The sequence below is a fragment of the Rhamphochromis sp. 'chilingali' genome, assembly GCF_963969265.1.
Source record: "Rhamphochromis sp. 'chilingali' genome assembly, chromosome: 15".
Classification (NCBI taxonomy): Eukaryota; Metazoa; Chordata; class Actinopteri; order Cichliformes; family Cichlidae; genus Rhamphochromis; species Rhamphochromis sp. 'chilingali'.
The window spans coordinates 1,813,066-1,952,129 of record NC_137942.1 but is presented as its reverse complement, the minus strand read 5'-3'; the positions used below and the strand labels follow the sequence as shown (position 1 = coordinate 1,952,129).

General features: G+C 44.1%; 8 protein-coding genes across 15 annotated transcripts; 5 read left to right on the top strand and 3 right to left on the bottom strand.

Moving 5' to 3' along the window:
* Positions 1-5,090: 5,090 nt before the first annotated feature.
* Positions 5,091-12,641, top strand: LOC308411359 (serine protease 27-like; the record flags this gene model as incomplete). The annotated part of the gene is made up of 8 exons (XM_080905242.1): positions 5,091-5,145; positions 7,504-7,524; positions 7,713-7,875; positions 8,058-8,326; positions 11,617-11,762; positions 11,849-12,242; positions 12,372-12,540; positions 12,638-12,641. The coding sequence occupies 8 exons, from the start codon at positions 5,091-5,093 to the stop codon at positions 12,639-12,641; spliced, it is 1,221 nt and encodes a 406-aa protein (XP_080761368.1).
* Positions 12,642-46,744: 34,103 nt separating this feature from the next.
* LOC308411697 (serine protease 27-like) lies at positions 46,745-52,480 on the top strand. Its single transcript, XM_080905681.1, has 6 exons — positions 46,745-47,119; positions 49,899-49,919; positions 50,144-50,306; positions 50,484-50,752; positions 51,627-51,769; positions 51,856-52,480. Exons 1-6 carry the CDS (start codon positions 46,990-46,992, stop codon positions 52,075-52,077), a joined length of 948 nt encoding a protein of 315 aa, XP_080761807.1. The 5' UTR covers positions 46,745-46,989; the 3' UTR covers positions 52,078-52,480.
* A 5,643-nt stretch (positions 52,481-58,123) lies between these two features.
* Positions 58,124-59,847, bottom strand: eif1 (eukaryotic translation initiation factor 1). The gene is made up of 4 exons (XM_080905305.1): positions 59,660-59,847; positions 58,872-59,035; positions 58,677-58,778; positions 58,124-58,596 (listed from the first exon to the last, which is right to left on the bottom strand). The coding sequence occupies exons 1-4, from the start codon at positions 59,688-59,690 to the stop codon at positions 58,552-58,554; spliced, it is 342 nt and encodes a 113-aa protein (XP_080761431.1). The 5' UTR covers positions 59,691-59,847; the 3' UTR covers positions 58,124-58,551.
* A 1,771-nt stretch (positions 59,848-61,618) lies between these two features.
* srsf2b (serine and arginine rich splicing factor 2b) lies at positions 61,619-65,985 on the bottom strand. 2 transcript variants are annotated; one of them, XM_080904323.1, is made up of 3 exons: positions 65,410-65,985; positions 64,788-65,081; positions 61,619-63,445 (listed from the first exon to the last, which is right to left on the bottom strand). In XM_080904323.1, the coding sequence occupies exons 1-2, from the start codon at positions 65,766-65,768 to the stop codon at positions 64,790-64,792; spliced, it is 651 nt and encodes a 216-aa protein (XP_080760449.1). In that variant the 5' UTR covers positions 65,769-65,985; the 3' UTR covers positions 61,619-63,445; positions 64,788-64,789. The 2 variants fall into 2 exon arrangements, with proteins under 2 accessions (XP_080760449.1, XP_080760450.1); XM_080904324.1 differs by having other exon boundaries at positions 64,788-65,069.
* A 168-nt stretch (positions 65,986-66,153) lies between these two features.
* On the top strand, positions 66,154-76,336 carry mfsd11 (major facilitator superfamily domain containing 11). Of its 3 annotated transcripts, none has more exons than XM_080904322.1 (14): positions 66,154-67,980; positions 68,524-68,631; positions 68,713-68,768; positions 69,479-69,586; positions 69,670-69,749; positions 69,838-69,934; positions 70,450-70,508; positions 70,617-70,776; positions 72,475-72,518; positions 72,605-72,670; positions 72,836-72,961; positions 73,045-73,219; positions 73,560-73,695; positions 73,782-76,336. In XM_080904322.1, exons 2-14 carry the CDS (start codon positions 68,536-68,538, stop codon positions 73,941-73,943), a joined length of 1,365 nt encoding a protein of 454 aa, XP_080760448.1. In that variant the 5' UTR covers positions 66,154-67,980; positions 68,524-68,535; the 3' UTR covers positions 73,944-76,336. The 3 variants fall into 3 exon arrangements, with proteins under 3 accessions (XP_080760448.1, XP_080760447.1, XP_080760446.1); XM_080904321.1 differs by having other exon boundaries at positions 66,154-68,020; positions 68,435-68,631; XM_080904320.1 differs by having other exon boundaries at positions 68,435-68,631; positions 73,782-76,335.
* A 1,122-nt stretch (positions 76,337-77,458) lies between these two features.
* Positions 77,459-94,810, top strand: LOC308412224 (glutamine-rich protein 2). Of its 5 annotated transcripts, none has more exons than XM_080906396.1 (18): positions 77,459-77,985; positions 81,096-81,176; positions 82,137-82,214; positions 82,343-82,405; positions 83,071-83,476; positions 84,067-84,155; positions 84,265-84,327; positions 85,984-86,268; positions 86,930-87,052; positions 88,139-88,207; positions 88,470-88,634; positions 91,683-91,801; positions 92,221-92,286; positions 92,388-92,489; positions 92,988-93,135; positions 93,270-93,381; positions 93,670-93,780; positions 94,058-94,810. In XM_080906396.1, exons 1-18 carry the CDS (start codon positions 77,659-77,661, stop codon positions 94,186-94,188), a joined length of 2,538 nt encoding a protein of 845 aa, XP_080762522.1. In that variant the 5' UTR covers positions 77,459-77,658; the 3' UTR covers positions 94,189-94,810. The 5 variants fall into 5 exon arrangements, with proteins under 5 accessions (XP_080762522.1, XP_080762523.1, XP_080762521.1 ...); XM_080906397.1 differs by having other exon boundaries at positions 83,068-83,476; positions 85,984-86,253; XM_080906395.1 differs by having other exon boundaries at positions 83,068-83,476.
* Positions 94,811-99,752: 4,942 nt separating this feature from the next.
* On the bottom strand, positions 99,753-108,162 carry ubald2 (UBA-like domain containing 2). Its single transcript, XM_080904827.1, has 3 exons — positions 107,889-108,162; positions 102,333-102,389; positions 99,753-100,145 (listed from the first exon to the last, which is right to left on the bottom strand). Exons 1-3 carry the CDS (start codon positions 108,006-108,008, stop codon positions 99,798-99,800), a joined length of 525 nt encoding a protein of 174 aa, XP_080760953.1. The 5' UTR covers positions 108,009-108,162; the 3' UTR covers positions 99,753-99,797.
* Positions 108,163-118,887: 10,725 nt separating this feature from the next.
* On the top strand, positions 118,888-125,331 carry foxj1a (forkhead box J1a). The gene is made up of 3 exons (XM_080906294.1): positions 118,888-119,045; positions 120,170-120,784; positions 122,258-125,331. The coding sequence occupies exons 2-3, from the start codon at positions 120,230-120,232 to the stop codon at positions 123,080-123,082; spliced, it is 1,380 nt and encodes a 459-aa protein (XP_080762420.1). The 5' UTR covers positions 118,888-119,045; positions 120,170-120,229; the 3' UTR covers positions 123,083-125,331.
* Positions 125,332-139,064: the final 13,733 nt, after the last annotated feature.

Sequence of the window (139,064 nt, the reverse complement as noted above, 5' to 3'; positions counted from 1 at the left end):
ATTGCCAAGTGCTTGATGTTACTGTTGTTGTGATTTGGTGCTTTTAAAATGAAATCGAACTGAAAAAAGACTACTCTACCTCACCAATACCTGAAAAATATTAAAGAAAAATATGATTATTAAGTCTGTGAAGGTTCTCAGTCATCCAGGTCATTGTAGTCAAAGGAGCTTGCAAAGAAAAGCGTCTGGACTTCTTTAAGTTGCTTGAAGACGTTTCACCTCTCATCCGAGAAGCTTCTTCAGTTCTAAGGAACTTGGAGTAATTAGGACCCTACACCACCGGGCAGAACATGTTCCCTCTAAGCCTGAAGGGAAAAAGAAGGAACACACACATGTAAAGGAAGCACTCAAAACGTGCGGCTATCCTAAATGGGCGTTCTTAAAGTCAGCAAAGAGGCACAGAAAAGAAGACCAGACACCAGCGAGGGAGGATAAGAAGGACAGACGCAACAACATTGTCATCCCCTATGTAGCCGGTGTATCAGAAATACTTAGGAGAGTTTTCTCCAAGCACGACATCCCGGTGCATTTCAGACCCAGCAACACACTCAGACAGAAACTGGTTCACCTGAAAGACAAAACGCCAAAACACAAACTTAACAATGTGGTGTATGCTGTACAGTGCAGCATTTTTTATTTATTTATTTTTTTTTAATGAGTGTACGTGATGTGTTGGTTGTATGTTTGTTGTTTGTTTTGACATACTGCGAATCAATTTCCCATCAGGGACAATAAAGTTACCATTGACCATTGACCATTGACCTCTACATTGGAGAGACCAAACAGCCACTTCACAAGCGCATGGCACAACACAGAAGAGCCACCTCCACAGGACAAGACTCAGCAGTCCATCTGCATCTAAAGGTCAAAGGTCACTCTTTCGAGGATGCCAATGTTCACATTTTGGACAGAGAGGACAGATGGTTTGAAAGAGGAGTGAAAGAAGCCATTTACGTCCACTGTGAGCGACCATCTTTGAACAGAGGCGGGGTTTACGACACCAACTCTCTGCCATCTATAATCCAGTTTTGAGATCCCTTCCCAGACGCCTTAACGCCCACTCACATCCTGGGCCATCTGACCTCAGGAATTCGCATGATAAGGTGGGGCCAGGTTTCACAATGAACACACCCGAAACTCTGGCTGATTGGGACCCACACCCAGTTTCCCACCTTGGCTCAGGCGATTAGAGGATCATCAGGGGTCCTTTTGTCCCTCTGTGGGGGGAAACTCCCACTAGGTTTATATCTGGGACTCTCCACCATTTGACCTTAGAACTGAAGAAGCTTCTCGGATGAGAGGTGAAACGTCTTCAAGCAACTTAAAGAAGTCCAGACGCTTTTCTTTCCAAGCTCCTTAGACTATCTTTGTAGGTAGTTTGTGTGTGTGTGTGTGACTTTAAGAACGCCCATTTAGGATAGCCGCACGTTTTGAGTGCTTCCTTTACATGTGTGTGTTCCTTCTTTTTTCCTTCAGGCTTAGAGGGAACATGTTCTGCCCGGTGGTGTAGGGTCCTAATTACTCCAAGTTCCTTAGAACTGAAGAAGCTTCTCGGATGAGAGGTGAAACGTCTTCAAGTAACTTAAAGAAGTCCAGACGCTTTTCTTTGCAAGCACCTTTGATTATGATTATTAAGTTTATTCTTACTAAGAATGACAGTGATGGCAATGTTCTGGTTTGCAAAGAAAGGGTGGAGTCTCTGCTCATGTTTTTTTTGTTTCCTGGTTTATTGGTGTCACATTGTTGTCATTTTTCTATCTCAATAAAACTCCTGTGTTTCAGGTGTCTCAACCTGAGCTTGTGCAAGCTCTTCACTTGCTCTGGATTCAAGTCTTTAATAACCTGCTTATTTACAAAAAAGTGTCATAAGATCTATTTTGACCTCTTTGTTTATCACCTTCAGGTCCATTCCTGGCACTACAAACATGAACCTGCACTTCAGCGTGCCTGTAAACATGTTCCCTCTTCTTGTTATCACTTACTGGCAGATCGAGCTTGCTATTTGCTTTCAGAAATAAAATGTTCACATAATGTTACCATTACAGTATTTCATGAGAACCATTTTTTAAAATCCCCCCACCCACCCCAAAACACACACATTTTCAGGGTAGATGTTCAGACTTGAATCACGAAGAATCATGAAGTCACAGAGCAGGGTTTTTTTTCCAAAACAAGTTAAATCAGCTGTTTAATCAAAGGGCTTCTGATGGTTTGTATTTATAAGGAGGAGGAAAATCACAGGTGTCTCAGTTCCATCCAGTATTCCAGTAATCCACACCAGCAAGCACAATGCCACCACCCTGGATCAGCTGAACTGTATTGATATTATCAGTAACACCTAAAAAGATTACAGTATAAATGAGGAAAAAACTGTGTTTGAACCCACATTATGAACCATTACACTGTTAAGGCTAATTAGTAAGATGTAGCTATGCCAAATCTGCTTGAGATTAGCAGAACAGAGGTAATATGAACACAATATATGTTACGCACACCAGTACTGAAAACTAAAGGCATCACAATTGGCAGAGGCAAATCATGCGGCGAGAGAGAGAGAGAAGTGGACCCAAGAGCTGGCACTGGTTACCCCGAGTGAGTGTATTTACAAGTGAGGGGTTACAAACAGAAGCAGGGGTGGCATGAACAGAAACTAAGGAAAACCTAAACTGGGAAAACTGAGAAACATGAAACTAAACCTGAAAAGCGAGGAGACTGAGGGTTGAGGTAACACAGGGCATGACAAACAGATGCTCGGACAAAGAGCAGAGATAAACACACACAAAAGGGGTGTCCAAATTCATAGGCTGCATCCTCCTGAGCTCCCGTCCTTCGGGGTCTACATGGGCAGGGGTCCTCAGAAGGTCGGATAGACCGGAAGTAAACGGCTGTGAAATTGGACGGTCGAGCCTTCAGATTTGCGTCACCGCTGTGTCGGTGGAGTTTAATAAACTCGTCCGTCTGCTCCTTGCTGTCTAAAATATAAAAGTACACTGACATATATTCTCGACGTTCTCACACTTCTGTTTAATCAGTTTTCTGTTTGACGTTTATTCAGCTGTGTGAAAATCCCGGAGGAACCCACCCGAGGGATTAATAAAGTTTTATTTTATCTAATCTAATCTAATAACTTTGATCTCAGCCACACTGATTTACTCACGAACAAACAAAGCAAGCCAAAACAATAAAAACACAAACCAGCACAAACGTTCGTCATAAATTTTGTTTGATTCCGTTAATGTGTGTGTGTGTGTGTGTGTGTGGGGGGGGGGGGGGGGGGGGGGGGGCTGTTGACCTCTAGAAATTTTTGTTGATATCTTTAAAGTGAAAGCGGCACAAACAAAAAAATTTGCAGCATAAACCAGCACAAGTGTTTGATACCACTTTTGTTGGATTTGAAGAAGGCGGGGGGCCAACTTCACTCACATCTCTAGTGTGACCCTCGAGCTCCCGGTCAGCTGTCGAGCTGGTGGGTAACAGACGTCTCTGAAAACGTCAGAGCACTTTTGCAAATATGTGATGTCTTGATAAACAGAGCAGATATTTGAAGTTTGCACAGCTACTTTCTCACCTGAAAATATGTTAAAAGTTTATTTTGTGACCCAGAAAGATTAATAAGAGTAATATTAAAACTTAGTAGCTGCCGCCATTGTTGGAAACTGGAATTGGCTGGGCCGCGCTATGAATTCTGGGATATGGTGGACCATGAAGGACACACCCGACCCATCCTTCAAATCCGGGGAAAAGGAGGACGCATTTGTCGGCCGCATTCGGAGGAGTCAATGAATTTGGACAGCCTTCGGCGCGTCGCTGTGACGTAATCGGCCCACAAATGCGGCCTCAGGAGGATGCAGCCCATGAATTTGGACCCCCCCCCCCCCCCCCCAAATATACACACACAAGGTAACAAGGAAATGGCACACAGGAGGGAGACACAGCTAAACCTAATTAGACCAATCACTTATTATTTATATAGTATAACCATAGAAAATATAAATAATCTCTATTGTCTTTGTGACTCAAAGGTGTCTTCTTCATTTCCTTCTGAGAAAATCAGTTTTGTTCTCGTCTGCATAAGGGAAGTAACTGCACTCCTACTGAGCATGTGCAGAGTATTTAATATTGCCCTCAGTCTCCCCATGCCACCTCTACAAAATAAAGAAAACTGGAGCTATCACTGAGAAATAGAAGACTACACTTTCACGTTATATAACTGGCAGTGAACTCAGTTCATTTGTTCATTCGGGGAAACCTGGTGCAGTCTGACCGGTTTATTCCTGGGCAGGCTCATTGTTGGCACTTCCTATTGTGTCAGTCCCGCTGTCACTGCAGATAAATATGAAATGAATCTGTTTCCTTCACAGAACAGATGTGTTGTGTATCTTCATCTTGTGTATCTAGCTCATTCATTCACAAAAACCTGATTCAAATCATATGAAATAAGTGGATTTATCATACTGATGAGAGAAACAACCTGTCTTTGGATGGATGGGTGGAACAGAATCTTTTAACGAACACCAAAATGTTTGCTGTTTTTGTTACATTTTGTCTTTGACATAAAGAAAATAAATAAAGAAACTGATGTTGCTGGGTGATAAAAGTATATCTTTTGTAGAAACTGCAATCTGAGATATGAGACTGCACATTGGTCTCAGGGAGAATTCGATGGCAGTCAGTAGGAAGACTTTAAACATGAAGAAGAGGAAGCAGCTAAAATAAGAGATGGAGAGCTCTGGGTGGTAAGAAAAAGTTACCAGATAGCTGGGAAAGCACTGAGGGAAACATCCAAGAAGGTGTTTGGTGTACTGAAGAAGACTTGGTGTTGGAATGAGGAAGTACAGGAAAGCATTCAGATGAAGAGAGAAGAAGTGGGATAGTCAGGGAGCTGAAGGACATAGACAGGACTGCTGGAAAGGATTAATAAAAACGTTCAACATTGCTGCCTGAAAGCTGAAATGGTGAGCTGCAGTGAGGTGTTGGGTGTGTCGTCAGACAGGTGTCTGAGAGAGGTGTGCTTAATGCAGACAGAGAGGAGGAGGAGAGAGGAAGGTTATTTATGCCTCAGCAGGTCTGGATGTTTGGATCTTACAGCGATGGCTTTCTACAAAGTGATGTGTTTGGCTGCTGGGCTGATGCTCCTGACCCAAGGTAAGAGCTCTCTGCACACACCTGCATCAGGTACGACTCAGAGGGCCAAAACACTCAGGAGCACATCGCTTCACTTTAAAGTGACACTGCAGGAAATCCTGGAATTTAAAAATTCACTTTTCGAAGCAGGAGGGAATATCACACTGGGTGGACGAAGGGAAAATAATCAAATTAAGAAAGGCACTGGAAAAATGGAAAAGTGGAATAAAATCTCCCAAAGTCACATAACTGGCAATAACTGCACATCGAAATAAAAACTTTCCCCTCTTAATACCTGAAATTCCTTTTTATGTTCCTTTCAGTTTCTTTTTGGTTACTTCACCATATTTTCTAATATGGGTGGTATTCGTCAACACTTAGGACTTAGAACAGGTATTACAGTGTAAATATGTGGCTCACAGTCCTTTGTAGATTGTACATTCCAACACATTCATCCCAGCACGCAACATACCGACGGCTGTGACAATTCATCCGTATGTTATGCGTTGGGAGGTACGGAGCCCCGCAGGGGACATGGGAGAAAAAAAATTAAGACAGACTTTTGCGAGATCTCACAAAAGTTTTGCGAGAGCTCGCAAAACTAACTCGGGATCTCGCGAAACTTTTTCAAGATCTCGCAAAAGTTGAATTCCAACAATGGCGGCAGCTACTTAGTTGTAATATTACTCTTTCTGGGTCACAAAATACACTTTTAAGATATTTTGAAGCATAATTGTAGTTGTGTAAACGTCAGATATCAGCTCGGTTTACAAGACATCACATATTTGCAAAAGTGCTCCGACGTTTTCGGAGATCTGACACCCACCATCTCGAAGCTGACGGGAGGTCGATACCTACTACAGCCGCGAGGAACACCGCTCTCCCGGCACATCGTGCCTCGACCTCTGGGTCGGCTTCGAGTTGGCGGCCTCCGAAGAATGCAGCTAAAATTTTTGCGAGATCCCGAGTTTGTTGTTAATTTTTTTTTTCTCCCATGTCCCTTGTGGGGATCCGTAAGGAGGCATGAGAGCGGGTTGGAATGAATCTATAGATGGGTTTTACGTGTGGCATGAAAATCAACCTAATAAAGCATTATGTACTTTTGATCATGAATCACTTTGGAAAACACTTTGTGATAGGGTTCAGGTTGTGGTTAAGGTTGGGGCTGGAATGGACGCTAGAGCCTCTTCCCTAAGCATGTCTTCTATTCGATTCAATTGAGAAACCAGAGTGTTTCATGAGGATGTGGAAAGGTACCTTTTGCACTGCTATGAGACGCCTAACGGCGTGACAAATATGTTGTGAGTTGGATATTCAAAAGTTACTTTTGTTGGTGATAACAAAATCAGAATTTTCTTTATATGTCATCAAATCATCAAAATCTTAAACCTTAGCCCTGCGGTGTAACTAAGATCACCTGGTCCAGCCCTAACTATATGCTGTAGCAAAAAGGAAAGTTTGAAGCCTAATCTTGAAAGTAGAGATAGTGTCTGTCTCCTGAATCCAAACTGGAAGCTGGTTCCACAGAAGAGGGGCCTGAAAACTGAAGGCTCTGCCTCCCATTCTACTTTTAAATACTCTAGGAACAACAAGTAGGCCTGCAGAGCGAGAGCGAAGTGCTCTAATAGGGTGATATGGTACTACAAGGTCATTAAGATAAGATGGGGCCTGATTATTTAAGAGCTTGTATGTGAGGAGCAGGATTTTTTTTACAGTTCATTGCAGTCGTCCAGCCTGGAAGTAATAAATGCATGAACTAGTTTTTCAGCGTCACTCTGAGACAGGATATTTCTAATGCTTCTCTTGCACATGAATGAAGGAAGTCACTTTATTTGGTACAATTATGTAGGCTTCAGTAAACATAACTTTAAAATACCATAGCAAGAATGTGAAGACATGTTCATGTTCATGGGGAAGTTAAGGTTCTCATGACTTATGGATAAATATTACTAATGCATTAGTATCATTACTAATATTTATCCACTCATGGGACAAATGAGAATAATTACTACAGCTGAGGTGATGTTGGACACCTACCTTTGGAAAACTATATTTTGATTGCGTGCATCTGTTTGTGTCGTGTTTGAATGTGAACCTTTAACTGAAGTCAGTGTTGTGTTTCTTTAAATTTCTGTGTCATACTCTCCTCTGACCCTGAGATGGATGAATGAACATAACACTGTCAGCCTCTGCAGTAATGTAGTAGTGGTATTAGTAGAACAACATCCACTGTGTGCACAGGCTGTAAACATTTTTATTTCTGCTCTAACGTTTTAATATGGGAGTCTGTGGGGACTGACTCTCTGCTGGAGCCTCTGCTGGATGCTTTCAGCTAACCACAGCCAGTCAATTTTACCACTATTGTTTTCTGTGTTTCAGAGTCTGAGTCACAGCTGGGTGGTAAGAAAAAGCTTCTTTGTGTAATGATTTAGTTTTATGTGTAATAAATCTTTTGTTTCATATGAATATTAGTTTGTGAGTGAACTGTAGACTCCAGGATCACTGTGTCCTCACTCAGCAGTTTGTAGTGCTGAGAGTTTACAGCTCCTACAGTAATGCTCACTCTGTGTTTTAATGTCGGTCTTCAGTTTGTGGTAAGGCGTCTCTGAACACCAGGATTGTAGGAGGACAGGTGGCCCCTGTTGGCAGCTGGCCCTGGCAGGTCAGTCTGCAAAGATTTGGGTCCCACTTCTGTGGAGGATCCCTCATTAACAGTCAGTGGGTGCTGACTGCTGCTCACTGCTTTCAAACGTGAGTAATGAGGCTGAAGCTGCACTCTAAACAAGATTTAGTGGAATAAAGACATTATGAAAACTCCCCATCAGGGGACCAGGGGTGTAACACGATAAATAGCTAACAGGGCAGAAAGTCAAAGATGTCATTTCATTTTAACAATCACAATAACTGTGCATCGTTTTGTTTCCTGATCTCAGCATTACTGCAAGCGGTCTGACTGTGAATCTGGGCCGTCAGAGTCTACAGGGATCTAATCCCAATGCAGTGTCTCGAACAGTAACACAGATCATCAAACATCCAAACTACAACTCTGGTACCAACGACAACGACGTCTGCCTGCTGAGGCTCTCCTCACCGGTGACCTTCAACAACTACATTTCTCCCGTCTGCCTGGCAGCTTCAGACAGCATCTTCTACAGCGGTGTTAACAGCTGGGTCACCGGCTGGGGCAACATTGGAGAAGGAGGTGGGTCATAAAGACACCAGATTGGTTTTAGAGTAAAGTTGATTATAATGCAGGGAATAAGAGTGCTGTCTCAGAAATATTTAGAGCAATATAATTCTTCTTCTGTGAGCTAAAGAGATTCTGATGACTGCAAACACATTATTTTTAAAATGTTTCATTTTTAAATTTGAATTGTGCCTTCAATAGAAAATAATGGCTAGAACAAACCGTCTGATGCCATCTGTATCTCAACGTCTTGGTATCTTTTCAGGCATCTTGTTGCCATAAATTCTTTGGCCTCTCGTTCAGAGAGGTAATCTTGTATTCTCTGGTTCCAGATGTTCTTCAGCTGTAAGAAGGCTTTTGCTTTGTCTGTTCTCCCAACTTTTAATGACACTCCCAATGTAAGGGAAGGAATCCATGTCTGTGTTACTACTTCTGAGACAGCTATATTTATTTCCATGATCTTGATTTTCTCTTTGCAGATGTTAAGTCTTACTTATGCAGAAACAGCTGCAAGCTTGCTTGTCTTATCTTTTTATTGCCAGGTAGCACTGCCCATCACTTTTCAAGTTTTTCCTGCTTACTGAATACATTTTATATTCAAATGTAAGCAACTTAGAAATGATATGCAGCAAGTCATTGTGTGGTGAGTTGTGTACCAGTCTTCAACAAAAGTCTTCCAACTCTGCCAGGCTCCACTTTGCCTTGTCGCATTTCTCCTTGTTTACAATGTCTTCATGAAACATTTCTCCATGTTGGTCATTGACATTTTTATGTTCATGCATCTATAAATTGTCCTGGCTGGCAAGGCAGGCTATGTGGAGGTGAGGTGAGGACCCGTGCAGGCAGAGGTTGTGATGAGAACGAGCTTTATTTACAAGAAGTGCAGGATTCAACAGGAGCGGAGATAGTAAACACAGGGAACTAAGAAAACTCTAAACCGGGAAACTGATGAAACCAAACTGAAACTTGAATCCAGGGAGAAATCAGAGCTGACGAAACGAGGACGCAAAGACATATGACACATACCTTCAAAGTAAAACAGGAAGTTTGTTTGTGTGTGTGTGTGTGTGTGTGTGTGTGTGTGTGTGTGTGCGCGTGCGTGCGTGCATGCATGTGCGTGCGTGTGTGTGTGCGTGTGTGCAAGTTACAATTTTTTTTGTTAAGGTCTGTTTACAGATACAAAGCAAAAACTGGACGTGCCCTCGCTTGTGTGTGGGTTTCAACAAGTATGAATTTAGCCCCGATTTTTCTTCCCTTCAGCTGATTGGTCAATGTGATGTCAATCACAAATTTAACAGTCCAGTCAGAGAACAGATGGGTTTGCCGCTTTACTGAGCTTATTACTACAATTTATTTATGACCACAATTTGAGCCCATACAGTTCCACCTTTCCCCTCTAATTCCAGCCACTTACTAAAGTATGGAATACCACATTGGTGCCAGTTGGTCTGCCAGCCTCCCTGCTACTGCCGCCTGAACCCACTATCCCCTCTGCAGTGGAACCACAGACCACACCCTGCCACAGAGCATGTGATAATATTCTGGTGCTTTACAAGAACTACTGTCTGAAGACGGACAGACAAATAAGCTAAATTTTACCATGTGTGATTCACATTACTGTAAATTAGAGGTGTTTTATCCCACCGGCTTGCTCCTGAACAAAGTCAATCCGATACATGTTTCTGTAGTGTTAATGTTATGAAATGGCTGTGGCAGTCAGGATGTAGGACCCAAAATGTTGCAGTTGCAGAAAAAAAAACCTCTATAAACAATAAACTTGCAAAAACAAACCCAAACCAGGAACTAATACTAAACACAAAGATACTGGAGACAAGAGACTAGGGACAAGGACCACGGAGGGAAAGAAACGGAGGGAGATCAGGGGCGGTTACCCCTGTACTGGCAGACCGGGGTGGTAGTTCCAATTTTTAGCAAGGGGGACCGGAGGGTGTGTTCCAACTACAGGGGGATCACACTCCTCAGCCTCCCTGGGGAAAGTTTATGCCAGGGTGCTGGAACCTCGGATACAGGAAGAGCAATGCGGTTTTCATCCTGGTCACGGAACACTGGACCAGCTCTTTATCCTCTCAAGGATACTCGAGGGTGCATAGGTGTTTGCCCAACCAGTCTACATGTGTTTTGTGGACTTGGAGAAGGCATTCGACCGTGGCCCTCAGGGTGTCCTGTGGGGGCTGCTGCGGGAGTATAGGATGTCTGGTCCATTGCTACGGGTCATTCAATCCCTATACAACCGTTGCAAGAGCTTGGTTCGCATAGCCGGCAATAAGTTGGACTCGTTCCCAGTGGGTGATGGGCTTCTCCAGGGCTGCCCTTTGTCACCGATTCTGTTCATAACTTTTATGGATAGAATTTCTAGGTGCAGCCAAGTGGCGGAGGGCTTTCGCTTTGGTGGCCTCAGAATCTCAACTATGCTTTCCGCAGATATGTGGTTCTGTTGGCTTCAATGGGTAACGGCCTCCAGCTCGCGCTGGAATGGTTTGCAGCTGAGTGTGAAGCAGAGGAATTGAGGATCAGCACCTCCAAATCTGAGGCCATGGTTCTTATCCGGAAAAGGGTGAAGTGCCCACGCCAGGTCAGAGATGAGTTCCTGCCTCAAGTGGAGGAGTTTGAGTATCTCGGGGTCTCGCTGCATCAGTCCCTCGTGGTGAAGAACGAGCTGAGCTTAAAAGCAAAACTCTCAATTTACCGGTCGATCTACGTCCCTACTCTCACCTATGGTCACGACCGAAAGAATGAGAGAGCGGATACAAACGTTGGAAAGAGCTTCCTCCGAAGGGTGGCTGGCCTCTCCCTTAGAGATAGGGTGAGAAGTTCGGCCATCTGGGAGGGGCTCAGAGTAGAGCAGCTGCTGCTCCACATCGAAAGGAGCCAGCTGAGGTGGTTCGGGAATCTGACAAGGATGCCTCCTGGGCTCCTTATGGGGAGGTGTACCGGGCATGTGCCACCGGGAGGAGGCCCCAGGGCAGACGCACAACACGCTTGAGAGATTATATCTCTCGGCTGGCCTGGGAACGCCTTGGTGTTCCCCCAGAAAAGCTAGAGGAGGTGGCTGGGGAGAGGGAGGTCTGGGCTTCTCTGCTTAGGTATAAAGCGGAAGAAGATGGATGGATGGCTTTTAAAACATGAGGTTATTATAAAATGAGGTTGATACATGAGGAATCGTGGCTACAAGATCATTCTGGTACCAAACTTATGCTGACCACCTATATGTTCCACAAGCAGATAGGACAATAAATGTTGAACTTTTTGAGCAGATTTTTGTTTGATTTTTTTGTCCGTCTCAGTGCCCCTTCCTTCTCCACAAAACCTGATGGAGGTGGAGGTTCCTGTTGTGGGAAACAGGCAGTGTAACTGTGACTATGGAGTGGGATCAATCACTGACAACATGATCTGTGCCGGGTTAAGTGCAGGAGGAAAGGACTCCTGTCAGGTGATTGTTGTTACCTGTGTTTGGCACATTTTCACCTTCTACAGTTTCTTCTCCTCAGCTAACAGTAAATGTTTCTGCTCTCAAAGGGGGATTCAGGAGGTCCAATGGTGATCAAGCAGAGCGGTCGCTGGATTCAGGCGGGAGTCGTCAGTTTTGGGGAAGGTTGTGCCAGGCCGAATCTTCCAGGAGTCTACGCCAGAGTATCCCAGTACCAGACCTGGATCAGGAGCCAGATCTCCTCCAACCAGCCGGGCTTCATGACGTTCACGTCCACTGGGACCGACAGTGACCTCAGTGTCTCCTGCACAGGACTGACACCAGTGCCAACCACCACCACCCCTCCAACCACCACCACACCTTCAACCACCACTACCACACCTGCAACCACAATCCCCACCACAACAACCACAGTCCCTGCAACAACCACCAACAGAGCCGCCATCATTACAACAACCACGCGACCTTCGACCACTCCCCACTGTGAGTGTCCATCATGAAAGCACTTTATTAAAAAATGGTTTGGTCTAACCTACCTGACCTCAAGCTGATGGGTTCATGCGGTCCAAGTTTTTAAAATTTCTTTGTGTCTTCCTCTGTTTATTTTTTCAGCACTGGTCTGTGGACAAGCTCCAAGGAATTCTCGCAACATGGGGGGACCCTCAGTGGTGGCTGGTTCGTGGCCGTGGATGGCGAGCCTACAGAAGAATGGAAGTCACGTGTGTGATGGGTCTCTGGTGGCCTTGGACTCAGTGTTGAGCAACGCCAACTGCTTCTCAAGGTCAGTTGAAGTTTGGACAGACAATGATACAGTTCATCCTCTGGGGACTGAGTAAATGACATGACTTTCCCTCCACCACAGTCGTGTTCACGTCCAGTTGACATTGATGACACTGTGCATCAGTCAAATGCTGATTAGTTGACAAGTGGGCCAGAACCGGAAGAGACAAAGAGACAGTTGAGTTCACAAAAAGAGGCACAAGAAAATCATTAAAGATTTGAAAAAAATGCAGCATAAAGGGTACAGACAGCGGCTGCAGTGGATACTATTCATTGTTTTAAACCTTCAGTTTCACTTCAGCTCTTTGTAGAATTCTTCTCCATAGCTGGCTGACAGACCAACAACAGCACAAGCAAAAGTTGTACCACGGACCAGTTGTACCACATATTTACATTTTATGTTGAAACATATTTTCCCTATTTGACAGCGAAGATCTAAGAGGCAGAGCCAATACCAAGATGATTAGCTCAGGTGGAATTTAAAAAATCTGTCTACCGTCCAAAATGGTAGTGCTGGCTCTGATAATCACTATTAAAAACCTTTACTGGGACAAGACTGGCAGGAATCAAATCACCATCAAGCTCCAACATGATAAAGGGGGGTCCTGTTGTCCCTCTCTGGGGGGGACACTTGAATCTGGGACTTTCCACCATTTGACCTTAGAACTGAAGAAGCTTCTCGGATGAGAGATCTTCAAGCAACTTAAAGAAGTCCAGACACGTTTCTTTCCAAGCTCCTTAGACTACGATGACCTGGATGACTGAGAACCTTCACAGACAACATGAAGAAAAGTTTAGTTTGCAGCTGTTCAACACTGTTTGGATTACAACATGAAAAATCTAAAGTAAAGGTACAGAATTAAATTAAAAGCATAAACATGCAGATGAACAACCACCAATGGTGGTCAAAAAACATGGTGGAGATCTTTTTGAGACTGAACACTCTCTCTTTCCACTGAGTCAAAATTTTGTAAACAAACTTTATTCCACTGTGGATTAATCCACCAGTGAAAACTGTGCCCAAAAGACTGAAAATGTAACCATCCCTTTAAGGAAATGAGCGAGTCTTTAAAAATGAAAACTGAACACAGTCCCAGCAGATCAGATGATCTCAGTGCCAGCCCACATCACCTGATGGTGCCACACTTCCACACTTTCCACACATGTAGCTGCTCAGTCCAACACATGGTTAGCATTTAAGCTGATTCTGTGTTAAAACTAGTCCATGGGTACATTGTCATTTACAGTGCAACCTGATGTGCAGCTCTATAAAGATAAAGCAAGGCTTCGACTCAGATTGTTTTTTTCATCAGCAACATTTTCTGTGACGTGTTTTGTACTTTTTTCAAATTAAATCAAAGAGAAAAACTTCACCATTAACTGATTAGCTCTCTGGGTCTTCTAGTTAAATATATACCTCTTTAATTAGAACCAGGCCTGAATGTCACCAGGTTCAAATCTGTAAAACTTGGGTCCCATGAAGTTGAGTGTAAAGGTGTAGATCTTGTTTGAAGCTGATGAAGTTTATGTTTGTGTGCTTCGTTCCTCCCACAGCTCCCCTGTAGCGTCCGAGTGGACTGTCGTGTTGGGGCGTCTGAAGCTAAATGGATCCAACCCCTTTGAGGTGACGCTGAATGTGACAAATATCACTCTGAGCAACACGACCGGGACCAACATAGCCATCCTCCGTCTATCTGCCCAGCCCACCCTGACCGACTACATCCAGCCCATCTGCTTGGACAACGGGAGAACCTTCGCCGAGGGCTTGGCGTGCTGGGCGGCCGGTTGGAGTCCTGGAAGAGGAGGAGGTGAGTCAGCAACATGAAGGCTGACAGAGTTCTGCCCAGACTCTGCACCAGTCCATCTCTCAGATTACACATGTGGACCACTGCACTTACAGTTTCTTTAGTCAAACATCAGGATTTTCTTATCTTTCATGATGTTAGCTGAGGAAGTTATGCAGCAGTTTCAGACCTCGGTGGTAAACTGTGGGAACTCATCATCGAGTGAGAGCATCTGTACAGACGTGTTTGCACTGCAGCAGGTAAATGACTGGATTCTTCTTCTTATAACACTGTCTGCTGACATGTTGTTTATTCTGGACCGTGGATTTAGCTGCTCATCAGAGCCACGTGATGAATTTGGATAGTTTCATCATTTTCAATTTCCACAGGGCTTACAATGCTTGGAATCTTTATAAACATGTAAGAATTTCCAGCTTTGAAATCTCAGTCTTCATTATGGGCCAATTAGATTTAAGGCTAATTTAATTTAGTGCCATCCATCTTCATCCGCTTTATCCGGAGCCACCTCCTCCAGCTTATCCGGGGGAATACCAAGGCGTTCCCAGGCCAGCCGAGAGATATAATCTCTCCAGCGTGTCCTGGGTCTGCCCTGGAGCCTCCTCCCGGTGGGACATGCCTGGAACACCTCACCCAGGAGGCGCCCAGGGGGCATCCTTGTCAGATGCCCGAACCACCTCAGCTGGCTCCTTTCGATGTGGAGCAGCAGCTGCTCTACTCTGAGCCCCTCCCAGATGGCCGAACTTCTCACCCTATCTCTAAGGGAGAGGCCAGCCAGCCTTCGGAGGAAGCTCATTTCCAACGCTTGTATCCGCGATCTCGTTCTTTCGGTCACTACCCACAGCTCGTGGCCATAGGTGAGGGTAGGCACGTAGATCAACCGGTAAATTGAGAGCTTCGCTTTTACACTCAGCTCCCTCTTCACCACGACGGACCGGTGCAGCGTCCGCATCACTGCAGCCGCAGCACCAATCCGTCTGTCAAGAACTCTCCGTCTCTCCAAACTTCTCCCACACCCGAGTTTTTGCTTCAGCCACTTCCCGAGCCGCAATTTAGTGCCTTTGTATGTTTGTTTTAAGCCTAAATTTCTTATTAGAGTGAATGTATTCTGATTATTATTGTTGTTGTTGTTACAACTGTCTAAAATGTTTTTAACACCTAGTTGAATCTGGTCGTTTAGTTATAGGTAGTTAATATAATCTTGGTCCAAGGTTTTCACTGGGCAGGGATAGCTCAGTAGGTAGAGTGGTGGCCCCATGATCGGAAGGTTGGGGGTTCAACTCCACTGAACGGCTACCCTGAGGTACCCCTGAGCAAGGTACCGTCCCTACACGCTGCTCCCCGGGCGCTGCATTGGTGGCTGCCCACTGCTTCACTGGGTGAATGGGTTAAATGCAGAGGAACTATTTCCCTATGGGGACTAACACATACACATTACATTACACACATTCTAGTAAACAGAGTGTCTCAAACTCTGAAACACTAACTTTCCTGTCTGTTTGTTCAGGGTGATTCTGGCGGGCCGCTGATGTGTAAGCAGGGCGGCTCTTGGTTCCAGGCGGTCGTGTTAACAGCTCCAAGCTCCTCTGCCGGGAGAAGACGAAGCTCAGTCATGACCTTCACCAGACTGAGGACCTTTGACTCCTTCCTGTCTGAGACGGTCAAGTCACTCTTGTCTCCAGCCTTGAATATCACCAGTGCCAACTCCGCCAACCCCACCAATGTCTCCGTCACTACCACTACCAGCAGTACCTACACCACCACAATGGTTACCACTACTACTGACTCGAAAAGCGTGTTCAACAGCAGCGAGGGTCGTCCTGCTCACTCCTTCATCTTTGTCTTCTTCCATCTCCTCAGCTTCGCCTTTTGTCTCCAACTCTGCCTTTAGGGAACCCAAACTTGATTCACATGATGTGATGGACACAGATGAATGTGAACAAGCTTCGATGTTGAGACTTTACAGGTTTAGAGCTTTGCCTGTCAATCTTTGATCTGATTCTGCCTTGATTGGATTTCTACAGAGAGCTCAGTAATGATATTCTGGATAATCAAAACAGGCATTCATACATGAAATACTCCTGGATGAATCTTCAGCGCAAACATCATGACCCTCCGACAGAGAGGTCGACTTCAAATCCCAGAGGGCAGTACAGTGCCATCATCCAATCCAATCATTGGAGGGGGTTCTACTGATTACAATGAAAGTATTTTTTTTTAATATGCAAATGATTTATGTGCACTATGAGACATTCGTTGTGATGAATTCAGGCTCACGCTGTGCAGCCTGGAGAGTTGAGTTGAGTTCCTTCCACTGAGGAAGTTTTATTTACACAACCTCTGTAATCCCGATTTAGTTAATGAGCATAACACAGTGAGCTGAACAGATCAAATGACATGAAGGAATTACATTTGTCTATATTTAGTGGGGCCTTGTCCTTACACTGACCTCATTATGAGAAACTATAGACATTTAAGAAAAAGCAGATTAATGAAATGTGTTTCTGTACCTCTGAGGGACGACTACCTGGAGCCCAAGATTCAGGCTGGACTGGAAGAAATCCTCTAAATCTTGCACTGAACATAAAAATGTAGCCCAGCAGTTTAAACTTCATGTTTTTCTGAAACTGAACAGATCAGTAGGATATTTATCAGGTTTAGAGAAATATATTTGTGGATTTTTTCGAACACAGAGACAATGACCATCCCTACCTCATGTCCTGGGCCAATGTTAAGCACTTAATGCTCACAGAACCGAACTGTCTTTAAGGGCAGCACACATACTGACCTCTCTCTGGTATTGGATCTGTTATGGTGGCAGTAAAGTGAGTGATTATTGGAGAATGGTTGCAAGCTCTTTCACTGATTCTGCTGAAGTTCTACTTTATAATGTTATTTTTTTATTCTGGTGTAAATATCACTGAGATTAAAAAATGTCCTTTTCATGACTGACATGGGCAATGAAGCAACAAGGGTTTTATTTTAAAAAATGAACACCAGTTATCAGCGTCACATCTGCTAAAGCAGACAGCATGCAGCGACAAGGATGAGTACCCAAATAAGAGAAAGTAACTGATTTAATTGAAGGCGTGCCGTTTATTAAGACAGATCCACAAGAAAGGGAAAAAACATAAGTCTCAAACTAAACAGAGGAATGCCTAAACACAAAATAATAACCAGACCACTACAAAAACCTTGGAAAACATACACAATATATACACCAAGGGTAACGATGGAATCTGGTAAAGAGAAAAACAGAATACACTAACACAGCACACAGAACTATTACAATAAAACAGGAAACCACAGACTCACAAACAGAGGGAGCATGAGATGTAACTGGAAAACGAATAAATAAACATGGAGACAGAATTTAACCTACATAAGGGACATGACACACTCAGAAGGAACAGAACCATGACTAACAGTAAATCAAAGGATGTTAATAATCAAAAACATAACACTTGGTCACCAGACCCAGGGCCATGACCATCGGGTTACGGCTGTCTTTGGACAATGAACATAAAACATAAACACACAATAAAAAGTTTCACACAAATATCCAGATAACATGAAAAAAGATCAAAGCCTAGATTTATCCCATATTTGGGAAATTCTAACTGATCTTCGGAAAGCCTTGGAAAGCTGTTGAGACAGTATACAGCTGAGCATTATTTATTGTAAATAAATACAACTCAAACACACACAGGCCCAACATCAGCAGCTGACTGCAGGGCATGAAAAAGAGTCAAATTACACTTCGTTACGATCACGAGGTTTAATTTTCTGTCAGTTTTAGTATTTTATTTGATTACTATGTAAACAACGATGTGGGAGAAAGTTAATAAATGTTGGGAAAAACTAAAAAGCCAACACCGTCTTTGTCCTGTGGGAAATAACACAAACTGAATCGTGTGCAGTGTGAAAAGACAGCTTTCAGCGCCCCCTACTGGTGGATTTGTGCACATGCAGTGTTAGGCTTCTTTAATGAGAGAGATTCTGTTAAACTCTTACTCTACAAGGTTGGATGCATCAGTGATGAGCAGCTGGAGGAGAACGGAGCACTTGTGGATAATTCTGTGGAGCTGGGTGGTGCAGCCACAGACCATTTGTTAATTTTACAACATCAGAGGAATTTGACTTTGTCTGTGTTTTAATGTTACACCTGCCTGTTTTACACACCTGAGAGAATTCAGCCTGAAGTTTTAGACTGAGGGTGAAGTATCAGAGGTTATCTGTGACAGAAGGAGAGCAGCAAGAGGGAAGGTTTGAAGATGGCAGTGAGACCTGTTGTGAAGCACTGGAGTTGTGGAGGTCAAGCTAAAGTTAAGATGTTCACTGGCAGTGAGTGGGATGGAAATTCCTCCATCAGTGGGACAATTGAGAATCAAACAGGCTGGGATGGATTGAGCATGTGTAGAGGAGGGAGGGTGGTTAACTTGACAAAAGATGATAAAGATGGAGCTGCCAGGCAGGAGGACAAGAGGAAGACCTCAGAGGTGATGCGGAGGTCGGCCACTCAGGACCAAAATGTTGCTGTTTTGGTGCTTTCTATCAGCTTTTGCGATTTCTGAGCCACATGGACACCAGAACAAGCAGTGTTCAAGTATACAAATAGTAAACACTCCTAAATTACAATCATGATACAAAACCTAACCAGGAACTGCTGCCTTCTGAGTAGGAGGATGTAGGTAACACCATGCTGCAGATGAGCTGCATACAGGGCTGGACTGGGACAAAAAAATCGGCCCGGGCATTTTGACTAGAGACCGGCCGCCATTATAGGAAAAACCATAAAGCCTTTGAATGAAAACAAACGCTGTTGTGACAGTGATGTTCACTGTTTTCGTGGTATATATGCATCAATCTATCAATCGTTTGTTGTAAGATTCAGATAATTATTTAATAAAAGCTGGAAATTTTAAATGAGAATAACAAAGAAACTGAAAACGGAGATTTTTTTAAAACTCCTTTTTTGCGTTTACGTGTGGACGAGGAATACAGAGTTGGTCACGCAGCGTCAAAGGTATGTGCCTTTATTCACGACACGCTGTGGCCGCGTTATTGTTTACATGAGATGAATTGCAGAATGGCAGATAGAGACAAAATACTGTTAATCTGACTGTCTGCAGGTTTTACACGCAGTTACTGTCCCTCCATTTAGAAAGGCAGAGGCGTCACGGTGTGATTATTTTACTGTATGTGTAATAATATTCAACGTTGCTATCAATGCATTTTTCAAAAAATGCCTCTCTGTGCAAAGTGGGTCCAAAAACACCCATATGGAAAAGATATATATAAATCTTATAAAGTTTTTATCTGTCTTGTATGAAACTTGTCTGAAAAGAATACAAGAGTGAAACCACATATAAGATCCCTTGAAAAATTATACAATGAAACTTGTATGTTTTGGATACTTACTAAAAAAAATATATGAAAGTAATGAGAAAGTGGCCACTTTCACGAGTAAATCATATATGTTTTTACTATTTCTTTTCCATATGGGCATGAACAGCTGTGGGATCCTGTTTGTCCGTGAAAACCAGTTCTGCAGGAGACCTACCTCGGCACTTGTGCAGGTGAAGCCAAAGGGAAGATTTGCTTCACCATATTTTCCAGTCTTTGGCTTAGATATATTCATTCAGCGATGCTTCATCTCCTGCTTTGCATTTCTGTGGGCGCACTGTGCTAGCAGTGTTCAAGCGTTTTGTTTTTTCTCCCCCCCCCCCCCCCCCCTTTCCATACCCCCCCCCCCCCCCCCCCCCCCCCCCCACACACACACACACACACACACACACTTTGGGAAGGTCTGAGTTAGACTATTATTAAAAATTCTCTGCTGTGTAAATTTGAAAGGAAAACAGGAACTGAATTATGTAAATCATTGGAAAACAAAAAACGCTGTACACTCCACAGAGTGTGAAAGTTTGGGTGAGGTTGGTGTTCACTGATTGACAGATTAGTATCAGAATAATATCAGCATGCAGGAACGTTGACAGGTGACATTCACCTGATGGTGTTCTGCCGTTGTTCTTCCTGTGCAGGTCAGCTGAAGTCTTCATTATAATCTGGGACTGTAAATTGCGCAAAATTAAATGTTCTGGCCACCTCCGTTATTTTTATGTGGACTTTACTAACTGTAAAAAGTATAATATCACTGCAGATCTAACATCTAAGTGAACAAACGACAGGGCAAATTATAATTGCCACAATGAAACTGAACTACATTTGATTAGGTGACATCAGAAAAACGCACTTCTTACATCGATCTAATGAACGTTAGTAAAAAGTGTCCAAGGGGGGACAGAGGGGTGATTGGAGGAGACTTTAATGGGCATGTAAGTGAAGGAGACAGAAGGAAGAATGTGACTAGCCAGCATTAGATGGTATTGTGTAGTATTACTTTAAAAATCAAGACTAGGAAGCAGCTGAAGGCAAGGACTGAATGCTTGACGTTAAAGAAGGAAGAAGGTTGCACCGAGTTCAGGTTCTGTGTTGTAGGGAACAGATACCAGGTAGCTGGAGAGTGCAGCTGCACTGCTGAGGGAAACTGCCAAGAAGGCGTTTGGTGAATCCTCCACACAGAGGAAAGCGAGCAGGGAGACTTAGTGGTGGAATGAGGACATACAAGAAAGTATACGAAGGAAGAGGCTAATGAAGAAAAAGAAGGGTAATCAGGGAGATGAAGGAAGTAGGCAGGACAAGGTAAATGAAATGAATGAAAGGGAAGGTTTACAAGATGGTAGTGACACCTGCTGTGATGTATGGCTTGGAGACAGTGGCCATGAGAAAAAGGCAGGATCAGAAATGAATCCATCATAGAGACAGCAGAGAGGCAGCGATGGCTCGAGCATGTGCAGAGGATGGAGGGTGGATATACTGGACAAAAGGGTGAAGATGGAGGTGCTGGGCAGGAAGAGAAGAGGAAGATCTCAGAGAAGATTCATGAATGTACTTAAGGAGGACATGCAGAGGGTTGGTGTGACAGAGGAGGATGCTGGGTTTTAGTTTCTGACCCAAACCAAAATCAGGGAGTCCATCAGGGTTTTGGAAATAGAAAAGGTTGCTTTAAGTGAAGTCATGATTGCTCAGCTCCACCTTTTTCATGTCACCCATATTAGATTCTTTGCTTTGTCACTGTATTTCCTGGCAGCTTATCACCTCTTAAGTCCTACTCGAGACTGAGATAAAGACTGAGAGCGTTTAGTGTGATGCCTTTTTAGTCAGAAGTCTGATGGCTTTTTGTTTGTGGTCTGACGTTTGAGGCTGAGAATAAATGCACACTGTTAAATATCAACACTTCACTGTTCTTTTGATTCCTCATAGGCATCTGATGGAAGACAACACACTGCTCAGTAGACCATTTTACACTTTATTCTCTCACAAAATCACTTCTACAAGGGAGATGCGTCCTGAATGACACTCTGCGTGGATCTGGTGATGGCGGTGTGCCCCTAACAACAGTGTTACACAGGCATTCAGTAGTCACGTTGCACAGCGCACTCAGAGGTTATTGTCTATTAGCTGCACAACATCTTTTCTCAGCTCTGGCGAGGCTGTGACCTTTCCCTACTCCCTTCCAGTAAATTTCTACTGGCAGATGGTTCCCTGTTATCAACTCCTGCAGACAAGCGTGGGTGAGGGTCTCCAACAATCTACCACTAAAGGACACGTAGTCTAAGGCCTTTATTATCAGGGCCGTGTCCACTTAATACTACGCTATATAATTATATGACACTTATTAATATAAAGCATAGCTTTGAGGCACTGAGTGTGAATGAGTGGATGACTGGGTGTGTAAAGCACTTTGGGGTCCCTAGGGGGGACTAGTAAAAGCGCTACACAAATACAGGCCATTTAACATTTACATTTATATTATTCAGCTTTTAAAATACTTCAGTCTGTAGCAGGATTTTGGTTTCATGATGTAAAATTAATAATTAATTCTAAAAATAAGTTACTCATCAGTAAAAAGGTTGCTGCCTGAAAGCCGAAATTCCTGTTTAATACAACATGTTTGATGTGAGGAAGATCAGGTGACCCGCATTGAAGCGTTGGGTGTGTCGCCAGACAGGAAACTGAGAGGTGTGTTTAATGCAGACAAAAAGGAGGCCAGAGGGAGGGTATTTAAGCCTCAGCAGGTCTGGAGGTTTGGATCTTACAGCGATGGCTTTCTACAAAGTGATGTGTTTGGCTGCTGGGCTGATGCTCCTGACCCAAGGTAAGAGCTCTCTGCACACACCTGCATCAGGTACGACTCAGAGGGCGAAAACACTCAGGAGCACAGCGCTTCACTTTAAAGTGGTACTGCAGGAAGTAACACAGCAGGAAAAGGAGGACTGGTGGTTTATTTTAGCTTCATCTTTATCTTGATGATGAAAGCTTAAACACAGATTAATATGACGATCTGTTTGGTTTGGGGAGCAGCTGAGAGGCTGAACTGCTCTCCATCAATCAGCGTCTGTATAATAATAATGGATTGGATTTATATAGCGCTTTTCAAGGCACCCAAAGCGCTTTACAATGCCACTATTCATTCACTCTCACATTCACACACTGGTGGAGGCAGCTACAGTTGTAGCCACAGCTGCCCTGGGGCAGACTGACAGAAGCGAGGCTGCCATATCGCGCCATCGGCCCCTCTGGCCAACACCAGTAGGTGAAGTGTCTTGCCCAAGGACACAACGACCAGGACAGAGAGCCCAGGGATCGAACCAGCGACCTTCCGGTTACAGATGTGCTTCCCAACCAAGGTCGCCCCTGTATCACAGTTATTAGAGCTGCTTTATTTTATTTTAGCTTTGATTCAGTTTTTAACTTTCATTTTCAATTCAATTTATTTTTTGATGATTTAATCAGTCAGTTTTGAGTCATACACAGAGATTTATTCATGAGGGTGTACATGTTTAAAAAAAACTAAAAACGTTTATTAATGATTATTTGATGGTTGTTTATAACTTTTCTATCGAACAATGGAGTAATTGTGGAGAGTGGAAAATGAAAGCAAAACTATAAAAACACTGAGTAGCTGAGATGAGAACACGCACAAACATAAACACACAAAAAGATCAGAAAACTTTAAAGAAAAGAGTTCACTGATCTTTGTCAGAAAACAACTACATGATAACAATCCTCTCAGAAGAGGAAAGCTCGCCAATCGAAAATGATAATGGTGTAAATGGTAACCACATACAAACACACACACAACTAGCTACAGAAATTGCATTTAACAGATGAAGGAAGCGCCCACTGGAGCCTTTGACTGCTTTGCATGGTTAACCACGACTGTAAAACTGGGGAAAACGAAACATAACACATAAATATATGTTAATATTTATATAAAAATATATATAAAGATTCTTCATAATACATTCAATTTATTAACATCTTACTGAAAAATTAGAACACTTGAAATTAACAGGCTGGCTTACTTAGAATAGCACCTTCAAACTAGCCAAATAAAAAAAGCAGAAAACAAACTCTTGGAAATACAGTCAAAAACTAACCACGAATAATAAATGAACTACTTACAGACACATGTGTCCACGGCACAAGCATAAGGAAGCAGCGTACTGGTCACATAATCAAGATTTTAAATGACACCTATTTTTCTGAAAAACAGCACAGTTATCTCAGACTGTATGGAAGCATCACACAGACACATTACTTTCCTGTTCAGTAACACCCAATCAAAATCCTAGAATGTTTCAAATGCAGGTTTGACAGGTTTGTGAGTGTACACTTTATCCAAAACCTAGTGACGGTTTACTCATGTTTACCACCGGGTGGCTGTAGCTCAGGAGGTAGACCAGCTCACCAACTGGTCAGAAGGTTAGTGGTTTGATCCCTGGCTCCTTCAGTCCACATGTCAAGAGTGTGAATGTGTGTGAATGTAGTTAGGAAGCACTCAGTGTAGAGAAAGTGTGTGATTGGGTGAATGTGGTATGTTGTACAGAGCACTTTAAGTAATCCGGGAGAGTAGAAAAATGCTATATAAGAGTCAGTCCATTCACTGTCTGAACATGTGTCATGTTACTTTTGCACTGTTTTGCATATTCTGACACGTGTTGTTATTACATGGCTTGATTAAGGTACACATTATTCTGACATCTGGGGCCAGAGCTGAAACTGGTCAGGGCCAGCACAGTTTGTCTACAACTGGCCCGTGGCTGTGCACAACTTACACATGGCCCACGTATCGCAAACAATGACGGCCCTTTGGTGGTCCAGATCAGGTTTGCCAGAGGTAGTCCACAGATGGGCCAGCACAGGACCACCAGTGTGTCTGCAAATGGCCTTGTGCTGACCCATGTGTGGGCCGTCATTCTTTGCGGTGTATGGGCCAGATCCGGGCCATACCAATTTTGCTATGTGGGTTGGAGGGTCTGTTAGTACAGTAACCTCACAGCAGCTGTGTTATTGATCAGATTATGTCATTAAAAATGCTCCAACAGCCCAGAGGTCGAGTTCAGGTAAAGCCAAACAGACAGCTAGCAGCTACAGCCCCTCCCCAAGGGGACTGACTCACTGCTGGATGCTTTTAGCTAACCACAGATATTGACTATTGACTGACCCACTGGAAAAACTAGTCCATGCATTCATCTTTAGTAGGCTTGATTACTGTAACAGCATCTTTACAGGTCTACCTAAAAAATCAGTCAGACAACTACAGCTCATTCAGAACTCTGCTGCTCGAGTCCTCACTAAGACCAAAAAAGTGGACCACATCAGTCCAGCTCTGAGGTCCTTACACTGGCTGCCTGTCCGTCAGAGGATAGACTTTAAAGTTCTGATGCTGGTCTATAAAGCTCTGAATGGTTTAGGACCAAAATACATCAGTGACCTCCTGACCCAGTATGAACCTTCCAGATCCCTCAGGTCATCTGGATCCGGTCTTTTATCAGTTCCCAGAGTCAGAACCAGACACGGAGAAGCTGCATTCAGCTTTTATGCTCCTTATATCTGGAACAAACTCCCAGAAAGCCTCAGATCAGCTGAAACACTCAGTTTATTTAAATCCAGGTTGAAGACTCACCTGTTCTCAGCTGCATTTGAATAAAGCACCAAATCCACACTTTAAGCTTAAATTTCAAAACTTACATTTTAACTACTGATTTTATCTACTGTTCTGATTTTATCTGTTTTGATTTTATATACTGTTGTTTGTTTGTTTGTTAATTAGTTAGTTAGTTTATTTGCTTGTTTTAATCAATTATAAATCATGCTTTTTATTTGTTCTTGTTTCTAATGTCTCTGTAAAGCACTTTGAATCACCTTGTTGTTGAATTGTGCTATACAAATAAACTTGCCTTGCCTTATTACAGACAATGAACAAACCACAGACAGATGAATGCAGATTTTTTGTTTAAACATTGTTTGTTTTCTGTGTTTCAGAGTCTGAGTCACAGCTGGATGGTAAGAAAAAGCTTCTTTGTGTAATGATTTAGTTTTATGTGTAATAAATCTTTAGTTTCATATGAATATTAGTTTGTGAGTGAACTGTAGACTCCAGGATCACTGTGTCCTCACTCAGCAGTTTGTAGTGCTGAGAGTTTACAGCTCCTACAGTAATGCTCACTCTGTGTTTTAATGTCGGTCTTCAGTTTGTGGTCAGCCAAAGCTCAACACCAGGATTGTAGGAGGACAGGCGGCCCCTGTTGGCAGCTGGCCCTGGCAGGTCAGTCTGCAAAGATTTGGGTCCCACTTCTGTGGAGGATCCCTCATTAACAGTCAGTGGGTGCTGACTGCTGCTCACTGCTTTCAAACGTGAGTGATGAGGCTGAAGCTGCACTCTAAAGATGATTTAAGGAAATTATGGAGGGTCCTAATCTGGGGGAGGGGGGGGGGGGGTGTAACAGGATCAATATTTACATTTACATATAAAAAAAATTTAAGTGTTTCTTCATTTTCTGTTGAACACATTGAATTTTCATGTAATGAAATGTGGTATATAAATGAAATGATCACTTGCAAATATTTAACAGGGCAGGAAGTAAAACTTTATATATGTTTTCTCGTCTATAACAATTGTAACAACTGTGTACTGTTCGTGTCGCTCCTGATGATCTCAGCAGTACTCCAACCGGTCTGACTGTGAATCTGGGCCGTCAGAGTCTACGGGGATCTAATCCCAATGCAGTGTCTCGGACAGTAACACAGATCATCAAACATCCAAACTACAACTCTGGTACCAACGACAACAACATCTGCCTCCTGAGGCTCTCCTCACCGGTGACTTTCAACAACTACATTTCTCCCGTCTGCCTGGCAGCTTCAGACAGCATCTTCTACAGCGGTGTTAACAGCTGGGTCACCGGCTGGGGCAACATAGGAAGGGGAGGTGGGTCACTGGTTAGAACAGATTAATATTGTCTGAGGATGACAGGAAACAAACAGCTTCTCCAAAGTATCCATAAAGGAGCCTTTGTCTGCTTATTTTATGATTCTGTTGCTGAAGAGAAGCCTAAATGTTTCAGAAACTATGATTTATGAATTTATAGAAAAGACACCAAGTTTCTGAGCCAACCTCAAAGGAAATGTTTGTAAAAAAGAAACTGGCCTCATGCAGTTTCGTTTTGATGATAAACCTGTGCGCGTGGAGGGGAAACAGACTTTATAAACACTAAAAGAAACATGGACTGAAATATTTGGGAAATGTCTGAAGCATCAAAGATAGAGATACGAACCAAATGTCAAAAACACTTTAAAAACTGATTGTGCATATTTTTTTACTTTTAATCAGATTTGTCTGGTGGTTCAATATATACAGCTTTCTGTCATGTGACCACTGAAAGTTGGAAATCCTTTGAGTTAAAACTTATTCACCACCAGAATAAATGCCTGGAAGTGGAACGATGCTTTGTTTACTGTTCAGGTTTGTATCTTTAATCTGTCACACGCTGTTTATTAAACAGATTTTTTTTACCCCTTCAGTGCCCCTTCCTTCTCCACAAAACCTGATGGAGGTGGAGGTTCCTGTTGTGGGAAACAGGCAGTGCAACTGTAACTATGGAGTGGGATCAATCACTGACAACATGATCTGTGCCGGGTTAAGTGCAGGAGGAAAGGACTCCTGTCAGGTGATTGTTGTTACCTGTGTTTGGCACATTTTCACCTTTTACAGATTATTCTTCTTAGTTTTTCAGGTGCACACAGATGCAGTCAGTTCTATTTAACATACCTGATCTGCTAAGAGAGACCATATTGAGCTGTGTGTAATTTACTAATAGAACAGATGCAGTTTTTTTAACTATAACCAGGAAATCATATATGTGGCTCAGTCATGGGGAATGAGACAGGACACAGGAAAGATTCTTGGGTTTTTTATTTTCTGATTGCATTCAGAAAAGCTTAAATTTAACAATAAATCGGGAGAGATCCCACGTTGGGGTCCCATGTTTAACAGAATATAAAGTATACCATATTTTAACAAATTCAAAGGTAGGTTTTGAATTGTCACTAACCCAAAACCAGTGGAAGCAACTGTCAGGACACTTAACCACTGCAGGCATGCACTCACTTAACTTGGCTCACAAAGAACACTGACGTGGAGTCTCACGCAACGATCCCACGCCGAGGAGTGCTCAGCCACACTCTTGAGTAGCTCCCTGATGAGGCTTCGTTAGCTGCAGGTGGGGCCAGCCTCCAGATGGGACACACCCACCAAGCCTACCTGAAACCCTGTGCTCAGCCACACTCACAGACACACCCACTTGCCTATACATACAAGCATGGAGAGCACAAGAACAGCACAGTCCAGCAAACATACATCATATATTATATTGGTCCATAACTGCTCATGGACCCTGGGTCTCTCAGATCCAGGTCACTGACACAAGCTATGCGTTAGGACAAATACACACACACAGGAATCATACAGCAAGCTAGCTCTCACAGTACATGACCATTAAACACACGCACGTGACACATTTCAGAATCTCTGTGGAATGCCTCCCACTCACAGCTCACTGTCTGTGCTCTAGTTTAAGGCAGCTCTTGAAGGGGCAGTATAGAACCAAAAACCCTGATCTAGTCATCACCATGACAGCTCTACAAAAAGACCTCTGAGTCGTACCTCTGGTTATATTCAGGAAAGGTTTCCAAATTCAACATGTGAAGCACAAAAAATAACAAATGTATTTTCGTTGGGAAAGGAACTCACAGAAATGCATAAGCAGTTCATTCCTCTTACATGCCATCTTCTCACTGCACCCCCTTAATAAACCCTGATGGTTCTGTCTAACAGTAAATGTTTCTGCTCTCAAAGGGGGATTCAGGAGGTCCAATGGTGAGCAAGCAGATTGGTCGCTGGATTCAGGCAGGAATCGTCAGTTTTAGGGAAGGTTGTGCCAGGCCGAATCTTCCAGGAGTCTACACCAGAGTATCCAAGTACCAGACCTGGATCACGAGCCAGATCTCCTCCAACCGGCCGGGCTTCATGACGTTCAAGTCTACTGGGACCAACAGTGATCTCAGTGTTACCTGCACAGGACTACTACCAGTGCCAACCACCACCAATATCACCACCACCACACTTTCAACAACCACTAACCATCCAACAAACACAACAAGACCTACAAACAACACACTTCCAACAACCACCAACCGTCTAACAAACACCACAAGACCTGCAAACACCACACTTCCAACAACTATCAACCGTCCAACAAATACAACCACAACTACGAACACCACACTTATAACAAACACTACAAGATCTACAAACACCACATTTCCAACAAACACCACACTTTCAACAACCACCAACCGTCCAACAAACAGCACAAGACCTACAAACACTACACTTCCAACAACTATCAACCGTCCAACAAACACCACTAGCTCTACAAACACCACACTTTCAACAAACACCACACTTTCAACAACCACCGACCGTCCAACAAACACCACAAGATCTACAAACACTACACTTCCAACAACTATCAACCGTCCAACAAATACAACCACAACTACAAACACCACACTTCCAACAGCCACCGACCGTCCAACAAACACCACAAGACCTACAAACACTACACTTCCAACAACTATGAACCGTCCAACAAATACAACCACAACTACAAACACCACACTTCCAACAACCACCAACCGTCCAACAAACACTACACTTCCAACAACCACCAACCGTGCAACAAACAGCACAAGACCTACAAATGCCACACTTTCAACAACCACCAACCGTCCAACAAACACCACCACACCTACAAACACCACACTTCCAACAACCACCAACCGTCTAAAAAACACCACAAGACCTGCAAACACCACACTTCCAACAACTATCAACCGTCCAACAAATACAACCACAACTACGAACACCACACTTATAACAAACACTACAAGATCTACAAACACCACATTTCCAACAAACACCACACTTTCAACAACCACCAACCGTCCAACAAACAGCACAAGACCTACAAACACTACACTTCCAACAACTATCAACCGTCCAACAAACACCACTAGCTCTACAAACACCACACTTTCAACAAACACCACACTTTCAACAACCACCGACCGTCCAACAAACACCACAAGATCTACAAACACTACACTTCCAACAACTATCAACCGTCCAACAAATACAACCACAACTACAAACACCACACTTCCAACAGCCACCGACCGTCCAACAAACACCACAAGACCTACAAACACTACACTTCCAACAACTATGAACCGTCCAACAAATACAACCACAACTACAAACACCACACTTCCAACAACCACCAACCGTCCAACAAACACTACACTTCCAACAACCACCAACCGTGCAACAAACAGCACAAGACCTACAAATGCCACACTTTCAACAACCACCAACCGTCCAACAAACACCACCACACCTACAAACACCACACTTTCAACAACCACCAACCGTCCAACAAACACCACAAGACCTGCAAACACGACACTTCCAACAACTATCAACCGTCCAACAAATACAACCACAACTACAAACACCACACTTTCAACAGCCACCAACCGTCCAACAAACACCACAAGACCTACAAACACCACACTTCCAACAACTATCAACCGTCCAACAAATACAACCACAACTACAAACACTACACTTTCAACAACCACCAACCATCCAACAAACACCACAAGACCTACAAACACCACACTTCCAACAACCACCAACCGTCTAACAGACAACACCACACCTACAACCACCAACCGTCCAACAAACACCACCACACCTACAAACACCACACTTTCAACAAACACTACACTTCAGACAACCACCAACCGTCAAACAAACACCACAAGATCTACAAACACTACACTTCCAACAACTATCAACCGTCCAACAAACACCACTAGCTCTACAAACACCACACTTTCAACAAACACCACACTTTCAGCAACCACCGACCGTCCAACAAACACCACAAGATCTACAAACACGACACTTCCAACAACTATCAACCGTCCAACAAATACAACCACAACTACAAACACCACACTTCCAACAGCCACCGACCGTCCAACAAACACCACAAGACCTACAAACACTACACTTCCAACAACTATGAACCGTCCAACAAATACAACCACAACTACAAACACCACACTTCCAACAACCACCAACCGTCCAACAAACACTACACTTCCAACAACCACCAACCGTGCAACAAACAGCACAAGACCTACAAATGCCACACTTTCAACAACCACCAACCGTCCAACAAACACCACAAGACCTGCAAACACGACACTTCCAACAACTATCAACCGTCCAACAAATACAACCACAACTACAAACACCACACTTCCAACAACCACCAACCGTCTAACAAACACCACCACACCTACAACCACCAACCGTCCAACAAACACTACACTTCCAACAACTATTAACCGTCCAACAAATACAACCACAACTACAAACACCACACTTCCAACAGCCACCAACCATCCCACAAATACAACCACAACTACAAACACTACACTTTCAACAACCACCAACCATCCAACAAACACCACAAGACCTACAAACACCACACTTCCAACAACCACCAACCGTCCAACAAACACTACACTTCCAACAACCACCAACCATCCAACAAACACCACCACACCTACAAACACCACACTTTCAACAAACACTACACTTCAGACAACCACCAACCGTCAAACAAACACCACAAGATCTACAAACACTACACTTCCAACAACTATCAACCGTCCAACAAACACCACTAGCTCTACAAACACCACACTTTCAACAAACACCACACTTTCAGCAACCACCGACCGTCCAACAAACACCACAAGATCTACAAACACGACACTTCCAACAGCCACCGACCGTCCAACAAACACCACAAGACCTACAAACACTACACTTCCAACAACTATGAACCGTCCAACAAATACAACCACAACTACAAACACCACACTTCCAACAACCACCAACCGTCCAACAAACACTGCACTTCCAACAACCACCAACCGTGCAACAAACAGCACAAGACCTACAAATGCCACACTTTCAACAACCACCAACCGTCCAACAAACACCACAAGACCTACAAACACTACACTTCCAACAACTATGAACCGTCCAACAAATACAACCACAACTACAAACACCACACTTCCAACAGCCACCAACCATCCCACAAACACCACAAGACCTGCAAACACGACACTTCCAACAACTATCAACCGTCCAACAAATACAACCACAACTACAAACACCACACTTTCAACAGCCACCAACCGTCCAACAAACACCACAAGACCTGCAAACACGACACTTCCAACAACTATGAACCGTCCAACAAATACAACCACAACTACAAACACCACACTTCCAACAGCCACCAACCATCCCACAAACACCACAAGACCTGCAAACACGACACTTCCAACAACTATCAACCGTCCAACAAATACAACCACAACTACAAACACCACACTTTCAACAGCCACCAACCGTCCAACAAACACCACAAGACCTGCAAACACGACACTTCCAACAGCTATCAACCGTCCAACAAATACAACCACAACTACAAACACCACACTTCCAACAACCACCGACCGTCTAACAAACACCACCACACCTACAACCACCAACCGTCCAACAAACACTACACTTCCAACAACCACCAACCGTCCAACAAACAGCACAAGACCTACAAACGCCACACTTCCAACAACTATTAACCGTCCAACAAATACAACCACAACTACAAACACCACACTTCCAACAGCCACCAACCATCCCACAAATACCACAAGACCTACAAACACCACACTTCCAACAACTATTAACCGTCCAACAAATACAACCACAACTACAAACACTACACTTCCAACAACTATCAACCGTCCAACAAATACAACCACAACTACAAACACCACACTTCCAACAACCACCAACCGTCTAACAAACACCCCCACACCTACAACCACCAACCGTCCAACAAACACTACACTTCCAACAACCACCAACCGTCCAACAAACAGCACAAGACCTACAAACGCCACACTTCCAACAACTATTAACCGTCCAACAAATACAACCACAACTACAAACACCACACTTCCAACAGCCACCAACCATCCCACAAATACCACAAGACCTACAAACACCACACTTCCAACAACTATCAACCGTCCAACAAATACAACCACAACTACGAACACCACACTTATAACAAACACTACAAGATCTACAAACACCACATTTCCAACAAACACCACACTTTCAACAACCACCAACCGTCCAACAAACAGCACAAGACCTACAAACACTACACTTCCAACAACTATCAACCGTCCAACAAACACCACTAGCTCTACAAACACCACATTTCCAACAAACACTACACTTCCAACAACTATCAACCGTCCAACAAACACCACACTTTCAACAAACACCACACTTTCAACAAACACCACACTTTCAACAACCACCAACCGTCCAACAAACACCACAAGATCTACAAACACGACACTTCCAACAACTATCAACCGTCCATCAAATACAACCACAACTACGAACAACACACTTCCAACAAACACTACAATTTAAACAACCATCAACCGTCCAACACTGTGAACACCCGGCTTATACTGACGTGCGGCTAATGCATATTTTTTTTCATGCGTTCAAAAACATTTTGCCTGGTAACAGTAGACCAATGAAATTGATAAGTAGTATATATACGGTATATATTTTTACCGGTTGTTAAGAGACGTTGTAATGTTGTTTGTGTACTGTTCCGTAAAAAAACCCATAAGCAATGTAATTTGTGTGTTACTGATACCTACGTATACTTATAGGTAGTCGTGTTATAGGCACTGTTCGAGGAAAAAAAGCATTTGCAGTATGTATTTTTGTATGTTACCATAACGTTTATGTTACCATGTTTATGTTACCTTACGGATTAAGATCTGGTGCGGCCTGTAGAAGTACAAACTTGATTTTCTTTCTAAAATTAGAGCATGCGGCTTTTAATCAGGTGCGCTCTGTAGTCCGGGAGTTACGGTACAAGTTCGTAATAAAGTGCAAAAAAGGTTAAGATTATAAGTGATGTTTAAGTTAAAAAGTAATAGGTCAAAGGTCAGATTAAAAACAGGTTAAATAGAGATTTACTAAGAACAAGGAAATGATGTATATAAAGATCAAACAAGGAAATAAATCAAGAGCGTGAGTAATGAGAAATTCAAACAGCTTAACCTCCTAAGACGCAAACTCTTCCACAGCATGTATTTTTAATTTCTCTTTGATATTCGGGCATATTGGAGCCTGATGAATGTAAAAACAAAGAACTACCAGATGTTTTTACCTGATCTTTGTTTCTAAGAAAAATGAGAGCCACATATGAGGATATTAACATTTCGATAGAACAGCAGCAGTATAATGTCCTCATAAGCGATTAACAGGCCCTTGTAAATTGAGTATTTTGGTCTAAATAAACTAAAATATGATGTCCACATATGTGCACGCCAGGTCCTAGGAGGTTAAAGTAAAAGGCTAAGTTTTAAAAATAAAATATGGATTAAATAACATGATGGTGAATAATCATTGTCATTGTCACTGTAAGAAGGAGGGAATTCTCCTTTAATAAACACTAGTGGTTCTCAACAGTAAAGAAATAAACACATGATAACCACATAAATAACTACAATCACACGATCAAGGTTTGTTACGGAAGCCAGAGAGTGAAAAACAATTTCTTGAGTAATTGTTTCTGAAGTTAAATTCTAAATTGAACTTCATTTTTGTTTGATAAATGATTAAATGTTTCTGGAAAATTACACTCTAAACTGACCTTTTTTTTAATCTGATATTTTAGAAGATAAATATTAAACTGACTCTTATTTTTGTTTGGTAAAAAGTTAACAACTATAGAGTTAACTGCTAATTGGGTTTTGTATTCTGTTTTCTTTAAGTTGATTTCTGATATCAGGAAAAAGCTATAGAATTAACTGGTGTGTTTTCTTTATATATATATATATATATATATATATATATATATATATATATATATATATATATATATATTTGTTTCTGCATTCTGATTTTGAGCTATTTAAATAAAGTTGAATTGAATTGAATTGAATTGAATTGAATTGAATTGATTTGAATTGAATTGAATTGAATTGAATTAACTGATTTTTTTATTAGTTCTTAATCAGTTGATTTCGGGATTCATTTCTGTTATTGATTGATGACAAGTTAACATTCCCCGACCCTAAGGCGCAGGGAACAAACCCTCTCATCCATCGGGAAAAACCCCAACGTACCGGCAGCAAGCCGAGGGGATATTGGAATACCCACCCCAGCCCGCCGCCTCTCACCAGGGGCAACTCCAGACTGAGACAGAGTCCAGCCCCTCTCCAGAAGACTGGTTCCAGAGCCCAAGCCATGCGTAGAGGTGAGCCCGACTATATCTAGCCGGTACCTCTCAACCTCACGCACTAACTCAGGCTCCTTCCCCACCAGACAGGTGACATTCCATGTCCCTGTTGCCAGTCTTGGCAGCCGGGGGTCAGTCCGCCAGAGCCTCCGCTCCTGGCCGCCACCCGGCACACAATGCACCCGACCCCTATGGCGCCTCCTGCGGGTGGTGGGCCTGCGGGAGGATGGGCCCATGTCTCCTCTTCGGGCTGTGCCCGATCGGGCCCCAGACGCATGCCTGGAACACCTCACCCAGGAGGCGCCCAGGGGGCATCCTTGTCAGATGCCCGAACCACCTCAGCTCGGTCCTTTCGATGTGGAGCAGCAGCGGCTCTACTCTGAGCCCCTCCCGGATGGCCGAACTTCTCACCCTATCTCTAAGGGAGAGGCCAGCCACCCTTCGGAGGAAGCTAATTTCTGCCGCTTGTATCCGCGATCTCGTTCTTTCGGTCACTACCCACAGCTCGTGGCCATAGGTGAGGGTAGGGACGTAGATCGACCGGTAAATTGAGAGCTTCGCTTTTACACTCAGCTCCCTCTTCACCACGACGGACCGGTGCAGCGTCCGCATCACTGCAGCTGCAGCACCAATCCGTCTGTCGATCTCCGGCTCCTTTCTCCCATCACTCGCGAACAAGACCCCGAGATACTTGGAGGCTCCCACCCGATGAAGCCAACAGAACCACATATTCCGCAAAATTCAGAGATGAGATTCTGAGGCCACCAAAGCGAAAGCCCTCTGCCACTTGGCTGCGCCTAGAAATCCTGTCAATAAAAATTATGAACAGAACAAAGGGCAGCCTTATTGCCGGCAATGCGAACCAAGCTCTTGCAACGGTTGTATAGGGATCGAATAGCCCGTAGCAATGGGCCAGACACCCCATACTCCCGCAGCACCTCCCACAGGACACCCCGAGGGACACGGTCGAATGCCTTCTCCAAAAAAGAAAAGTAAAGTGTGCGTGTGAGTCCCCATAGGGAAATAGTTCCTCTGCATTTAACCCATTCACCCAGTGAAGCAGTGGGCAGCCACCAATGCAGCGCCCGGGGAGCAGTGTGTAGGGACGGTACCTTGCTCAGGAGTACCTCAGGGTAGCCGTTCAGTGGAGTCGAACCCCCGACCTTCTGATCATGGGGCCACCACTCTACCTACTGAACTATCCCTGCCCCATAAGTCCACAAAACACATGTAGACTGGTTGGGCAAACTCCCATGCACCCTCAAGTATCCTCGAGAGGATAAAGAGCTGGTCCAGTGTTCCGCAACCAGGACGAAAACCGCATTGTTCCTCCTGCATCCGAGGTTCGACTAGCGGACAAACTCTCCTTTCCAGCACCCTGGCATAGACTTTCCCAGGGGGGCTGAGGAGTGTGATTCCCCTGTAGTTGGAACACACCCTCCGGTCCCCCTTCTTAAAGATGGGGACCACCACCCCGGTCTGCCAGTCCACGGGTACTGTCCCTGATCTCCACGCAACATTGCAGAGGCGTTTCAACCAGGACAGCCCTACAACGTCCAGAGCCTTCAGGAACTCGGGGCGGACCTCATCAACACCAGGGGCTCTGCCACCAAGGTGTTGTTTAACTGCCTCAGCGACCTCGCCCCCGGAAATTGGCGGGTCATTCCCCTCATCCCCAGACTCTGCTTCCTCCTCGGAAGACGTGTCAGTGGGATTAAGGAGGTCCTCGAAGTATTCCTTCCACCGCCTGACAATTTTCTCAGTCGACGTCAGCAGCGCTCCGCCAGCACTATACACAGTGCAGGTAGAGCACCGCTTTCCCCTCCCGAGACGCATGTCCCACCGGGAGGAGGCCCCGGGGCAGACCCAGGACACGCTGGAGAGATTATATCTCTCGGCTGGCCTGGGAACGCCTTGGTGTTCCCCCGGATAAGCCGGAGGAGGTGGCTGGGGAGAGGGAGGTCTGGGCCTCTTTGCTTAGGCTGCTGCCCCCGCGACCCGGCCTCGGATAAAGCGGATGAAGATGGATGGATGGATGGATTTTCTTTGATTGATTTTTATCCATCCATTCGTTTACGCTTATACTTTTCAGGGTCGCGGGGATGCTGGAGCCTATCCCAGCTTTCATAGGGCGAGAGGCGGGGTACACCCTGGACAGGTCGCCAGTCTGCCACAGGGCTAACACACAGAGACAGACAACCATTCGCACTCATATTCACTCCCGCATTCACACTTATGGGCAATTTGAATTAATCAATTAACCTATCCCCACAAACAGCATCTCTTTGGACTGTGGGAGGAAGCCGGAGTACCCGGAAGGAACCCACGCAAACACGGGGAGAACTCCACACAGAAAGACCCCGGCCTGATGGTGGAATTGAACTCAGGACAGTGCAGCAATGGTGCTAACCACTGTGCTGCCCCTGTTTGTATCTGTTTAATATATAAATAATTGCGTGAGTCAATTGCTAAATTCATTTTCATTTTTTTTCTTTGATTCTGACATAATTCCTGTTGAGTTGATTGTTAAATTGAATCTTAGTTTTTTGTTTCATTAATTTCTTATCGAGTATTGATACAGATTCTTTTTGGGTTAATTTCTAAATTCATTTTTGACATTGTTGCTTTGATCTTTTATTAGTTTATTACAGTGTGTTTGTTATTATTTACCAACTGGGCTGGACTGTGATTGCTTTAACTCTTTCACATATAGTGGTCACTACAGTTACAGCTATTCAAAGGCTGTTTTCTTGTATTTGTGTCAGTGTTGATGGTATACTTGCAGATAAACCACTACATTGGACACTGATGTGTCACTCCATACCCTGCCACCCACTGGTCAGCCAGTGGACATGTGTAAGTGTAAAAATCTCTTTGCAAAGTATATACAGGGAGTGCAGAATTATTAGGAAAGTTGTATTTTTGAGGAATAATTTTATTATTGAACAACAACCATGTTCTCAATGAACCCAAAAAACTCATTAATATCAAAGCTGAATGTTTTTGGAAGTAGTTTTTAGTTTGTTTTTAGTTTGAGCTATTTTAGGGGGATATCTGTGTGTGCAGGTGACTATTACTGTGCATAATTATTAGGCAACTTAACAAAAAACAAATATATACCCATTTCAATTATTTATTTTTACCAGTGAAACCAATATAACATCTCCACATTCAGAAATATACATTTCTGACATTCAAAAACAAAACAAAAACAAATCAGCGACCAATATAGCCACCTTTCTTTGCAAGGACACTCAAAAGCCTGCCATCCATGGATTCTGTCAGTGTTTTGATCTGTTCACCATCAACATTGCGTGCAGCAGCAACCACAGCCTCCCAGACACTGTTCAGAGAGGTGTACTGTTTTCCCTCCTTGTAAATCTCACATTTGATGATGGACCACAGGTTCTCAATGGGGTTCAGATCAGGTGAACAAGGTGGCCATGTCATTAGTTTTTCTTCTTTTATACCCTTTCTTGCCAGCCACGCTGTGGAGTACTTGGACGCGTGTGACGGAGCATTGTCCTGCATGGAAATCATGTTTTTCTTGAAGGATGCAGACTTCTTCCTGTACCACTGCTTGAAGAAGGTGTCTTCCAGAAACTGGCAGTAGGACTGGGAGTTGAGCTTGACTCCATCCTCAACCCGAAAAGGCCCCACAAGCTCATCTTTGATGATACCAGCCCAAACCAGTACTCCACCTCCACCTTGCTGGCGTCTGAGTGGGACTGGAGCTCTCTGCCCTTTACCAATCCAGCCACGGGCCCATCCATCTGGCCCATCAAGACTCACTCTCATTTCATCAGTCCATAAAACCTTAGAAAAACCAGTCTTGAGATATTTCTTGGCCCAGTCTTGACGTTTCAGCTTGTGTGTCTTGTTCAGTGGTGGTCGTCTTTCAGCCTTTCTTACCTTGGCCATGTCTCTGAGTATTGCACACCTTGTGCTTTTGGGCACTCCAGTGATGTTGCAGCTCTGAAATATGGCCAAACTGGTGGCAAGTGGCATCTTGGCAGCTGCACGCTTGACTTTTCTCAGTTCATGGGCAGTTATTTTGCGCCTTGGTTTTTCCACACGCTTCTTGCGACCCTGTTGACTATTTTGAATGAAACGCTTGATTGTTCGATGATCACGCTTCAGAAGCTTTGCAATTTTGAGACTGCTGCATCCCTCTGCAAGATATCTCACTATTTTTGACTTTTCTGAGCCTGTCAAGTCCTTCTTTTGACCCATTTTGCCAAAGGAAAGGACGTTGCCTAATAATTATGCACACCTGATATAGGGTGTTGATGTCATTAGACCACACCCCTTCTCATTACAGAGATGCACATCACCTAATATGCTTCATTGGTAGTAGGCTTTCGAGCCTATACAGCTTGGAGTAAGACAACATGCATGAAGAGGATGATGTGGACAAAATACTCATTTGCCACCTTGAGTGGTCCGCGTTTTCCCACGCAGTGAACAGTGGACGCTAATGTTTTTGTCACTATTTACGGAATCAAACCCAAAGTAAGGTCAGTACTTCCATGATTTAAACGCTGCACACATACTCTCCTGCGCACTCCATATTATCCATTATTGATCTGCACACGTCTGTTACCATGGACGTCGCACACGCTTAAGTCATGACGCACTCTCACAAACAAAATCACGGTTTAGTAATGCAGTAACACAGCGTGCTTATGGGAAAGTAACAGTAATCTAATTACTGTTTCACAATAGTAATGCCTTACCTTACTACTTACTTGAAAAAAGTAATCAGATTACAGTAACACGCTACTTATAACGCGTTACTGCACATTTCTGCTAATGAGAAACTGGTCTAACATAACTACCAGAGAGGATGTAACCACAGGTAAGCAAACTCAAACTGCACAGATGTCAGGAATGAGGAAAGCACACGTATGCTGGGGCTCTGGCCTGAAGGAGATCCCTCCTCCTCTTCCCATATTCCCTTCCATAATTCCTTCCTTCCTCCAGACAAGCTACAAGGAGATTCCATACTGATTCCTCCAACAACAAATCAGGAGATTCCAGTAGGAGAACAGCAGACCAGAAGAAAGAAGAGGATGAGTGAGTCAGACTCTGAGAATCAAAAAGAAGTCAACGACAATGACCAAGGAGGAGGAGGAGACTGTGGCTCTCAGTAAGAAATATTCTAAGAAAACTGAGGGACGTCATCAGTACAAGGGAAAATCAAAACTGACCAAAGAAATTTAAAAAAACAGAGACTGGCTTGCTGAATGCTGAAATAGTGGGACAAATAGAAGAAGAGGACACAACTGGATCAGAGCTGGAGCTGAAAGAAACACATGGTTCACCAGTAACATCAAGAAGCCAGGAGGATAAAAACTGACACAGAGGATGAAATTGATTATCAAGAACTACCTGCATCTATCAGCAGAGGTAGCCATATGCACTAGACCAGACTGGATGGAAAGAAGAGATATCAGTCGCTTGTTGTGCCAGTCCATATGAGAACCAGTTTATCTCAGAGATACAGAAGGACTGGTGAGAAATTGCCATCTTTATCTGCTGGAGCACCAGCCTGGATTTTGACTTTTGAAGATAACACAGAAGGAGAGATACTTGCCATTGGAGACATTTGTGCCTTGCTTTTTCAAACAGAAGGGGTACCCAGTGCACAGAGACTCTTGGAAGGAATTGGGTTTGGCTCTGGAACCCATGATAGCGATTGCCTTGATCCCTTTCAGTAATGCCCTGTGGGAACATATGGAAACCCTGTACCCAGGAATGAAAGATCTAAGGGCATTTAAAGGATTGCCAATGAGACCTTGACTGAATATCTGGACCGGGTAGCCAAACTCTGGGAAAATCCAACAGGAGTGCAGCCTGATAGGACTGAAGCAACCTTACACTTGGCAAGAAATCAGTGTGAAATTGGTTAGCCAAGATCTGCACAAGATTTGCTTGATGGAGTGGTTCAACTGAGTGTTATGACAGATTTCTTATGGAGAGAGCATTTGCAACATCTTGTCAGGAGACACAGAGAGAAGAAGATGAAACAATGAACCAAAAGGCTGTTTAAGCAACAGATTGCAGGAAAGGACTCAGAGGTTAACAAGAACAAAGTTAAAGCTAAAAGATTGGTGGCTGTGTTAGTGGACTTAAAAGAAGAAACACAAAAAGCTGTGGCTGCTGCATTGGCTACACAAGCACAGACTGAGCGTGAACCACAGCTACGACAACAGCAACCAGATCCAGGCCCAAGATCTGTACTGAAAGAGGATGCTTTAGAGGGGAATACAGGCCAGGTGTGGCCTTGGAGCATCCAGATCTCACATTGTATACAGAAACAGGGGTGAAAATCTGCTGTGGTGAGTCAGAGCCATGATGGAGAGACAAATGAAACATTAGTACAAGGAATCATCACACAACCTGCATTAGCTCAGGTGGCAGAAATTGTGGCTCTCACCAAAGCACTACAACTCCCACAAGGAAAAAGAGTAAGCATCTATTCAGCTTCAGTACTTCATGTCAATGGACCTTAATCGGTAAGACTGAGGGTTTGTATTTACAGCCAATACTCCAGTAAAACATAAAGAACAATCGGAAGAACTGTTATGAGCTACCAAGGGAAGTGGCAGTGATGAAATGTAAAGGATATCAAAAGAACCAAACATGGGCGGCAAAGGAGGAAAAGAGGATATCAAGGACAAATGGTTGTTCTGGCAGAAGAATCGCTACCATCACTGACAGAAGATGACATCAAGATAATGCAGCAGCTACAACATCAATAAATGGATGAAGAAAGAAGCAACACAGAACAGTGGATTCTGGAGAGCACATGATAGGATGTTAGTTGTCCCAGCAACATTTTCTCAACTATTGTTAAAATAAGCACTTGGTGCTGCACATGAGAGCAGAAGAACTCACAAGAACATGGAGGGCCTGTGGTGGAAAGCTATGTGATGGAATGCAACACCTGTAATGAACACCACCCAAAGCAGCTGCACCAGTGTTCAAAGGGGAGGTTTCCAATACTGGATGCCTCTTTTAAGGGCATCAAAATTGATTTTACAGACATGAGAGGTGACCAAAGGACAACAAGGATACTGATATCTTCTTGTGATGGTGGGCAAACCAAATGGGATATGAAGTTATGAAGGACCAAGAACCATCAGATCAGACAACGGACCCCACTTTAATAATAAACATCTGGCAGAGGTGGGTTGCCAGGTTTTTCTTTATCCCTTATTTACAAAAGCAGCCGCAAGCCTTTTACCAACACCTTGCCAGTTTCCCTTCCCTCCATCCATCCTTCGCAAAATTTAGCAACATGCTTTCATGGCACCAGGATGCTAGGTCCTTCCCTCATATCCAATCGCACCAGCAAGGTTTTCTACGAACAAGTCGCCAGTTTCCCTTTCCTGTATCCCATATTGGCAAAATGCAGCAGCATGCTTTTGGCAACTGGACGCCAGGTTCTCTTCCTCTATCACTCCTATGCTAATACAGTAGCAAGCTTTGGCACCGAGTTGCCTGGTTCTTCTTTATCCCTCATTCGCATACTCAGCAGCAAGCTTTCTAATATAGAGTTGCCAGTTTCTCTGCATTTATCACAGCAAAAGCAGCAGTGAATCCTTCTACCACTGGGACGCCAGCTTCTCCGCATCTAGACAACTTTTCTAAAAACGATCTTTCAATGCATCAACCCTTCCCAAGCTGCTGCTGTCACTTCTGTTCATTTCCGAAATAAGCACAGTAGTTATCACTACCTTATCTGAAGTAATTAACCAGCTAAGCACCCCCTCTCCATCTTCTACTCAAAGACAAGCTCACGCAAGCCTTACGAACCTCCAAGCCTCACCTCAAATCTCAAAATCCAGCATACTTCTCTGTCAGAGCTTCAGTTCAAAGTCGAGCCATGTCGCTACCTGATCCAGGGTTCCGCTCATTCACCTATTAAGATTCCCATTGTTCTCAATTCCCTTTGACCTCTTCTTCTGCCATTCCTTCCTAATTGTCCGAGCTGATCCACTCCACTCCATGGAATCCTCAACTACCTTATCGAGAGCTGTTCAGCTTCGCTAGCCTTCCACCAGTTATTTTCCTCTGCTCTGGGTGGCGAGGCCACTCGGCGTTCACTTTCCCTACGCTTGCCTCTGTCCTGTTCTCCTTCTCACCCCAACCAGTGAATAAAGGTACAACACATGTCACCAAACATGGCACATACACCTCCCTTCTCGGCCAACAACATGTCCAGGCCCATTCGATTTTGCACTCCCATCAGCGAGGTCGGCCCCAGCTGCTCTGCGAACCCCTCCATGGCGTCTCTGGTTAGGTTAGAGAGTCTCAGCACATTGTAATGGATATAATTAATGCGGTTACCCATATAACTATACTTTCAAACCCTGCAGCTATTTCATCAACTAATTTATATTCATTTGGAGCTAGTGAATTGACAATATAAAGCACCTTGATGTGACTGCTGTTCTGATTTGGTGCTAAAATTTAACTGAAGACTTCTCAACCTCACCAGCCCCCAAATGAGCACATAAACAGATATATACCAAGTTTATTCTCACTAAGAATGACAGTGATGGCAATGTTTGGGATTTCAAAGAAAAGATGGAGCGTCTGTTTTTTCATGTTACATTCTTTGTTCTTATTGTTTAATGTCGATAAACCTGCTGTGTGTTTCAGGTGTGTATAATCAAGCAGCCAATTCCTTGCAGAGCTTTTAATAACCTGCCAGCCTTTTACAAAAACTCTCATACAATCTCTTTTGAATTCATTTGTTTATCATCTATTGTCTCCTTTAACCAGAGGAATTGTTTCATCTTCAGGTCCTCTCCCGGCACAATGACGTTGCACTCCTGCATACCTGTAAACTCACCTGTGCTCTTACTGGTAGATCCAGTTTGCTGACAGACATTAAAGTATTATTCCAGGAAATCATCTTTCACATAATGTTATCATTACAGTGTTTCCTGAGAACCAGTTTTCAAAAATTCACCCTCTCCCTTCCCACACACACAGGAGTGCTTCATGTTTTATTATATTGTTAATTGGTTTTTTTGCACTTATCTCACCTGTGACCTGAATCCTGAAGATAAAGAAGTCACAAAAAATTAAAATCACCTGTTTAGTCAAAGTGTTTCTGCTTGACTGTAATAATAACTAAAGATCCAGAAAATCACAGGTGTCTCAGTTCCACCAGCATTCCAGTAATCCACGACATGAGCATAACACAACAAAGGTATGGTGCGGTATGGTCCATAGGGGCGACCGTGGCTCAGGGGGTTGGGAATCGCATCTGTAACCGGAAGGTTGCCGGTTCGATCCCTGGGCTCTCTGTCCTGGTCGTTGTGTCCTTGGGCAAGACACTTTACCCTACCGCCTACTGGTGTTGGCCAGAGGGGCCGATGGCGCGATATGGCAGCCTCGCTTCTGTCAGTCTGCCCCAGGGCAGCTGTGGCTACAACTGTAGCTGCCTCCACCAGTGTATGAATGTGAGAGTGAATGAATAGTGGTATTGTAAAGCGCTTTGGGTGCCTTGAAAAGCGCTATATAAATCCAATCCATTATTATTATTATTATTATGGTGTCTGTTGGCTGAAGGCTAGCTGGTGCTCCCGTGATTATCCTGAATCAGAAGGATGGTCTTACATCCAGGGACTGAGTTGCAAAAGATGCAGTTTCTCTAATACTCAGTGTGATGGTACATAAGGGTTTCTGCAAAAATGGAAGAAAATAAAACAGAAAATAAAAATAAGATCACAGTACAAATGAGGAAAAACGTCACAGTGTTTGAAGCCACATTATGAACCACCTAAACTGTTCAGGTAGTGAATAACTCGTAAGACGTAGCTACGTCAAATCTGCATCAGCGTAGCAAAACAGAGGCATTATAGACACAATAGATGTGACGCACACCAGCATTAACAAATAAAGGCTTTCACTCAGCCGCTGTTTTTCATGGTCAGCCTGGGAGAAAACCAGTCAGTCAGCTAGGCTACAATCCCCTGACTGGGTGAATTTACCTGAACAGTTTATTTGGTTCATAACGTGGCTTCAAACACTGATGATGATTGCTCGATTCTATTGTCGGTATCTGTAGCCAGTCTTGTCAACGATCTCACTGAGGGGGTTTCGTGCCTTTGCAGAGCAGCAGTGGGGACAGAGCATCTCCTTCAATCAGCTGTCCAAGCCTGCAGTGAGTCTTTGTTTGTCACTTTCAAAGGCCTCCGGAATTAAAATAAATAAATAAATAAAAATCCCAGTTATCCAAAGTTTTGGCAGCAGAAAAAAATATTGTACATCCAAAAACAAATTTCCTTATGAGAAAATTAGATTGAACCTTGAGCATCTCTGCATAAGTGAGATAACTGCACTTCACTTCCACAGGCTTACTGAGCATGTGCAGAGGAAATGTAATATTGCCCGCAGTCTCTAGTATTTAGACCACCAGTGTGCCCCCCACCCCTCATATACAAAAAAAAAGGGGGGGGGGGGTGAGAACTAGGAGACTGTAATTCCACGTTATGTCACTGACGGTGGATGCAGTTCATTTGTTAATTCTAGGAAACCTAATGCAGGCTGACCAGTTAATTCCTGAGCAGGGTTATTGTTGACACTCCCTATTGTGTAAGTCCTGCTGTCAGTGCAGATAAATGAAGCACAGAAAGGACTTTTTCTTTCACAGAACAGATCTGTTGTGTTTCTGTCCTTTATAATCTCTGAGTGAATCATGCAGCACAAACAGAAACTGCTTCTTTAAACAAACCTTCAGTGCTGACATTTGAACTTTACATTCTCAGTCATTAGTCATAATTTCAAAATTAAGAGTTGGGTCATTGTTCTTCTGACGTTATTGTGTTGCTGTTTAAGTTAAGTTTAAAGAAAATGCTGACAATGCTGACAGCTGTCTCCACTCTGTGATTGGTTGTTATCAGAGTTACAGCCGAATAATAAGAGACAGGTTCACTGTTTTTTGACTCGCACATGCTCAAATTTTTAAGAGCAGAATAAATATAAATATTTATAAATAATAAATATATTTATTATTTAGGTTAGAAAAAGCAGAATGAAATATCAAGAAGAAATGCTAAATTGTGAAGTTCAGTTTGTTCAGCATCAGGTTTTCAAGTCCAGTAATTCTGCTGGACAATTAAATTGTGTCTTACGCAGAACCTGCAATCTGAGATGTAAGACTGCACGGTGGCCTCAGGGGAGATTTTGATGGCACTCTGTAGGATGACTATAAAAATCAAGAAGAGGACGCGAAAGACAGAGATGAAGATGAAATGGTGGAAGTTAAAGAAAGCAGAATGTAGCACAGAGTTCAGGTTCTGGTTGGAAGGGAAAAGTTGCCAGATAGCTGGGAAAGCGCTGAGGGAAACATCCAAGAAGGTGTTTGGTGTACTGAAGAGGACTTGGTGTTAGGATGAGGAAGTACAGGAAAGCATTCAAAGGAAGAGGTTAGCAAAGAAAAAGTGGGAGAGTCAGGGAGCTGAAGGAAGTAGACCGGCCTGCTGGCTGCTAAGAGAGAGGTGGCAAGGATAAAGGAAAAGGCTCACAGTGAACCGTATGTGAGGCTGGACACCAAGGAAGGAGAAAAGGACGTGTACTGATTGACTGGGAGAGAAATCGAGCTGGAAAGGATTAATAAAAAGGTTCAACATTGCTGCCTGGAAGCTGAAATTCCTGGATCAGGTGAGCTGCAGTGAGGCGTTGGGTGTGTCGTCAGACAGGTGTCTGAGAGAGGTGTGCTTAATGCAGACAGAGAGGAGGAGGAGAGAGGAAGGTTATTTAAGCTTCAGCAGGTCTGGAGGTTTGGATCTTACAGCGATGGCTTTCTACAAAGTGATGTGTTTGGCTGCTGGGCTGATGCTCCTGACCCAAGGTAAGAGCTCTCTGCACACACCTGCATCAGGTACGACTCAGAGGGTGAAAACACTCAGGAGCACAGCGCTTCACTTTAAAGTGGCACTGCAGGAAAAGGAGGACTGGTGTTGTGCTTTAGCTTCATCTTTATCTTGGTGATGAAAGCTAAAACACAGATTAATGTGACGATCTGTTTGGTTTGGAAGCAGCTGAGAGGCTGAACTGCTCTCCATCAATCAGCGTCTGTGTCACAGCTGCTTTATTTTATTTTAGCTTTGATTCCGTGTTTAAATTTTATTCCAATTCATATTAAGAACTTGAGACTTATAATGTTTTTATAATGTTAACATATTAAGTCTTAATACTCAAGAAGAGATATTACAGTTCAAATATGTGGCTCACGTCCTTCGTAGATGACATTCAGCTGTTGTTTTTGTTGTGATAAGAAAATTCAGTTTTATTTATATATCATCAAATCACCAACATTTCAGGGCGTGATATGGTACTACAAGGTTATTAAGATAAGATGGGGCCCGATTATTTAAGACCTTGTATGTGAGGAGCAGGATTTTGAATTCAATTCTGGATTTAAGCGGGAGTGTCACGGCCAGCGGAGCTGACTGTGCGAGAACGAGGGCCCAGGTGCGCACACAGAAGGAGACGGAGCGGAGAGTTAAACCAAAGCCAAGCCATTTTATTTTGGCTGATAAATATGAATACAATACAAACTGGGTGACAAACTAAACTGCAACCTACACTGGGAAAACTAAACACGATAACTATGATAACTATGTTTACTGTGACTACCATGAGTGCTATGACATGGTGACACAGACGTTCTGACAAAGACAGAAACGTACACACACACTAAATACACACGAGGGGCGATCAGGGGAAGTGAAACTAAATACAATGAACAAAGAACACCAGACTCTTTCAAAATAAAACAGGAAACATGACGGAGGCAGACGTAATACTGACTTGACAACATGAACAAGGCAGACTGGAACATAAGGGGTGACGACACAACAGGATCTAGATCGACAAGGACTAAAGACTGGACTGGATGACTTAACATAAAAGAATGTCAAAATACAAGGCAACTGAAATCCGAACTAATGGTAGAGACAACAAGAACTTAGCATGTCTTCTACAGTACATGCCAATGATGCAAAATGAACAGAAAATGCTGGGTCCCAGCCCATGACAGGGAGCCAATGAAGGGAAGCCAATACAGGAGAAATCTCTCTCCTTCTAGTCCCTGTCAGGACTCTGGCTGCAGCATTTTGGATTAACTGAAGACTTCCTGATAATAATGAATCACAGTCGTCCAGCCTGGAAGTAATAAATGCATAAAGTTTTTCAGCATCACTCTGAGACAGGATATTTCTAATGCTTATATTGGATATAATATACATGAATGTAAGAAGTCACTTTATTAGATATAATTATGTAGTTAGAACTTAATTACAGAGTATTAGGGCCACATTAGGAAAAAACATTACTGATCATTTTAAGAATAAAGTCGAATTTTCAAGATTAAATTAGAAAATCTATTTTGAAAAAAAGTTGAAATGTGGAGATTACACTTGTTTCCAGATAAGATAACCTTTATTAGTCCCACGCGTGGGAAATTTGTTTTGAGGCGATCTGCCACGGTTACCCTCTAAGTTAGTGAAATTGTACTTCAGAATCGGTTTAAGTACCAAGGAAATAATTCTTCTTATAGCTCATAAAGTCAGATGTGGCCATATTTAGACTTTTCGTTACCCTCGTTGTTATCTGTTAAGTGTTACACCCCAGCCCAGGGAACCGGCGTGCGACATAAGGAAAACAAAAATAAGGAAAAATGCCCCCCCCCCACTCCCTGCTCTTAAGGAGGACGAACCAACAAAAAACAGCTACCACGGATTTCACAACAGCCAGTCAGTTTATTGAGTCCCAAAAGGTAGCAGGCATCAGGGTGAGCATGGCCAAAACAACAAACAAAAACTCTAGAAATGAAATGCAGCTGGCTTACCTTCACAGAAAACCCCAAACAAATATTACAGGTGTCTTACCTGCCTCTCTAACCAAAAACAGGAGAAAAGGTTCCCAAAGAAAAATGGCTTCTCACCCCTACAGCTACCGAGTAAAAACAGTATCGAAAACTATTTACATCTATATACAACAAACTATTTACAACACGGGGGGAGATCACGACCATGACAAACTGAAACACAGGGCTTAAATACATAGAGCGAGCAATCAGGGAATGGACAACAGGAGGGAAACACAGCTGGGGCAAATCAGAACTGACGAGACAAGGAAGCTTAAACTGAACACACTGAGATAAGACAGACCTTCAAAGTAAAACAGGAAACACATAACAGTCACGCCTAAAACAAAACACTGACAACATCGAATCGTAACATAAGTGATGACGTATCAACCCAACTTTTGGGTCCAATCGTCCACTGCGTTAATTAAGGCTGTTGTCTTTTTAATGTGCTGCGATGCTCTGTATCATGTTTTATTTAATATAAACAAGCCCCTAAAAATAATTCTTGGTCGTTGTAATCATGTAGTAATCATGTGCAGCACGTCCATAAGCTTTAAACTTATGATGTAACTGCAGATCATGTGTTCGTGGACTCCCAGACACCAAAGACTTGAAACCACAGCAGCGCTGTTATTGATCAGATGATGTCTTTAAAAATGCTCCAAAAGGCTTGAATTGCACCAAAAGTCCAGACGTCCAGTTTGAAGACTCAAAATAGCTGAGGTGACACTAACCAAAATGTTTTCCTGTTTTTCAGAGTCTGAGTCACAGCTGAATGGTAAGATAAAGTTTCCTTTTAACTTGTAATGTTTAATACATCATGAGGATGAATATTAGTTTCTGACTGGACTCTAGACTTGCAACGCAGTGAACTCCTGAAATCAGATTACTTTTTACTGCTGTTAGTCCAGGATCGCTGTGTCCTCACTCAGCAGTTTGTAGTGCTGAGAGTTTACAGCTCCTACAGTAATGCTCACTCTGTGTTTTAATGTCGGTCTTCAGTTTGTGGTCAGCCAAAGCTCAACACCAGGATTGTAGGAGGACAGGTGGCCCCTGTTGGCAGCTGGCCCTGGCAGGTCAGTCTGCAAAGATCTGGGTCCCACTTCTGTGGAGGATCCCTCATTAACAGTCAGTGGGTGCTGACTGCTGCTCACTGCTTTGAAACGTGAGTAATGAGGCTGAAGCTGCACTCTAAACAAGATTTAAAGAGATTATAAAAGGTTTTAATCAGGGGGTGAGGGTGTAACAGGATAAATATTTAACAGAGTAGGAATCAATAATATCATTTCTTTTTAGCCATCGTAATAACTGCATGCTGTTTTGTGCTCCTTGATGATCTCAGCACCAACCTGAGAGGACTGACTGTGAATCTGGGCCGTCAGAGTCTACAGGGATCCAATCCCAATGCAGTATCTCGAACTGTAACAAAGATCATCAAACATCCAAAATACAACTCTCAAACTTTCAACAATGACATCTGCCTCCTGCAGCTCTCCTCACCGGTGACCTTCAACAACTACATTTCTCCCGTCTGCCTGGCAGCTTCAAACAGCATCTTCTACAGCGGTGTTAACAGCTGGGTCACCGGCTGGGGAAGTACTAGAGAAGGAGGTGGGTCATAAAAACACCAGATTACTTTTAGAGTAAAAAATCTCCACACTGAAAGAAATAAGTGTGCTGTCTCAGATGGCTCAGAAATACTTCAAGCAATAAAATTCTTCTGCAAGCTAAAACGTTCTAAATCTGAGTTTGATGACTGGGAACACATTGTTTTTTTAAATGTTTTAAAAGGGCTTAAGTACCCAGTCGAGTAATCCGGGAATTGGAGACAGGAGGGAAGCACAGCTGGGAGGAATTAGACCTAACGAGACAAGGGAAGCAAAATTGGAAACACTGACATGAGACACAGATTTTCAAAGTAAAACAGGAAGCACACAATAGGCACAGACATGACACCTACACTAAACACGAGGGAACAAGAACAAGAACTAAACTCATAGCCAGAATTAAACTGAAACATAGAATAATAACAATCAAAACAGCACAACCAGAGAATCAGAACATAAATCATAGAGAATAATACCAAAATGCAAGAAACTGAAAATGCTGCGTCAAAATGACCCAGAACCGTGATAGAGACCTTCAAATAAGCCATTCCTCTGCAGTTGATCTGTTAGCTGTTTGAGATAAAACAAGCCACTGCAGTCAACAGGCCTGCAAAAGGAGTGCATCCAACCTGACCACTCACCTCATTTTTTTGGCCAATTTTACGTTAGAATCTTTCCAATTTTTGTCTCGCCATGTGAATACTGGTGTTGTTTCTCCATTTCACAGCCAAAGCGTCATTCCCCAGTGTTAAAATATCACTAGACAAGAAAAATATTTTTGATACGGAAGGAATTACAGCCACACAATAATCCTGGTATCAAATGAGGGAGACCTTTCATCTACTTTACTTTTTCTGCTTTATACTTTTTTGCCTTAGCGTCCGCTCCTTCACCCAACCTGATGGAGGTGGAGGTTCCTGTTGTGGGAAACAGGCAGTGTAACTGTAACTATGGAGTGGGATCAATCACTGGCAACATGATCTGTGCCGGGTTAAGTGCAGGAGGAAAGGACTCCTGTCAGGTGATTGTTGTTACCTGTGTTTGGCACATTTTCACCTTCTACAGTTTCTTCTCCTCAGCTAACAGTAAATGTTTCTGCTCTCAAAGGGGGATTCAGGAGGTCCAATGGTGATCAAGCAGAGCGGTCGCTGGATTCAGGCGGGAGTCGTCAGTTTTGGGGAAGGTTGTGCCAGGCCGAATCTTCCAGGAGTCTACGCCAGAGTATCCCAGTACCAGACCTGGATCAGGACCCAGATCTCCTCCAACCAGCCGGGCTTCATGACGTTCACGTCCACTGGGACCAACAGTGACCTCAGTGTCACCTGCTGAGGACTGCCTCCCAGGGACGGTCCTAGCCTGCTTGGTGCCCCAGGCTAACCTCCCCACATGCACACACAAAACGTGTCAGGTTTTGTATTGTTGATTATCATTTGTGCTTAGAAATATCTACTTATATATTCTTAGAGTTTTATAATTAGTTGTAGATTGGTAGAGGTTTGATCCTTAATAGTCTGCAAACTTTGTGTGTATTCCAGAGCACTCTGGGAGCGTGGGAGAGCTCGTACCTTCTCTTATTGTTTTATGGATTAACGTATCTACGTCTGTTTTAGGCTAAGTGCCTTTTGTTTAGATGAACTGCTGGACTTCCAGACCAGCAGGTTTAGGGAAGTCGTTCATGGGGTCACACACACACACACACACACACACACACACACACACACACACACACACACACACACACACACACACAGGCAAGGTACTCTTTGTTTGTATGTAGACATCATATGTTAATGCACCTATGTATATTCATGTAACCTCAATAAAAGAGCAGTGTTACGGGGGAGCGGACGAGAGCGACTGGGGTCAAGCGAAGGAACGGCGCCTGTCCGGTTCTCTCCCGTGCACGAGAAACATGAAGAACTTTGCCTACTCGTGTCTTGCTTTGCTGTGTAATTACATTGTCTTCAACGTTCCAGCGAATAGGTTTAAGCTACAAACCCCTAACCCTGACCTCAGTGTCACCTGCAAAGGACTGCCACCAATGCCAACCACCACCCCTAAAACAACCACAACCACAGTGCCCACAGGACTGAATCGATTTGCTTTCATAAAATCGCCTCTAATATTTATCAGTTGGAGTTAAAGAAATATATTTTGGGGATCTCGGGAACACAGCGGCAATGATCATCCCTCTTGGACTGATTTGAAATATAAAAGAAATTCAAATAACCTTTTGTTGTTTTTTCTTTCTTTTGTTGAGATGAAAAAAGTAGAATCATTTAACATGTTTGTGGATTTGAAATGAGAGCTGGAGTTTGAACTGAACTGTCTTTGTCAGCAGCACACACACCAAGCGCTCGCCGTGTTGCTCGCCTGGTTACGACGATGTTCTCATTAGCTCATGGATGCAAGCTCTTTCTCTGATTCTTCTTGTCATTATCGTGATTTCAGTAACCACTTCATAATATTATTGTTTCTTTATCCTGGTGTAAATGTCATGGAGGTTTATAGAGAAAGGCTCCAGCCAGATGGGGGATTCAAACCCAGGCAGCAGTGCTAACGTATTACATCATTACAGCTGAACATTATTTATTATTTATAGTAAATAAATAAAACTCAGAAGCATACAGTCTCAAAAGCAGCAGGTGACCAAAGGAGAGAAGAGAAAGAAGATTCAAATTACACTTATCACAACATCATCACGACACCTAACATAAAGAAATAAAGAGCAGGTCTGATTTTGTGCTTGTTATAACACTTTATTTGATTATTGTCAAAATGTTACTAAATGTTGGGGAAATTAAAAAGCTGAAAGTGCTTGTCCTGTGGACCTCAGGGAAATGACACACACTGTGTGCAGTGTGAAAGCAGATCTTTTAGCACCCCCTCCTGGCAGATACGTGCATGTGCAGAGTGAGACCTTCAAACATAAACTCGTTTCCTGTGGATAAACTAAGAGCAGTGACTGACCAACAAACAGCTGCTGACAGCTGCAGCCTCGGTGTGTCACGACTGTAAGAGAAGCGTAGTTTTGGATCTCGGTGTCGCCGAGATGCAGAGATGCAGCTTAAACTCTGACTACATGGTTGGACGCATCGGTGATGAGCAGCTGGAGGAGTACGGAGCACCAGTAGATGATTCTCTGGAGCGGTGTGGAGCAGCCACAGACCTTTCGTTAATTTTACACCATCAGAGGAATTGTGACACCTGCCTGTTTTACACACCTGAAAGACTTCAGCCTGTAGTTTTAAATGTTTTAAATTGAGAGTCGAGACAAGTGTCAGAAGTGCTCTGTGACAGAAGGCTCTCGCAAAGATTAAAAAAAACATATCTCTCTATAACAAAATGCAGCCCAAAAGAAAAAGAAAGATTTCTGCTGTGTGGGATCATTTTGATCTTTTCACTGCAAATAAGGTAACTGTTTGTCTGTCGTTGTTTCAGTGTAATCTATCAGAATAGGAACAACAGCAACGTGACCTGCAGTGTAAAATATTTATTTCATGTTATGCAGGTTAAATGTCGCATCTGTTCTGCGGAGCTTTCTTACACAAACAAAAGCACCTCCTCAGTGTTTAGGCGTTACAGAGCCAAACATGAAAATGAGGAGACAAGCACACCGAGAATGAACACAGGTCGGCCTATACAGACACTGAACAGCTTTATTGTCATTTTTCATTAATATGTGTTCTATTATTTTGAAATCAAGCATCTAGGATGACTGTTCTGCACCAGGCAGTCCTGGATTTTATTATAAATGGCTGCCAACCCCTTAGTATTGTGGAGAGTGACGGGTTCTACATTAATGAGAATATGCAGTTGTGCGCATCTGTGTTGGGTGTGAAACACTTTCCACAAAGTCACACTGCAGACAATTTGGCCCAATTCAAAACGGTCATGATGGATGACTGGGCCATCACAAATAAGGTGTCTTCTGACCAACGCAGCACCAAACATGACTGCAGCAACAAGAACTCTCCAAATTCGACTTTCAGTTCACATTGCACACAAACGCAATGTATTAGTCAAGAAATCACGTGATCAAATCCCTGAACTTTCATCCATAAGAGACAAATCTAGACAGATCGTATCATTCTTCAGATCCAGCACTGCAGCCAAAGAAAAGCTTGCTCAAGTGCAGCAGCAGGTGGGACGGCCCGTCTTGAAACTTATCAACGAGGTACCAACACGTTGGAACAGCACATATCAGATGCTGTCACGGCTTCATGATGAGAAAGAAGCAGGCTGGGAATCTGTTGCTTCTCTTCCAACAGATTTAACTCCACTTACGGCTGATGAGTGTGACATCGTAACAGAAGCACTTCTTGTGTTGGTCCCTTTCCACCAGGCTACAGTGGAGTTGTCTGAGGAGAGGTTCAGGATCAAAGGTGATGATGATGAAAATGCTATATTGTGCACTTGAGCAGAACTCTTTACATCTACACACACAAGCAGCCACCCATCTCCATGACCAACTGAGGTGTCGTGTCACAGACACCGCTTCTAATCTGGAGTCATTAAGTGTGTTGACCCTATCAACACTTTTAGACCCCAGATTTAAAACACTCGGATTTCATAGTTCCTCCAAGTGTAGTGAGGAAGTCAATCGCCTGAAAGTGGAGTGTGCTGCAGTAATTGCCTGCACAACATCTGAGCCACAGCCTGGACCTTCATCAGAGCAGTCACCTGTTCCAGGCAAGTTCAGTATTATCAGTTTATTCGTACATTTATTTTGATACTAATGTGTGCTAATTTGGGGTAGATGACAAAAACTAAAACAGCCATGCATTTTTTATTATTTCAGAAAACCTGTGGCAGCGGCTCAATGGAGAAGTTGGCAGACAACCCAACAACCCAACAGCAGACTCCATTACTGAGGTCCAGCGCTACTTGGCGGAGAGAAACATTCCAAGATCAGAGGATCCTTTAAGGTACTGGAGGAATAGGAAGACATCTTATCCGAACCTTTCCCACCTGGCTTTACAGTTTTTGTACCCCAGCTTCATCTGTGCCCTGTGAGCGTGTTTTCCAAAGCTGGGGAAATGGTGTCAAAAAAATGCAATAGGCTGAATGTAAAAACAACTTATTTTTCTGAATAGAAATTTATAATAAACTCTCCAGTCAATTACATTTAAATGGGTAATATTACATTCACAATACTTTCATTTAAATTTTCACTTAATGTCATTCGCAACATATTTTAAAGATGTCTACAACATTTGAAATGTAAAAGATATAAAATGATTCCATGGAAAGTACCTTACAGTGTATACAAGTATGACTAGGTCATTGAATCAGTGTCTGTTGGTAGGGCTGGGTATCGTCACTGATTTCTAGAATCGATTCAATTCCGATTCACAAGGTCCCAAATCGATTCGATCCACGATTCGATTTAATTCGATTCGATTCGATTTAAATCTGGGAAATTTTGACAGTCAGAAGTATAATTCAGATCAGAACATTTACATATTTTTGTATCTATAAAAAGGAAGCTGACACTCGCAAGACTTTATCCAAGCTGTGAGCATCACAGCAGATGCCTTTGTGTCAAAGTAGCTGAAGATAAAACACAGAAAAACATGAAGGTGATTTTCCTGGCCTGGGATTTTATAAAAATATTCTGCAGTACATCAAAAACGAAAGAAAACCATTAATTAATGAACATTACCTCTGACGTTACAGCGGTTTTATTAGACACACGGCTAAGCATTTTGCATTTTGAATAATATTAAAAAGTTTAAATTTGTTCAGTATTGAACAGCAGAAATGAGGTTTTCTTTTCGGAAGAATGTAAAAGGGAAAAAAACAGCGGCCGACAGCGCTGTAAGCAACAGTAGACTTGTGCATAACAAGCAAGCGAATAATGAAGAAAGCGAAACTGTTCGAGAGAGAGAGAGAGAGAGAGAGCTGTGCATGCAATGGAAGCAAAACAGTAAAAGAGTGAATTCATGACGATGTTTATGTGAAGCGTTTGGATCTTCTTTTGCTGCTGGTTCGGTCAATGTTGTTTGGAGAGACATCAAACTAACAGCTTTAGAATCAGCGCATAAAGGGCGTGAACACAAAGCGCAGACCCGCTGACAGATCAGAATCAGCGAGCTGTCGGCTTTCAGCCCCGACTGTGAGAAAGGCGACATCTAACTGATTCTGATCCGCGGGTCGCGCTGTGTGTTTAAGTCTATGTGCAGAATCCCTGTACCTGCTCTCATTTACTGTTTGGTGGTTCTTGAAATTTTGTGAGATGTCACCAGAGATTCTGGCATTTCGGACAAAATAAATTTATATTAAAAAATCGATTCAGGATTTTAATGAATCGATTTTACGTTATCCAAGCCAGAATCGATTTTAATCGATGAATCGATTATAAAAACCCACCCCTAGTTGAGAGTCTCAAGTAAGTTGCCTGCAATGACATTTAAGGTCCAGCAGGTGTCAGTATGGAGCAAAACAGCAACACTGTCGACAGTATCGAAGTTCGGGGAATGTGCTGAAACGCTTCACGAGGCCTCATCTACACATCACTAGCAAATATGCTTGTTTTTATTAAATACTTTGACGAGTCTACTTTAAACAGCTGTGCAGTTACAGAAATAAAGCACCAAAGTAGCATATCCTTATTTTACACATTAAACATGTCCACAGATGTGTTCTCCACCTCAGAGCTCAAATCTGCTGCAAACTGAAGTAGTAAAAGCACCCACACATGACAGGCTTATCAACTGCAGAAATTTTATTGAACCAAATGTGGAACTTGCAAAACACTCCATCACAGTAGCACAGTGCGACCTGGCCATGGCTTTGTGTTCGTTTTAAACCATTATTATTTCAGCATCACTACATCTGAACTTGTTTATAAATTATTGCATTGCAGGAAATTAATAGATTCAAGTGTCCATAAACCACAGGTTCAGTACCAAATTTGCTGTGGGGCTGAACCAGAAAGCTGGTTGAGGACCAGAGCAGGAAACCCTCACTAATGAATCCCAAAAGAAATGAAACCAGCTTGGACTAAATTTCCCACCCTGGTGTAACTTTGCCATCTGATCACAGTGAACAGACTCCCCCTTCCTTACAGGCCTCGCGTCAGTCAAAGTGTGATACTTGGATTGGCAAAGAGAAAATGCACCCAACAAGAAGCCCAAATCTGCTGGATGGTGGTGAAGATGGTCACTTAAATGCTCTCCACTCAGATGGATGTAAACAATGGCAACTTATGAGGCAGGACGAGAGGAGGTAAAGATCTGGAGCTGGCCAACTACAGAAACCCCTTTCTGCTTTTAACAGACATCCTCAGCACCTCCTCCGACCTGCAAACACTGGGACCCTCCTGCACACCCAGCCCCCACCCCGTTCCCCATGACACCACTCGACTCCAAAATATGGAGACTCATCGTTTTATTGAAACACCTTAAGAGTACAAAACAAAAACGTTACATGAGACTGTGCCGCCGTACTGTGGCACAAGACCTAAAAGAAAAAATTTAAAAGGAAATAAACAAAAGGGACGAGGAGGTGGAAGTGTGTGGGAGGGTCATCACCACTCATCCCTGATGTTGTGTGGAGCTGCAGTGGTGTGTCTTTGTGAGAGTGAGCCTGCCCCCTGGTGTTGTAGGGGGGCGGTGGTGTTACAGAGTCCCATGTTTGTTTCAGAGGTAATTCACGTGTTAGCTAACAGGAGCTGGTGGGATTGCAAAGAGGGGAGGGGGGAGGAAGAGCAACAGCAGCACATAGGAGGGGGTAGAGATGTAGCGGGGGTGGGGAGTTTAATGGCCTTTGAGGAGAGGGGGGGTGGGTCGAGAGCAGCTCCTAGAAGCCGTGGACTTTGAGCTGCTCCTCCTTGGCCAAGTCGATCTACAGAAGACAAAGGGATCCAATTACACTCAGCAACTTTGAGAACAAACATCAGGGGCAACATCTGGACGAAGACCTACCTCAATGAGGAACTGGCAGATATTCTTGCGCTGGTCTCCCTGAAGCTGGATCACTTCACCATACTCTGGGTGCTCAATCACTGTCCCATTGCAGGCAAATTTCTGTGGAGACAAAAACATGTCAATCAGCAAAAACGCTGCAGCAACAACCAGAACCACCTCCAAACTCAGAACAAAGCAGCGCTGTGGCTGTACCTTCTTGAAGGCCTTGACTAGCTTCTTCTTGTCATAGTCGGCAGAGATGCCCTGGACAGTGGTGAGGGTCTTCCTCCCGTTCCGCTGTTGGATTCTTATGTGGATGTAGTCCTCTGTCCCGGCTGGGAGGCGGTCATCACCCTTAGTTGCATCAGCAAAGGGGTCTGGAAAGAGCAGAACACAATGGAATTATGAACACATAAGGCTGGCAGCTCACCCGGCTGATTTACATACAGATTGGCTGTCCTGCTGCCAAATCCTGCCCGTGTTTACCACTGGGGGTTCATATTTCAAATGAAGAGCTGCACAGATGCAGCAGGTCGGGCTAGCAAGCTCTTAACCATTGCCAAATAACAGCAGAGTCATGGCAGGGTGACTTCAGCGGCACCACCGAGCCCGCGGTATATCACACCCGAGACATTTATCCGATATTTTAACGCCACCAGTAAATAAACAAAAGAAGAAGAAAAAAAGGCGGCAAAGGTTTCTAAGAAAACAAATATGTAGCTCGAAGCGGCTTTTGGGCCTAATGGCGGCCGTTTTGACGTTAGCAAGGCCGCTAAACAGCGTTTTTCCACAAAGTTAACACATCCGGGCAGACATTTCCCATTTATTTTCTCCAGTTTCACGCTTTATTTTGATCGAATTAGTTAGGTAAAAAGCAGGTAAATGAAACTACGCCACAGGAAATAAGCCTCGGCCCCAAGCTGAAGCTGGACGTTAGCACCGTGAGCTCTCGCCCTTCCCCCACCCTCTGCGACTGCTCTCTTCGATCAAAAACCACTCACCAAAAGTTTGGAGGTTCTGGATAGCGGACATACGATAAGATTTGCTTTCCTTTCGGATAATAACTTGGTCAGCTAGCGGTCCGTCGGCTGCTTTAGACTCTTTTGTTCGTGTCTTCTGAGGTTCTTGGGGACGACACACGGCTCGGCCTCGGCAGCTTTCACAAAATGGAGATCGCGTAAGGTTGGCAGTGCTGGAAAACAACCCTTTATAGCTCCGCCCCGAAACTGGCGTCAGCACGTCTTTGACTAAGAACGGCACGTCGCAGGCAGCCACGCCCAGAACTCTTTCTCAACTTTACCGGAAGGGTGACGTCATGTCGTTAGATTTCAGTCAAATTGGCAACTGGAAAATTACAAATAAACATATAATTATATTTAAAAACGTATACACACACACACACACACACACACACACACACACACACACACACACACACACACACACACACACAAATATATAATTCGAAAGTGGACATTGGTTGTACACAGATGTTTTGTTTTGGCAGCAACTTAAACAATTGAGTTAAATTAACTCACTTAACTTTAAAACATGAGGCAGTTGTGTTGAATACACCCAAGGTGCTTATATTAATCCAAGAGAGGCCAGTCTCTTTTTTTCAGTTTAGCTTAATAAATAAAATGATTTTTTACGGTTTTGAGTTCTAAAAACTTTAATATTTCTCTCATATTTGTTGTGACTTCAATTTCATTTAATCAGAAATGTTTTTCCTTTGTTTTGTATCTTATTGTCATAGTTAATAAATAGAATTACATTTCTTAGATTATTTCAAGTTGTAGTGTCTTTATTATTCATTCATTAAAATTCTGATTATAATTTGTTCATTTAAAAATAAAATAAATAAATAAAGGATAACATAAGGATAACACCGTAGCTGCCTCCACCAGTGTGTGAATGTGAGAGTGAATGAATAGTGGCATTGTAAAGCGCTTTGGGTGCCTTGAAAAGCGCTATATAAATCCAATCCATTAATAAAGTGCACTTAACTGATCTAAGAGCTGGGAAATCTACTCGACACAGGGGTGGGAAGTGAACTTAAACAAAACCTACATCAGCTCGGTCTCGTTTGGTTGGTTGTAACATTCGTATATGTTGTTTCTTTCACTCCATCCATTGTTGTCTTTTTCTGTATGACTGGATAAATCAGACTACTGTGTCTCCCTCCTCAGAGTATGGATTCTCAGGTATTCAAGTTTGTGAATGTAATAGTTTGACCCTCCTTCCATACTTTCTCTCGTTTTACTTAAACTGCACTGAAATTCAAATTTTATTTTTTATAAAGCCAAAAAGGAGAAGATATCCAAAAGTCAGTAGTATAGTATCCTATAGTTCTTTGATCTAACACTCACTCAGCTGACACATCAGAGCCAACCTGTGGCTCAGTCACCTGTGAACAGGTGGACTGGAGGAGGTGAGGATTGGCCTACTGTGCCCCTCCTTCATTTTTCCTCTTCTGCATATTCTCCTACAGCCAACAGTTTCTACCAGCATCCTGCTGAACAATCGCACCGGAGGTGGTCATTCACCCGCCCGGACTGATCCCATTTGAACAATTTACGATGATGTAAATGAATCCATCAACAATAGATCCGTGTTAGTGCATTGTTCATGTTGAAAAGAAAAACATTTTAGACATACCTATTCCTTTATTAGTAACCCATCTATTTAAGAGATTTAGTCACAGGCCGTATTTCATGTTCCAGCTGCTACAACTCTGGAATTTCCCAACTGTTGGGATGATGCTGGGACAAAATACCACACTTACAATAGTTACTTAAAATGTCTTGCAGTTTTTATCCAAGTCTTCGTCTTTGCTGTGCAGAAATTCACATCCATAACTTTGACTTGTTTGGATTCCTTTGGAAACTAAAACGACAGTGAGGATGACTCCTGTGTGAAATCTCCACACCACACGTACAGCCGAATGATGAGAGGACAACTTTATACACAAAACATCAAATCTTTATTGAAAGTCACATTTGTGTACAAGAGAAAAACCGTGTCTTTGTACAGAAGCCGAGACTGAAGCAGTCGTTAGCGCCGCGGTCACAGGACCAATCAGGAGAACACGGACACGTCGGCACAACACGCCACCTTAACAGCTAACCAGCAAAACTCAACTGCTACACAACTGCGCCTAGTGCACAAAGAAACACACGAGCAGGGTTAGCATTAAAAAAAGAACAAAGGAGTCAGTGTGTGTCTGTCCTGAAAAGGTTGGAATAACCTGACAAACACTGAGCTGCACAAATGTCTAGTTTGTGTTTTTTTAAATGCGGAAATTCAATGAAAAAGCTAAATAAACACACTGAAAATAAGAAGCTACAGTTCTACAGGGTAAAAGTGTTTCATGTCACTTTATCAGACAAGAAAAGCAGATGGAGGTGCGACAGAAAACAAATGGATGCTTAAAGTATAATTCTGGCTTGGTTCGGGCGGATTTCCGTCACTTTTTCAGAGATTTGGGGATTTAAGGAGCAGCGCTGGACGGCCTGAGCTTCCCTGCAGCTTCTGAAGAAGCTCCCGATCCGTTCTTTCCTTTGGAACACTTAAAATGACTTGTGTGTGACTCGTATTTTCATTAAAGCCGTCTCATCAATATAAATGTTGATTTTGTTGATAAGTAGGTAAAGTTTATCTATTAAGCGCTTTTCGCAGACAGGCAGTCACAAAGCGATGTACACGAAGGTTAAAATAAAGAAAACATTAAGTAATTAAAAAAAAAAGTAGTTTGTGTGTCGCTCAGGAGCTGCTGCAGCTTCCAGGAAACGCAGTAAAGGACTTCACCGTTTTCCTTCTGCTGATTTAAATCACTGTATTTCTTTAAGGTGAGCTCATCTGAGGTGTCACCTGCTGCGTGTAACAGCAGGCCACACCCCCACGCAGACTAAGTCCACATACAGCTGTGAACACAGCCATCTCTGGAATTGCATCAGGAAGTGAAACTGCCGAACCAAACACGCTGCGCTCGTCGTGGAAATGGACGCCGTCTTTCCACACTACACCAGGCTCCGTTCACAAAAACTGGAATTTTAACTCACAGACACTTTAACCTGCTTTGTGAGTCTTTGGTGTTTTAACAGTGAATTCAGATGCTGATTTAAAGAGCGATCACTGGACTGTGGTGGTTCTGACTGCAGCTCTGGGTTTGAATCTGGACCTGCAGGGAGCTCAGTGTTTGCTCAGGTATAAACGCTTTCCCGTAGCCCCACCCCCAAGAAGATCTACACATAAATTATCCTTTAAGCATTATTTTGTGGGCCTGTATCACAAAGGGAGATTACAGCTAATTTCAAGCTTAAATTAGGTTTTCTGTTATCATAAAGGACAGTTTGGACACAAAGGACAGACCTTTGTGTCCAAACTCAACGAAAAACATCAGATGTATTATTATAGAAGGTTTATTAATATTAGAAACTGAGGCGATTCACCCATCAGGCCTGAGTTTTGTCAGCAATAATAGTACACAATTCATCAGTTCACACATGTGACTGTGTTGCAGTTATGACACCTTTGTGATACAGGCCAGAGAGGAGATGATAATATGAGAGGAGTGGAACATTCTATCTTATGAGCTTTCATTTTTAAATCCAGGTCTGAACACACCATTTAAACCGTAATCGGGACATGAAAAGGAAACAAAATCACAATAAATCAGCGAAAAAAAGGAAATGAACCAAAGCACAGAAGACAAAATAACCTTTCACAGCTGGACTCTGGTGCTTGCGTGGGAGCCGGTCCGGGAGGTCACACGTCTTTAACCGAAACTGTGAATCAAAGAAACGTCAGGAATAAAAGTTAAAGAAAGTACCAGCTGACACAGAAAGAAGCATTTTATACGAGGCTGATCAGAAACGTGCAAATTTACACGTAAAATCCAGATCACTGGAGCAGAGATCGTGATCGCCTTCTGTTCATCGAACTCTCATTTTACTCTCTGGCTGTGATCACGCAGAAATATTTGGCGACTTATTTTAGGGTTAGCTACTTTATGCCCATCTGAGAAAAACACAGCACACATGTGGAGGAAGCCCATGCTCTTATTTTGAAAGTTCGGCACCTGCTTGTGGACCAGCTCGCGGTCGTTGTTGCTCAGCTGCATGAGCTCTGAATATTCTGGACTGCTTTGGACCACAGCAGCTTGTTTTACTCCTTCTTGCAGGCAGCTGGAACCAGCTGGCTCTGGTGCTTCACATCTCATTTTACTTCCCTGCAGGACGTCCTGCTCAGGCCGCTATCTCGAGCTCTGCAAACTTCAATGGCACCGCTTCAGACCACAGCTGCTGTTACCTAATTCTTCTTCTGCTCAAACAAAACCTGCAGCAGCTGGAAAATCATCGAGTTCTCTGAGTCTGCAGAGGATGATGAGGACTGCCAGCAACAGGAGAGGATGGACCAGTTAACGAGCGTCCACGGGAGCCGATTATTGCTTTAATATGCATGGCATGAAGTTCAGGTCACAAGTGTGGCGCAGTTCCTTTTGCAAGCACAAGCATGCGTCGCCTGCACAGCTAAGTGTTTGAAGTATCTGCGCAGGAGTAAAACATGAATACTACTGCAGAAGGCGTGGGCGTGCGCACCGTCAAGTACAAACATCTGACTCTCCAGCGAGCCCCTGACTGTGTGGATGAGCACACGAACTTTCAAAATAAGAGCAAGAGTCACCAGATACACCTGGAGAGGCCAGCTCATGTAAAGTCACCCTTCTCTATCTAATGTGCACAAATTCAAATGAGGTGGAGCTAAGAGGAAGTGATGCAACCCTCCGAGCACCACAAACCGCCGCTCCTTTGTGCGCAGTCAGAACAGCAGACACACATACCTCAACACCACCAAACCAACACTGACTGCCTCCACCCTGTTGCTGCAGCTCGCCACACACCTTGTACCTGCTCAATCTGCCTCAGCTCAGCTCAAACACCACCTTAGCAAACAGGATACCGCAGCTTGGGGAGGAGAGAATTCCACATTTTGTTTTTTTAAATACACAACTTCTATTACTGAAAAGTTTAGAAACTTTTGTTAGACTGGGAAAAAAAAATCCCCTGCTGATCATCTGAGGGAAAAATGTGTGTATCTAATAAAATGGCCGCTAACGTTTAAACTCACCTCTACGAGGTTTCATTTCCATTTTCTGCTGCTGACTTTGGCTGGCTTTTAGATCTCGACCTGGACCCTCTCTTGGAGGAAGGGGTGCGGCTTCTGGACCTGGACCTGGATCGGGACCGGGACCTAGACCTGGAAGGAGAGCGCGCCTTGGTCTTCTTGGTCCTGGGAGAGCGGGACTTGGACCTGGAGTAGGACCGGGACCTGGATCTGCTGTAGCGGGACCGGCTTCGAGAAGGCGTGCGGCTCCTGCTGCGGGATCTGCTCCGTCTCCTGCGTCTCGGGCTGGGGGAACAGCTGGATACATTCAGTGGGTTGAGTTACAGTCAAAGAAAAAAACAGCTGGATCTGAACTGAGGAGAACATGAGCTGCAGGGCTGGAGCTACAGTGAGCAGAGCTGGCAGTCAGGAGCCATCTGGTTCTCCTGGTTAGCTCTGAGCCTCCAATCAGCTGGTCTGAAGAAAACTTCCGGTCTTTATTTTAATCAAATAACTCAAATTTCTGGATAATTAAATGCAATCATTGATAAATGGTGGGAGTCTTAATTACAGTGTTGTGGGGAAAGTAAATGATCCACATTCAGTCACGCTCGCTCTGCACACCAGAGATCCGGCCTCTCCTTACCTTCTGCTCCGCCGTCCGCTGTACCTCCGGCTCGGTCCTCCTCCTCGCCGTCCTCCGCCGTAATGGGAGTCGGGGGGTCTGCCGTACCGGGCCATCTGGACCCGCAGCTCCCGCCCGTCCAGCAGCGCGCCGTCCATGGCGTCCATCGCGTCTTCGGCGTCCCGTTTGTCGTGGAACCGAACAAACGCGAAGCCCCGGCTTTCCTTGGTGTAGCGGTCTCGCGGGATGTAGACGTCCCCTACCCGGCCGTACTTCTCAAACACCCGGCGGAGGGCTTCGGGAGAGGTCCGGTACGTTAGATTGTCCACTTTGAGGGAAGTCATGCCGTCGACGTCCGGCGGAGGCCTGCCGTAACTCATGCTGCCTGGCGCGAGAGGCCCGGGAAGCTCCCAGAACAGTCCGGAAAGTAACACAGATTGCGCCTGCGCGGCTCAAAACGCTACGCAGAGACAGAACGGAGCGATTTAAGCAGAATCTCGCGGATCTGGCTCAGTTTACTGCCGCCAAAAACACAGAGCACGCCACAAATTTCTCCGAACCGCGCCGAGCCAGCAGCGACTAGAGCTTCTTCTTCCACGCGGAAAACAAACGGAGTGTAATCCGCTCCCGAGCGCCACGGTGCGGTGATTGCAGTCTTTACACTAAACACGAGGAAACAAAACAAGATGTTTTTATTGGGTCATTCTACGATGTTATGTTCTCTCTGATAACTTAACAACCCTTTTAGTGGAAAGCTACAACTGTAGCTGCCCCCACCAGTGTGTGAATGCGAGAGTGAATGAATAGTGTTATTATAAAGCGCTTTGGGTGCCTTGAAAAGCGCTATATAAATCCAATCCATTATTATTTATGTAGTGAATTATGTTGTTGAAAATTTGATTTCAAACTGTTGTCTAAAACACAAAATAATTCCTGAGAACTTCCAGAATGGCATTTTCTCTTATCTCTCTTATCCCAACTTCCAGAAAAGCAAAGTGCATAAAAAAATAACAAAATAAGTTAAAGTTCACCTTTAATTGTGTTGATATCTCTCTTATAACTGTTTATCAACATCTTTTATATAACAGTAATCACAGGCTGTAAGTATCCCACAACATACATGCAGCCCTGTTACTGAAGCCTGTAAAGAAGAAACAAAACAGTGAGACTACAAAGTCCTGCGCTGACACCAGACGTAACCCAGAGACAGTCCTCTTTGATATATATTAGTTACAACATTTATATGTATATTTATTACTTTTGTAATAGTTTGAGCTAATATAATAAATTGTGTATTTGAGTAAAAATTTAAAAAATCAACAACCCTGAAATTAATAAATACAAAAGCCAGTGTAACTATTGAGAAGTTGGGCTAGGTGCATTTTGAAAGTGTCTGACTCTGATAACAATGTCATTAAAACTGTTTCATTAAAAAAAAAAAAAAAAAAAGCTTAGCTTTGATGGATATAACTTTTTTTTATTTTCACATTCATAAATGTAAATTTCTAAACAGAAAACCTTATTTCCTTATTTCCTCACCTTTATGATGGACGTCCACAACTTTAATTTAATAAGCCCTAATGAAATTATGTTTTAACACTATCAGACTTCTAATTAAAGACACAGTTAGAACTTCACTAAACTAAACATTAGTTCATTCATTCATGCTTGATACAAAAGCTTCTTCAGTTTTTGCTATTTTCCTCTTGTTTTCTGCTCCCACTCACGCACTTGTCTCTTTTGTGTTTAAGCTCTGATAAGTATGACTGTATTGTATTTATTTTAAGTTAATGAGTTTGCACTTTGTTCTTTCTTCGAATAAAGATCTATATTAAAAAATTAAAACAACAACAACAAAAACTCAGAAGCGCGGTTAGCCCACAGCAGAAGCTTACCTGTGTGTAGAAAAAGCAGTAGGTGCTGATGATGCCACACCTTCAACCGCCACAACCTACTGCTGGCTTCATGCCCCAAATCAAGATGGCGGATGTCGTAAACTGGACAATGTGATGTCCACGTTGCAAACATACAGTTTTTTCGTGCGTGTGTGCGTGCGTGTGCGTGTGTGTGTGTGTGTGTGTGAGAAAAATAATATAAGTATAAATATAAGTATTTTACGAACATTTTATTCTACAGCTCCTCAGACGCCTAATCATTCTTCTGGACGAACTCGAGAGCTCCCCTACAGAACAGGAAACCCAGACGGTTTAAATATAATAGATGTAATATTAAAAAGAAATAAAACGGAAACGGAAACCAAGAGAAACGCCTAGCTCGCGGGTTCCACAAGAGCGGGTTGCGTGAGTTTCTTTCTGCGCATGTGCAAGTTTTTAGCCGTTTCCTTGTAGCAGCGCCTGTTAGCCTGTCAGCTGATTTCACTCACATGACTCTCGTTTTAGTTTCAGGTCAGTCCTGTTTATCGGTGCTGTGAAAGGGCTCCGGGAACCAGCTTTCCACGGCGGAAACATGGTGTTAAAGTTGGTTTAGGATCCGAACGGTGATAATAAATGGCTGCGGGGGTTCCCACGAAGAGCTGACCGACTGAGTGAGGAGAAAAGCGGGCAGGTTAGCTCAGCAGCGTCGGCAGATTTGGTGAGCTGATCACGGCTAATTTTCCGGGCACAACTGCTCTGTAAGCGTGACACTTAAAAAACTAAAAATAGTCTCTTGTCATTGGAAATAGTCTGGAGCATTTCCGCATTATGCATTTCTAGCAACGAGCAGCAGACCGAATCTCGTTTAGAAATGTCTAAATTAAACGCTCTTTCCTATAAAAATAAGATAGCACACAAGTGAGAGCACACAGCTGTGTTCATTCACCCCAGACGGTCTTCTTTATAATTCGGCGTACATCACATCAGTCACACTACACTGCTTTGAAGGCAGTGTTGCTTTTTATCTTAATTCTTTATCAAACAAACGCAGAAAATGGGTGTTTGCGGTAAAACAGGCGGGATTTAAATGTCGCTTAGTTTTATTGCTGTTGACTGATTAAAGCTTCATAGAGACATATTCTGACATGTACTTCTTTTGTTTCTATTCTCAGATGAGCTCTTCACACCAACAGTAGATTATTATTATTATTATTATTATTATTATTATTATTATTGGTTTTTACTTCCTCTGGGAGTTCAGATAACCTCCAGAATGAGTCCAGAAGGGAAGAAGCTTTTAAACATCATCATCCTCGGTTTCGGCTTTATGTTCATGTTCACAGCCTTTCAGACATGTGGCAATATAGAGGTAAGTTTGTCACTGACCGCACTTCTGTCAAAATTAAGTAAACTTTACATATTATAAGTCATTTTTTCTTTATCTTAACAGCAAACAGTGATCAAGAGCTTCAACAGCACCGAGTTCCACGGGAGCGGATACACGAGGTAAACAAGTGTCGGCTGGTGGCACTTTCTCAAATCGAATCAGTCGCGGCCAGAAAGCGCTGAGGGGTTAATTCAATCTAAGGTTAATCTTATTGAACCGTCAGAGTTTTCAGGAACCTTCCAGAAACCAAGAAGTGAGGAGACCATAATCACCGTCAATTATTTAAAGCTTCCAGCTGATTTTAAACAGTGAAAAGACGTCACATTAAAGTTTAAAACGGAGACGTTTCACTGTTTTTGTTGTTGTTGTTTTAAATCTATACTCATTTCAATTCGGTGCCAGCAGCAGAAAAAAAACAAAAGCGTTCAGATGTCTGCAGAAGGCTCAAAAAACAACTTTCACCAAAAAAAAACAAGCTAATGAAGGAAGTTGTTAACTACCAACCATGTGATTACAACCACATTTCCCATGATGCCGTATGAGTGGATCAAGCAGATCATCCGGAGTTTGTCAGTGTTCTGTGACCAAAGAGTTCAAGAGCATTTAGATGAAGTAGAGGGCTTCGTTAGTACGTAACGTTAACAGAGGCACAGCCTTGAAAACAGCTGATTGGTGGAAAGCACTGCAAGGCCGTCAGCAGGAACCTAAACCGCTCGTTTTTCTTCTGTGCTGGTGGTTTAAAGTTTGGTTTTGTGCACTTCGCGTGGCTTCAAATTTTAAAAATCCATCAATTAAAGCGAGGTGCCTGACTGTGCTCTACCTCTCGCAGCATGGCCATCATCTATGGCGTTTTCTCTGCATCCAACCTCATCGCCCCGTCGGTGGTGGCGGTCATCGGGCCCCAGCTCTCCATGTTCTTCAGCGGGCTTTTGTACAGGTACCTGCACACTCGCATCCACTCTTTTCCACCCCTTCAATAGAAAGCAAACCTCCTAATTCATGCACTGTCGTCTTCCACAGCCTGTACATCGCCATGTTCATCTACCCGTACACCTGGAGCTTCTACACGGCGTCCGTGCTGGTTGGAATAGCAGCAGCAGGTAAAGCAGCAGCATCCCTCTAGCCCTGATATTTGGAAAAGAGGCTTGGTCTGTGCACATATCTGACATTTTGATTTCTGCACTCTAGTGCTGTGGACAGCTCAGGGGAACGTCCTCACCATCAACTCCACGGACAGCACCATTGGAAGAAACAGTGGTATATTCTGGGCGCTGCTGCAGTTCAGGTAAACCTTCAGGAGTACATAGTCAGGATATAAGCGTCGATGACTCCATGTTGTCCCCAGTTCGGTCTAACAGCCAAACCACTGCCGTACTTTCCCATAAACCTCAGAACGTTTCAGATTCTGCTAATTACCACGTCAGCAGGCAGACCATAGACTGTATATAAAAGATGGATGTAGGTTTGGGGTCTGCCTGATGTCCAGCCGGGGGCGACTGTTGTGCCTGTAATAAGAAATCTGATTGGATATAAGCCTTACTGTCACTATGAACAGGTCAGAGGTCACCCAGCTGTACGGGAACCACGGTAACGATGGCGAGCTTTATGGCAGAGCATGTTCAGTGCAGCATGCTGGTAAATATGATACTGTGGTGCTCGTGAACAGCTCTCACCGTGAGTGGCTCACGTGAACAGGAACGGTGGATTCTGAAACTCATGACGCTCTGTGGGAAGTTCAGTCACATGATGATTTCTGTGCATGCCTTTTTAAACATCCTCCCTCCCTCCCTCTCTCTGCAGCTTGTTCTTTGGAAACCTCTACATCTACTGCGCCTGGCACGGACACGTCCACATCACAGGTCTGAATCCAGCAGTTTTCTTTGAGCTCTCTGCCTCACACTTTTATAGCATTAACTTCCTGTGTGGTCGTCTCATGAAAAGCGTCTGACTCATGCTGTTCCTCTCAGACAAGGACCGGCAGACGGTGTTCATCTCTCTGACGGTGATAAGCCTGGTCGGCTGCTTCCTCTTCTTCCTCCTCAGGAAGCCTGATTCTGAATGCTCTTCCTCTGCTGAGGCGACTGAGCCGCTGCTGCAGGAGGAACCCTGCGACAACACCGCAACCAGGTGAGCACTCAGGTGACATTATGGTTTGTGTCTGTGTACGCAGAGGCGTGTGCAGCCTCGTGGGTCAGGCGCTGATTGGATGGAACAGGACGAGGAGCAACAACAGAGCAAAAAAAACCCCAAAAACGCTCAAAGATCACGAGAGACTGCACACGCCGCTGCAGCGGGACTCTCGTTGTTTCAACCTTCAGCTCTGTTAGAGCGCCTCTTCACTGCCCCCTGCTGACAGAAAACAGCTACAACATGCAGACTGTGGTCTGCAGGCGTAGGGCCATCGCTCAAGAATGGAACGGATGTCATTTGGGTGACTGAGTTCAGGAAAAGATGGAGATGTCTCTGCGTGTTGCTTTTTGTTATTAAAGACCTGGAAATGATGCATTTCAACAAAATTCAGTTTTATTTTAAATAATTCTGCTTTTTAAGACTTTATTGTGACAGAACGGTGGACAGGCGGCAGGGAAAGACGCGCAGTAACACCGTTTCTTTTTCGTTTCTTTTTTTTCTTTTTCACTATGACCTACTTCGACTTCCTGGTACCAGGATTTTTTTTTTTATAATGCCTGCTCAGCCACTGATTGGTCAGGGAGGGACGTGACTAGAGGAGTCATCAGTGGGCCATCAAAGCTCCATTTTTAAAAAAGAAAAAAAAATCCAGCAGTGAAGGAAGTGTGTGCACGCGCTGCCCGCCGCCTTCGTGGGCTCTCGTGTTTCATCCTGGGAAAAAGCTGCAGAGCGAGCAGCAGGTGGACCCTTAGCTCGATGTCCTCCATTGTTGCTCGTGTCTCATTGAAATGAGGGCACAGGACTTTCTGCCCACTTTGCCTTAATGACCCAGTTGGAATGGAAAATGAGTGAAATGCAATAGAGCTGAGTCGAGTAGATGCTAGCGGGAAATGACCCCGGTGTGGATTCAGACCCCACCTCTGCATCAGCCTCACCTGCTCCACCCGGCGAGCGTTCACGTGTTTACGGCTGCTACAGAAACACATCTCCCGATGTTACACTCACTGACAAATATATGGAAGCTTTGAGCGTTTTCACTGCTGTCGTTGTGGTTTAAAACACAAACAGGCTGTGATGTGGAGTGGGCGGGTCCGACTGTGAAACTGCAAGCTCATTGGCTCATCACTGTCCAATCACACAGATTGGCTGCACGTTCAAACACGGCCTGGGATGGCTTCACTTCACTTAGACACGAAGCTCTGATCTCAAACAGTGAAATGATTCGTAATTTAAAGAAAATGAGAAAAATGAGGGTATGGAAACTTTTTCTCAGTCATTAATAATTCAGGTGATCAGTGTGCTGCGTGAGTTACAAGTACATTCAAAATTAAAATTGAGATGCGTTTTAAATAAGAGCTCCGTGTATTATGGGAAGTAGATTGTTAATGTTCAGGAAAATTCTTTTTCTTTCTTTCCCCTTAAAAGCTGGATGGGTGCCGTGGTTCTCTGGTCCACGGGAGGAAGGATAATTATTTCAGAGGGACTGTGGAAATGAGACGGGCGACCTTTAACTGTAAACACCATCCTTTGTGGTCTTTTGTGCATTTCTTGGGACACCGTCTCCGGGATACCAAGGCGGCTCAGGAAGGAGGGCTCAAATATAAATATGAACCTTAGAAGGTCGAGGGGCCGAAACTTTCACGGTGACTGTTTAAATGAGCATGATGGACCTCCCCCTCTCTCTCCTCTCTGCAGCTCGGGATGCTCTCACCTCTGCTCTCAGGCGCTCGACGCGTTTGGTGAGTTTCTGAAAAAATACCCTCGCTTTCTCGCTGTAGCTGAAACGTCCCGAGCGGCGTGTTAACCTCTGCCGTCCTGTCTGCAGTCAAAGCGTGTAAGCTGTTCATCACCAGAGAAATGCTGCTGCTGGGCGTCTCCATCGGATACACAGGTGGGTGGAGACGAGCTGGGCGAGGAGAGGACGGTCTCCTCCTTTAAGTCACAATCAGATATGTGTTATGAAAATAACTGAATGCAAAAAAGCTGCTCAGTGCACATTTAAACACGACTGATACTGAAGCCCCTCGAACTGACCCGATGCCTGCGGCTCCGTCAGGTTTGGAGCTGACCTTCTACAGCGGCGTGTACGGCACGTGCATTGGCGCCATGATGAGGTTCGGCCAGGATGCGAAGAGTTTGATCGGGATCTCTGGGATCTGCATCGGCGTGGGCGAGATATTAGGTGAGTCATCTTCATTCGTCTGAAGGTAAAACGCCGCAGGGCGAGAACAAGGAGACGAGCTGAGTGTCGGGTCTCTCCGTCAGGTGGTAGCGTGTTCGGGATACTGAACAAACGCATCGGCTTTGGGAGGAACCCCATCGTTCTGCTCGGGTTCGTCACCCACATCATCGCCTTCTACCTGATTTTCCTCAACATCGCCAGCGACGCTCCGCTGGCCCCGGAAGAAGGAACAGATCTGGAGGCCTTCATCACCCCCAGGTAAAGAAAAATCACGTGAGGCGCTGAGGTGTGAGTCATAACGACAAAATTGACTTTTAAAAAAAATAATTTGTTATCAAACTAATAAAAAAGGAGAGATGTTGATGAAAAAATATAAAAAGATTTTAATATATGATTATTGATAAATGTGTGTGCATTTAAAATAAAATCGAAATGACTGAAATAATGCAAATGAATGGTTGTTACCTTTTCACAATAAAAGCCTTGTTCTCTTTCCCCGGAGCCTCCGTTACGAGCCCTCTGACTGTGTTCAGACTTTGGTTTTCTAAACTTATTTAAACGATGCTGTCGGGTTAACGTTACCATTTGTGTGCCTCAGCGTGGGCGTGGCCTTGTTCTGCAGCTTCCTGCTCGGTCTGGGTGACAGCTGCTTCAACACGCAGCTCCTCAGCATCATCGGCTTCATGTTCCACGACAACAGCGCCCCCGCCTTTGCCGTCTTCAAGTTCATCCAGGTGACACAAACACTGAACAGGAGAGTGTATTGTTTTACAGCTGAGTTTTATTTTGAATTAACCTGTGTTTGTCATTTCCTGTGCAGTCCATCATGGCCGCTCTGGCCTTCTACTACAGTAACTACCTGCTGTTGCACTGGCAGCTGCTCATCCTGGTCGTGGTGGGGTTTCTGGGCACGATAACCTTCTTTAAGGTGGAGCACATGGCCAGCTCCAGCAGGCGGCAGTCGGACTACGACAGTATCTGAGCCGGGCCGGATGACGAGGGCACAGCTGGAGTTTTTTCGCTCTCCACTGCTGGAAAGGAAAAAAACCTCGCCCAGGGACGACCGGCCCACAGACTGATGCTAGCTGTGGTACATTTAGATTCTGAACCCGGGACCAAACGCTCCTCCTGATCTCAGCATTTACCCAATTAAATCAAACGGCATGTGTGACGGTGGTGTGCACGCCTCATATACCTCGTTTAGTTTCATAACCAGACTCCTCCTTCTTGTGCACTCGGTCTGTAAATAAACTCTATTCAAGGCAAAGAGAGTAATAATCCCACTGCTCGTGTTGGCGTCACGCTGTTAGTCCTCCTTCAGTGGACCAACTTCCATCTTGACAACAAATTCTGTGAAAAGCCCTCGGTCATCTGTTAGAAACATACAGGAGAGCTCCACGGAAACCACACCCACCTGAGGGGGAAAATGGCGTCCAGATCACTGAGCCAATCACTGAGCAGTTTTAAAAGGTTAAACATATTTGTAGGGTTTTTTCTGGATTTGTTGACAAGAAGAAAAAGGTTTAAGTTAAACGTCTATACTCTATCTGCACAAATCCAGCTCTGGTTACAGCCAAATACTGAAGGGTTGTCACTCATGGGTGTCTCATAAATATTTTCTTCCTTCTAATGTTGGAGTGAAGCGGTCACAGACTGCGATTCACGCCACATGAGGCAGTTTTACTGTTCTCGGCTGTTCGGCTTTAAAATTAAGCCGTTTTTATTTAAAGAGAAACAAAAAGAAGTCACTTCTTCTGGTGTCAGATCCACGTTCACCCCTCGTCTTCTGTTCTTTTACACGACTGGTTTCGCTGTAATGAGATCCGTGTCGTCAAAGTGCATCTCTGCGGTCCAGGAAGCAACTCCGAATCAGGCGTGGCTGACGGCGCTCGGCTCAGACTGCAGAGCAGACGATGTTCTGTTCGTGCCTCTAAGGACAGGAAAAAGTTTTTGTTTTTTTTCTTCCTCATCTTTGCTGCTTTTCTCACCTCTTCGTGTTTAACAAAAAGAAAATAAAGTCAGGGTTTTTGGGGTTTTTTGTTTTTTTTCTGCGCTGATAGTGGCGGACAGAGTTGAAGCTACACAGACTTTGACCTGAAGGGGCGTCTCAGTGATTTGGTATCTCTAACATTTGGTGGCTCACACGGGTAGGTGTCTACAGTAAAAAGAGAGGGAAAAATGCTTGTTCCTACAAATCCCATAATGCAACATCCACTGAACTGTTTTTCCCTTCCTCGTAAAGGCACCCTGTGCAGTTTTTGCCCACTAGGGGGTGCTATTTGACTTAGTTTGAATAACTTTTGGTAAACGTGACGATGGAGGTGCCACCAAAAACATGAGAAACAATCATGGGGAGATATCCAGGGTTTTCCTGCATATAGGGGTGAAAAATCTGTCCTTCCACTAAAATAAAATCACCAAAACTGATTGTTTTTAACAGCTTTTACTCTAGAAAAAAAAAAAAAAAAATGAAATGGCCAATAATAAGAGGACATGCACTTATTAATGTGGTCTAAGGAAATGCAGACTTTTTACACTGACTGTATGTAGAGTGGTCATGCCTACATGTGCAGCTCACTTCCTTAAACCACATTTTAACTCAACCAAATGAACTTCAAAATTTCCCCATTTAATATTAATGATCGGGATTAAAAATATGATTAAACTAAAAGAACACAAATATAACAAACTGTGCCCTCGTTCATCTTTCTACTCGTCATCTGACTCCCCTCTGCCCGTCTTGAACTGAACTTAATCGTTCCTTTGGTTCAGGTTTAGTCAAATGATAAATTCTTGTTTAAAAATAGTTAAAGTGCCACAAAATGAGTCGAAGCAGTTGTGATGTTCTGTTAGATGGTGCAGTGAGTTGGTATAGCCTTTAACCAGTTAAATCATCATGATATATTCTCACTTATGATGGTGGACTGTAGCTCAACACGTGAAAACACTGCCACCTAGTGTCTGCAGCGTGCACAGGGTAATCACAGAAGGTATCTTTATTGAGGTCAAGCCTGTCTGGGCTGCTGCTCAGTGCAGATTCACAGTTTCACTCTGGTTTAAACTGATGTGACACCAAACAGACACAGCGTGACATTTGAGCCTTAATGCTTTTTGTAATGTTGCCATGGTGACGAGGAGCAACTTCAGACATGCTGTAGTTTCTTTTTTTTCCTGTTCCAAGTGTCAAACAACGAATGGCCGTACACTATTGTAGTTAATTTATTGCTGGGAGTCGGGTTTGCTCAACTTTGGTTCATGTTGCTACTGCAGTGAACGCAATCAAAGGATAAATAAGGGAAATGTACCAAGATGATGATTTTATACTTGAATGTAATTAAAAATGACACCCAAACTTCTGCCTGCATGTTTTTCTTGTCAATAAAATACTGTTTTCTGCATTCATTGTGTTTACATGGAGAGCTCCACAGCTTTAAAGACGGAAACACGAGATGATCTGAACAGAGCCGTCGGTCACTTCAAACACACCTGGATCCTCACTGACTTTTGAGTTATTTGTGTGTGTGACGCTAAACCAAAGAGAAGTTCCTCTAATGTCCACAGGAGGCTCCAGCAGTAAGTCAGTCCCCGCAGACTCCTGTGTTAAACCTCTGCAGCAGCAATAATTATGCTTACTGCCTGATACACAAACTGTTCTGGGAGAGAGCTGATGTGTTTCCAAGGGTGATGGAAACTGAAACTCAAGAAAAAATCTAAAAGAATAAGACATCTGTGAGCTATATCAGCTCTGTGATATGAATGATTTTCACAGTGATTTCAGAGCAGACGGTGATGATGTGAGTCTGTGTTTTTCTTCTCTACTTATAGAGACTTTGGCTGCGAGTTATTTGCCTTCAAATATGTCCTTTTATTGTTCATTTTATTATGGTACTCATTAAATAGCTCCCCTGACAAATCCTACCCATGCCACATAAAAGAATACGAAAACCTGATGCAAGTGATTAAATCTCATTTTCAACAAACCAAAAACTCAACAATCAGTTTCTCCGTGGAAGCGAAGTAAAGCTGGAAACTGAAGATAAAAGTGAAGTGTAAACTAAAAACGATTAAAAAAAATAAACTCATCCTAAAATAGTCCCGGACGTGCTTTCGTTTCCATTCGAGAGCTCTCAGAAATCCGCTTTTCCTCAAGACAGCCTTTGGGCTGCTTGTTGCCTGGCAACAATCAACGCTACGAGCTTTCCAACGTGGGACTGCCGCGCGACGCGACGTCAAGTAAGAGTAAACGGTCAACACCACATCCGGTTACCGTCTTAACAATAAAAGTATAACTGGTAAATATTGCTGGCAAGATTCACAACAGAGCCGAAAGACGTGGCGCTAATCTGCATATTTATATAATAAAACCGGTCATGTTAGCATGATTAAGATTTTTGTTTCCACAATACGGGTTTTAGTTTGCATTCAAACTTTATTTTGAGAGGTCAGCGTTTGTGCATCCGGCAAATATGGCTAGCTTGTTAAGTGGGGGTTGCTGTTTTCTGTTGAACGTGACGAGATTCCAGCACAAACCCGAGATTACCGCCGCTGGTGGGATGTCTGGCTGAAACACCGGAAAACCGACTCTAGGGAAAGACCACTGACACTTGTAATTGTTTTTATTATAAATACCGGGTCTTGAGTAGCTAAGGTTTGAGCTAACGTTAGCTTCACGGTAACGGTTTAACGGTCCGTCAAACATGTCGGAGGAGGTGAGTCTGTACGACCTGCTGAACCTATCCATCGGGACCCCCCAGAAGTCCTCCGTGAACTTCGGCGCCCTCCACTCGCTGCTCCTCGCCATGCTGAAACAGCTGAATCTCCGGGAGGTGAAGACCCGGTGGAGGGACTCCTCTCCGGGTTATTGGAGCCCTGATCTCACGGCGGCAGAGAAGGAGGTTCAGGTGGAGGTTCAGCCGGACACAGACTTCCAGAATCGGGCAGCGACTCCCTCATGCCCGGGCCCGGTCCCCGACCAGCTGAACCTCCTTTCCCGCATCCAGACATGTGAGGACGGCCTCTCTAAGGTGAAGTACTCAAAGACCACCTTAAAGAAAAACCACCTGTGATCACTGAGAAATACATCAGAATCTGTATGATGATATACAATCAGTGGAAGATTAAATATAAATTCATACACTTCATACATTTAAATGGAGAAACCTTGTGCTCGATGACACTGTGTTCATAAACAAAACAAAATAATAAAACAGAAATATTCCTTCACCTGAAGTTAAATGAGCAGGAAGGCAAAGTCACCCACTCAGTGGCTCTGATTCACTCTTAAACAAACCAGTTATCGTTCGTCATGTGTCATCCCAACCACCTGAACACAGAGTTTTCGAAGTAAAGAAAGGTTTGGTGCCCGTTTCCAATAAATCAAATTACCGAGGTTGACCTCAGTGACCTCACAACCAATGGCCACCCAGTAATAACCATGGTTCCCACAGTGTGCTGGGCACCAGTGTAACACCCATAACCTGCAGTCACTGTCCTGTGTTTGATGAATTGTTAGAAATTACTGTCTGCTTAAAAAACAACAGTTCCTCAGTTTATGCTCCTTTTCTGGCAGTGCTGAGAACGCAACTTTATTAACATCTGCAGCGTGGACGTGTAACAGTGATTAACAGGCAGTATGATGTGGTGACACCACACTACTGTCGTGGTCTGCCTGTTGGTACCATGTATTAAACAATCATCACATTTTTGCGCTCTGGGCCGCTTTAACTGCGCTGACACCTGTAAACGTGCGTGCGCCTGATTTCTTTGGTGGTTTTGTCGCCTTTTTTGCATCTTAAAAAGAAAGAAATCCTTGTTTTTCGAGACACCGAACATCAGTGCCAATGCTGTTGCCTGATGTGGTGGGTGATGCAGTAATGTTCAGAGACGAGCTAAAAGACTACATTTGTTTGTTTTTAGTGAATAGGTATTGTTTTCCTGCACAAAGTGAGAATAAAGAAACAATAAAGCGTCAGTAAAGACGACACACTGTAGATAACTATATGACGCTGCCCCTGACCGTGGCCCAGCGACTTCTTCTCTTCTTCCATGTCTGGCTTGCAGTGGTGAACATTTCAGCATATTACTAAGCCGCTGATGATAGAGCAGAGCACAATGGGAGATGGGCGCCACCCTGACATCTCAAATGACCCCGGAGTGTCCCCGTTCAGGTTTCTGCAGAGCTGCCGCCGGCAGATGAGCACATACATCATCATCAGGCCGCCCAGCAACATTTTGATCTTAAAAACGTCATGCAGCGTGGAGGACGTTAAAGGTCGGAGGTGTTTGTGGTTCACACGTTGCTGCCTCCCCCTTCCCCTCCTCCTCCGCCTTGCACTCTCCTCTCTGCGTGATAGGGGGTAATTAGTCCCCTGCAGAGATGCCTCTGGTTGTCAGGGGATGAATAGCTCTCAGGTGAAGAGCGGGACACCGAGCAGGTGCACGGAGGTGCGGCTGAATCATTCATGTCCTCTGTGGGCTCGGCCCGGGTCAGCTGCTGTTTCTGCTGGCGCGCCCTCTTCATCCGGCTGCATGACCTCAGTGTGTTCTCCATGTGAAAGGCCGGACGGCAGGCATCACCCATTAATCTGACAGACAGCTGTTTACCTGAACATGGCTTTTGGTGCATCGGGGTTGGGGGGGGTTCTAGTTAATGAGTGACTGATCTGAACGAGGCTGGAGTGTAACCAGAACACAGACGGAGCTCGGAGCCCTCACAGAACTGTTCCGCCATGTTGGCGAGTCTTTTTCCTAAATCAGTTTGAGAGACATCAGCAGGTTCTCGTTATTTAGAGAAGCGGTTATGAATATTTTGGATATGCAAGTGATAGGACTTCATCTAATGATGATTTCATAATGTTCTCCATTTACTGATTGAGTTTTTGCTTTCTGAACATTTTGGTTGTGCTGAGTTAAAGGCCGCCACCAGCCATAACATAGACTGTAGATAAATGATGGACAAAGCTAATGTGACCTGCTGGTTTTGGTCTCATTTTTGCCAGAAGAGACCATATTTGTTCCAGAGCGAGCAGCGTGGGAGACTGCACAGGAGCATCACACTGACTTGGATACCTGCTGATCAGTGCTCGGTAACATCCAATTAAAATCCTCAAATTTCACCCAAACTGGAGCTCAGACTTGTTGGACTGCACAGCAGCCTTGTTAGCCAAAAGTCATCCCAGAAAGCAGCGAATCAGAGTCTGTGTTTTATACCAAAGCATGAGCGTCGTAAAGCTGAGCAGGTAGCTTTGGTGCTGAAAGCGAACCAAGCAGCGGGAGAGTTTTCCCAAAGCGTAATGAAGAATCCGGATTAGCTGTATGGGAATGTGATTTGTTTTAAAGTGTTCGAACCGTCCCGATGACCCCGGACACAAGGTGAGGCTGCACTCATTAACCAGCTCTGAGTCACTGAGGCCCGAGCCGTGGGGGGTCGCCATGCATCACTCGGCACATTTGACACAAGTTAAACAGCAGCTCGCACACAGCTCAGGAATTTCCTTTGCTTCGGCGTGAAAGGACAGATCGAACCGTGTCCGTTTGCTCTGCAACACACCTCACGCCACCCCCACAGGAAGTGTAAATGACCCGCAGGTCAAAGAGCCGATCATCAACCCAACGCACTTCACGCTACATCCATCAAATTAAATTAAAAAAATAACAACATCAGAGCACATCAGCTTCCCTATTCTGATGATTTCTCTCATTATTGGACAATTATTGTACTACAGCAGTTATTTCATAATGTACGTCACTGCCACACATGGACATCCACAGAAAATGAGTCCAGCATCTTGTACCACTAACCCAGGCATCAGCAACCGCTGCTGTGACAGCGCCAGTATTCATCCAGATCATCCATAATCTATATCTAATCCATACATCAGCACAAATCGCAGGACCAGATGCGAGATAAGAAAGAAAAACCAGTTTTAAAAATCTCCCAGATCAGTGAAATAGCAGAACAGACACGCCCCCACCCACACATCTGACTTCCTGTGACAACTCCTCTGCCAATCGGTGAGCAGAAAACCACCAGGCGTCACCTTTTACACACCTCCAGGATGAGAAGCAGTTTTTTTGTAGTGAAAATGTGAAAATGTGCGGCGTACTGATTCGAAGCTGTGTGCTGTGTCTGCAGTCGACGAGGCTGATCCTGGACCTGAACGAGCAGAACGAGCGTCTGAAGGAGCAGATGGAGGAGCTCTGGCAGCAACACGAGGTCGGGCCGTGCACAGCGAAACACACCGCAAACACCACGACCGATCAAACAGCACAAAGAAATAACACTGAAACGTTTTCAAATGATTACAGTCAATTAGAGCAAAAACAAAAAATCACAAACGCTGGGACAGATTCTGTCACCTGCACCGATTCCAAGCTGCTCTGATGAAGCTCCACGTACGGACGCTGCTGACCACAAACCAGATGGTCCCGCTCCTCTTCAGCCCGCAGGACCATCTGGAGTGAGATCGGGCCAAATTCATTAAACATTTTTAATTATGTTTAATTTTTCAAACTTATTCTATGAAACTCTGATCCAGGTTTTATGGAAGTGCTTCTACTTTCAATAATCAGAAATCAAACAGTCAGTCAGAAAACTCAAAGAGCCTGATATACTTTATTTCTACTTTATACTTATTTAGATATACTTTATTTCTACTTTATACTTATTTAGATATACTTTATTTACTACAGAAGTAATATTAGACACATCTTATAACGGCATCACTCAAATAAACAAAATGAAACATTTTAATGTGGTAAAACATGACACACAATAAAGGAGCCCAGTTTAACAGAAAAAATGAAATACGCAGAATAATAAAGCTCCATAAACAAAAAGTATAATAGAAACCTGCAACTAGAAATAAAACAATAAATAGAAACTGTCAGAAAAAAAGTTCTGGTCTGACTGGATAGATTTATGAATCTGAACCACAGAAAGTTTCTCTGCTGTCCAAAAGTCTCAGTCAATGTTCAGCTGAAGAAAAGAGCTCATCATCATAGCAAATATTTCATGTATGTTTGACTTTTAGTGGCTCTGCAGGGAAACACGCTGATTCTGAGCCACGCCGTATTTTCAGCGTCTTCTCGCCCTCAGGCCTCGGCGATGGAGCTCAGCTGATGCTGGATGTGGATTCGTGGGATGTTCTGATCTCTCCCTCTGTCCTGTGTTCAGATGGTCGGTGACGCTTTGGGGACGGCCGCTCGGGTGGAGAGCTGCTGCCACCGTGTGGACGCTCTGGAGGAAACTGTGGTGAGGGTTTGTCTGAGGGGAGGATGTGACACTGTTTAAACTGTTGGCTACTGGCTTCTGTGTAATAATGTAATTCTGACAGTTTAATGAGGACATGCCCAAACCTCGTGATTTCACTGTTGTTACAGAAATCTCTGAGGGACGCAGTTCTACCCGGCAACAGAGAGGGCGAGACAGAAAAATTCCAGAAGGTGAGAAAGAAACAGAAACTTGTGTTTCATCAGAAACAGACGAGCTTACAGCCAGATGTTTAGAGTCCTAAAGTTATTTTAGTGTCAAGGAAAGCAGCCATGTTTGTGTGCAGAGCCGAGCTGAGGCCTCAGCAGGTGATTATTTATCAAGAAACAAGAGGCAACAAGCCAAACAGGCGGATGTGACATGAAATTTTGCTTTTAAAGAAGGTTCTTTAATCAAATTTAGATTAAGTTGGGGCAGATGTTCATGGGAATCTGATCTCTTTGGCATCAAAGAGAAAAAAATAAAAATCCCAGCTCTGCTGTTTTTATTCGAACCATCCATATCACACGTCTCTGTTTTGGGGTTAATTTGATCTTCACCCGTCTGTTTATTATTGAAGAACCTCTGCGGCTCACTCCCAGCTCCATGTTTTTATGCTTGGCCTCTGCTTTGTGTGATTAAGAGGTTCATAATAATCCTTCTTAATCTCACCCGAGCTTTGGTGCAGCTCCAGAGTTTTCCCTGAAACAAGCTCTTTTAGCTCCACTCCCACTAAATCAGCTTGATTCTGATTGGCTGCCCTTCCCTGCTGTGTTCCTGACCAGCGGTATGGATTCGAGTACAGTGTTGATATTTGTCTGCAGTTTCAGAGTGTTTGTCTCGGACTTCCTCACAGGAGCCTGGAGATTCAGGGGTCGATAATCAGCTCGTGGCAGCCAAACAAACCTCCTCGCCTTCCGGCAGTGACCTCACCGAACCTCCTCAAAGCAGCACACCTCCCTCCTCCCACCCCAACAAGGTCACCGTTGGACCAGCAGCTCCAAGTTCTCCAAATAAATCCGAGTGCTCTTCGGTCCAGTCAGGGCCGCCTCCACAGGCTGGTGTTAAAGCAGACTCTGCTGGTAAACCTCCAGCTTCAGATTCCAACTGCTCCACACCATCCACAGAGGCAGTGGAGGCCCTGAGGAGTGTGAGCCAGCTGCAGGAGAGGCTCGTCCAGGTGGAAGCTCACGTAGCGGTGTTAGAGAAAGGAAAGGCAGACCAGAGTCAGCTGGCTCAGCTCAGAGAGCTCATCGCCACCAAAGGTGACGCCATACAAGCTGTTAGAAAGTCTCTCATGAACACAGCTCTCATTTAAAGTGTTCAGATCACAGTGTGAGATCTGAAGTCATAGCATGAAGAATATATTAGAGCTGCACCAACCTTTGATTTTATTTTATCTTTCTTAAATGTTTTTACAAATTATTTTGTTTAAAAATGTCTTAGCCTCCCAAAAATCTATCAGCAGAATGTGAAGAAACAGCTGCTATGAGTTTGTGCCCGAAACATCTGTTGTTGTGTGGCCACACTTGTGTGTAATGCCTAATTGTACCACAAGGTGGTGCAGTCTTTCTTTAACCTAGTACGTCAGCGAGAGCACTTCTTGAGGGAGCGGGTATAAAGAACACACACATCCCAAAAATGTAACACCCCTCCTGGTAAAACACTGCCCCCAGTGGTAAAAGTTCAAGTAAACTTTTATAGGTATTTACAGTAATTACTGTAATTTATCCTGTAACTATTATTTGTACATATTACAGCTCAAACTTCATGGAATGAATGAGAATTTCAGCACTTTTAGAGCATCTGATTTCTGCTCCCAGACTGCGATGCTGATGTTATGTTGAACATTTAGGTTCCCATGGAGACGCGTTCAGTAACCTGATGGATCAGCTAAATGAGCAGAGAGGTTTGATAGACCGCCTGATGAGCGACCGAGGAAAGGTGAGTAAGAACCAACCGGAACAACCCTCTCCTCCTCAAACATCAGCACAAACGCTGCCGTGTCACTTCCTGTCTGTCTGCTCTGATGGTTAAATTTGTCCGTCTGAAGCTGGACGCCTTGGAGGACATGCTCATGAGCCTGATGAGCCCACACAAAGAAAGCGCCTCCGAGGTAACTATCGAGAGGGCGGGGTTACAAGTGTCAGAGAGGGCGGAGTCAGAAGCTTCAGAGAGGGCGGAGTCAGAAGCTTCAGAGAGGGCGGAGTCAGAAGCTTCGGAGAGGGCGGAGCCAGAAGTGTCAGAGAGGGTGAAGTCAAAGGCAGATTCAGAGAGGCTGGAGCAAAAGGAAGCTTCGGAGAGGGCGGAGTCAGAGGTTTGCAGAAGAGTGGGTTCAGACAGCGAAGGTTACCGAGAGCTCAGAGAGCAAATATCCCACCTCAGGTAAAGACACACAGGAGGGAGAGCCAGTTTTACATCACCCGACAGAAGTTTTAAAAGGAGCCCTGACCATAAATATACATATACAGCTTCCTGTAGTAACACCAGCTCAGCTATTTTAAGCTCGCTTTAACTGTTTAGAGAAAAAATGGCAAATTTAGGAGAAAAAAGTTTGAAAAATTTCGAAGTCTTGGCTTGAAGCTGAGGGCAGTGAGAGAAGCGTGAACGTGATGTAACTGAGGATGTTACTCAAACTGCCCCTGCAACACGAAGGCAGTCGCAGCTACGGAGGCGAGAGGATCTGTGTATGCGTTTAACTCTGGCCCCGCCCACTTCGCATCACCAGCAGTTATTTCGTCCTTTGCAGCCGGAGTTGTTAAATGTCAGTGTCCTTTAAGACCGAGTTCATCACCCAAGAGCTCCTGAACCAGCACTCCTGCAGCGCCTCGAGGCGACTGTTGTTGGGATTTGGAGCTTTATAAATAAAACAGATTTTTTTACAGCCTAAACGAGGGCGGTGTTGTGGTGACAACGATGATGGCGCCTGACAGAAACTAGACCTAAAACTGTTATTTTATAATGAATTCACAAGAATTCACCGACTTTGTTATCAGGTCGGTTTCATGTTCACGTGTAAACACGATCAGTCTTTCCTGTCACAGAGGAAACACTAGTGGGATGCAGTTTGTAGCATCATTGCGTGCATTTCTGGCCACTTCTTCTTCTGACATCATTTTTTGAGCTGCCTGGAAGAGAATGATCCAACTTGCAGAGAGAAACTCGTTAAACGCGCTGAATCAGGGCTCCTTTTAGTCTTTCGAAACTTGTCAGGAGTTTTATTCACCCGGGTCACTTTAGTCGTTGTGCTTTCATGATGGCGCCCTCGTGTCCAGGACGCGTGTGCAGTGGCTGGAGGAGGACGTGAAGCAGACTCAGTGTGAGGAGAAAGCGGCAGACCAACAGCTACAACGTCAGGTCAGGCAGGAAGTGCTGAAGCTCAGGAGGCAAACTGGCGCCACCTACAGGGAGGGAACGGAACAGCAGCACACGTGTAAATAGCGAAGTCATAATTTAGGAGTTTTGTTATGCTTGGCACATTTGGAAAAAACAATCAGAAAAAATATCAGAAAAGTTGTTTGTTTTGGTCAAGGAGCCGCGTCTTTAGTTTTCGGTGTCAGGTGTTTACCTGTAGGTGGCGTCTGTTTCCTGAATGTCATGCAGGAGACATCATGTAGATTTCCACACTGTAAAAAGTCTCGAATGACATTGTGAGTCTGAAAACATTCCAGACAAAGCACGAGCAGAGGAAACAGAGAAACAGTCAAAGATGCCCTGGTGTTTCAGGCGACATGCATCAGCCTAATCTCAGTTCTTTGCCCTCCGACCTCAGCTGGACGACCTGCGGGGAACGCTGGAGGACACAATCTTGTCCTTCACATCTCAGCTGTCCACGAGTCTATGCGATGAGGCCGTGCAGGCGGAGAGTGGTGGTCCGAGCGTCCGTCAGAGCGAAGAGTGGTCAGCTCTGAATGCCAGAACAACAAACATTGGAGAGAAGCTCAGCTTTCTGTTCGAGCACTACCAGCAGCTGCAGGACGCGGTGAACAGACTGATCCAGCAGCAGGGCGGAGCCAGAGAAGGGCCGCCGCAGGACCGAGAGGCAAGCCAGAGCAGGGTGAAGCTAGGGAACATTTCAGATCTGCACGCTGGGTTTAAGAGAGTGCTGAAAACACCTGACTTTGATTTTTACCTTTTAAGGTCACGTCCAAGCTGCTCCTACCTTGGCTGCTGTTTTTAGATCTCTCCATAACTCACAGTCTAAGTACTGTAGGTGGCTAAAAATCTCACAACTTTCCTCATGATGTTCTTCCTCAGACACCACAGGAAGTTCTAGCTGGCTCTTCCTGGTGGACAGATTCGTGACGCTCAACACTGTGAGCGATGCGGTCCTCACCTGAGATGCCGTAAACTGCAGATTGTTGCAGACGCATCAAAAGTCTGCAGGGTTTGAGGTTTTTGATGAAACCGCAGAGCGTGCAGGGTACGAGGTCTGGATGGACTGCCAGGAAGTGATCTAAAAATAGCAGCAGTGGTGGAAGTGGCCCAGAGGTGCTCCAGGAGATGATGTTAAAGGGGAGGTCAAAGTCCTGGAACCTCGTCTGGAAACTAAACGTCACTGCTCCGATATACACAGAATACACCGGGGTTAAGCTGTCTGCAGGAAGATCTCTGATTCCTTCTGTGTGTGTGTGTGTGTGTGTGTGTGTGTGTGTGTGTGTGTGTGTGTGTGTGTGTGTGTGTGTGTGTGTGTGTGTGTGTGTGTGTGTGTGTGTCAGAACGTGGAGCTGGTGAACGGCGTGCAGCAGGCGATGCTGCAGCTTCAGGCCGACTGTAAGAAGCTAAACGAGACGATGAGATCGCTGCACGAAGACAGCAAACGCAAGCAGAGACACATCGAGGTAAAACATGCAGCGCGTTCCTCGTCGCACGTCATTCAGTCTCAGCTACCACAGCATCACACAACAGGAAAAAAACGATGGCGTTATTTTTGTGCCACTATTATGAGCGCACTTAAAAAACATTTGCAGGTGCAAGTGTTGCATTTTGAGGAGAAATTTTGAGCAAAGAAAAGCTAAATTTGAGTGAACAAAATTCATTCCTGCGTGCAAAAGATGTATTTCAGTGTTTGCTATTATCCACACACACACACACACACACACACACACACACACACACACACACACACACACACACACACACACACACACAGCAGCCCCTCTCGCTCAGTTTTTGCGCTCGCTCGCAATGTGTCGCTCGTGCTCTCAACATTTCTGCCCGTGCGCGCTCAACTCTTTCTCTACACCGTTATATTTGTGCCACAAAACCAGCCAATCACAGACTTGGATGCACAAAAATCTGATTGGTTGTTTTGGTCTCCAATCAGCTCAAAATGACGAAATGCAATATCCCAGAATCCATGTCGTCCAGAACTCAAGCGAGGCAGTGGCAGAGTTTGAAATATTACTCTGTCTGGGTCACAAAATAAACTTTAAGATATGTCTGGACGACATGGATTCTGGGATATTGCATTTCGTCATTTTGAGCTGATTGGAGACCAAAACAACCAATCAGATTTTTGTGCATCCAAGTCTGTGATTGGCTGGTTTTGTGGCACAAATATAACGGTGTAGAAAACCAGCATCTTAATATGAACTGTGATGACACTTTTTACTTTTAATTGAAGGTGTAAATGCACCAAAAAGAAACCAGTGTGAGACCACGGTGTTACTTACTGCTCCACTCAAACATCTCCACCAGAACAAACCGCAGAGGTAGGAGGTGCTGCGCCGTGTGCGACACGTGACGGCAAGAAAGAGTTCTTGAAACAGTCATTTAAGATTCAAACTGCAGGTTGCTCCCGAAACTGCTTTTATCCAAAGAGTTTTTCATCCGTACATATTTTGTCTTTATTGTCATTCTTCTAAAAATGTAAAAGTTGAATTGAACAGCTGAGGAGACGAGCTGACGGACTCTCGTCTCTGCAGGAGCTCTACAAGACGACGGAGGAGCTGGAGGTGAACAAGGCCGACAAGCAGATGGTCGAGAGTGAAATCGTGAGTTGGCTCATTTTAACCTCCCACCTGTGGGAGGAGTCAGACTCACCTGCTTTAGTTTCAGATGTTTGGGTGTGATCTGTCCCTCCATTTCACTGCAGGGCAACCTGCATGTGGCGAATAAAGCCTTGATTGATTGATTGATTGATTGATTGATTGATTGATTGATTGATTGAGACGTGTGTGAGGCGACTGTTTCAGGACACCTGTCGGCCTCCGCCTTCTCGCCGTTGACCTCCCGATTCTCCCTCTGTGCCCGTAGAGAGCAGACAAATCGGCCCTGGAGGGGAAAGTGAGCCGGCTGCAGCTCGACTCGGTGATGGAGCAGCTGAGCGGGATGTTCCACGAGCTGCTGAACAAGGTGACGAGTCAGGAGCAGGACTGGCACAAACTCATGGGCAAGCTCTCCACCGAGATGGAGTGTAAGGTAGGAGAGCCACGCCTGCAAACTCAAACTGATCCGAGATCAGAGGGAAGGGTAATGGGTTTAAATTTAAAAACATATTTTGTCTTTAAATCGTGACGACGTCTCTGCTACAGCTGTGACAGAAGCTGCAGTATTGGAGATTTTACGCTTCGGTCATAACAGGCTGATCCGGGGCGTCACATGTGTGATGTAGGGTTTTCAAATTAACACCACAGGAGCATCTGTTAAAGATCTCAGACTGTCTATATGTCAGCTTGGGTCTCAGACTCCGCCTCTCTGGGAACCATCTCCCCTCACCACACTCCCTGCTGGTGGCTGATGCCCTCAGACGTTGGTGTGTTGGTGGTTCTTGGTGTCTGGGGCTGGGCGCTCATGTATGTACCGACTCACTCCTGGTGGCTGATTGGCGGGGCCTGGCGCCTGTGGCCCGGCTGGGCCCCTTCCAGGGGGTGGGGTGCCCTCAGGCCTCTGGGCCTGAAGCTCAGTCCTCTCTGGCTCAGCTCACTGCTGGCAGAGCCCGCGGGCACGTCACTGCAACACCTCTGGCCTCTGCTCCGTGGCTGCTGGGTGACCTCTTGTTTGGGGCTCTCCTCAGCTCTTCCCAGGAGGGTGGCACGGTTGCCCCCCTGGTGGTCCTCCTTGGGTCCTTGTACTCTGGGGGCCTCTGGATGTCTGGGGCCTGGATCTCCTCCATACCTGGTTCATGCCCTGGGGGACGGGGCTATGGCTCCCCACACTCCCTAGCAGATCGTTGCATGGAAAACCTTTGGAATACAAGCGTGCTGATCCACACAGGTGTTCGCAGACACAAACTACACCTTTCTTGGCTGCTGCCTCAAAGCACATTGTGCGCTGCACTCTAAAAAGTAATTCAGAGGCTTTTAGTAAACATCACTATAAATATAAGTTAGATGAGCCTGATCAAATCTATGAATATCCTTTTAGTAATTATTTGAGTTTGATAAGTTGAAATAAATGTCTAAAACATTAACGTATGTGTTTGTGTTAAATTAAGGTATTTATTTACATTTATCTCAGACAAAAAATTCAGTATGTGGTTCACAGAATACCTTCTTTACATGTGCTTAATATTTTTGTTTAACATTTAATCAAAATATTTGAGAAATATGTATCTATACTCATCAGTATCTTGTACTAAAATCATTAATTATTCAAATCAATATTATTTATTGTCAGCAACTACAACTGAAAAGTAAAACATGATAACGTAGAGTAATTGAGTACCATGAGCCTTTTCCATTGTTTCGTTCATTGTGTTTTTTAAATACTCTGAGCGTTTGTGTTTGCGCTCCTGGTTTGACATTCATCCTTCAGGTATGTGAGGCTTTGAGCTGAAAGGGGAAAGGCTCTTGTCTTTTTAGTGCTTGTTTATTTTGATTTTTTGCCATGTTTATGAAAATTAAATTTTGTTTGGAAAAATGTCTAACATGTGGTCATCTTTCATACATGTATTATGAAAAACACAACTACATATTAGTTTGTCTGGTTTTTCAGACTTAGACTACCAGTGAAATACAATAACATTCATATTTGAATATTTGAATCTTGTAATCAGAAGGTTGCCAGTTCGAGCCCCGGCACCAACAGTCTCGGTCGCCTACTGGTGGTGGTCAGAGGGCCCGGTGGCGCCAGTGTCCGGCAGCCTCGCCTCTGTCAGTGCGCCCCAGGGCGGCTGTGGCTACAGTGTAGCTTGTGAATGTGTGGATGTAGTGTGAAGCACTTTGGGGTCCATAGGGACAAAGTAAAGCGCTGTACAAATACAGGCCAGTTACCATATTTAATATTAAGTACAATTTTGATCACGTTCAGTTTACAATATGAAGTAAATGGAACAAAACTTTGGATTAACTGACATCTATATTTACAGTTACATGACCAAGCATGTCAGTGTTATTTACTCAATTTTTTCATGTTTGTGTAAAACTACAATTATTCATTTCAACTTAATATGTTTAAGCTTTAGTTATTCAATTGATCAAGTATATTGAACAGGTTTGACCGGTTTCCAATCTACTCAATATTTTTAAGTGTAAAAGTGTTGCCTCAAAAATTTTAAGTAAATGTCAGTGTCCATCTTGCGTGCTGCACAATAACATGTAATATTTAGTATCTACTGTTAGCTACTGTTAGCTAGTTTATTGTGATGGTGCTGTATTTATTAAGATAAGATAAAACTTTATTAATCCCTCGGGTGGGTTCCTCTGGGAAATTCGGTTTCCAAAAGCACAGCACCGACAGAAGTTACAGAGTAACAGAATATTATACACACACACACACACACACACACACACACACACATATATAAATAAAATATACGAAGGGGATAAATAGAATAAATAGGAATAAAAATAAAAATACAAGTGAATTGCACATTTCAAGTATGGAGTCTATTGCACCGTTGACTATTAACAAAAGTATTGCACAGTGAGGTGAAGAGGCACTACAGCGTAGTTGTTCCCCCCTCCTTTGTCCTCCTGTCTCCCCTCCCTTATTATGTTGCTCTTTGTTGTTTGTTTTCTCTTCTGGTTTTTTTTCTCCATACAGGTGATCCAGCTGTTTTGTTTCTTTTTCTTTCTTCCCCCCTTCTCACCGTCTCTTCTCTCCTCTGGTTTTCTTTCTCTCCCTCTCTTTCTTTCATTCTTTCTCCCTGTCCTATCCCTCAGTCATGTCTGTCCCGTCTGTAACAACTGAAAATAAAATAAATACATAATTATAATAAAGGTCAATCAAATGGACCAATATGGCAAGGCCATGATGATCCACTTGGTAAAGTAAATCCTCTTGGCATCTTTCTTGGCCTTCAGACAACGATTCTGACGGCTAAAGATCCAAACGGGACAAAAAAAAAGATCTGAATCTCAGTGACCTCAAAGTCAAGGTGTTGTTGTTTTTATTAAGAAAACCAAAAGAAGGTGGAAATATTTTTATAATTTACTGGAAACTATGAATGCTAGAAGTTTTCTAGAATTGATTTTAAAATAAGAGTCATGGTTCTGATCTGATGGTTCTGATCTGGTCCCTCTGCAGCTGAACCGGATCGAGCTGGACTCTGTGAAGAAGCAGCTGGAGGATCGCTGGAGGAGCATCCACGAGAAGCTGCAGGCTCAGGCGGCGCCGGAGTACGAGGACGCCGCCGGGATCAGGAAGTGAGAACACTGCACTCTTACACGCAGTACAGCTCACGATCACAGGTGCTTCCAGGAGATCCAATCAGGAGAAAGAGGGCTTTTAGGGAGGGGCTAACAGAGATAGGATGAATTGAAGGATTATTTTGACCTGTCAGTCACGCACAGCTGCTCTGACAGACGATATATGTCCCTAACATTATTATTATTGTTAACATTATTGGCTTTGGTCTGAATGTCATTTGTTGCTAAATGTTCCATAATTAGCGTCTGACTGAAACATCTGCAGACAGTGTTTGTTCAGATTTCGTCTGAATCAGACACGTGAGGTAACAAAGAAGGAGGAGCATTTTTTATGAATGTCTTCAGAACATTTTAAATATGTGCAGCAGGTGAAGGGCTGAGAAGCACTGAAGATTTGTTCTTGTGTTTATTTCCAGACAGCTCGTGGAGAGATTCCACTGCCTCTCCTGCGACCGGCCCATCGTGAAGCACACGCCCGGACCGTGAGTGAACGCCTCTCACAGAGTACGTGACCCAAACCTCTGAGCTGCTGTCTGAACTCCTCCCCTCTCCTACATTTGTACCTTTTCTTTGAGGGTTAAAGGCATCTGGTGACGCTGCCCTCGTTTCCTGCATTCCCCTCGCACAAGTCCATCCGGCCGTTCACCGTTTACACCATGGAGCAGTTACGCCAGCACTACCGGAGGTGAGTTACCTGCACACACATGGTGAGGCTCCTCAGTGTCTTCTGTTCTGATGAGCCCCTGTCACCGCCTCAGCCAGCAGCCAGGCACCAACCGCTGCAGGTACGAGGCAGCTAAGGCGTGCAGGAGCAGGGAGCGGCTTCAGAGGAGCCGCGTCACCGCGTGCAGGCAGATAGAGAGCGTAGAGATGCAGGGACGGCCGCAGCACGGCGATGGCACGAACACAGCGCAAGGCCAGCAGTGAGTCAGGGCAGGGGTGGAGCTTAAAGTCTGCGGTTGCTACAGGGTTAACGTGGAAAGAGCAAGACTGTAATTTCATGCGTTCACTCGATCACTGAGTTTGAACCTCAGTGCTGCCGTTACCGTTCTGCAGCGTTTCTGAGGTGAAGCTACAGAAAATCAGCACGTACATGATGATGACGTCATTAGAGGTCAGTGAGCAGATCTGTGATTTCTGTGTTGATCACCGTTCCATTTCTCTGTCCTCACGCCTCGGGCAGCGAGCGCATATCTGAGCTGACGGATTACGGTCACCTGGCTGCGGCGCGGAGCTGCGGCGGGAGTCACCACACCAACGCTGCAGGCAGCCAGCGCCGTGGCGGCCCGCAGTACACAAAACTCCACGGTGAGGTGGACGGTGCGATGCAGGTACGTCTGAGGAAAACGGGCCTGAAACTGCAGCGAGGTCTTAAAGGTCTGTTTGAGGTTTCACAGTGTGTGTGTGTGTGTGTGTGTGTGTGTGTGTGTGTGTGTGTGTGTGTGTGTGTGTGTGGGTGGGTCAGTCGGAGGAGGTGGATATCGTTGGACTGGACGGGCGCATTTACAAAGGGCGCCTGAACGTCCCGGCCTGCAGGAACTCAGAAACTAAACTGCCAACGATCCCCACCAGAGACGGTAAACTCTGAATCCATCACACGTCACTAACGCTGCGTCACGCTCCGAGGGAAAAATACTCACATCTGAATAACACACAGGCTACACAACACAACCCCCAGCAAACACCTGAAGCTCGACTCCAGCAGACGTTTGCACGGAGTTCAAGTTAAAAATTCCAAAAGAAGCAGCCTGACAGCGCTGCTGTGAACACACAACAATGACACCTGGTTGTCATGGTGACTCCAGGTTTGCAGTGCTTGTTCTTCTTCGCTTTGGTCACATGTTCCACCTGCTCCGTGTCTGCAGGCGTGTATAAGAGTAAGGACAAAGCCAAGCCTGCTGCCTCTCCGGAGGTGGGACCCAGCACTCCTCTTCATCCGCCCTGCAGTCCCAGGAGCGCAGCGTGCAGCCGCTCGGGTGAGTCATTCACGCAGGTAAAGGTGTCATCAGTACCAGTTAAAACAAAAGAAGCTAAGAAGGTGAGGAACACCTCGATCTCTTCCCCCGGAGAGTAGCAGGAGGAGTGAGGGAGGTCTGGGAGTGTCTGTTGTTTCTGCTCCACCTTTAAAGTTTAAACTGAAGTGAATCCTTCTGTGTCGACAGCAGAGCGCCTGAGTGTCTGTTGCTTATTCATCTGATGTCTAAATGTCCTGCAAACACAAACCTGGCTCCTCCTCCTCTCCTTCCTCTCCAGCATCCAGCTGCTCCGGTCGTGATTGGCCCGTCTCGGCTCTGGGCTGTGCGTCTCAGAGCTCCATCGCTCAGGGTTCAGCTGCGGCTGACAGCACCGCAGAGCCTCCAAGCAACGAGCCCCTCAACCTGTAGGGGGCAGCGTCTGCCTCCATGTTGTGTTTAGTTTGCGAGTGCAGACAGAGGTTCGGGTAACCTCCTCCTGCTTATCGTCCAGACTACACATCCCAGAACCCCCCGTGATGTGGCTCTGTACTTATTTTTTCACTTTGAATATTGTTGTTAACAGATAATAAACTTTAGTGTGAATTTAATCACTTTTTAGAACATCAGATATTAAACATCAAACAGATGTTATTTATCATAAGTGAGCCACGTTTAACGTTTTATCTTAAAGGATCCTTTTGATGTAATTCACAGTAAAACGTCACCGAGTCTGTCTGAACATGGTCTTTGTATGTTTATTTGAAAAACAGAGGATTCCCTCTTAATCAAACCACCTGATCAACTATTGATTACTGAAATAATCAATAGTCTTTAAAAGGCTTCAAGAAGGTCAGGGGAGGTATAGAATTATTTTACCTTTCTTTCACCTCCACACCCATTTACTCACCTTAGCTCGTGTGATTAGATGGGGACAGTCCCATAGGACTTAAAGTCTGGGACTCTCCACCGGTCGCTCTTAGAACTGAAGAAGCTTCTGGAAACTTAAAGACGTCCAGACGCTTTTCTTTCAAAGCTCCTCAGAAAACCTTGTGTGTAGATATATATATATATATATATATATATATATATATATATATATATATATATATATATATATATATATATATATATATATATATATAGTGAGAAGGATCAGAAACACTGATCTAAACATGCAGAGCTCTCATAAAGCCTCGTGGGCCAGAGAAGAGTTGTGTTGTTGTCGTGTTGATCTGTCAGCGAGCCGAGGATGGTAAATGGTGTGTATTTGTATAGCGCTTTACACTATACACAATCATTCACACATTCAGGACTCAGCTGTTGCATCATGTGGGGAATTACATCATCACTACCAGCAGCAAAAGTACTTCCTGTTAACAGGAACACGAGGCCGCGAGCAGGAAGGACACGCTGATGAGTAAGTCAAGTCAAGTTTATTTATAGAGCACATTTAAAAACAACCAAGGCTGACCAAAGTGCTGTACAGTAAATACAGATAAAAATACAATAGAACACAATTTCGTAATAACACCTCGCTGATAAAAATAAAATAAAAATATATAAAACAAATAAATTAAACCTTTCTAAAAGCCAATGAAAAGAGGTGAGTTTTAAGAGCGGTTTTAAAAGTTTCTAGTAAATACAAAAGCAGGAGGGAGAGGTGCAGTTACAACTCCTGAAGCTTCCTGTCTTTCAACACATTAGGTCTGTGCTTCAGTCCAACTCCAGGCAGCCTGGAAAACCTGGGAACTCTAAACTGTTTTCCCGTCCTGGAAAACTCCCCAAGTTTATAGATCAGGACCTGAATAAAAAACACTGTAAATACACAATGTAAACATAAAGTCTTTATGAGGGTCAGATTTTTCTTTCCCCTCAGTGATGTTTTACACACATCGTGTCTGAAACCAAACTTTTACTCCCTTCATGCATTAAAGTCTCTGTGCAGAAGCTTTTAACGCAGACTGACTTTGACTTTTTCGTGCTTTCTTTTTAAACTACCAGTCACATGAGTGACTAACTGGGCTTTAAATCCAGGCGTCGTATCAAAGGCGCTGTCAGGTGAGGCTGTGGCATCAGAAGCTGAGTTCAGGTGTCAGCACGTTCAGTGTGATTCAGGAAGCCGGGTCAGTGTTCGTACACGGACATGCTGGCGTTCAGCTCACTCAAGCCTGGGCTGTGGCCCCTGATGTTCTGTTTCCGTTCAGTCGGGGTGCTGGAAGCCAACTGAGATTTCTTTTACATACGTTTATTTTCATTGGCAGCATTTAATATAAACACGTGTCGCCAGTGTAACGTGAGAGAAACTAACATCGGCCATCATCGGTCTCACACCAACCTGCCCTTTCCCTCCTGCTGCCACCCCGTCACTCGTCTCCACCTGGTCTCCAGGTGTTTAAACTCCACCTTCACCGTTCCACCATCTATTCAGTCCTCTTCTCCACCAAACCCACTGAGAATATGCTGTGAATATTTTGTCTTCAGCACCAGTGTGAGCAGACTGTGGTCACTGTAGGCTGACTGCTTCATGATGATATAATGTGGAAAAATGTATTTTATAACTGATCATTTGAAGGTTATGGCTGATGCCTGGCTAAGAGCCCAGCAGGGTTATTAAATGTGGCCAAGCAGGCCTTTAAAGTTCACATCAGTCAAGCGGAGGACGCTGTGAACTCGTCAGACTGGAGCCGCTCCAACAGTAAAAAGTTCCTGAAATCTCGTCCCGTTCGTGTAATGGCGTATCCTTCCTTATTTACATGTGTCACATAGCTGCGTTCGCTTCACTTTCAGCAGCGGCTCATTAATCCACGTTACTTTGGTTCTTACTGACTCTTCAGTTTGACACCCGGCCCGACCACATCCTTCCTCAAACTCAAATGCAAAGAAGTACAACCGTCTTTCTTTCGCTCTTACAGTAAAACTAAAATAGGTGTGGCGTGACTAAACACTGCCAAGAAAGACAGAAGAGCCCAGAGGAAGTACACATCAGAAGTTGTTTTATTAAACATATAAATACAAATTTAAACAAAGGAAGTGAAAAAAAAGTTCATGAGCGAAATCTCTAAAACAGAGTCGTGGATCAGAGTCTGTGAGGAAGTGACCAGAGCTAAAAACATCTTTTAATGACCCTTCGATCAGTTTGTAAAGTCCTCGGCTGGATTTGAAAGGCCTAAAATATGTTGCAAAAACAAGAGTAGGAGCAGAGTGGACAGGCCGGTTAATCCACGCTGCGGGAATCTCAAACAGAGCCTCCGAACCCCGCGGATCGTCGGCAACAACAAACCAGGCGGGAGGTCACCTTCCAGCCGCTCCTCATTTGCCTCAACTCCTCCAGAACGAGTTCAGACTGGAAAAAATTTGCCCTGAGGTCAGCGAACGCATCATCAGAGATAAGACTTTTAGGAAAAGGTCTCTTTAAAAGCTTGGACCCTGAAAGGCGTCCACTGACCTCCGCGTTTCACTGTGGAAAAGCTGGCGGCGGCTGTGCGATCCACCAACGACTGAGCCCATAAACCAAAGCTTTGGTGGGTTCAGTCGCAAATGTGAAATTTTGTACTTGGAAAAAATCTGATTTTCCAAGTTTTTTAAAGCCAAACTTGCGTTTACTGACATGATGGACTGGAAATCATTAAACTTTAAAAGGGATCGATCAGCCGATCATTAGTTGATCTTCAGTCCAAATGTTTCACGCTTAAACTTTTCCAACGACTCAGCTGTAAGACTGTTACATTTACATCTTTAACTCTAAATACTCGGTTACGCTTCCACCAGTGGAGCCGATCGAGGCTCCAACAATCGAACCAGTGTCGATTAAACTGTTAACGATTGATTAAGAATCTGTTCTTAGTTCATTTTAAGCAAATCTCTTCATAAAGTTCAGTTTCAGGGTTAACGCGTGGGCTCCTCAGAGGGTTGGATTTCTGCAGAGACGAACAGCTACAACCTGACACCATCGCATTAACCCAGACGAGTCAAACACGACGTGTTTGACTGTGGCAACAATTTTCCCACCATTTCAGCGCCGCGACGTTCTGCTGAAAGTGTCCTCGCTTTGTAAAAAGGAATTTGGCGTAAACAGCGTTTGGACAGCGTTACGTCACATTAAAGTCTGACAGCGTGCAGGCGTTGCCGTAAAGCTGAGCGTTTAGCCTGTTAGCTCACAGCGCTCGAGTTCCCTCGCATCATTTAAATCTGAGAGTCTCCGATGTCAGAGACCGACATGCCCCTCCTGCAGCGAATAAACGCTGTTCACGAACGGCTGATTGTCAGAACAAAACCTGAAAACTCCTCACTCCTCTTCCTCGTGACGTAAACGCAACTTTATTTTACTCGCCGTGACGCATGCAGGACTTGTCAAACAGGAAGTCCTGCGGAGTACATTCAGAGCGAGCGCGGGGCCCCGCCCACTCACACAGGTGGAGGTAGGAGCGTTTGGTTGTCTGAAAGGTTGTGTGGAAATTGCCGAGTCGACCTTTAACCTCTCGCAGACACATGGCGGAGGAGCCGACATTAAAAAAAAAAATAGAAGCGCTCTCAGAAGTTCAACTGGAATCTTTTTATTTACAACCCAGAAAAGTGGACGCTCGAGTTCTGCTCTCTAATCCGGCTTCACATCAGCAGCTCATTTTTGACCTTCTTCTTCTTCTTCTGTCATTTATTCGCCGCACTCAGCTCATCATCACAGCTGACCCCACCCACAGACGTTGGCGAACATTACTGAGCTCGTCTACATCGGTGCATCTAGATCAGTGCAATGAAAAAATATCAAATCTGCTGCACAATAAAGATCTCAATCCAAACAAAGATACGAAAAAATTTTTTTAAAAAAAGAGGAGATATTTAGGTTTTGTTTTTTTAATTTGTGCCCCGAAGCACTTGCACGCACTGCTCATGAAAGACTGATGTGGCTTCTGGGCATGAACATTGAAAATGATGCATTCCTGCTAATGCCCAACAGGGGGCGACTCTTTTACTTACTGCTCACTTGACCTCTGACCTCAGCTGTACTTTCCTGATAAGTTTATGGTCAAAGTCACTCAGTAAAAGTCGCCAACTGAATGTTTTAAAACAGGACGTTTCAAATTAATGGGTGATGTCCATCTTTTATATACAGTCTATGATGGTGTTACAGTTTCCATGACAAAACACAAACTTGATGATTTAAGTCCAATTTTTGATTTAAATAGTAAAGAAAAGCCTGAATCATTCTGAAAGAACCTCAGCTGTGCACAAAGGTAACGCTTTGACTGTCAGATGAAGACTGAGGACGTCACGTTCTGTCCAACCTTCTCATATCTGCGGTTTATTTCATCACATCAGCAGATGTGAAAGAATCAGAGCAGGTGTTTAGTTTTATTTATTTGTAAGTGGAATTAAAAATCTGTAGATTCAGGAGGTGGAAACGAGGAATCGTGAAGCAAAGAGAACGACAAAAAAAAAAAAAAAAGAATCATTGGACATAAACAAGATTACATTTATTTTAAATTTTCTGCCTCAGGCACAGTTTCTCACTTCCAGCTGTGTTCACATCTGGCAGGTGTGCAGCAAACTCAACATTTTTCCATCCAGCTCAGAAAAACCTCCTTAAACAACTCGGCACTCAGTGAGAAGCACAAACTGGGATCGTCTCTGACATCACGTTAGTGTCTGCAGCCCGGGCGGAAACTTTGTAGCTGACCTGTTGATGCACATCTGTACTCCAAACACACACACGTCTGATTCGTCCTCCTCTTGGTCTGCTGGTTTATTGTCGACTTCCTGTCTGATTTTTTTCTGACAAATGAAAAGAGAGTCTCTAAAAATCACGTCTCATGGCTCCGATCCTCGGTAAGTGCTCTGTTGGGGTTCTGCTCAGAGCGTGGCTGGGTTCAGTTTCTCAGTGTCCTCGGAGACCCTCCAGTGTCGCCCTCCGGCTCGCAGCAAAGCCAAACTGCTCGTGTTCAGTTCAGAGAAACGAGAAACAAGAAATCCTCCCCCCTCCCGCCCCTAAAACCCCAGACCCTCCCGCCCTGCCCGAGCTCACTCAGCCCGCCCGCTCAGCCTCATCTCTGTCCATGAAGTGCCGATACAACAGGGGGCTGCTGGGAGCCGTTGGGCTGGGAGACGGGGGGCCACATAGGAGTCTGTTGCATGTGGTGGTAGTGATTGTGATGCATGTGGTGGCCCGTGGGCGATGACGGGGGCAGCCAGGCCGGCTGGTGGCTGGGTGGCGAGGACGCCCAGAAGGAGCCGAATCCCGCCGTGGAGGAGTGAGTCGGTGGAGAGCACGCCATGGACACCTGGGAGGGCCCACTGCCGGAGCCACACTCGGACGCCCGCAGTTTGGAGAACATGGTGATGGCATCGGGGAAGTTGGGTGGCGTGGCGGGGGTGTTTCTGGGAGTGCACATCTGCAGGAAGAGGAGAGAGAGGGAGGATGGTTTCAAAATAAAAGCCTGGAGGACTTGTTGTAAAACTTCAAATGCTTTAATGTGAAGTCAGAAGAAGAAAAACCTGAACTGTAAAGAGTTGGAGCTCTGCTGACACACACACACACACACACACACACACACACACACACACACACACACACACACACACACACACACACACACACACACACACACACACACACACAGCGAAGGAAAGTCAAGAGGGCCATTGGATGACCCAGACTTTCTAAGGCTGCTGGAGGCGGAGCCACACATGCTGCTCAATGAAAATAAGATTATTAAACAGCTTCGTTTTAATGAGGTCAGCAGCTGCGAGTCTGCAGACAATAAACCAACACGGTGGAACCAAAACCCGAGCCACGACGACACGCTGGCTGCACCCCTATTTATATATTTTTTTATGTTTATGGTTTACTGGGGGGGCAATAACCGTCTGTTGGCAGGTCGCAGGAACTTCCTGGAGTCTCCACCAGCGCCCGAGATAAAGCTGACATTAATTACCCTCCATATGTGGTACAGATGGTTGAACCCGAGTCTCAGGTGCAGACCTTTTAGCCCTTCCCCTTCCTTTTACGGCGTGCGACACGCCCATCTCATGAGGTGATGTTTAGCGACGTCAATTCGGAGCACACCGAAACAAACAGAGTTGCGCCTGCAGCCACAGATCTGTGTCACCAAAACAACAGCGGGATGACCACAGTGACTTTTACGCTGCCTGTTGGAGCTCCGCCTTCTCACATGTTCACGTTGAGCCGGCGAAAGGCCTCCTTCCCGACGTAAACAGCCGGGTGTGTTGTTTCAGCGCTGAGGTGCACGGCGTGCAGAGGCGGTAAACCTGCGGGCATTTTCCTGCTGCTGTTCAGGCCTGATCGGCGTGTTCGTTACAAACGGCCTCGCCTCTGTAGATTTCCCGTGAGCCTCGGAGAACCGGTTCTGTGGTGTGCTGCGTGTTGATGCATCGCACCGATGACGTTGGACCAAGAACAACACCAGCTTGCCGGGCGCCACGTGACCTCACACAGAGCCAAATAATCAAACTTTTACTTACGAGTCAAAAATGATCCTCAGGAACAGGATTGATTGGTTCTTATTAACTCTCTGAGGCGCTGCTGCACGTGCACACACGCTCTCTCATTAATCTCCGAGGCGTCTAAGAAGGAGAAGAAGCCGCTCGGCTGGTTCCCGCGGAGCTTTTTATTTCCTCAAGACTTCAGTGTTATCTTTAATAGTTCATCACTTTACAGACACACATGTGGATTCCCATTTCCCCCATACTCCGAAAAACTGTTTGTACTCAAAATATTTTTTACATTTTTCTAAAATATTCCACTAAATTTGTCAATATTTGTTCTTACGGCAAAAAGTCCAAACTCTGCCATTTTCTGAGCCTCAAACAAACTCATTACTTTCACAATAAAGGCTCCACATCGCTGCTCCCTCCTCCTCCTGTGCACCCCGGGAGGAAGTTGGGCAGCTGATGCTCGCTCAGAGCGCTGAGTTGCTTCAGTGCAGATGATGAAGATGATGTCACCCAAAATAACAACAAAGCAGCCTGCTGCCTCAACATGCCCCCCCCTCCCAACGCGTGCACACAAACCAGAGGAGGAGGAATGAAAACAAAACACGCCTGCTGCAGGCGTCCCAGCACGACCGAGGATCAGATCCAGGGAGGCAGAGGCAGGAGATTTAATGAGAAGACACACGCACACACACACACACACACACACACACGCACACACGCGCACACACACGCGCACACACGCGCGCGCACACACACACACACACACACACACCTGTCTGCTCACTGTGACGCAGGTCTGCACATTTTCTCTTTATAAGCTGGTAATTATTAAATTACAGGGCTGCAGTTGGAGATTAAACAGTTATTATGGCTGCACACGCCCGTCGTCCTAACAGCGCTCAAACACAAACACAGCGTCTGTGCGAGCAGCTCGCCCTCCACCTTCTGCTGCTCTCTGTGACTAAACCAACCGGCAGATGCAGGAAGAAGGAATGGCGTGGACCATCGAACTGCTTCCTGATGTCTGAACGGCAGCCTGTGGATCGCCACGCTGAACCATCCAACCACAACCACAGAAGACTTTCATAAAATCGTTGTGTTTAGTAACGTTTTCACGCACTTACCATCTGGTGGTGATGCCCGGGGACGTTGGCCTCCTGGAAGAAGGAGCTCAAGGCCGTCTGCAGACAGAAAGAGAGGCAGAAGGACGAGTTACGTTTCCACATGGAGAGCAAGCAGGACGCATTCATTTCCCCCAAAACCTCAGACAGGAAGGGCCGCCCCATACCCCCACCTTTCACCATCGTTAACACAAAGGGCTAAACGTATCATCTCCACGCTGGGACCTGAAACTGAGTCATCAGACCGCAGAGACTCTTTTTTCTGCAGAGCTGCTGGGAGTGAAACCTCGAGGGAGGCGAACAAAAACCAGACTTTCTGTTTCTGAAGAAATGATCTGCAGCTTCCTGCAGAGCTGACAACATTTTTAAAGCCACGGAACGAAAACGAGCTTATTTCACAGCCAAACCACCTGAAGCAGCCGAGGTCATCGCGCCTGGAAGCTTTGATAACATACCCAATAATCACTGAAACAGGAAAACTGATCAGTTATAAAAGGACTGACTTATTTATGATCATGGACTCATGTGTCACATCATTTTTCATTTCCTGTCTCGGGGCATTAACCGCCAGAGACAACCTCACAAAACCCAAAAAGACGTTTAGTTTCATGTTTGCAGAAACACGCTGAAAGTGTTCGGATTTAAGCAGCTGTGGCGCAGAAACACTGGCAGTGAAGTAAGAAACAAAGAGTCTCATCAGCGTCTCCTGTTTCGTCCTGTGTGACATTGAGCTGGGTTGGACTGACTCAAACGCTCGTATCTCTGAAGGTCTGCAAGTTTTCAGAAGACAAAACACGAGCACTTGTCGAACTTTTCCAGCTTTCCCTCACAGCAGCCTGAAATGTAAACAGTGAGTCTCCTGATTGTGCAAACAGGGAAACGAGTTGGCTTCACGTACTTTGTCTCTTTGTCGTCTTTGTTGTGAACTCAAACGCACGCTGTGATTGCAGAAGGAGAAACACCGGGCCGACCCAACGCTACAAAACATTTCCCGAGGACCCAAGGGACCCCCCCCCCAGCAATGTTGCGGGGGGTGGAGTCATCCCACAGGTGGGAACTGACCAGGAGGGGACCACTTTAGACTTTCCATTCCCAACACTTAAAACTGAGACAGCCAGTTTCTGCACTAAGGACTCGAACGCCTCGGAGCTCCACTGTTCCCAGCATCTTCGACGTGCAGGAACATTAAAACCAGCACAATATTTAACCGTGCATAACAGATAAAAATCACTGAATGTGGTGTTTGCTGAGTTCAATGTCTGCAATAACTGTGGGACTGCAGAGCTCCTGTGGTCTGAACAGGGAGCGTGAGCTTGTTTTGCAGCTCAGTTTCTTCTTTTTTGTTCCCAACACTTGAATGAATGCCGTGCCCTTCCCTCCCCCTCCCCCCAGCCGTGGTTGTTTAACAACAGCGGTGGCGCAGGAATGTCTGCCGTACAACGTGACACCCATCTCAAAGAGCGAAAGTGCTCGGCCGCTATTGTGCAAAGAGCCGCTCTTTGTCTCGTCTCGTTTAATTTTCTGGTTTGTTGCAGGAAACTCCGTAACCTGCGAGTGTCTTTAAAAGTCCTTGCAGAGGGAAAACGGTTCACGGCGGCGTGACGGCTTTTACTTTCACTCTAGTGCCTCATGACCAAGGACAAAAAAAAACAGAAGCTCCAACAGAAAAAGAAACTTCCTCTTTCAGCAAAGGGGCAAACCGGGCGGTTCGACAGGAAGTTAATCAGCAGCTATTTTCACTGTCATTGTAGTAATTTTACAAAAACAGCATGAACACATTTCCTGCTTCAGGCTCCTCACGTGTCACTGTGTTCGCTCAGAACGAGTCAACACTGTACAAACACAGTCAGCATCATCAACATGATAATCAACACAAAACACTCATCTGGACCTGCCAACGTCACTCAGCGCTCGGGTCTGTTTTCAAAAGCTTTCTTTCCCCTCAAACAAACTTCTTCCACCAACTTCGTTACTCCAGTTACTCGTCCACAGGTTAAATCTCAGGATTATTTAAGGTCCGTGCGTCTCTTCTAGGGCTGCCACGATTAGTCGACTAGTCACGATTACGTCGACTATCAAAATCGTCGACGACTGATTTAATAGTCGACGCGTCGTTTGAAGCTTTGTAAGATCCCAAAAGACGCAGGAATAAGTAGCAGGATTTAAGAGTGTAATAACGGACTGAAACAGAAGATGGCAGCACTGCATGTACAAGGATGCCAGCTGCCGTTAAACCCCGAAGAAGAAGAAGCAGCTGTGTCCCAGAATTCATAGCTAATAAGCCCAGCTTAGTTTCCAACAATGGCGGCAGCTAGTTAGTTTTAATATTAATTCTTTCTGGGTCACAAAATAAACGTTTAACATATTTTCAGCCGAGAATGTAGCTGTGTGAACCTCAAATATCTGCTCAGTTTATCAAGACACCGCATATTTTCAAAAGCGCTCCGACGTTTTCGGAGACGTCTGTTACCCACTAGCTCGATAGCTAGCCGAGGGCTAGGCTAACTAGAGCCGTGAGAACACCGGACTCCCGGCAAATTGTTTTCAAACCCACCGCCGTCTTTCGCTACTCAGGTTAAATATATATGAGTCACTTAGATAACTTAAAAATGTTGTTGTTTGGCTTTTTTTTCTTTTTCTTTTTTTTTAGTATTTTATTTGTTCCTGAGTAAATCGGTTTGGCTGAGATTAAAGTTATAGTTTTTACACAGCTGAATAAAGCTGATTATCAGAAGTGTGAGATGCTGGAGAATATACTCCGTTGTCCTGTTATATTTTAGATAGCAAGGAGTTTATTAAACTTCACCGAAACAATCTGCAAATTTCATTAAAATTGAATAAACTATCATCTTGTCTTTATTTTTAGTTAGCACAGACCTGAAACACTTAAAGCTGTAAGCTAATGATAGTTATATAAGAGCAGATGCTGCTGGTGCAATAAGCTGTAGTTTTACGTCCAATGGATGATGATCTGATTAGTGACTAATCGCATAAATAATCGGTGACTAGTCGACTATCAAAATAATCGTTTGTGGCAGCCCCAGTCTCTTCACAGCCGGCTGAAGGTCTGTGGTCACGCGGTTCCTTAACATCATTCAATCTTTCCCCATAAATGTAAACTTTGAAACTTCTACTCTTGGGTCTGTATGATGTCAGTGAGAGGCAAGTGACACAGGCAAGATAAATACAGATTATTTTTGACCTGTGAGTCAGCAGGACATCCAGCGTGAACGTAAACACCTGGACGATTGTTCTAAAAGAGGAAATTGTCCACAGAGACTGAACGAGTTTGTGTATCAGGCTGTAAACCTGTTGATTTCTGCTGGAATGCTCTAACATGGGAGTCTATGGGGACTGACTAACTGCTGGAGCCTCCAGTGGACGTTAGAGGAACTGCAGCTCGATTCTCTTCATTCAGCAAACACCAAAACAAAATAACAGCCTGCTGTGGGGACATGTTAGCGTGGGACTGAGGTCTGACTGCAAGTCCGGCATCTCAGACGCGAGGAACGCCCACATCCTTCACACCAAGGTTGCGCCTCTAACCCGTGCTTCTCCCTCAGCGTTGTCTTCCAGGATTCAGCTGTATTATGTTGTCCAGGTAACGTGAAGGTTAGTGACTCACCCCAGAGACACAACAACACTCCTTAATCCCAGTTTCCAGTCACACAAAGTAGCAGTGCACAGCACTTTTTCCAAATAAACAAGTCAGCCAATCAGAGTCATAACCCCAACTCCTGACAGTACTCCAAACATCACCACCGCCTCCTCCCCTCCCGGTGCAGCACCTGGCTGCAACAGACAGAGGTGTGGAAGCTCAGGTGACCGTTAGCTGTTCAGCAGGTCAATGCTGCGGATGGGTGCGTTTGATGAAATGTCAGATGTTCTGGGAGGTGGTCAAGGAGAAATCATCCACACAAACGCAGACAGATGGGAGCAGAAGTTGTAAACAGGACCTGGGTACACCTAAATCTTTTTTTTTATCCTTTATTTATTTCATTGAATAAGAATAACGTTCACAAATTGCTGTGAGGTGACGCAGCACAGAACCGTAGTGAAACAACTTTTCAGGAATGGCTGATGGACTGCCAATCCTGCCTTATCAGGCTCAGCACAGTCTGTGCATTTCTGCTTTTTAAAGGTGGGCCAAAATAAAAATGTCAGGCTTCTTCCAGCGATCCAGTCTGAGATCATTCAATTAACATTTTGGATCCATGAAAAGGAAAATCCCCAAATCTTAATCCGATCCACAATCTGTGATCGGTGGTTAGAGAGAGGCTGAGGAGGATTTCAAACACGAGTGCGAGTGTGTTTTCTTCATAAGCTGGCGAAAATACAGCGCTCTGTGCTGCAGCACATGAAGGAAACAAGCTCAGGCCTGTTTAGCAATGAAAGAGGAAACCAGTGAGGAGCAGAGGGAGCCTGACTGTCACTTCATAGAAATTTCCAAGTTTGTTGTTCAACAAAATCTGATCAATAGTGGCTACTTTTCATTTTCCAGTGAGCACAGAGCCTTCTGTAATGACTTACAGCTGGCCTGTGTATTTACACTGTACGCTTTGTTGAATTATTAGCCTGACCATCACAGGCCCAGTAAACAGTCACGTCCCCGGCATGCGTATCAGATTAATATCATGGGACCCACTTTCTTCATGAGAGGGGAAAAAGAGGAGAACCAGCAGCTCAACCACGCATTTTATGACTCCCACTAAACACAACGAGCAGCTAAAGGCTCGTCTTCTGTTATCCGCTGGCCTGCCTCGCCCTGTTAGAGGAGGACTTCTCGGCTTTGAATCATAGTTAGAGACACGAGCGCCACGTTGGGAAAACTGCGAAGAAACAGCTCAAACTGACCTCCACCAGCCAGCTTCAACTTCTAATAGGTGTTAATGGCACACGGAGGTCCGTGTATAGGAACAGCTGGAAGGATAATGCATCTTAATCGGTCTATATATAACCGAGAAGCACCGGGATCAATGTCAGGGCGCTTAGCGGGGAGCACGCACGGTCTGACCTCTTTATCCGCTCCGTGAAGCGGACACAAACACGCAGAGAGCCGCTCGCTGTGCTTCCAGAAACTCACACAGGAAACGTGATGAAACGATTGTTTTTGAGCTGGGCAGGGAGGGGCTGATCCATCAGATCACCCCGCGAGCTCTGACGGTAAACAAGCCTGACCTGTAGTTTATGATCTGTGAGTAATGCGAGCGGATGAAAAACAGCGCATCTTATCTTATCAGCATCTCCACGCCAAAATAAACACCGCTCTACTCTAGCCTTACACAGCCCTGGTCCAACCCGAGCGCACTACCGCTCTGCCCGGCTAACAGCAGCTAGCTTAACGGCGAGGCGACGGAGAATGTAAACAAAAAGCATCGAACACCACGTCCTCAGCGCGGCTAGGCGGCTAACGCTAGCCCCGGGAGCGCATGGCAGCGAGGCAGCACGGGAAATCCTCAAAACAATCACCACAGCGAGTTCACGGGCACCTCTTTGTACACCAAATCACGCGTGGGGGTTAATAAAAGGACTCAACGTGTAAATAAACCTCCCACTCACCTCGAACTGCCAGTGGGCCGCCTGGAGGAGCTGCTTCGCCTGATCCGCGGCGCAGCCAGCCGTCAAAACAAACTGGTTTATCATCACTTGGTGCCTCAGTTCTTCCATATTGACCGACATGGCTGCTCCCGCGGCTCCTTTACAGACAAAAACTGCCACCTTTTTTTCTAAAAAATAAAAAAAATGATAATAACTAAACCCGGACCTGAAGGAAGCCCCGCGAACCTTCCGTCCTTCCTGCTCGTCTGTCCGTGAGTCTCCGCAGCAGCAACAACAATGTTTTCATGTCATCGCAACAACAAAGAGCAACGCGTCACTGATTGGACGACTCCACGGCGAGAGAGTACTACAGAGGCGCTGATTGGCTATCGATGAAACGAGTTTAAATTTCTTCGGTGCGCTGGTTTTAAGTGTTAGGACTGTGTCGGTGGGTGGAGTCTTAAATAGGGGTGAGTGAAAACCGTCCACGCCGCCCTCAGTGTTTGTCGAGTAGGGTTACACAAGCGCTTTCATTTGTGTTCGTTACGCTGACGTAATGTTCGATCGGCCAGTTGCCGTAAACTCATAGAGCCGATTGGCTGCTTCCTCACGAGCTTCACACGTGTAAACACTGTAAATATTTTGTTTTATTTTTTGAAACATATCCCGTTCATAGAGTCAACCTGAGAAAGACATAATAAATTAAATACATTTTTAAAATTTAATTTTATAATTTATTTAACTGACTGCCTATATTTTTCTCATATACACCACAAAAACCTGATATATCAAAAATACATTTTAAATTAAATAGGCTACTATAAGGAGTGTGTTACATAATACACGAAGGTTTACTTTGCGTTTGCTTTTGTATTTATCAAAACTGTAATATATACTGTAGTAATATGAAACAACACATTTCGAACACAACCGATTTATTCAGTAATTTGTTTCCACAGTAATGCAGAATATTCATGAGAATTACAGGGTATTTTAAAGATATGTGTTAATTTACAAACGTTTTGATGTAAGAGATTTTTCTGTTATTAGTACATAAAGTCCAGGATTTAAATAATTTAATTGCTTTTATTAATAAATTTTTCATATAAAGAATATTAAATCCATGTTGGAATCCAACTAACTTGAATTTGCCTATTAACAATAATAAGACTCATCCATCCATCTTCATCCGCTTTATCCGGGGCCGGGTCGGGGGGGCATGAGTAATAATACTGATATGTACGTGTCTGTTATTCATGTATGTCTAGTTTTTCACTACTTTTTCTTTTTCTGACCACATACACATGTCTTAAATGTGTATGCTCCATATAATATGTCATATCCTATAAACGTGACTTACATTGATGTTTTTCTGAAATAAGGAGCTAATAATGAAATTGATTTTGCCTTCACAAACATCTTAGTTGTTGTTGTTATTGGACAATAAACCAAAATTAACATCTCAGGAGCACATCAAAAATAAATCATGCTGCTTTATAAATGATGAAGCATAATCTATTTAAACACTAACGTGACAGCGAGAATGTAAAGAAGGACATGAAACTGATCTTTGTATTGATATCCTGACCCCTTTTCACCACATGAGCTTGCAGAGACGTTTCTAGAAACTTTTAAATGGTGTGGCCCCAGGGTGGCAGACTGTAGTTCCTCCAACATCCACTGTCAAAAAGCTGACCGGACTTCTGTAGCTTTCGTGAGGACATTTGATTTCCCATCCGAGAAGCTTCTTCATTTCTAAAACCAAATGGTGGCATCTCCATCTGTGAACAGTTCAAAGATGGATTTGTAAGTTACAACGCCAACTGTCTGCCACCTACAAAACAGTTTTGAGACCCTTCCCAGGTGCCTCAACCTCCACTCACGTTTTGCATCAGTTGATCTCAATGATGATGGTGTGAGGGAAAGTCTCACAATGGATTCACCCGAAACCTCTGTTGATAATGACCCACGCCCTTTTTTCACACCTTCGCTCATGCTAATAGTGGGTCAACGACCCTCTTAAGGGATAACTCCCATAGACTTTAAACGCCTCCACCATTTGGTTTTAGCACTGAAGATACATTTTGCTTGAGACCCCAAAAGATTCCGTTTTGATTCATGATCAATCGTCCAGGTAAGTAAATCCCCAAAGTTTGATTCTGTTCATCTGGATGTAGAGTTTTCAAACGTTTCGTCACTCATCCAAGTGACTTCTTCCGTCTCGCTACGTCCAGATGAACAGAACCAACAGTGATTCACTTACCTGGATGACTGAGCAGGTAAAATGTCTTCACAGAATTTTAAAAAGTCTTTCCAAGCTCCTTAGATTTCCGTGACCTGGATAACTGAGAACCTACACAGATATATGTGGATGCATCTTACTAACCACTAACTTAGCACTCCAACATCTAACCTAAACATGGTCACTTCTGGCTTCAAAAACCAAGATGGCTGCAGCTAAAACTCTAACACAGAGACTTCAAACATAGAGTCATGTTCCAGAGAATAATTCTGCCAGAGATCAGCAATATCTTCCCCACTCGCTGCCTGAGGAGGGTGCACAGTATCCTGCGGGACCAACATCACCCTGCGCGCCACATTTTCCATCTGCTGCCCTCAGGGAGAAGGTACAGGTCTATACAGGCCAGAACATCCAGACTGGCCAACAGCCTGTATCCACAGGCTGTGAGGCTCCTGAACTCTCTGCCCCCCTCTCACGGACAATAACCATATCCAACTTCTTAATAGCAATGAACTGGTTTGCATTGGTGCATCATATCTTTATTCTCTCCCCCCCCCCCTCTTTCTTAAATAGACAACCATCATATCTCGCAGTACAATAATATTGAACGGGTTGCATTGTTGCATTTTGTCATGTTTCTCAGGTCTTTGTCTGAATGTCCTATGAACATTACCTGTCTTGTTCTCATGTTGTTGCTAAGGATTGTCTCATTGCACTGAAGTCACACTGGGTTAAATATTTACACTTGGGTTTTAAGGGGGTTTTTTTTGGGTTTTTTTACGGGTTGTACGGAAGCCCCAAACGCAATTTCATTGTTCTTTGACAATGACAATAAATAAATACTTGACTACTTGACTTGACAGGGGGTACATCCATCTTTGATATACAGTTTGTGGTTTCCACTGGTAACATGCTGCATTTTTCTGCAAACACTTTTAAAATTTAAAAAGCCTTTTGCATGATGGGCTACAGATAAAAGGAACAAGTGTTTGTGCTTGGATGAGCGTCGTGGCTTCGACACAAAACACTATCAGCCTGTCCCCTCAGAGCTGAGCTCCAGAGGACCCACAGTGACGGTTCTCCTGATGAACACTGATAATCTTCTTATCGGGGCAGAGCAGCTCTCGGCTGCAGGCTGTCCGGCTCTCTTTCTGCCATCAGGTGAATAATTCAGCCCTGCTGCAGGTGAAGGAGCATGTGGCACAGGAGGGCATCTATTATGTATTATTGGAGGAAAGAGGAAGACTATAGGGACACAAAGCTCCTGACAGGCTTCAGCAGGTCTAGTGGTTCTGTTTGCTCATGAGAACATCACAGCAGATGGACCTGCTCTCCTTTTGCTTTATTACCTGTCAGGTATCTCAGTTCAGGAGCTGGATGTGCAGATTAAACATGGCCAAAGTTTCAGTTAATGAGGTCAGTGTGTGTGCTGTAATCCTCAGGATTCAGACTGCTCTGAACGCTCAGTCGGTCACAGTGTTTTCTAATCTTGGCTCTCTGTGATGTCAGAGAGGGAGGATACATATAATTTAGTCCAAAGACTGTATATAAATGATGGATGTAGCCACTGTGATGGCCCCCACTGGAGGCTTCGCTGGTCTGATAGTCTTTGTGTCCTTGAGATACTTAAAGACGACAGGTCGTGTTAGTTGGTGGTGTGATGTTTGCAGCTGCTGCCCGAATTCCTCAACTTTTATTTCTGTCCAGTCTTAAACTTGACAAAGAGCACTCAGCTCTGATGATCATGTGAGTCCTCATTGTGTCAATTACACACAGACAGGGGGGCATATACACAGGAAACAAGGCTGGTCCCCAAACTGACCCCTGGCGCACATCGAGCCAGGGCGTCCACGAAAAATGATTTTAGTGCAAAGACGCCGACGTCCCTTTCTTTATTTTTATTCTCTTATTCTGTAATATTTTTATTTCTGATGCTTGTTTCGTGTTTGTTGTGCTCAGCCTGTCTTTTATCTGTGGAGCACTTTGAACTGTGTGAACATGCTGTTTGTGTCCTGATTCGCTGGCTGAGGCGACACCATGTTCAAAACAAAGTGTGTCGGTTCTTATCTCTGAATAATTCCTTCAAATGCAAATATTCCTCAGATCTTTGGAATTCTCTTCAGAAGTGACGTCAGGGCAGTGAAATTAAATCGAATGTTGTGAAAAGTGATGTTTTATCAGCGAGCGGAGACTTTTTAACCTGCATTTATCTCTGGTGCAATATTTGTCAGCTGTTAACATATTTATTGAATTCTCAGTGACTCACAGCCACTAACTGACCTGACCTTTAACTTGTACTCATCAAAGGAGGGGGGAACAACTAAGCTGTAGTGCCTCTTCACCTCACTGTGCAATACTTTTGTTAATAGTCAACGGTGCAATAGACTCCATACTTGAAATGTGCAATTCACTTGTATTTTTATTTTTATTCCTATTTATTCTATTTATCCCCTTCGTATATTTTATTTATATATGTCTCTGTATTTATATATGTATGTGTGTGTGTGTGTGTGTGTGTGTGTGTGTGTGTGTGTGTGTGTGTGTGTGTGTGTGTGTGTGTGTGTGTGTGTGTGTGTGTGTGTGTGTATAATCTTCTGTAACTTCTGTCGGTGCTGTGCTTTTGGAAACCGAATTTCCCAGAGGAACCCACCCGAGGGATTAATAAAGTTTTATCTTATCTTATCTTATCTTATCTTATCTTATCTTATCTTATCTTATCTTATCTTATCTTATCTTATCTTATCTTATCTTATCTTATCTTATCTTATCTTATCTTATCTTATCTTGTCTTATATTCTCGGTGGGGGATGTTTGCTCATAGGTGAGGGTTTGTCTCTGAGCGGATGTTAAAAATGAACCTGAGCAGTAAAACAAAAGCACATTTGGATTTCATCCAGCAGGACGAGATGCACTTTTATCCGCCTGCTGGAGACGTGCAGGGCCCCCGATGCACCGTCGTCTCTGATGAAACGGGAACATCAAGCTTTCTGTACCATTGCTTTTTTTCTTTTTCTTGCTTCCTGGAGCTGCTTGTGCTTCATGGTTCCCGTCTGAGCTGCTGCTGAATGTTAGAAAAGTTCAGCTGGGGGTCATCTCACCACCACAGCAAGAGCGGGGGGGTCTGTGAGAGTCAATGGTTAACAGCCGTCTGCACAGCTCAGTATTTACAAAAACACAATGATTATTGACGGAAGTGCTCAAGTACTGCAGAAATACTCAGTTACACCCTGAACAGCAAACTCACCTTTTAAACGAGGTGATTCATCCTTTAGTTTTACTGCACAGTTCCCACCTTCACTGCGCTCTGTGTGATCACAGCTCAAAGCAGTTACTGCAACCATCCACAGAAAAATGAGGCTTCAGTCATTTTTCAGTCAAAACTACAGAAATAACCCCAAAAATCTGCAGTTCTACACTTTAAACTTTAAACGAGAAGCTTTGAAGGAAAGTCGGTTACTTTATAAAAGTAATACATGAATCGGTTTCTTTAATTATCACAGGAGTCGTTGCACAGACGTCTGACAGATCCTGTCACGTGTTCCTGTGATGACAACAGAGAACAGGAAGTGCAAAAAACCCCCAAAAAAACCACTGCGAGAGAGAAAAAAACCCATCACTACTGCACAAAAGCATAACAAGCACAAAGGAGAATACATTAGGAAATACAACAATAGTAATAACAACACAAATAAAAGTATAGTGAGACCTTCTCTATAGAGAAATCACAGTATAAGGGAATAAATAAAGGCAATAACACAGTAATAGAAAAACAAACAAACAAATGCTAAAAAAAAATCTATAACTAAATAAATAAGATGAATAGAATTAAAACTGCAAAAATTATGTACAAGGCCAGATACAATATGTTACCAGGAAATATACAGAGGATGTTCTATGACAGAGAAGGAGACTATGAATTGAGGGGGAAATTGAATCTAAGGATTCTTAAAGCACGGTCAAAGGTTAAAACCTTTTGTGTCACTATTTATGGGGTAAAACTGTGGAATAGTTTTACTATAGATCTACAGCAATGCTCAGGAATTAGTAAGTTCATGAAAATACTTCGAAAACTGATTTTGGAAGGATATGATACCGATAAAGATGATCACCCATTGTATGTATAAAAATATCAAATTATATCCAAATTATATCAATCACGGTAGCCATGTTTCTCCTCGTGTATCGTGTGGAGTATGTGATGATGGGAATTAGGTGAATTATGTGGGATCAATAAGATGTTGAGCAGGGGTAGGAATTAATAAGTATGTTCATACTTCTTCCTACTCCTTTTCAGACCAAACATTGTTACATTATGTCAGACGATTTTGTTTTATTTCATTTTTTTTTTTTTGTTTATCTGAACACATACGTGTGTGTGTATATCTACATATATATTCGTATCTGTAAATGAAAATATATGTAGTGTGTATATATTGGTTTTTTTTGTTTTATATGTCTGAAACAAATAAAGATACAATACAATAGATTAATAGTGTGTAAAAGTGGAGGTGAAGATGTGTTCATGGAGTTTCCTCTGTTTCCGAGCGGGAATCACTGAATCCTGCTCAGCTTTGGAAGAAATCAGTGGAGAAAAATAATATGGATGCGACATTAATGTAGCAGGAATAACTTTTTAATGACGGCACAAATATAAAAGCGTCTCAATCGGTTCAGTTTTTTCCTCTTTCACGTCTCACGTGTATATGGCGCCCTCATCTGTCCAATCATAGACATTACACCAGAGTGCATTTAAACAAAACGATACAAAAACGAACAGACAAACATATATACCAGATTTCAGAAATTAAACTGAGTGAAATGACGATGGAGTTTTTATTATTAATAAACCTTTAAATAGATTTTCATTTGTGTTCAAAGGGCTCAGTTTTATTCGACATTTTATCTTTTAGATCTTCTTCCTGCTGCCCGACTGTTCCAGTCCAAAGTGACCATTACATTTTATTTTTACTAAACCAGCAGCTCAAAGTGATTAAAAATGCATTCAAAGATCACAAACTTTGAAGCAGAGTTGTAATAAAATATTTGAATCTGGAACAAATTTCAGTTAATATACTGAGTATGTGTTAATAATTCTGCTGTCTGTCATTTTCTTTTGGAACACATGAAAATAAAAATCAGAATAGCGCTTGGTGTCTCTGTTTGTGTTTTTGCATGTATTTGTGCACATTTTGCCTCGTGTTGTATTTATCTGGTTTTACATCATTGTGTGTTTTCTGTCTCCTCTTTGTTTCACAGCATTTGTCACTGTGGACGATGTTTCGAGTCTCTGCAGCTGTTTTCTCAGTTTTTGACCTTCTTGTTTCCATTTCAGTGTCCCTACAGTCATGATTTAGTCTTTATTGTGTTTTTTCTGCTTCAGATGAAAACATGTTTATGTGTTTATGGCAGTAATCCATCTGCATGTCCAAGGGCCCATCAGCCAGTCTGTGAAGTTTAATGACAGATTTCTGTAGTCGCTCTGAGTCCAGATCGCTTCTCCCTGCTCCTCTGTTCTTTAAAGTTAGTCTGCTTCACTGGTCCCTCTTTGACCTCTGACCTCTGTATGAGAACAGGTGAAGAAGGCTAACAAAGCAGAGAGTTGGGACAGAGACAGGACTACAGGCATAAAATCAAAGTAAAATGTGAGCATCGCTCATTTTTGACTTTCACGCCAAATAACAAATGTATTCTAATAAAACTCATCCATTTAAGTATGTTAAGGTTTAAAGTTAATCATTTACTCCCTGATGTTAGCATTACTCACGCATCAATCGAAATATCTGTGTCCTGAATGAAAACATCATTTATCTCTAGAGGAGGTCCACAATTCAGCTTTTATTCTGAAGCTCCCACTTCCTCCCTTCACACCTGAAGAGGTTTGTGAGCAGGTGAAGCTCTGTTTCTCTGACTCAGCCTGCAGCTGTCAGCAGCCTGTGCAGATCAGTTGAGAGCAGCTTTGAGGAGATGAGGAAGCCTTTTTATAGCTTTACAGTTTTGTGAGGGGCCTCAGGAAACCACTCAGCCACACTAACAGAACATTCAGGGGCACCGAGCTCTTTGTTTCGCCTTTCTCTCCTTTTCTGCCTTATGGACAAAAGTACATTCCTTCACACACGCCTCCGCCTGCATCAGTCCAGACGCTCGGTCCAGCTTTTGGTTTGTCTCGTATGTTACATTTATTGTGCAGACAAACAAGCAAGCCCAGTCAGGCACAAGAAGTAACCATATTAAAGTACTCGAATACTCTCAGAATCAGACAAAAACCTCGTTTTGCAGTAAAACGTCTCCTGTGGCTGATGCCTGATTCTCAGTCCAGGCCTCTGAGGTCAGACCCAGGGGTGAGGAGTCGTTATGTGAGGGAGAGACTCCAGTATTCTTGTAACATGTGACCATGAAGACAGAGGCGAAGCAAGCAAAGAAAAACAAACCAAGAAGTTCAGAGCGCAACAAAAACAAAAGGACAAGGAAATCCAAAGAGACGAGCCGGTGAGGACAAAAACAGAAACACAAAGCACTCACCCTAAATATGAAGACTGACCCTGTTCTCATTTTATAACCCCTCCTTTGGTTCCTCCACCAGAGACCTGGGGAGGCTTCTCCTCCTCTGTGACCTGGAGGAGGACAGAGGAGGGAGGAGTCTGCAGGAGGAGCTATCAGTGAGGACGCACAGGTGTATCCTGTGGAAGTGTTTTAGGTGGAGGGAGATGGGCACTTTGAACAGCGGGTCCTTTTTCTCCACAAACTGTTTCTGTTATTAAAGACGATCAAATGTTCCCCCGTCAAAACCAAACAAACACTTTTTATTATTTTCTCCTTTTGGTCGCGTCTCAAATGAACTCTCAACAGTTTTCAGAAGATTTGTGGGGAGTTATTATAGAGTTAACATAGAGTTATCATAGAGTTATTATAGAGTTATTATAGAGTTAACATAGAGTTATCATAGAGTTATTATAGAGTTATCATAGAGTTATCATAGAGTTATTATAGAGTTATTATAGAGTTAACATAGAGTTATCATAGAGTTATTATAGAGTTATCATAGAGTTATCATAGAGTTATTATAGAGTTATTATAGAGTTAACATAGAGTTATCATAGAGTTATTATAGAGTTATCATAGAGTTATCATAGAGTTATTATAGAGTTATTATAGAGTTAACATAGAGTTATCATAGAATTATCATAGAGTTATCATAGAGTTAACATAGAGTTATTATAGAGTTAACATAGAGTTATCATAGAGTTAACATAGAGTTAACAGAGTTATCATAGAGTTATCATGGAGTTATTATAGAGTTATTATAGAGTTAACATAGAGTTAACATAGAGTTATCATAGAATTATCATAGAGTTATCATAGAGTTATCATAGAGTTAACATAGAGTTATTATAGAGTTAACATAGAGTTATCATAGAATTATCATAGAGTTATCATAGAGTTATCATAGAGTTATCATAGAGTTAACATAGAGTTATTATAGAGTTATCATAGAATTATCATAGAGTTAACATAGAATTATCATAGAGTTAACATAGAGTTAACAGAGTTATCATAGAGTTATCATGGAGTTATTATAGAGGTAACATGGCATTATTATGGACTTAATAAGTTCCGTGTTATGGAAGAGTCCCCCTGATGACCCGAGGGCTGCTCAGACTGTTTAGATCCTTTTTAATATTTTTACTCTTTTTCAATATTTTAGTTCACCTCTTATTAATTCATTGTGATATTTTTATTGTATTATTTGTTTAAATGTTAAAACTCTGCTTTAATTATATAATGTCTTTATTCTTTCACCTTAGTTCCCTTTATGTTTCACTGTTAGTTATTATTTTGTATCTCAGTGTTCCAAAGACAGTCCTGCTGTGATACTACATGAGTATAGTGTATGTGTGTGTGAATGTGTGTGTGCGCACTATGAGTTACAGCTTTATTGTATAAAAAGTGTATATAAATAAAGTTTTGCTTGATTGATTAACACACAAAATTTACTTTCAGGTTTTAGATTTTTTTTTTGTTATTGTTGTTTCTTTATTTTGACAAATTTAGAGATTTATTGGGGAATTATTTTATGAAAGTTCCAGATCATGACGAGAAAAAAGATTTTCTTGATTTAAATCTGTTGTTTGAGAGTAAAAAGTTTCATCGGCTGGTGAAACGTTTACAGAGGAAACATTTTTATTTTCAATAATCGGGTCTTTTGTATAGTTTTAAAAGACTTTATTTTCATGTTTTAAATGTAAAATCTTCATCTCAAAGAAATTAAAATCAGTCAAATAGTTTATCCCTTATGAAGCTCCACATGCTCGGACTGTTCAGAGCAGCAGGACAACAGAAAAGCTGGTTTTACTTTTTGAAAGCTTTTTGGAAGACTTAATAATATGGAGTCTTAATCTGTCCTGAATGCAGAGGAGTAATAAGTGCGGTATTAAATATGATAGAAATGATGGATGTGTGGGTGGATGGTGCATCGTGGCCTTGGAGCAGCAGGACCTGAGCTTCCATCCTGATTTAATATGTTTTTGCATTCATTCGCTTTTTAAAGAAAGAAAAAGTCATGCGGAGTTTGCTTTTAATAAAACTGCAATAATCCTGCAGTAAAAGTCCCAGCAGGTCCCCCGGAGCGGCCCCGGGCCTCAGATTGAGAACCCGCGGCCACAGTTGACTTGAGCGTGATTAAAAATGAAGCGCCATAGAAACGGGGAGGCCAATGAAGACGCGCGGAGCTGTTTACAGGGGGTGTAGCGTTTCTATGGTTGCCGGTCAAACCTCCTGCAGCAGGTATTAAACTGGAGCCCGCAGCGCGCTGACAGCCGCCACAAACCTCCGCCGAGCAGGAGAAGCAGGACTCCTCCCCAGGTCTCCGTGTGGAGCAGCAGGTGCGCAGACTCACACTCGGCCTCCATCAGTCTGGATTCAACGGGCGCAGCTCAAAGGTGAGTCTGGATCTTTATTCCGAAGGTCATTTATCCTCTTTCTCTCAGCAAGCAAATCAGTACAGAAATGTAGAACTCACACAAGAACTGTTCAAAAGTCCTTCAAGAGTTTGATCGATCGGAGTACAAGAAGCGCAAATCTGCGGATTTTACTGCGCGTAAAAACTTATGAAAGTCCAGAAAGCGGAAAAAATTCAAACTTTATTAAAACAGGACGCGACAACTGAGACTCCTGCGTGCGCGAGCGCGAGTGTGAGTGTGTGTGCGTGTGTGTGTGTGTGTGTGCATGTTTGTGTGTGTGTGTGTGTGTGTGTGCGTGTGTGTGTGTGTGTGTGTGTGTGCATGTTTGTGTGTGCGTGCGTGTGTGTGTGCGTGTGTGTGTGTGTGCGTGTGTGTGTGTGTGCATGTTTGTGTGTGTGTGTGTGTGTGTGTGTGTGTGTGCGTGTGTGTGTGTGTGCATGTTTGTGTGTGTGTGCGTGTGTGTGTGTGTGCATGTTTGTGTGTGTGTGTGTGTGTGTGTGTGCATGTTTGTGTGTGTGTGTGCGTGTGTGTGTGTGCGTGTGTGTGTGTGTGTGTGTGTGTGTGCGTGTGTGTGTGTGTGTGTGTGTGTGTGTGCGTGTGTGTGCGTGTGTGTGTGTGTGTGTGTGCATGTTTGTGTGTGTGTGTGTGTGTGTGTGTGTGTGTGTGTGTGTGTGTGTGTGTGTGCGTGTGTGTGTGTGTGTGTGTGTGTGTGCATGTTTGTGTGTGTGTGTGTGTGTGTGTGTGTGTGTGCGTGTGTGTGTGTGTGTGTGTGTGTGTGTGTGTGTGCGTGTGTGTGTGTGTGCATGTTTGTGTGTGTGTGTGTGTGTGTGTGTGTGCATGTTTGTGTGTGTGTGTGCGTGTGTGTGTGTGCGTGTGTGTGTGTGTGTGTGTGTGTGTGTGTGTGTGTGTGTGAAAAAGTTTGTCCACATCCTGCAGAAAGATGTTGTGGTGTCAGAGTGACGTAACGCTGAGCTGTTGCTTTGAGTGGGTGTCGGGCATGAATGCGTGGATGTGGATTGAGTGCGTGTCCCTTTGCGCGCACACAGAGCTGTTCTCGGGTCATTGTTCTGGCCTTCACTGAAGTGTCGGGTGTGTATTTACAGTCCTGTCAGGAGGTAACAGAGGGAGGAGGAGGAGAAGTAGCTGACACAGAGGAGAGAGCCATGCTGTCCCTGAGCTGTGCCGACCCGTGGGCCGAAGGCTCCGTGGGTCTGGAGGAGGAGGTGGTGACTGCGGCGGCTCAGGCTGAGGAGCGGGACGGAGTCAGCGGCACCGACAGCAGCAGCTGCTCCGTCAGTCTGGACGACAGCCTGACCAGCCTGCAGTGGCTGCAGGAGTTCTCCATCCTCGGCACCAACGTGCCGCATCACACGCACCACCAGCACCACCTGTTCGGCCACCAGCAGCTGGGCTCTGACGCGCCAGCCTCCCCCCTGGCCGGGGATCCCGCCTCCATCGGGATGCCGCTGACCCCGGGGAAGCCCACGGCGGCGGCCTACAGCAGGATGCAGCCACTGCCCGGCATCGTGGCGCACGGACACTGTCCGGACGACGTGGACTACAAAACCAACGCGCACATCAAGCCACCGTATTCCTACGCCACCCTCATCTGCATGGCCATGCAGGCCAGCAAGAAGAGCAAGATCACGCTGTCCTGCATCTACAAATGGATCACCGACAACTTCTGCTACTACCGCCATGCTGACCCCACCTGGCAGGTAACGGACCCCCCACACACACACACAGAGGCAGTCCACCTGAGACAGGATGTGCCACCTGCTGCACTCATTGTGTGAAAATGAGTTTCTCTCAGGTCACATCACAGCTGGATGTGTTTCTGTTTGAGAACAGAGGTCTGGGCCTGCTGCCACTTGGCTTTGTGTGTAATTAATAACTGAGGCCTAAAACACTCAAACTTTAACAGGATTGCACTTTTTGTTTTCCTTTTTTAAGCAGCATAATACCTGAAATCAGCTCAGTAGGAGTAACCGAAGCAGATTCTTTCTCATGAAGGCAGCAGCAGTTTTTCAGAAAACTTTAATTCTGTTGGATCAATGATTGATGAAGCCGTTCGCTGCACTCCCAGAATTTCAGCCTCAGACATTTCAGAGCATTTTGTTATTGTAAGGCAGTACATGGGGCAGATAATATTTAACAAAGGTCACAGGGTCAGCGCTCTGTTTAGACCTGAGTGGAGAGGGGCTGGATGGTTGAATGCAAGGATACATTATAACTGACTACAATGCTCTGCTAGCTGTACTTCCTGCACCACAAAAAGCTAAAGTCTGTTGCTGAAAAGACACTTAAAGGTATCTGAACCTAAAAAGCTACATACCAGCAGCTTTATAGCAACTCATGTGTGTTAAAATAAAGATGTAAATATTGTTACCCAAGCCAAAAATGGAAGGATGCCTGAAAATAAAAGAATTAAATTAAGATTAATTTTAAAGGATCATAAAAGGAAACATGAGCGGGCAGGTTAGCTCACAGGTTTAGCAGGTGTGCTAAAGGCAGCATACTGGGATCAGCTCCAACCTGACATCCTTGGCTCTCTGATTTCCTGGCTTGAGGCAAAAAAGGACTTCAGATATAGTACACATGTACCTGTATTACTTTAAAGGAGATTTCTCTGCCATTTATTCTTAGCATGAACATTTAGGAATTCTTTTTGGCTTTTTAGTAACATCCAATTAGTCCTAGAATTTCACTCACTAAAACTGAAGCTCAGACCTGTTGGACGGTCTGTTAGTGCAGTAACTTCACAGCATCCATATTATTGGTTAGATAATTAAAAAGGCTCCAAAAGGCTCCAACAGCACAAACATGGTCCAGAGATTTAGTTCAGGGTCTCTAGCTAGCTGAGGAGAAGCCTAGCAGACAGCTAGCAGACAGCCGCCTGTGTCACCATACACCTGTCAGTCACAGAGGCCACGCCTCTAATAATGCAAACTGTAATCCAGAGTTATCCAAACATTCTCCCTTGTACAGTTATGAGGGGGGAAATTATCTACACAGACTGAAACAGTTTTTGTAAACATGTTACTACCATTATGCTAAGCTAAGCTAACTGTTAAGCCAGGCTGCAGCTTCAAATGTGCTGAACACAAATAAGAGCAACATCAATCTGATGATCTGAGCTGAATGAAGACAGTGTGTGAGCTGTTATTTAAAATATACATTCCTCCTTCCAGAACTCGATCCGACACAACCTCTCGCTCAACAAGTGCTTCATCAAGGTGCCGCGGCAGAAGGACGAGCCTGGGAAGGGGGGTTTCTGGAAGATTGACCCGCAGTATGCTGAGCGCCTCCTGAGTGGTGCCTACAAGAAGAGACGAATGCCGCCCGTCCAGATCAACCCGGCCCTGCGGAACAGACTCGGGGTGAACATGCAGCCTCAGCCCAGAGGGCAGATCGGGCTTTGCGTCAACCCAGAGTCCCAAAGGCTTCTTCGAGAGTTCGAAGAGGCAACGGGGGCTGATCAGAATTGGGACCCCCATCTGGCTGAGGGGACCATGCTGGGGTCCTGGCCAGTGGTCAGGGGAAGGAGTGGGCTCAAGAGGAAGCAGGGCTCTAGAAATGGTGCTGCCAAAGCCCCCCGTCGGTCCAGCTCCCCTCTGCTCTCCATGGATGAACAGAAGGAGATTGGACCTCTGAAGGGAGACTTCGACTGGGACGCCCTTCTGGATTCTGCCCTCAGCGGGGAGCTCACTTTGGAAGGTGGTGAGCCTCTGAGCCCCATCATGAAAGAGGAGGACCTAACAGTGCGGGGAACCCACATTTCTCCTGTTGAAGCCCCTGCAGGCTCAGCAGAGGCAGAGAGGAGTAACAACATGTCTGACTTTGATGAGGAGACCTTCCTTGCCACAGCCTTCCTGGAGAACCCCTGGCCAGAAGAGGAGGCGGATCATGGCCGCAGTGATTTCCTCTGTAGCTCCACCGTCAACTTAGACCAGCTGTTTGGGCTCGAGGACCCATTAGGTGGGGACCCCAGCAGCAGGATGGACACCCTCCTTTAAGGAATAATTTCCAGGTCGTCTTACAAACTAAGAACGCTTCTCAACACAACCTGGGAATAAAATACTCTTTTTTTATCCTCATGCAAGCTTAACCGTCCTTTTCAAGATGTTTAAAGTATTTTTAGAGAAACATTTTTACGCAGGTTCAATGCTGGAAATAAACACTCAATGCCTACCGAACAATGATGCCACAATGTACAGCAGCAGTTCATATTCCACAGAGAAACTACACTGAATGTTTTTTTCCTTTTTTTTGTGAAATGACAGTTTTCAGAGTGAAGGCCTGGACACACCAGAAGGCAGCACGGTAATTTTAGCGTCATGTTTCCCTTCGTGTGTTTGTGAGAACATGGGGCCAGGGGTGGACGGTGTTCCTGCTAAACGAGTTTCACATAATGATGTAAACATTTGTTTAAACTACATTTCCAGCGGTCATTACCCCTCACAAGCACTGATTGCTGCCATTCAGTAAGCTTCCAGAAGTTGGCCAATCATTGAGCTGTTAGGGAGGGTGTAGTTTAAAGATGCTGGAGCTAAATGCAAGTAGACTTTATTTCTAGTTTAATGTCCATTCAAACTGATTCAGACGTTTATGTTCTTACATAGAGCTCCTACAGATAATGCTAATAAGTTAGCCAGTCACTAGTCCACTCAATCATAACAGGAAGATGAGAACCCCCAAAATAAACTCTCTCAAAACTACACAAAAACACTGACAGTTCGTTATGTTTTATACTCGGTTTACCACTACGGAAAAGTGTGGATTTGGCTGCATGTGGTCTCTGGCAGTTGATATTGTGAAATTACTTAGAATAGGAACACAATGCCACACCACAACCTTGTTGTGCTTGCTTTGGTTGCTAGCAGGTTGCTCTTCCCACCAGCAGTTTGCATGGAACTTGTCTGCAAACACACGTCAACTACTCACCAAGCGGTAATGAAACTGTGAGAAGTGCGACGCTAACTGGAATCAGAGGCCGTATGGCTTTTCATTTTGGCGATAAAGCACAACTTTTATTTTATACAATCCACCGGCAACCAAAACCACTCCATCTGATCAGAGAGGTCCACATTTTCTTTCAGAAATAAACAGCTAACAGCATGAATCCACCAATCGGCACAATTTTATTGGAATAAATTGATCTCTGGTGTGACCAGGCCTTACAGACGACACAACATGGTCTCTGTTTACATCACGAAAGTGTTTTATTGTGAAAAAGGAGATCATGTTGCCTGAAAGATATTTTCAGTGAACAGTTGATCAACTAAGACTTTTTTTTAATTGTTAAAGTGGAATCAGGAGTAATGCTACGACAGACTGATGATGAGATTTTTGCCAAATTATGTTCTGTGTAGATGTGATTTACTCATTTAGTTTTCTTGTCTTTTTTTGGTGTGGGATTTTTTTGGTACTAACTCTTTATTTTCAGAATGAACTAGCACAACTTTAACAAATTATTCATGTTAGCTTAACTTTTTCCAGAAAAACAGACTGACATATATGGCTTGTAGAAGTAACGGCTTTCTTTCTTCCTTCCTGTGACTTTGTAGCCGGTAGATATAAAGAAACGCAGCAGAGGACGCATCACAGCTTCGCGGTGTAAAAGTTAAAATAAACACAAAGCAGCCTGAGGCAAAATTCTCCAACAAAGAATCATTAGGAGCTTAAAATGCACAGTTTAAAGAGGCCACGGTGGCTTGTAAATGAATACCTGACCTTCTATGTGCCAAGAACAACACTTGGGACTCGACGGGGCGGCCGTGCGCGTTTTACTGCAATGAGGAAATGTTTTTGTGTTGGTGTGCGATAAAGTTGGGGACTGCTGGACGTGAACAAAAGAGCTCGCTGGATTCAGACTAAACCAAATCACGCTGCATAAGGACGGGGACAGTCTTTAACTGCTGAGATGCAGTAATTGTTCTCTAAACATGTGTGAAAGTGCAATCATTGTACAGTGATATTTGTTATATGTTACAGTCATTTGTTGGAGTCCATTCATGCTGTTTACTTCAGAGAGACCAGGCTCACTGTTTTGTGTATTCGGAGGTGTGAATACACTCGAGGGACTCTCAGTAAAACCAGCTATGGTTGTGTTTTAGCTCGTCTCAATCAAATAACACTTTAAACCACAATAATGGGATCTTACCTCATGATTGGTTCTATGCTGATGTTTAAACGCTCACGTATTCTTCTACCTTTTTGTTTTTATTTTATTTTTCAACTTTTCTTTGACAATAAAAAATGTTTTACTGCATCTCGCCTGTCTACTTGACACATTTCCTCATTTTTAGTCATGAAGGCTCTTTCAGTTTGACTGCCAAAAAAGGCAGTTCACGGTCCTCAGAGGATAAACTCTTCTATCAAAAACCTCCAAGCCTCTCACTCATCCAGTCACACGTAAAGTTAATGTAAAGGCTGAAATGTTTTAAAGGCATTCGTGGTCCCCAGAGGATAATCAAAATGACTTTTGAATCTTTAACTTTTCTCTAGTCCAACCACGAGGTTATCGTCTAAGAAGAACAGCTCCACGGCTCTGGTGGGGATTCCTCTGGCATGTTTAGATATTCGTGGTCCCCAGAGGGTGAATCTTAATGATCTCAACTGTAACAGCTAATCTGTAGCACAGTTATTCTGTAAAGTCTGGAAAGGCATTTGTGGTCCTGGGAGGGTGACTTCCTGCATGCTAACGGTCTGGACTGCTGTGACACTCGAGCTTTAACTCAAATAATTTTGGTGATGCCATGACCACAACTAGACCAAGCTTTCACTCATTTATTAAAATACATCAACTCCTGCTTGTTGGATTGGTACATAACTCATTCAAAGTCCCCCGAGGGTGAATCCTAAGGCTGGTGGTTATGAAACAGGAAGTTTTTCTCTTAAAACAGTCACTCTGGATGGATTGTGATGATAGTTTCTACAGATATTCATAAAAGAGCTTTTTCTTTTTCATCAGCCGGTCTATGACTGTGATGGTCGAGGTATTCAAATGGGAACAGGACAGCCCTGATGTTTTGTCTGGATATTCTTGGTTTCTGCAGGATACATTTGAGTGATTTTCTGATAGCTTTTCACTATGCTGTGTCCTATCGACTCAACAGATCAGTCTGTAAGGAGTAGTGGTTTGTTCCCTGAGGATGAACCCCATCCTTAGCTGTTGGATGGATGTGATGAAGATTCATGCAGAGCTTCGTGCCATTTTCCACGAAGCGCTGCGCATTTGATATTTTCCAAGAGTATTATTTTCTACGATCTACTTTATGGATGCTGAAATATTCGGCTTCTCGATAGTTTGTATTTTATTTTATTTATTATTTCAGCTTTAGTTTTTATTATTTGAAAATATTTCGTTACATTGACAGTTTTAGTATGTTTTTTATTCAGTCTGGATATCACAGTATAAACAGAACATTTAAAAGCAGTGGACTAAACCCTCATCAGACAGTAAACAAGTTAACAAATACCAAATCCACAGATATTTCTGCTGTAATTTTATTTTACTGTAGTTTCCAAGATCACTAAAATTATTTTAGTTGGTTTAAATAGATTTTTTAAATCTAGCGTTTATGTTTACATGGGTCCGATTTTGAGCGCCCGAGGATAACCTTAAATGACTTTGGTCCTCTGTTATATTTAAAATCCATCAGCAGCTTTTTTTCTCGGGACTTCATGTTCCCCTCAGGATGAAATATTATAATTTGAGACTTTTCATTGAGATGTATTTTAATTTATGGTGCAGTTTTACCACATTTATTGGCTTATGACCTGAATGAAATGACGATGAGCAAACAGGGTAATCTGAAACAGTCGCCGTGCTGAGCTGCTAATCATCAGCACGTTGTCATTGTGAGCATGCCTCCGGGGCTGTTTCATGGCTACGTGGTATGTCTTGTTTTCTCCTGCTCGCTGTCTGTTTCGGCCCTCACCCCCCTCTGCTTTAGTGCGCCTGGGCGTGAGATTTACGCTGTTCTTTTCCTGCTCGTCTCTTTTGGGGCTCTCGGTGTGTTCAGGCAGTAGATGGGTAATAGTAGCGGGGGGGTGGCTGGGTTTCTGTTTCAGGGCTTTGTCTGTGCTCAGTCAAACTCTTGTTCCCCATGAAGCTCAGATCTGTGGTCCCTCATTGGGGCGGTGTGGGGTCTAACGGGGACAAGTGTCCCACGGCCCCATATATCACGGCCTGTCTGCCCCGCTGTAGACCACACCGTCACTCCCTGACCCTGCCGCAGATTAGCTAGGTGGCTCGCGTTCAGAGCATCAGATGAATAGCCGCAGCAATCAAATGCAAATACGTAGAATTTAAGAAGCCTGCGTTCCCCCCCCCGGGGTCGTGAACAGACGGGCTCTCTGTGAGCGAGCGTGTCTGTCTGTGGTCACTGATGAGGTAATGACGGCAGAGGGATGAAGGGAAAAGATAAAGTGCTGTAACGCTACACCTCTGCATGATGGACACCCAACACTCCTGTGGAAGAGCAGGATCCTGCATCTTCATGCCCAGCCCCGCAGCCTTTTTCCTGGAAAGGGGAGCTGCTGTCCCCCCCCCAGCCAGAGCTCCATGTAGGCCCCCCGCAGCGCTATTACCTGCTGGACGGAGCTCTCCAGCTGGATCGCAGGGCTCATAATTATAATGCAGCAGGCTGGTTAGATGAGATGCCGTGGTAACCTGATGCAGGTATTATTCTCCGGCCCTGCTGACGGCTGCAGGTAAGAGGAGCCACCTGCTGAAACGCTAACCCTCGCCGCTTCTTCCAACAAGAAACGCTGCAAACTGAAAGTGCTAAACGCCAACACCCGATGTGGCCGGGCTGACGATGCAGCCACTTACAGCAGGCTTCAGCAGAAGAGAGCAGGGTGCCTGCCAAAACCTCAGAGAAAATGAGGTTTTCTAATCATTTAGATTAGAAAACCTCATTTTCATCAACCTCATTAACCTCAGATTAATAGTTCCTTGTATGTGAAGATTGTCCCTTATTTTCTTGTTTTATATGATTGTAAAATATGATCGAAAGCATTTAGTTCTGACACAGCTGACAGGGATGATAATTGGCAGGTTCACAGACCTGACGGTTTCTGAAGCCTCAGGATGCGGATCAGAGGTAAAGCACGGACCGCCTCGTCCTTCCCAAACTAGCAGACTTGAAACCAGCAGCTGACACCATTACGACATTTAAAAAAGCCATCTTGACATGTTTTTGGATGCTTCACATTCAGCGCAGACAACGGTGCAACACAACAATGACACTCGAGTGAGATTTCACGACGAATCACCTGGTCAGCCTGTGACTGTCCGGGTGCTCTGAGCTCAGGTTTAGTCAGTCTCAGCTCTTGTGAGCAGTCAGGATGTCTCCACTCCTGCAAGCTGCACTGCCGAATGAGGGATCTGCAGCTTATCTGCAAGATGTGAAACGGTGGACAGACGAGAAGCGGCGGGGAATACATCTTTTTTCACACAGCTAATGAAAAGCCTGTTGCCGGGGTAACTGCTGGTACCATTGTCATGTAGGACTGGAGGGAGCGGGGATGGGTGACGGTCTGTTCCTGGTGCTATGGAGGCTGTCGGGTTGATTAGGGCTGAGGAGGGATGTTGTGGATGGAGCCCCAGATTTATTGCAGCAGGGTTTTTGTGAAAGTTCACTTACCTCACCAAAGTGAGGCTCCAGAGAACAGACCCCCAAAGTGCAATGGCACAGGAAGAATTCTTCAGCTCCTTTACTTATGTAAAAGTACCAATATATCAGATTAACAACATGCCGTTACAAGGAAAAGTCCTGCTTTAAATCCTGCTTAAAGGAGAGTTTTGGCATGCTTGTTCGCACTCTTTTCTCTTTGTTAAATATCATTTCCACCTTAAGAAGCATCTGCGAGTTCATGGAGGAGTTCATGGAGCAGCATCAGGATCTATGGGTCCCTTTATGAGGTCTCACTAATGAAAATTACACAAATTAAAAAATGAAAAATGTTTTCTCCCCATAACTTTGAAAATACTCACAGTGTGAAGGTAGGACTCCATGCAACTTCAAGACAGTCGCTCCACCTCAAATCCTGCTCCATCATTTGCATGAAGACTATGGTCCAAAGTTTGAACAAATATAGTGATTGCTGTCAGATTTTAGCTTCCTTTACCAAATACTTTCTTAGATATATGTTTCTGAAAAATGCTCCTTTGAGCCACTCACAGGCCAGTGTTTTGCGCACTGAAACTCACGTTTGAACATGAATATCTCAAAAACCATTAAAGATAAAAGTCTGTTTTTTTCACTCATCTTTATATCAAAGTAAATCAGCATCTGTAATTTGGGACACATAACACCTCAGGCTAGTAAAAATATTTTAAAAAATGCATCACTTTGCAAAGTAGCATATTTGAGCACACATTAATTTAAAAAAATTCACATTGCAAAAGACAAATAGTGGTAATTTCTGAACAGTATATCATCATATTTCATAATAATGCAAAAATAAAAGACACAATTCTCTTAACTTTAATTTTTTTTGTCACAAAAACAAAGAAAATTGTATTTTTATTCAACTTTCATGTTGGATTGAGTAAATATTACAGTCCGTACCACATAAACAAAAATATCAACAGATCGAACTTTCCAGATTTACACAGAAAATAATTAAATATGTGGACATTTGTAATTTAAAAAATTGTTTGGACAAATACAATGATTTCTATGAAATGGTTGATGTTGAGGGGTCCATCACAATGTAGGTATAAAGGACACCTTTCATGTGCTCTAACTGGATTTGAACAGTGACCCATCTCACATGCTGACATGAGCCTTGAAGATCTGCCCGAGATGCACGTCATTAAATCAACGATCGGAGGCACCAACACTCATTCCTGCCCCTCCACAGTCAACAGGTGACTTACTTACATGCAAACTCCTCATCAGGACGATGGAAGAGTGCCGGTGGCTCAGTAAACACATAGAAAGCATTTTACTGCTGCAGCTTCTCCGTCACCTGATGTGATATTTATTGCTCTCTCTTCCTGCTGTTTGTGTTGCGTTGAAACATGTGAAGACGGGTCTTATCTTACTGTCACAGCAGCGCATGAAAAATCAACACCATAAAATCAAACAGAGTGGCTCTCAGCTTTTAGGGGCTGCTCGTCTGTTTGCTCAGACTATGCTGTGAAAACACCTGTGATCAGGTTTGAAACACCCAAAGAGCACATCAGTCGGCATTTTAAATACAATGCACTGTAAGCTAAATAAACAGCTATAAGGCAGATTTGGTGACATTTACTGTACATCTCCCACTGAACTTTATCTACATATTTACATTCTCTGAGTGTATTTACTGTATATAGCAACCATTTGTAAACAGTAGACACAACTCTTGTTTTTATTTGTACACTATTTATTTCTATGTATTTATTTTATTTTCCTTGATGATGATCATGATGAAGATGGAGCTGGCACAGCTGGCAGCCCTAACCCAATTTCCCTCGGGATGAATAAAGTATTATCAATCAACCAATCAATCAATCAATCAATCAATCAATCCTTGTGCGGACGTAACATGTTAATGTATTGTTTGAGAAAGTTTAAATAAATGAGTTTAATATGAAGCAGCTTAATGACAGGGAGCACATGCTTTTAACATCAGCCATATTTGTTGTGGTTATGATACTCAGATATTCCCGGATGATCTGATATGGTCGTGTTGGTGTTGATCCTGGAACAACATAGTAAATATTAAGATGGCGCTGGAGTGACGGCAGCCTTTCCAAGTAGCTCTATCTAATCTAATCTAATCTAAATGTTGTTCCAGGATAGGGTTGCCAACTCCCTGAAAGATAAATAAGGGACACCTCGTGGCAACCCAGTTGTCTTCACCCTTCCCAGTGTGGTAGCTCTTTCTTTTGTGTGTGAAATTAGTTTTTAAGCATTTGACTTGAATTTGATTTAAGTAGATGCATATTCTTTGTGATATGACCATATGGGAAACAAATGATCATTTAGCCATTTATTTTTAGCTCACAATGACAACATTAACACAGTAAAACAGGTCTCTTTCTTAAACAGAAGCCTGTCATGCTTAACTTTTGAGAATATAAGTAAATCTTTCTTTAAAAGAACTCTGTCCTGCTTAACTTAAAATTATATAAATTAATAGAAAACAATAGAACAAAAAATATTCTTGTAACTGTGCACATATAGTGCATTTAGTACAATTGGCTTCAGCTGAGGTATTATTTCAGCTTTTCTGATGCTAATCAGCTGCTCCTGTTTGTAAACCCACTTGTTCCCATGATTATGCACCATAACTCATCATCATTATTCATCTATGTATTACTTTTATGTATTAGTCATCTATTTGTTGTAATCATCTATCCTTGCAGTCGTTTATTACACAAAATAAGTTATATTATCACACTTCTGGCCACATAGCGCTGATATTCACTGCACATGCCCATATTAACCTTAACCAGAGGGTTTAAACAACAAACCAGTGTTTACATACCATATCTGCTTCTGCCGTGGCCTGGTGGACAAGAAATTGGTTAAGGGTTCCCCGAGCTTTCACGCCCCTCATGTTCTTCTTGTGCCCACCACTAGAAGCATGCCTATGGAAAAAGTGCGCCGGCACACAGTGCAGTGTGCTTTATAGGTGTTATCGTGCACTTTCCCAGCCAGGTGTTTTTCCCATTCCTCCCTGTACTTTTGCAGCCTTTTTTTCCTTTCTCTGAGGGGAACAAACATTGCTGCTCTAATGCTGGGCTCACACTGTGCGGTTTTTGGCCCATTTTGAGACGATTTTTGAGTCGTGCGACCGATTTGGTGATCGGACCGATTTTGGCCTTCATCGTGCGTCGTGTAGTATACGTGGGGTAACGAGAAGCGATTAACACCTCACGACCAGCTCCCGATCATCAATCGCTCGTGAGGGTGTCAACACAGCCGCTCACACTGCTCACGCACAAACACGTAAACGTCGGTGAAAAAGACTGAGCAGCACGGCTGTGCAGCGTGTGATCTGGACACAAGCGATGGAGGCACAACTTGTAGAACTTTGGAAAGCTCATCCGAGCCTTTTCCATGTGGCATCACAAAATGATCACGACCACAACAACCGTGAAAACAGTTGGATCTACACTGCTGCTCAATCACAGCTGATCATGTTTTTCATTAGCAATTTAGCAAAGTTGATGGTGGTGGTGTGTCTGTGTGAGTGAAAGACAGACAGAGAGAGAGAGCGACAGATTTTCTGTTATAACCTTCATGTTATGGAGGCACAGTGTGAGCACTCAGGTCGCATCAGAGCATCGGGCCGTATAGTGTGAGACCTGCATCGTGACCTACCAACTTCTAACCCCTGCGAGTCAATCGTGCAGTTTGAGCAGGAGCTGAATATCGTGACTGAAAAAATCGCACAGTGTCTGCCCAGCTTTAGGTGTACTGTCGTCCGAGACTTGCACCGCAGTGTCAGCGTTTGTTTCCCTGTTGGCCATGCTTCTTGTTGTGGTCATCTGTTGTCTTCCGGTATTTTCTCCGTAAGCGACCTTTCCTCGACCAATGAGATGAGTGGTAATCTGAATTGTCATACTCGTCATAAGTGTGCTGTCAGCTCATTGGTCACAAAGCAGGAGAGGGGCTGGGAATTATGATTTCAAACAAAGCGTTAATTCCATAAACATTTATAGACTACTTTTGATTCTCACTGTATTACGGGACAAAGTGCGTCCCTTATTAGCTCAATACGGGACGTGTACTTTTGTTTCGAAATACGGGACGATTCCGTATTTTAAGGGACAGTTGGCAACCCTATTCCAGGATCAACATTGCAAGTGACCAATCACGTTGTTGTGACGTTATTCTTTGGCGCGCCAAGCCATTCATTCATTTATGAAATTCCAATGTTGCAAGGACAATATCAGTTCTGCTCAGCGTTTATTAAAGGGTCAGGGTCCGTTGATCGGCGGACAGAGGCGCTTTCTCGCAGCTTAAGTACAGTTTTTTGTTTTACGGCGTTTTTTCCCGAAGTCGCAAAAGTATGACATCACAACATTCTGATTGGCCACTTGCAATGTTGATCCTGCAACAACATTTACTATGTTGATCTGGGAACAACACCAACACGACGATATCAGATCGTGCGATATTCCCAGAGGTTGTCCTGTCATGCTGAAGCTTTGAAGCAGGGCTGAAATCTCCTCTGTACACACACACACACACACGTGCTGCAATAAAGTGTGTGTAATTATTTTACGTTAGAAAGTACAATTTCTCCTTGCGATTTCAAAAAAAACAAAAAATAATTCACAAAATTAATGCAGGATCTACAGAAAATGAAAGAGCGATGATGTAATCGCCCAGAGTGATCTGTAATCTGGTGCCGTTGATTATGGGCCTGATAAGTTACCCTGTGTCTACACGGCCACCCTGTAGCCTCAGGAGAAAGCAGGAGTGTGTGCTGAGCTCGTCGGAGCGCCGTGTTTTTCCTCTAGAAGCTTCTGAGCTCTCTGCGGAGTTGTACTGGTCACTCCACAAACAGCTGTGTCATGTTGGTCTTCTGCTGCCTCATTCTTTCCTCTGAAGCCGCGACAAAAGGACGTCTCCCAGCCCGGCACCATGAATGGAGAGGCCCTCCCACTGTTTCCCTGCCCTTTGTCTCCTTGTTGTTACACAGAGAGTGTGTTGCTCACTGAGGCTGTGATGGATGTCGGATTACCCCTCAGACTGTGTCTTCCTGATAAAGAAGACACACACACACACACACACACACACACACACACACACACACACACACACACACACACACAGTGTTCCTGAAGATCCTGCACACAATGACCTACAAATCTTTGCCCTGACCTCCACACCCTGAACTCGTCACATGCATATGGCACCAGCACAAATGTTGATTTTAATCCATCACTGAGCTCATATTTAATTTAACGACTCATACCATGAAACACCAGCGAGACTGAAACCAGAGTTTTGTGGAACCTGTTCAAACAGATGCTGTTTTTTCAGGACGACTTACAGTTGTTGCCCGTTTCTTGAACACTATAAAGCCATGCTTAGACTAAAGTAACACAACTTGAAGCTTGTGTCACCAGACCGCAAACACATGTACCCATACCTTAAACAAAAGCGCTGCTTTGCACCCTAGTTGCAATTATGCAACACACATGGTCCTGCATACTACACTATTTCATACATAAGACACTTCGTTCACAAAATGAAATTTCAGGGTGCCATTTGGAAAACACATGTATCCAAAATACAAAACACATCGGGTAATTGCAACCACTCAATACACACCTGAAGGCACTTACTTGCAAAACTGAACACCAATTAGCCAACTACAAAAAGCCCTCAGTTTAGCCAATTCAAGAACTTTGCAAGCATGGATGGAGGGAGAGCAAGAGGAAGAGGAGGAGGAGGAGGAGGAGGTCGAAGAGGCCATGCACGGACCCATATTTCTGATGATATAAGAGCAACTTTGGTGGACCATGTCATCAACCACGGCCTGACTATGAGGGAAGCTGGGCAGAGAGTCCACCCACATCTAAGCCGCTTCACAGTGGCATCTGTAATACGAACATTCAGACTAGAAAGCAGGTCTGTCTTCACCTCTCTGCCTTCTACTCTACTCAGATGGTTTCATAGCACTGTTCTACAGTATATCATCATATCAAGTGTGCAGGGTACTGCAGGGTGCTAATGCTGCTTTTGCAGCCAAAGTGGTAGTTTCTGTGAAACATAGCATGATTACTTATATTGAAGTACAGTGTTGTACAGTGGATGATACAGTGTATACAGTAAAGTACTGTAAGAAAATAAGCAAAGCCATGACAGTATGTGGTTGTATTTCTCTAGAATGACTCGAAGACCTTCTGGGGAGGACGCCAACGCCTGTTCACACAACAGCAGGAACTCGCCGTCGTGGACCTAGTGAGGGCAGACAATGCCATCCGTCTCCACCAGCTACGAAAGCAAATACTTGCAGACAGGCGATTGTTCAGCAACATAAACCATGTGAGCATCACCACCATCAGACGCATCTTGGGAAAACTCAGCATCACCATGAAGCAGCTCTACAGAGTCCCATTTGAGAGGACCAGTGACAGGGTCAAAGGACTTCGAGCTGAATATGTACGGGTACGTGTAACTGTCCTTTACATGACAATACAGTATTGGTGAAATCCAGTAGCAGCTGAATATGTACCATATCAGTACCACATGGATCCATCCTGAGAGCTACACATGTACCTGTGTGATGGGTGAGGGTGCTGTATGTGTAGCACTGTAGTACAGTGACATGTTCTCTTTGTTTTACAGAGAATCTCGGCCATGGATGGAGCTGCACAGCCTCATGAATTCATTTTCATTGATGAAGCTGGATTCGACCTGTGCGAAACAAGATGAAGGGGTCGTAATGTAACTGGCCAAAGGGCAATTGTGCACGTCCCAGGGCAGCGCGGGGGAAACATCACATTATGTGCCGCCATAAGCCTTCGAGGGCTTCTGCATCATCATGCAAAACTAGGTCCATACAATAGCCAACACATACTCACATTTCTAGATGCTCTCCATGATATAGTTGTACAGAACAGAGCAGATCAGCCCAGGTTTGTGGTGATCTGGGATCATGTCAGTTTCCATCGGCTGCTCTGGTCCAGGCCTGGTTCTCCAACCACAATCAATTTGAAGTGGTATACTTGCCCCCTTACTCACCATTTTTAAACCCTATAGAGGATTTTTTTAGGCTTGGAGATGGCGAGTATATGACCGCCAACCACATGCCCGCATGCCTCTTCTGCAGGCAATGGAACAGGCCTGCGGCGACATTCAGGTGACAGCAATCCATGGATGGTTTCGACATGCAAGAGGATATTTTCCCCGGTGCCCAGCGGGAGAGGACACTGGTTGCGATGTTGATGAGATCCTGTGGCCAGACCCCAACAGACGGCGGGATCCATGAGCCCACGTATGCACAATTGTCATGATGTTTTGTGTGTACAGTATAGTGTTTTTTCTATTACTGTATTATGTTTTTTTTGCTTGATCTGAATTCATGGTGCTGCAGTGGACAATACTGAGTAGGCCTATTTGCTTTTTTGGTTGTTTGTGTCTCCTGAAAATATGCCTTCTGCATAAACAATGGAAATCAAAGACTGCAGTGTTTTATATGAAGTAGACTAGTGTGTCCCCCTGATCTGTAAGTGTTTGCATGTGATGCAAGTGTGTGTCATTTTGTCAACAGAGTTACATTTTGTCAAAGGAATGTTAGGTTTCGACAGCGGAGTTTCAGTTTGGCACAGATGTGAACGGTATATTTCCCAGTGTTGTGTCATGTTTACTTGTGTTTAGAGTTTTGGCACAATGAGCGAAGTTTTGCAAAACGTGTTCAAGCAACGGACAAAAACTGTAAAATAATATCAGCTTTTCTGAACTTACACCTGACTCACTGAACATGGAGCTCAGGGGGGTCAGTAGAGCCGGCCTGACCGTCCATCTGAGCAGTGGAGCGATTCACTCATAGCTTTACACATAAAAAGGTGCCAAAGATAAAAAGTCTCTTTGATTTTGTTATGAGAGAAATTCTAATCTTTTGTCTGTTATTTAGTTTGTAAACCCTACAATAAGTTACTAATTGATATCACCAACACACAGTTACATTTGAGCTGCAGACAATCAGGGGGCCCACGCTGACCCCCGCCCACCGCTGTGTGCATCAGAACTGGAGCACAAAGCAGTGGAAGAAGGTGCCCTGATCCGATGACATCACGACGACCAGGTGCACGCTCACCTGGAAAACACCCAAAGGATCAGTTTCTAACATCTGGGTGCAGATACCTCGCGGTGGCGTCCATGCCCCGATGGGTCAGGGGGACCAACGCAATATCAGACATGTGGTTGCTGTACGTTTATCTTTAGTGTGCAGTTTCATTCAAACTGTCTCGCACTTTGTAACCATGTGTTTTGAAAAGTGATAAAAAAACATAAAGTTATTATTATAAAAGCACGGTGGGTGTTAGGTTGTGCAGCATCCTCAGAGGCCGTGGAGATGTGGACTGCTGGATGGATGGATGGAGTTTCTCTTATCTAACTTCCTGTCATTGTTGTCTTCGAGGGCTCCGCAGCGTTCTGCTGTCCAGGTAACATAAAGGTTGGTGACTCATTGCAGTGACAGGACAATGCTCTCTAAATACCGAGTCAGTTACCAAACATACTCTCGGCTTACATGACATTTCACACCAGCCACGAGCATTGTTTCCTTCACTTGCAGCAGGTCGTCATCTCATGCGACGATGGTCCAAAAACTGCAAGTGTTAAGCTGCTCACAGGTTCACCGGTTCCTGCACAAACAGCAGAAGTCTGGAGACATGGAAACAGTTTGGTTTTATGGCGTTGGTAACGCACACAGATGAGCTGGACACTGATACTGAGGGAAGATGTGCAGGAGGAAGATGTGCAGGAGGAAGGGTCACCTGATACCTGTGTGGAAATGTCCGGAGCCAGAGGGGAGGTGGAGGCGGCGGGGACGGACTGAAAAACAAACATAAACAGAGCCGGGCGGGGGGGGAGCGGCGTTCTTGGCGGCTACAGTTTGACCTTGGCCGGGCATGCCCGGGCCTGCCTCTCAATGCTGGGAGGGAGCCTCACTAAAGCCAGCTGCAGGACTTGGACGGCCTCAATGAGAGCAGGAAATACCACCCCGGGCAAACAAGGGCGTAGCACCCTCCCTCCACCTCGCTCCGTCTTTTAATGACGCCTTTCTTTTTCCATTTCTCAGCAGTCATCGAGCTTGGCACGCTGCACAAGCACCACAGATGCTCTTCTCTCGTTCCCGCTCCTCACTCGCTGCTTTCCAATCTTTAATTTGATTTCTTTATTTCTTTGTTCGCCTCACAGCAGAGGGAAAGCTTTCAAACGCTGCTGCTTTGCATATCTTAGACTCTGCCCTCAATAGGTGAGCTGCCGAGGCGACGACACCCCGGTCAGCCTCGGACCCCCTCGCTGCTCACACAGTCCTGGTTTACTGCACCGGTCTGAAGTCCGTCCATTCCCCCCCAGCAAAGAGGCTTCTCTGGATGCATCACAGGCTGAGTTGATGAGAGTGGACGTGGGACAGAGCGAGAAGCCGGCCCTCCACAGCGTTTCCCAAACAGCTCACAGTCAGATGTTTCTGGCAGCGCTCTTTAGCATCCAGCTCTTTATCCCGATGCTATCAGTCGGACCTTTTTAAAGGGAGCTGGCCGATCTTGGATTTCACACAGCAGTGAGCTTCATCACCGTCCTGTGAAACCGAAGAAAGGTCTGGCTCCGTTTGCAGGCCTGCAGCCTTTCAAAGATCCTTTCACACACCAGGCTTGGTGTCTGATGCAGCATCCCCAACACGTTTACACCTGATCTCGTTTTTACAATGAATTCATTTGTGTTTCTTCACGTACTCAGTTAATGAAGCAATGAAGCACTGGTAGCTGCCACATAGCACCGTTTTGTGCTGGATGTGGCTCGTCGGCCTTTAATGAACTGAACGAGGAAACGGGCCAGTGTTGGCCAGTGCTTCACTTTTATTTAGAGTACCGTATTTTCACGACCATAAGACGCACTGTGCTAAAAGGCGCAGTCTCAGTTATGTGTGCCATTACTGTATTTAACACACACATAAGGCGCACTGGATCATAGGGCGCATACAAGTACCGTATGCGTATTTAAAAATAAAGCGGGAGCAAACCTGAGTTCGGTACCTTACTCACATTTTTATTACCAGTAATCGTCATCATCAACAACACACAAGCATACAAGTGTGCGTATTTAAAAATAAAGCAGGAGCAAAACAAAGTTTGGTACTCACATTTTTATCATCAATCAAACCCATCGAAGTCCTCATCCTCTGTGTCTGAATTGAACAGCTGCGCTAAATCTCCATCAAACATGCCAGGTTCACTGTCTTCACCGTCAGAGTCACTTTCCGTGCCGTGCGGCTCCTCGGAAACGATGCCGGCTTTTGCGAAAGCTC

What these genes read in the sequence shown, in the direction of transcription:
- LOC308411697 (XM_080905681.1), top strand. Translation starts at nt 46,990, where the DNA reads ATGCAGACAGAGAGGAGGAGGAGAGAGGAAGGTTATTTAAGCTTCAGC. An exon ending in GTCTGAGTCACAGCTGAATG is followed by an intron (nt 49,920 to 50,143) that starts GTAAGATAAAGT and finishes GTCGGTCTTCAG; the next exon opens with TTTGTGGTCAGCCAAAGCTC. An exon ending in GGGAAGTACTAGAGAAGGAG is followed by an intron (nt 50,753 to 51,626) that starts GTGGGTCATAAA and finishes TTTTTGCCTTAG; the next exon opens with CGTCCGCTCCTTCACCCAAC.
- eif1 (XM_080905305.1), bottom strand. Translation starts at nt 59,690, where the DNA reads ATGTCCGCTATCCAGAACCTCCAAACTTTTG. An exon ending in CCAGAACCTCCAAACTTTTG is followed by an intron (nt 59,036 to 59,659) that starts GTGAGTGGTTTT and finishes TGCTCTTTCCAG; the next exon opens with ACCCCTTTGCTGATGCAACT. An exon ending in TCTGCCAGTTCCTCATTGAG is followed by an intron (nt 58,597 to 58,676) that starts GTAGGTCTTCGT and finishes TGTCTTCTGTAG; the next exon opens with ATCGACTTGGCCAAGGAGGA.
- srsf2b (XM_080904323.1), bottom strand. Translation starts at nt 65,768, where the DNA reads ATGAGTTACGGCAGGCCTCCGCCGGACGTCGACGGCATGACTTCCCTC. An exon ending in AGCGGACGGCGGAGCAGAAG is followed by an intron (nt 65,082 to 65,409) that starts GTAAGGAGAGGC and finishes GAATGTATCCAG; the next exon opens with CTGTTCCCCCAGCCCGAGAC.
- mfsd11 (XM_080904322.1), top strand. Translation starts at nt 68,536, where the DNA reads ATGAGTCCAGAAGGGAAGAAGCTTTTAAACATCATCATCCTCGGTTTC. An exon ending in AGACATGTGGCAATATAGAG is followed by an intron (nt 68,632 to 68,712) that starts GTAAGTTTGTCA and finishes TTATCTTAACAG; the next exon opens with CAAACAGTGATCAAGAGCTT. An exon ending in CGTCTCCATCGGATACACAG is followed by an intron (nt 72,671 to 72,835) that starts GTGGGTGGAGAC and finishes CGGCTCCGTCAG; the next exon opens with GTTTGGAGCTGACCTTCTAC.
- LOC308412224 (XM_080906395.1), top strand. Translation starts at nt 77,659, where the DNA reads ATGTCGGAGGAGGTGAGTCTGTACGACCTGCTGAACCTATCCATCGGG. An exon ending in ACGCTCTGGAGGAAACTGTG is followed by an intron (nt 82,215 to 82,342) that starts GTGAGGGTTTGT and finishes CTGTTGTTACAG; the next exon opens with AAATCTCTGAGGGACGCAGT. An exon ending in CCACCGAGATGGAGTGTAAG is followed by an intron (nt 88,635 to 91,682) that starts GTAGGAGAGCCA and finishes GTCCCTCTGCAG; the next exon opens with CTGAACCGGATCGAGCTGGA.
- ubald2 (XM_080904827.1), bottom strand. Translation starts at nt 108,008, where the DNA reads ATGTCGGTCAATATGGAAGAACTGAGGCACCAAGTGATGATAAACCAG. An exon ending in CGGCCCACTGGCAGTTCGAG is followed by an intron (nt 102,390 to 107,888) that starts GTGAGTGGGAGG and finishes TTCTGTCTGCAG; the next exon opens with ACGGCCTTGAGCTCCTTCTT. An exon ending in CCGGGCATCACCACCAGATG is followed by an intron (nt 100,146 to 102,332) that starts GTAAGTGCGTGA and finishes CTCTTCCTGCAG; the next exon opens with ATGTGCACTCCCAGAAACAC.
- foxj1a (XM_080906294.1), top strand. Translation starts at nt 120,230, where the DNA reads ATGCTGTCCCTGAGCTGTGCCGACCCGTGGGCCGAAGGCTCCGTGGGT. An exon ending in ATGCTGACCCCACCTGGCAG is followed by an intron (nt 120,785 to 122,257) that starts GTAACGGACCCC and finishes TCCTCCTTCCAG; the next exon opens with AACTCGATCCGACACAACCT.